Source organism: Mesoplodon densirostris, chromosome 4 (genome assembly GCF_025265405.1).
Source record: "Mesoplodon densirostris isolate mMesDen1 chromosome 4, mMesDen1 primary haplotype, whole genome shotgun sequence".
NCBI classification, from domain to species: domain Eukaryota; kingdom Metazoa; phylum Chordata; class Mammalia; order Artiodactyla; family Ziphiidae; genus Mesoplodon; species Mesoplodon densirostris.
The window spans coordinates 20,861,721-21,005,899 of record NC_082664.1 but is presented as its reverse complement, the minus strand read 5'-3'; the positions used below and the strand labels follow the sequence as shown (position 1 = coordinate 21,005,899).

The following is a 144,179-nucleotide window of genomic DNA, read 5'->3' as shown; positions in this document are numbered from 1 at the left end:
TTTTGCCTAAAATGTTCAGCACTAGAGTTTGCAGGCAGTTGGATAGAATTGGGTCTTGGTGCTGAGATGAGGACCTCTGGGAGGCCTCATTCCAGTTGATATTCCCTGGGATCTGAAGTTCTCTGTTAGTCCAGCTTTTTGGACTTGGAGCTCCCACCATAGGACCTTTGACCCAACCTCTGGCCTGGAAACCAATATCCCTGAAGCTTTTTGGCATAGTAAAAAAATAAAATAAAATAAAAAATAAAAAGGAGCAGTACATTATCAAAGAATAGAAAGATAGAAAATATATTAGGAATAATAATACTCTAATTGAAACAGTTGCAAGAAGATAAAATAAAACCACCAGAAAAATGTTTGGGGAACAAGCCAAATAAGAATGAAATAAAATTAGAAAAATAAAAGATTTATTAGGAAAAGTAAAAATATAAAAGAATCAACAACAATGAATCAACAAGGTAAACAGAACCCCAATCTAAAAGAGGAAAAAAGGACTTCCCTTGTGGTGCAGTGATTAAGAATCCACCTGTCAATGCAGGGGACATGGGTTCAAGCCCTGGTCTGGGAAGATCCCAATGCCACAGAGCAACTAAGCCCACAAGACACAACTACTGAGCTCATGTGCTGCATCTACTGCAGCCTGCATGTCTGGAGGCTGTGCTCCACAATAAGAGAAGCCACCGCAAATGAGAAGCCCATGCACTGCAATGAAGAGCAGCCCCTGCTTGCCGCAACTAGAGAAAGCTCACATGCAGCAACAAAGACCCAACACAGCCAAAAATAGATACATTTATAAAAAAATAAATAAAGAGAAAAAAAACTTGGCTATTGTGGTGGAGTTTAGATGGTGTTGGGACTTATGCATGGGCAGGGTTTAGGGTGGGGAGGGACCTAGGTTGGTGGGTGGTTGATGTTAGAGCATGGGGTGAGGCCTAGGCAGGACTACATTCAAGCATGGGGCAGGTCCTCTGCTTAGGACCTGTATGGGAGGGGAGAGGCAGCAGGTGGAAAGGAGGGCCTCTGGAATGTGGAGTTCTGGAGTTTGTAGGTAGGGCCCTGAATGAGGGTGCATGGGTGGAGTTTAGGCCCAGTTCGTTGGAGGGGGTCCCCGAGTGTAGAGGTAGGACCGTGGGTAGGGGTGTAGGGGCGGGGCTTGGGCTCTGCACGGCAGGAGGGAGTCTCCAAGGGCAGAGGATTAGGCCCAGGGGCCCAACAGGGAAAGCACTGGCCCTGTTCCCTCTTATCCCTCCCCAACGTCTCCCCCATGGTCTCCTCCATCTGTGCTGGACCCCTAACCATGGGTGGGTCCCACTGGGTACAGGAACTCCTTCCCTCCCCAGCCACTCCTGTCCCTGTGGTCCAGGCTTTACTTTTGCTACCCCTTCCCTCCCTCCCACTCCCTCAGGACCACACATCTGGAGGGGACCTAGGTGGGCAGAGGATCAGGACCAGGATCTCAACAGGTTCCCTGGGGTCTAAGTGGGCAAGGGAAACCTGGCCATGCTCCCTTTTGATCCTCTGTCCTCCCAATGGTTCCCCAGTTTCCCCCTTTGGGCGTGGGATCCCTTCCTCTCCCACAGCTGCCCCTCAGGGGTGCCAGTCCCATCCCACCTCCACTTTTCTTCCCCCTTCACATCCTCTACACCCCACGTCCTACCATTTCACTGGGTTTTCCTCTCATCCCTTTATGTGTCTATGGTCCTCCACTGGTGCCTGGTAGGTGCCCTATTTGTGAGGAGATATGAATTCCATGTCCTCCTATTATGCCATCTTCTTTTCTTAGTCTTTTAATTGGAATGTTTAATTTATTAAATTAAATTGAATTATTAATATATTTGGATTTAAGCTTAATATTTTTGTTTGCCCCCCCCCTTTTTTAAGAAGATGTTGGGGGTAGGAGTTTATTAATTAATTTATTTATTTTTGCTGTGTTGGGTCTTCGTTTCTGTGTGAGGGCTTTCTCTAGTTGTGGCAAGCAGGGGCCACTCTTCATCGCGGTGTGCGGGCCTCTCACTATTGCAGCCTCTCTTGTTGTGGAGCATAGGCTCCAGTTACGCAGGCTCAGTAGTTGTGGCTCACGGGCCTGGTTGCTCCGCGGCATGTGGGATCCTCCCAGACCGGGGTTCGAACCCATGTCTCCTGCATTAGTAGGCAGATTCTCAACCACAGTGCCACCAGGGAAGCCCTGTTCTGTTTTTTTTTTTTTTATTTCCTGCTTTCTTTTGTACTATTTAGATTTTTTATTATTTCATTTTAATTTATGTATTTGATTGTTAATCTTTGCCTTGTTTTAGAGATTACTCTAGAGATTACACATCCGAAACGTTTCAGTATACTTAGAATTAATATTTTATCAGTTCATAAAATGTATTTTTATGCATAAAATGCAGAAAATTTCTAATTGTTTATATCCCTTGACATTTTTGGTATTGTGTCATATGTATTATATATACATATATTATAGCAACAAGAATTTGTTGTATTTTTTTTGTAAAATATTCACATATATTTTAAAAGTGAGAAAAATATTGTATTTTGCATTTATTTCAATGTATACCATTTGTGGTGTTCTTCATCCATTCATTTTTGAGGATACTGTTCTATATCATGCCATATCCCTTCAGCCTGAAAAATATCTTTCAACATTCCTTATAGTGGGGGCTCTGCAGATGATTTACTTATCTTTCTTTTCTCTGAAAATGTCACACTATTATTCTTAAAAGATATTTGTATAGATATGAAATTCCAGGTGGTCAATTCTTTTCTTTCAACACTTCAAATATGTCATTTTGCTGTCTTCTGATTTCTGTAATTTCTGATTAGAAGTTTTGGGGTATTCTAATTATTTTCCCCCTGAATATAAGTTGTCATTCTTCTCTGACTGGTTTCAGAATTCTATCTTTAGCTCTAGTTTTCAGCAATTGACTATGAATTATTTAGTTATGGTTTCCTCATACTATCCTGTTTGATTTTGACTGATTCTGTTGAATCTGTAAATGTATGTCTTTCACCACAATTGGGAAATTTTGAGGCCAATATTTGTTCAAGTATTTTTTCCTGGTTAAATATCTATAAACTCTGTGGGATTCTAATAATACATACATTAGAGATTTTTACTTTTGTTATCCCACTTGTACCTGAAGTTCTGTTCATTTTTTAAAATTTTCCTCTCTTTTCTTCAGATTAGATATCGTCTATTAATCTATTTTTCTGTTTAGTGATTCTTTTTAAAAAATTATCTCCATTCTACTATGACCATCCTGGACATTTTTGATGTCAGATGTATTTTTCACTTCTAAAATTTCCTCTTGGTCATTTTCATTGTTTCTATTTCTCTTTTGACATCTATATTTTTTATTTATTATAAGCTTATTCTTCTCTTTTCTCATTAAGCATAGTTATAATATCTGCTTTAAAGTCCTAGACTAAATGTTCTAACATCTGGGTCATCTCAGTGTTGGTTTCTGTTAATTGATTTTTTCCTTGAGAACAAGATCATATTTTCCAAGTTCTTCATATTCTTAATAATTTTAGATTGCATTCCAGAATTGTAAATATTATATTGTAGAGACTCTGGATTCTGCGTTATTCCTCCAGAGTTTTGGTATCTTTCTTATAGCAGGCAATTAATACTGTTTGAATAAATTTACAAACCATTTCTCTTGAGCAGTAGCTATGTTCCATTTTGTTCTTTTCTCTTTAGAAAGGCTGTTGGCAGTTTGCCCCTTGCTTATGTGTTTCTGGCTTCAAGTCAGAGATTTGAGAATAGGGTAAACATAGAATTTGGGGTTTTCCTTCTTTGGCTCTGTACCCTCCAGGATTAACTCCTCATTTTCCAAAGATTGTGGTTGCCTTGAACTCTGATGTTTGTTACTACAGTCCAGAGGACTTTGTGTTTTCTTTCTGAATTTCAGCCACCCCCTGGGGAACTGTGTTCTGTCTTCCAGCTGAAAACCCTAAGAATGAGTAACTCATTCTAAGCTCTTCTTTCTTTCCAGGGTTCAACTCTACATCAGAAAACTTCCTTGCTTTGGTGTTTACCTCAGAGTCCCTAGGTAGTTTTTTTTATTTGTTTTGAGTTGTGTTTGATTGATGTTTGTTTCTTGGTTTAGAGTTTATAGGAATACATTTGAATATATCAGAAGCAGAACCTGGATATTCAGTTTGTATTTTGTCATATAGTTCAGCAACAAGGAAAACAAGCCTCAGGTTGGAGATACAGACATAAAACCCATTAGGATATCAACCCAGTTGATATCAAATGAGGTGTGAGAATTTTCAGAGGCTACCTGGCATCAAATAAGACTTTACTTTCAATTTTGAGCCTAACTTTTTATTTCTGAATTTCTGATCAAATACAACTATTAAAATACATAGAAATCTATGTGTTCTTTTCTCTGAGAAAATTACAATTACATAATTGTCTTTCACATATTTGATATACTTATGTAAAAAATAACACAGTCATAGACCACTGTCTAAGGTGCTCTGGTTTCCTAGGCCTTTCTGTCTGTCCTTTGGAAATGGTTTAGATCTCTGTGCTAAAGATTATTTCCATTTTTCATGTTTAAGAAAAGGTCCTGCAATTGAATCGTGACATTTATATCATCAAAGAGACCTCTTCTTGCTAAAGTAAATTTATACGTAATGTATCTCAGCTTTAGCATTCTTGGATTTTAATTAGAGGATGAAACAAATCAGAATTTTCAGCCACAGTAGTTAATAGAGCTGCCCATTTGCTTTCTATTAGACTAACAGTGCCAATCACAATATTCACACATAAGTATGCCAAATTCTAGTTTGTGCTTAGGAAATACTTTGCAAAGGTGTTCTTTATTTTGTATTGATAAAAAGAGGGATTTTTAGCTTTAGGTGTTCTGCAGCAAAATGTGCATTGCAGTGACAATGTGCCACTAAAAATTCAGACTCCCTTGCTTATCTTGTTTCCCCCTTGATTCTTTTCTTATTTAAGATGTGGTATGATGAGCAAAGCAAAAAACATGACTTGTGGTATGTATGTTTTTACCTACTGTACTTTTAAGGATTCAAAAAATTTGTTTGCAATACATTTAACTACTCACAAATGTACAAAAACCTGCTTACATGTAGTAGTTTTTAAATTTAATAGTGTATTTTTGGAAAACTAAGGAAAATTTGGAACACCAGCTTCTATAACAGCCTGTTAATGTTTTTAGTTATATTCTTAGGCAGCTACAGAGCCACCAAATGCAGTAGTATACCAAGAACCACAATATATTTAGAATTAGCAACAAAACAAATAGAACACCCAACCAGGTAGCAAAAGTTTAATGTGAATCATTTATCTCATGGATATTTTTGGTATATTGTGGTAAAGAAAATCATGCCTTATGACAATGTTAAACTCCAAAGCACAATTAGTGTTAATATGTCCATGACTTTCTGCCAGACAAGTGAAAATACCAAATGTACCTTCTTTCAAATAGTTCATTCTATTTTGTTTGGCACAAAATTTCCTGAAAGGCATAAGTCTCACTCTATTGTTAATATAAATTAATTTTGAGGAGAGAAAAATGAAGGGGATTTTCATGTATGACTTTGTACATTTTTGAATTTTTAAAACCAATGGGAACTTACCCACATATAAACATTGTATAAAGAAATAATACATATATTGATTTTAACATTTCAGAAAAGGGAATTGTAATTAATTGTCTAAATCAGCATCTTTTTTTCTAGATTTCCTCCTACATACTATGTGATTAGCACCACAGATATATTGATTTTATTTTTTATTTTTATATTTTATTTTTAAAATAGATCTTTATTGGAGTTTAATTGTTTCACAATACTGTGTTGGTTTCTGTTGCACAACTAAGCAAATCAGCCATATGCATACACATGTCCCCATATCCCCTCCCTCTTGAGCCTCCTTCCCATCCTCCCTATCCCACCCCTCTAGGTCATCACATAGCAATGAGCTGATCTCCATGTGCTATGCTGCCTCTTCCCACCTGCCAACTATTTTACATTCAGTAGTGTATGTATGTCAATTCTATTCTCACTTTGCCCCAGCTTTGCTCTCCCACCCCATGTCCTCAAGTCCATTTTCTATGTCTAACTCTTTATTCCTGCCCTGCAACTAGGTTCACCTTTCCCCCCCCCTTTTTTTAGATTCCATATATATGCATTAGTATACGGTATTTGTGTTTTCTCTTTCTGACTTACTTCACTCTGTATGGCAGAGTCTAGGTACATCCACCTCACTACAAATAACTCAATTCTCTTTATGGCTGAGTAATATTCCACTGTATATATGTGCTACATCTTCTTTATCCATTCATCTGTTGATGGACATTTAGGTTGGTTCCATGTCCTGGCTATTGTAAATACTGCTGCAATGAACATTGTGTTACATTTCTCTTTTTGAATTATGGTTTTCTCAGGGTATATGCCCAGTGGTGGGACTGCTGGGTATATGGTAGTTTTACTTTTAGTTTTATAAGGAACCTCCATACTGTTTTCCATAGTGGCTGTATCAATTTACATTACGTCCAACAGTGCAGGAGGGTTCCTTTTTCACCACATCCTTTCCAACATTTATTGTTTCTAGATTTTTTGATGGTGGCCATTCTGACCAGTGTGAGGTGATACCTCACTGTAGTTTTGATTTACATTTCTCTAACAGTTAGTGATGTTGAGCATCTTTTCATGTGCCTCTTGATCATCTGTATGTCTTCTTTGGATAAATGTCTATCTAGGTCTTCTGCCCATTTTTTAACTGGATGGTTGTTTTCGATATTAAGTTCCATGAGCAGTTTGTGTATTTTGGAGATTAATCCTTTGTCTGTTTTTTCATTTGTAAATATTTTCTCCCATTCTGAGGGTTGTCTTTTTGTCTTGTTTATTGTTCCCTTTGCTCTGAAAAAGCTTTGAAGTTTAATTAAATCCCATTTGTTTATTTTTGTTTTTATTTCTGTTACTCTAGGTGGTGGGTCAAAAAGATTTTGCTGTGATTTATGTCAAAGTGTGTTTTTCCTATGTTTTCCTCTAAGTGTTTTATAGTGTATGGTCTTATATTTAAGTCTTTAATCCATTATGAGTTTATTTTTGTGTATGGTGTTAGGTAGTGTTCTAATATCATTCTTTTACATGTAGCTATCTAGTTTTCCCAGCACTACTTATTGAAGAGACTGTCTTTTCTCTATTGTATGTTCTTGCCTCGTTTGTCATAAATTAGGTGACTGTAAGTGCATGGGTTTATCTCTGGACATTCTATCTTGTACCATTGATCTATATTTCTGTTTTTGTGACACTACCATACTGTATTTTAAAAAAACTAAATTTATTTATTTGTTTATTTGTTTGTTTGTTTATTTAGTTATTTATTTATTGGCCGTGATGGGTGTTCACTGCTGTGTGCAGGCTTTCTGTAGTTGCAGTGAATGGGGCTACTCTTTGTTGTGATGTGCGGGCTTCTCATTCTGGTGGTTTCTCTTTGTTGCAGAGCACAGGCTCTAGGCACGTGGGCTGCAGTAGTTGTGGCATGAGGGCTCAGTTGTTTTGGCTTGCAGGCTTAGTTGCTCTACAGCATGTGGGATCTTCCAGGACCAGGGCTTGAACCTGTGTCCCCTGTATTGGCAGGTGGATTCTTAACCACTGTGCCACCAGGGGACTCCCCCATACTCTCTTGATTACTGTAGCTTTGTGGTATAGTTTGAAGTTGGGGAGCCTGATTCCTCTAACTCCATTTTTCTTTCTCAAGATTGCTTTGGCTATTTGGGGTCTTTTGTGTTTCCATACAAATTGTAAAAATTTTGTTCTAATTCTGTGAAGAATGCCATTGGTGGTTTGATAGGGATTGCATTGAATCTGTAGATTGCTTTGGGTAGTATAGTCACTTTCACAATACTGATTCTTCCAATCCAAAAACATGTTATATTTCTCCATCTATTTATGTCAGCTTTGATTTCTTTCATCAGAGTTTTATAGTTTTCTGAGTACAAGTCTTTTCCCTCCTTCATCAGGTTTAAGATATATTGTTTTTTAAAAATTCACATGGTAGTCTTAACTATTCATCTAATAGTAGAGTGTCAGAACAGTGTTACTGGAGGTATTCTGAAGTGCTTAGGGAGCAGAGGAGAACGATACACAACAGGTTGGGGGATGTTAGGAAGAGGCAGTGACATCAGTTAGGATGCTCAGCATTGTGGAATAAACACAAACACCTCAGTTTAATACAGAAAGGCAGGACAATATAACAGAGAGAAGAGCATGGGTGAAGCATGGACTGGAACACAACATGACTACATTTTCAATTTGCCCATCCCAGAGCAAATTAAGATAGTGTATTTTCTGGGAAGTGACATGGAATGAGGCTGCACACATAGACCAGTCATTGTACATTAATTGAGGATCTTGTTTTTAATCCTGGTCCAGGATGTGAGGGATTGGAGAAAACAGAAAGTTTAAGCAGAGGAATAAATACTCAGATTGACATTCCATGGTGCCTTAGGATCACAGCCAAATGGTCTATCAACAGTTGCCTGCACTTCATTGAATGTATTTAATGTATGTAAAATTGGTGATAATTTCAATAATTGTGATGCCACTACCTGGAAGAGGTTACCAGTGTTCTCTTTCTCACGTGTAAAGAATGATCTATGGACTCCTTAAATATGTGAGCAACTTAATCCCATAATCTCATTTTGAGTGTGTATTTCTAGGGCTACTCATGGGTCCAAAAGGAAAGAGATGGTGCAATCGAAGGCAAAAATTTACAAAACAAAAGCAGTTTTAATGGAAATGGAGGGAAGTATCCTATGTCTGACAACAGTGGACAGAAAAATTACTACTCATAGGTCTAAGGGGGAAAGAGGAGGTGTGATTATGATAAGCTAGGGAGAGTACCTGTAGGCAAATGTCACCTGATAGTAGTTTTTGTCTTTGGTAGAGGGACACAGCCAACTTGTAGTAATATTGTGGGGAGGCACTCAGGGTACCAAGTACTGGACCTATCACCCATTCTCTGAATTCCTGTTGCTGCCAACCTTCGGCTAACTTGAAATCAGAGGGCAGAATGAAGAGCTGGTCAGCTATTTGTGTAAAAACAGTGGAGCCAATCTGGTGGGAAGAATGGAGAATATCAAGCATAGCCCACCTTTTTTTTTTTTTTTATCAGTGGGATGGCTGTGTTTGGAGCACCATATCGCAGAATTCCTAGAATGATGGTTTTATAGTATGTTAATCATTTAACTTGAAGAATTTTCAAGTAGTCAAGTATGATTACATCAAATGCATTGAAAATATGTCCATGCAGCTAAGTCACTCAAGTCTTTAATACACTAATGGTAGTGCAATCCTCCAAGGGGGTGTATAACATGCAGTGTTCTTAAATGAATTTGAATATTAAACCCTTTTTAAGAGTTTAAGTTGGAGGGCTACTTGGGAGCTATGAGGCTATTACTTTGATATACTAAAGATTGGCCAATTCAAGGAAAAATATACTCAAATAAATATTTATGTTATTTTTTTCTGACTGAGTCAATATGTTGTCTAACTTTAGAGATTCATCTGTCACAGCTATCGCATTCAAGAAACTAAACTTTTTTCTGTCTTTTCATCATGGAGGATATCACCTTCCTGAGCAGAGTTCATTGATTCATTGGAATTATAGTTTTATCAAAAACTATGTATGTATACATCATTTTCCAATTTGATTTGAAATAATCTTTGTAAAAACTTCAAAGTTATAAAGTTATCTTTTTCAAAACTAAATCCTTTTAGTTCTGGGCTAGGGTTAGATATTTTCCCTCTTTATTTCTCTACTGTTAACACTCTGCCTTTTAATAGCTAAATCTCCTTGACATTTTAACTGCTAAAGAGCTTCCTAAGAACAAATATCATGGCTTAACTTCCTGGATATGTCTATGGTATCCTTTAGATATTTCCTAGTGATTAGTTCTTCAAAATCTCATATGTACATCAAATAACCAAATAATCAAATAATCAAATATGTATATTGCCTTGCTTATTTTCTTCTCCAATATTTACTTTGAGGTCATTCTTGTATTCTTAATGTTCTTAAATGTGGAACACATATTTCCACTGTACTTTTCATTGTAGTTGGAAACTTTTGATATCAGAGGAGAAACTGGCAAGCAAATTACAAGAAAGAAAATAAGAATCTTGGAAGCTACAAAATTAAATGAAATAATTTCATATAATTGACAAGTCAATATGCAATATCATTTCAAAATATTTTGGAAATGTGTTTAAAATATCTACCTTGATGGTATGATTTATGGAAAACTAGTTGGTCATTGGGTCTATGATATGTAGGCTTACATTTTGCAGCTGCAGTTTCATTGGGGATCTTCAGATCACTTTCAGGTGTGCAAAAGAACTTGAGCATTCTGTCCTCAATGCTCTTACTCTTTTAAACTTTGTCTCATTTCACTGGACAGTATGATTAACATAACTGGAAGTAATACACATTTATCAATTTAAAATTTGTGTAAATTTTTATTCTACAAATAAATGTATGTTTTGAATTTTCTAAGTTTTCTGTTTTTCTTTTAGATGTTATAAATGATTTAAGTAGAAAAGTTAGAGATTGTTTATTTTGAAATTTTCAATATATAGTGCTTGGAAAATATAGAAGTATTTGTTGAATTAAAAAAACATATTCCATATTATAACTTTGTCCTTCTGCCACATATTAAAAAACAAAAATTGCTGATAAATAGGGAAAGATAGTCCAATATCACTCATTGCTATGAGGCTTTCAATATTCAATATTTACTCAAGAATGTATAGAATTTAGCAATGGTTAGAAGAAAAATCTTTGAATTATTCAAGAGTTAAGATGCTATTTAAAAAGATGGTACATCTGTGACTGAAACATATTATTTTACAAAACCGTGTTATCGTTTATGATGTACAGATTCTCCAAAGCTAAACTATTGAGTCATAAATCCTTATTTGAGTATTTTTGAATTCAAGTCAATGATGGGAGGAATCATGGAGATGTGCCACTGTAAATAAAATGGTATTGATATGTCACAGGCTGAGTGATTTTAGCATGAGTCAAAGTAGACTGCAATGTTCCAGATGATGATGGAATGATTTCTTTGAAACATCATTTCTGACTTAAATCCACTAAAAGAATATTTTTTGTAACCCATTAATTAATAGAAGAAAATAAAACATTTTATAATTACATTCCCTATTAGTTTTTGCTTTCTAAGAATAAATTTCATTGAAAATATGTGTTAAAAGGTAATTATGTTAAAACTTTGAAAGTTTATAAGGGAGTGTATGCATGTGTGTAAAAATGTAGATTGCTTTTACCCGGTACAAATCAATCATTTCTTTATAATAAATATTGCTGGTATGCTTTTGGTATGAAAATGAATATATCATTCCTGATTTGGTGTTGTAATATATTAATCTCCTGTGGGTAATAGTCTACCCACTGTATAAAAGAATGCTTCATAGTACATCAAAAATTTCAATCAAAGCTCTTTCTCCTGTCATTTCTATTCTAGAAAGAAAACTACAAAACTAAAGTTGTCTGTGGGCACCTGCTCTTCATGTGAGAACAGGGTCACGGCCATCAATCTGGTTCATATTTAAGCTCATATCTTGCAATGGTAAACATTTGAGGAGTAAGAGTATTTCTTTCATAATTTCCTCAGTTTAGCCTGATATACCAGTGTATAGACATATGTATGACTTTCATATCTAGAGAATTAAATATTAAGAAATAGTTGATCAAAATGTTTAATTTCAGTATCTGTCTTTAAGAGTACATAAACATGGTTTTAAATGATGGTGATCTTTAAAGTTAGATAAATGTTAGCTTTAGTATAGGTTCCCACAATACTGGTGCATTAGCTTAAACATGTGTGAATACTTACCATGTATCTAGTAATAAATTTAAAAATTTTATGGACATTATCACACATAACCCTCATAGTAATATGATGAGGCACTTCACAGATTATAAGAATGAGACAGAAAAGTTATGTAGTAGATAGTTGAGTAAAAATTAAAACAGAATTTAAAACCAGGTCTGTCCGACTATAAAGTTTATACTCGCAACACCTGTGTGCTACCTCCTTCCAAGCAACATAAAATTTCTGAGTTTGTTTCCTCTTCTCAAAATGTGAACACCCATTTTCCCATGCAAGGCTCATGAGAGGATTAGAAAGCATACATGTAAAATCCTTTGCATAATATCTTGTGCATAATGGTTTGTTAAAAATGTAACTGCTATTATTTCAACATATTTTGAAAGGATATTTCTTCTAAATAATTAACAAATATTATGATGATGATGATATTGTTCTAATAGTTAATTGCCAATTTATCCTCGTTCAAATTGGATGTTCTATTCTTCACAAGGATAGTAATTGCCTGCCTTGTTCTCTCTCTCTGCAATAAAAAGCAAGAAGTTGAGATGTTTTCCTGAATGTTTGCTGCAGGGAAATGACATTTTATGTACCTTAGATATTGAATCATGAGAAAAGGATAAATAGAAAAAGAGAATAACTATTGAATTTGAAATAGAATATGAATTATAAAAAAATTATGGTATGTCAATTGTAAATTTTTTTCATCAAAAACTTACCTTCTCTTGATTTTGGAATGGGAATATCTAGAAAGAAAGTGATCTGTAGAGTAGCAGAAAATAATGGGTCAATAATAATAGCTAACATTCACCAAGTGCATATTCAGTGCCAGGTGCTGTTGGAGCACTTTTTATATGTAAATCCTTTTAATAGTCACAGAAATTCTATGAGATAGGTTCAATGATTATCACCTTTTAACAGATGAGGAAACTGAGGTGTATATAAGTTAAATATAATTGGCTCAAGATTACACAAAAATATTGAACTCAGGCTGTGTGTGGCCATAGAGCCCATAATTTAAAGCAATAAATAATTGAGTGTATTTAATTGCATCCCTTCCTTATGTCCATTCATTCTTTCCTTTGGTATTTAAATATGAAAAGTGACTTAAAATATAAGGCTAGTTGGCAAAATATAGTATAAAGGATGAAAGCACTAGCTTTGGAATAAAAAAATGGGTTATGTGTTAATCATGTGACTTTAGGCTATGCAAGGCTTCTCTGAACCTCAGTCTCTTTATCTATAAGCTTTTGACACTAGTATTTCTATGGTTTATAATAGTACATTAAAGAGGTACTTAAAGGTTGGCATAACTTGGCATATAGAATATCTTCAACAACTCTTCACTGAATATGAAATTAGAAAGCATCTTGAATTTTAAATTCTAGAATATTACACTTAAAGCATTTTTATTGTGATTGAATCTACCTTGTTTGTTAATTGATAATCAGCAATTAATTTCAATATTTTATGGCTTTATTAAAATGAAATAATTTTATAATATAAAGTAACATAACTTCCCTGATAAAATATTACAGAAGATTTCAATGAAGTGAAGAAATAACTTTTCTTTAATCAGCTTTATTCCTTCTCATTAAATAACCCAATAGATTTACATTAAATTATTTTTCTAGTATTAAATGCTAAACAAATGTTTAAAATTATTTTTCTATTATTAAATGCTAAACAAATGTTTTAAATCTAATTTTGTTTAAAGAATGGTCACATAATCATAAAAATATCTAAGTCTGCCATATACAAATTATTTTTAATACATCATCATAATTTGTTCTTTGTGAGAGGTAATCTGTGAGAAGTACTATTCCTCCTTTTCATAGGGAAAGCACCTGAATTTCAAAAAAGTAAAGCTACCTTCTCCTTGCTAGAAAATGCTACTAAGCCCGATTATAAATCTAAGTCTGTACACTGAAACAAACTACTGCTCATTACCAGTACAGTTGTAATAGGTCCTGATGATTCATACCAATCATGTGCAGTGTAGCATCTGATTCATTAACATAATATAGATCTGGTCTTACATTTCAGGTAGCAAAGTAATTTATAACCTATCATTAGCTAAATGTCTGAGAGAGGTATTAAAAATTCATGTAGAGTCATTAGCATGACTTCACAACCGGCAACCGGGCAATTGCATTAATGTTCAGGAACCAGAAACCCAAAGGCTGCTTTCTGCTTAGTGCATCTGTTTTCAATTACGATGTTATCTGGATTCCCAGTTCAAGTCAATGTTCTGACCTTTCTAAAAATTTTTAAACAATACTGTAGTTACAGCCTTCTTCTTGAGCTACTTCTTCCTGAAGTAATTTTGTTCTTATTGTTGCATAAATTTGCAAATCTTGAAAAGTCTTAAACCATGTCTATGCAGTCAGACTGGATTAATGAGAAACAAGAGACCTTTTACTATTCCCAGATAGAATAACTAGTGATTGCAGCAATTAGAAAAAGAAGAGCATTCTTGTACTAATTGCTATATCTGACCAAAATAAACAGTTTATTAAGGATATGTTGATTTTCTGGTATGACTAGAAGTTCAACTACAATATTATGATAATGCTCATTTATCAGTTCAGTACAGTATGGAGCACACTGTAAAAATGCAGGTTATTTAACCTATTTGAGATTTCAGTGAGCTACATAGAAGGCTCATGTTTCATTTGGTGATAGAAATTTATTGTGAGAATATGTAAGGTAACGTAGAAGCCCAGGAAACTCAACTTCCCTGGTCAAACATTCTGGTCTTGAAGAGTTGGAACTATATTCAGGATATCAAAATGTCCAATGGAAGCTTATCATAAACCAGCCACTACACAAGGTATTTTATGTACATCATACATTAATCCCCTTGATGACTCAGAGCAGACATTATCACACCCATTTTATGTATGAGAACATTTACATATGACAGAACTCAGGTTTAAGAGATAGAATAATTCTCTCTCCATCACATAGCTAGTAGGTGTCAGGGCTAGAATCTGAACTTGAGCTTTCATAGAAATCAATTGTGGGGTAGGGGTTGATAAAGTCAAACCAAATAATACTCTTATGCTGATGCTCTTTCTGTGTACCCCATTCTCCATCCAACCCTATGCTCTTTTCCTGACTTTTACTTTCTCACGAGGAAAGATTTGTGATATTTATATATAAATTAAATGTTCCAAGAATATCAGAAATATATTAAAAGGAGGAATTTCCTGCTGTATCAACAAAGCCAAAAGAAGTATTGACATGGGTATGTAGTTTTGATTCTGAATTCTGTCCCTGCCCAAATACTTAATCTTAACCCAAAAGGAGTAAGCCCTCCCTTTACTCATTGTTTAATGTCCATATTCCCCTCACACTCAATGTAGTTTGACCTCATATATCATGGGGCTATTCTACTGAATCTCACATATTTAAGTTTTAGTATTATTGACACTCTATAAATATCCACTAAATAAACATATAAAGAGGGGATTGAATGTAAGATTGTAGATTATGATAAATAATTAAAACTCTAAGATTCTAGCATTCATTGAGGTGGTACTGGCACTATGATTATTTATAGTATTTTGTTATGGATCTGTGGGATCTTCACCACAGAATAAAATGGCCAAATACTGATGCAAATCTTCTTAAACTTGACATTTATGTATTAAAAAATACTTAATAGCTACTAATTGTATCATAGAAAGATATACTCTGGGTAAGTCATACTTCACAAAGTCAATTATCAATTGGCAGGATTTTACACTCTCTCAAGACTATTACCTCTCTATCTTTTAGAGACATGCATTTCATGGCTAACAACTTTCAAAATTATATCCTTTACCAGAGTAATTCAGTAGTGGTTAAACCCTGTTTCCCTTGCTATAAAATGCTATTCACAATTTTAAAAATATAATTTAAGCTATGGAAGAAGTATTTTAACTCCTATTTACAATTTAAGCACTTTAGAGAAATTTGTTTTGATAAAAATATGTCCAACTTAGGGAGTATTTATATCAAACACTGGAGAAGAATACTTTTGTTTGCTGTTATTTTACTTTAAATAAAATTTCTTTGTAGAACTAAAACAATCATATCTCCAGATAAAAAAAAGAAAATAAAAAAACTTTTCTTTAGGATGATCCATTATCAGGGGATGCATTTCTTACCAGCCAGGATTGAAAATTTCTTGTTAGTCTGTATGTTATGAGGATTTGAGGTCAAAGGTTATTGTCTTGATCATCAGAAATTTATGTAGAATAATTTTATAAGGCTATTCATATCCTTTAATATAAATAATTCTTCATTTATTGTTAAAGTTTACAACATCTTCTCTATTTTTTTTAAAAAAAATATTGGGGCCAAATGAATTATTTCAGTGTTACCATGGAAAATTTAACCTCTTTCTTAAGAAAAATATACCCATATGAATACACCTACATACCCATATATTTTCAAGTTCATAAGTGTTCTGAAACTTATCCATAAACCTCAGGTTAATTATTTTCAAAAAAAAATAATGAAAGGAAATTGCTAATGAATGAGTATTTGTCATTGTACCATGTATGAAAGGGGTCCAGGATAAATATGAAACTTGATTCCTGCCTTAGGGGGACTCATTACTAGAATTCCATGAAATGGAATGAAAATACCCAGTTAGAGAGAAATATTAAAGATCAATAACACATGTGCAGTACATATTGGTTGAGTGGATAATGAAAATATCAGTCAACAAGAAAGCAGAAAGAGCAAAGTAGAAAAATGATTTAGAAAACATTTTATAGAAAAAAAGAACACATGCCCAATATTAAAAAGTTTTCAACCTCAGTCATAATTAAAGAAATAAAAATATTTCAAAAAGAATTGTTATTTCCTATCATTTAGCAAGGGTTAAAAATATTTAAATAACACATTCATAGGAAAATAGAAGAGCAATTTTGTGTTGTATTAAAATTGAAAGAGTTCATTCACCCTACCTCTTCCACTTTTCCTGTTCCTTCCCCCAACCCCAACATTTTATGAACTATTTAGTTCTGAAGTTTTTAGGTGGGACAACAAGTCAGATGTCCAAACAGGGGATGGGAGGTTGCTTTGGCTGAGGGAGAAGTGACAACCCAAGTAGGGTGATGAGGGCATCTTTACTGAAGGGTCAGCAATAGCAGACCTTTACTAAGCAGAGATAAGGAAGACATCTTCATGGAGGAAGAAGGCAGTAAATATATTAGGAATGATGGAGCCAGCTAAATAAGTTACAAATAATAGTATGAAGAAATATAGAAGAAAATTTGTTGATTAGAATGGAATTGCTTGTATTGGCATTAATTCATAGTTTTCAATATATATAGATGTAGAAATAAATATAGGTGGATAAATATAGAAATAAACATAGCATAAAAGAGTTGGATAGAAATAGATAAAAACTTAAAACAAATGTAAAAAAAACATAAAAGCAAACATTGATAACCTAGGTCTGCCCTTTGAGAGGGCTGGAAAGCAGTAATACCTCAACAGTAATGATGTCACCAAACCCCAAATTTTGGCTTCTATGTACCAATCTCCACTAAAAGGAATTCTGATTCTTGGAGAAATGGCTAATTCCAGGGTAGCAAAGGGAAATAAGAGAAAAGCTTAGAACATGTTGGGTGAGAAAGCAGGGAAGGGCTGGAAAAATGATGGGGCCAGTCATAAAGGCAGAGAAGGAAGCTTGAAGGTCTTCCATTTACCAAATATGGTACAATTTGAACAATAAAATTAATTGTTACAGATTATAATCTACTGAATAAAATAAGAAACCTTGAATCCAAGCTAAAATAGTAAACAAACAAGTATGATGAGAAATGGGATATGTAAATAATTTCAAAGAACTTCCTTACAGAATGCAAAATACAAAGGGGGAACAGGGACAGCTATAGGAGAAAAGCTTGGAAGAACACTTATGAAATAATTAAAGTTAACATCATCAATAATTGGATAAATTAAAAATATTCACCAATGGTTAGGATGCAGTAAGAAAAAACAGCATGACCTCTGTAACATTCCTACCAAAGGTACATAACCTAAATCTAATCATGAGGAAACCTTAGGCAAATCAAACTGAAGGTCCTTCTACATCACACCAATGGACTCTTTTCAAAAGTATTAAGGTCATAAAAATCAAGGGAAGACAAGGGAACTATTTTAGGCTGGAGGAGACTAAACAGAAATAAGAAATAAATGTAAAACATAATTCTGATCTTGATGCTTTGTTGTATAAAGGACATTAAAAGGACATTAGGAAAATGTTATAGAGGGTCTGAGAGTTAGATGTTAGTAATGTACCAATGCTACTATTTCTGTTTTTAGGGTTGTACTATGTTTGTGTTAGAGAATTTCCTTATTTCTAGAAAATATATACTAAAATATTTGGAAGTTATGGACATCAGGTAAGTAATCTACTCTCACATGGTTTAGGAAAACAAAATTCTTTGTCATGTTCTTGTGGCTTTTCTATAACTTTGAGATTGTTTCAAAATTTTAAAAAATGTTTATTCACTTCAACTTCGTAATTTCACAGCAAGTAGTTTATACCAAAGAAATACTTTCACTAGTGTTTAAAAATTATACACACATACACACCACAGACATTGCCCTGTACCCCGAGATGCTTATTGTCACTGAGGAAAGGGGAAAAGACAAAACTGTCTATGTCAAACAGTCTTGGGTGCAGACCATTATATTAGAGAATTTAAAGGCTGATGGACTGATTTTGATTGTGATGGTTAACACAAGACCCTATGCATTTGTCAAAATTCATAGAACTATACACTAAAAACAGTGGATCACATTACCTTAGGTGAGGGTGACAGAGACAAGGACAGGTGGAGAAATACTGTTTTGGGGGTCTCATTAATACTCTATTTCTTGTCGTGGGTGGTATTTATGTAGTTATAGTCATAAGGCAAAAATTCATTGGGCCATACATTTAAATACTTTCCTCTATTATTTTATACCTAAATAAAGATTACATTAGGTGTTTAATATTAATAATTGAAATGTCAATAATGCCATGATAATAGTAATTTTACTAACTATGTTTAATAGTCACCCAAATATGTTAACCAATAACAAATATTTAAATTTCCAGGAAGATTTGAAATAATTCATTGGAGAGACAGTATTATGAAAATGCTTTATCAGTACCACAACTGGGAGAGGATGAAAATTATATTCCTATCTCTGTCATCACTTGCATGCAATCAACATCATTGTAATGAAAGGAAAATAGTAGTTCAAGAGGATTAGAATCCATTAGGTTAAGATTACTGGAAATGCCTAAATGTAGTGGAGAGTATATTGACTTCTATATTCAATACTTTAACCCCAACTGTAGCTAGTCCTTGTTAACCAGTAACTAGATTCTATTCTAGTAGAACCATATCCATTGGGGTGGGGAGCGGGGTGGTGGTGGAGTAAGAAAATGGTAACAGGAAAAAAAGAGGCAAGAGAAAAGGCTCTATCAGTAGAGTATCAATAGAATATGTTGAATAAAATACACATGCTACAAGTATTTTATTATTTTAAAACTGTTAATAACTATTGTTAAAAGAAATGAAAGGATGCTAGTGAAGCTAGTGAGTGTATGAGGCAGATATTATTAGTACAGAACTGTAATCGTGTCTACACTTTGAAGAAATCAGTATAATTTCCATAGTGCCTATGAAATTCTGACATCCAACCTCACTCCCCACTAATAGCTTTTTCTCCATTTCATATATGAATCACCAAAATGAAATATGAAACCTCTTAGTATTTATGCCATCAAAACAACTGTTTTTCAAATCCACAGTGTAACATTTCACCATTTCCCCTCCCATATAAGAATAAAAAAATATTTCAATGCTCAATATTCAAAGCAAAAAAGAGGATGTTTCCTACATGTTGTTTGTTTTCAATTTACACTTCTCCCATCACCTCAGCATATTCATGGATCTGTTACTTTTCAGGCATCTGCGAGAGAGTGTGAGTTCTTATTGTAAAGTTGTTGCTCTCAAAAAAAGCTCTTCCTGTAAAGAATATAACTTTAGAGATGGCCATAAAGGAGAATGTTAGACAACTAAATTTCCTCAAGTTGTAGCAGAAAAGTTCCTTATATGAACCTGTTGACTTGGGTACATGCTAAGGGCTATATTGAAATTGATTTGTCCATTCACATTTTTTTTAAATTTATTTATTTATTTTTATTTTTGGCTGCACTGGGTCTCTGTTGCTGCACCCGGGCTTTTCTCTAGTTGAGGCAAGTGGGGGCTACTCTTTGCTGTGGTGCACTGGCTTCTCATTGCGTTGCCTCCATTGTTGTGGAGCACCGGCTCTAGAGTGCAGGCTCAGTAGTTGTGGCACACGGACTTAGTTGCTCCGTGGCATGTGGGATCTTCTTGGACCAGGGCTCAAACCCACGTCCCCTGCATTGGCAGGCAGACTCCCAACCACTGCGCCACCAAGGAAGCCCTGTCCATTCACTTTTAAATGGTTTTCTACCTTCTTAAGATATCATATTGCTCTGTAGTATGGAGGTTAGCTAAATATTAAAAGATCTCTTTCACAGTAACACATTTTAGGCTAACTTGTTCCTCTGTTCTGCACATTAAGTCACTATTCTACTTTCAATGTATTTAATCAGGAAATTAAGTTAATAAATTAACATTAGTAGATAATCAGGGAGATGAAATTTCCTTTGTTTTCATAAAACTTTCTATTTAAAACCAACACTGTATTACATTATATTTATTTCTACATTCGTCTACTTGTTCTGAGAACTATTAATAATATACCTGGGAGAAGAATTCCTTACTGCAGCTTTGCTGTAAGTTTGAGATTGTTTCAAAACAATGTTATCATATGTTAATAGAATTACATATTAACTTATGTTGATCTTTATATCAGCCTTGTCACATGTAATTTTATTTTTATTGTATTTTATCATTCAAAAACTTTTACTTCAGCCTCTGATACTTTCTTGTCAATGCTGACAACTTGGTGATAATCTCTAATCAGTAATAAATAAAGCTACACAATCTCTTACTCTTTCCATTCTCAATATAGGATGATATATATGTATTTGTAATGGCTAATGCTATGTAAAATTGTTCATATTTCCAGTTCTGTGCAGATAGTTTTTATCAGGGTGATATCTCAAGATAGTCCAGTGTCCATAATACTGAGTACATATGCTTCTGTCTCAACAATGAAAAAATATACAAGAAACTAACAAAGCCCAGATTTTTGAAGACATCCAAGAATGACCAACATAACCTGAATTTGAGGAGCTAAGATCTTTGAAAGAATGGTGGGTGAGACAGTGAGGTGAACCTGAGCTTTTCTATAGCTTTTTCCTGAAGACATTTGATGATTCACAGAGACTGGCATTCACGCTCATTGGAAAGTAGCAACTAGAACATTTGTTAGTTTCATGGGCCTGAAGATACCAAAATTGGAACTCAGATGCCAAGACCCAGGAGTAAAGAAAACAACAGGAATATGGACATAAAATTCCAGAAGATTTTTCTCTTTAAATGTTTGCTAAATCCTAAGATTCCCAGTGGTAAGAAGCTGGGAAATCAAGCAGAAAGAAGTTACTAATTGCTAAAGTGCTAAGTAGAAATGTTTAGCAGTCTCTTGGTGCTAGGTATTAAAAAAAATAAAATTTGGGAACCCTGGTTCTGAACCAGGCTTTCAGCAGAGACTCCTGAAAGATTATACTATTTTAGTAAGTGTCAACTGGTAATATGCTGAGGCTCAGAGTGATTTGTCCTAACACTAACTTAGAAGAAATTCTGTAGAAAACAGTATAATTCATTCAGAACCACAACAATTTTTCTTGCACTATGTCTATCAAATTCATGCATAGTGTGCTTAGAAATAAAATCTAATCAACAAAGCCAAGAGAAGAAATAGCCAATAACAATACATACAACTAATCCACATACTTTATTTTTCAGACACAGACTTTAAAATAGGTATGATTAATGTGAATGATGTAGTTTATTTGTCTGATTGGAAATTGTATTTGGAATGAGCAGGGATGTGCAAATTCACATATATTGATTGCCTACAAGGTATGAAACTCTTTGAGGACTTTTCTTATGTTATAAAATTGTACCTTCACATTAACCTTGTAAGGGTCATTATTATCATTTTTTTCTCATTTCTTTTTAAAGGGAAATCAGGGTCAGAATACACATATATATATATATATATATATATATATATATATATATATATATATATATATATATATATACACACACACACACACACACACACACATACACAGGGACAATAATTATTTTAAGGAGATTTTTGAAGTAAGAAATTGACAGGGCAACCAAGACATCTATAATATGAAAGAGTAGATGAAGCTAAAAAATGACAAGGAAATGAATCAAGCATAGCAGAATCAATGGAATAAAATACAGTTTTTGATCATTTACATATGGGACTATAATGGGCCAATCAAAATTGATTAGTCTAATTCTACCTGTGGGAGAATTGAAGTCTATGTTAAAGAAATTCCATTCATTTTTTATCGTGTTTATCCCTTCCCTCTTTCCTGACATCAGGCTAAAGAGAATGAGGGGTTACTGAGATCTGTCTTTATTAGCTCAGTACACACAGTTCAGGGAGTAACCCTCACAGCTGACTACCATGCACGAGGACATTGACTACTTCCCCTCTCTGATCCCTGGGTCTGACCACATATTGGTTTTACTTCCCAGTTTCTCTTATATTTGGAGGAAAGTTAATATTTCACACATTGTAAAGCTGTTTTAAAAGCCACCTAGTTAATACACTGGGAACCCACTTCCTTGGTTGATTTCTTCAGAAGTGGGGACCTGGCCTTAAATGGACCATCTATGATTTTATAAATAGGAGAAAAAGAGAAATCCATTTCTTTGTCAACAAAACATAGGTTATGTTAACTTTGGAGATGTTGGCAACCATTTTCTGCTATATGACTTAAGGGGGAAAAAATGAAGGCTTCTAGATTCCTTCCTTGACCAAACTCTAGCCAGGCTAGACAAAGATTCTTTGTAAATGACAAAGATTCTTTCCTTGACCAAACTCTAGCCAGGCTCCTCTGAGCTCTCTTTCTGACTAGACATTGGCCTATAAAGACATAAACTCTAATGTAGTTTCTAACAGCTCAAGGCCGCATCCCTAGGATGATCCTAACTCCTCTAAAATGGCTACTTGCAAAAACCCAAGACTGACAGAAGAATGTAGTGTTTGTTCCAGCCAACACCTGAAGATAGGACTCCTGTCTCCCAGCCCCAGGGGAGCAAGCAGGTAGGAGCCTAACTTTGATAAGCGTTAGGCAACAAACTCAGATGAATTTCACATGGAGCAACATCCTTCCCTTTTTTCTTTTAGCAAATTTTCACTTTACTGATTCTATAGAACTGCTCCTGTTCACTACCTTCCCCACTTCACTTTCCCTTTAAAGAGCTCAGTCACTTCTGTACAAATTGAAGTTAAATTCAGTTCACACTGGACTCTTTCCCTATTTCAATAGTATAATAAGAATTAAAATCTTTATTTACAATTTTAGTCTCTGCTTTTGATTATTTTTGACAGTAATCAAAAAACAGACTTTTCTCTCAGCACTTCTGGCAACCATACTATGCCAAATGGATAGAGGAAAAAAAAATTGTCTTCTAGGTAATTAAAATTTCTCTCTTGAAATCAAAAGGAACGTAACTGGAAACAGGATAAAAATAAAGAGACAGCACTCTTGGGGTCTCCCACACCTTTTTGATCCTGCTTCCAAAATTAATTCATGAACTTGTTTCCCATGAGGCAGTGAGGTAGTCCAGAATTCCACCAAAAAATTTCCTTTTTTTCTCTTTTTTTCTAAACAAGCCAGAGCCTGATGAAATTACTTGAATAAATAAGCTTTAAATATTATATTAAAAATCATTGTAAAAAGTTAAAAGTCAGAATTTTAACAAAAAATTAGAGCTATTTCTATATATATTTAAAATTATAACATGTTTAAAAAATAGAAATTCCTATAATAGTAACTTTATGAATGTAATGAAACATTTAGTCTACAGTAATATATATATATGGTATTAAAATTACATGTAGAATAGAAATCACAAAAATATTTTTCATATGGTATTTCTTAAAATTAATATTTTGAAATATTTATATCACTATTTTTATTATTCCCTTCTTTTAACATTCTTTTATGAATACCATGCTCCAAAAGGAACACTTCACTTAGATTTGCTTTACTTCCATACAATACTTGAAAGAGAGGCAATTTCATCTGAGCCCATTAGAGTGTTGTGAAAGTGAACTCTGATCGTGGTGTTAAAAAAAAAAAGAGAACTATTGCTATATGCTACTTAAGAAGTGCAAGAACCAATGGTCTCATTAGCAGCAATGCAATAGATTCACTGACAGTATCAATACAGGTGAATAATTCTTAAATAAATTTATTTACTGTTCATAAGGGGAAAGATGTAATTGGAATGTTTAGTCCAGCTAATATGAAGAATTCCCAGAATAAGTTGATTTAAGCTAGTGCTTGTAAAAGCTGAAAACTAAAGTCATCTTTCCGTATTCTTTTACCGTCTGCTATGAAATTACATCAGTCTTTTTCAGGAAAAAAGCCAGCACATATAAATCTAAGTTCACTGGGAAAAGAGTTTGTGTTTATGACAGTGCCCAGCGAGCTTCTATTGCTTAATAAATGTCAAATCTGATGGATAATATTCATTCAGATGTTACATGGCTGCTTTTATATTTCCCATTGCAAAGCTTTGACTTATAGACAGAACTGTTAAATGTCCTTATTCTAATCTAATTTCACAATACCTAATTATGGTAGCTCACCCTTTTCAGCTAAAGTGTCTTAGGACTAAGGAACAATTGCTAATTTTTTTTCATATGTATTCATGTGTACTTGCATTCAACAAGCATTTATTGGGACCTCTTAGGAGTCAGATATGAAGATGCATGTGATATAAACCCTCTCCTCAATAATATTCAAATCTAGTAGAAGAAACAGACACAAAAGTAATTAACTATGAATCAGTGTATTAAATATAAGTTTGAGGTACATATTTTGTACATTTAACTATGTTCCATCTGCCTTTAATAATGATTTTCTCCATATTATCTTAGGAAATTTTTCATGCTGTATTTTTATCTTATAATTTGCAGCTCTCTGTGAGTAGTATCAAAATCCTTTTCTGGAACAAGTTTGGGTATGTTAAATAAAAATTGGATGAACAAATGAATGAATAAATAAATATAATCATTTATCATATGCAATAATAGCTAGTAATGTGCTGTGAGTGAAAAAAGGAGGAATTCATCCTGCACATTATAACTGAGGAAGGCTGCCTAAAAAAATGATTTTTAAATTATATTCAGGGATGAGTACAATTCCAAGTTAAAGAAAATGGATAACTGAAATAGATATTAACCAAGTGCTTGCTTATGAACCTTAATTTTTTTCAACAACTTTGATATCTTTTCTCATTTTAGCATTTAGCATGATATCTTGGAAATAAATTAACTGATTTAAAACATGTTGCCTTTTCGGTCTGTATTTTAATGTTCATATTTTTGGCACAAATACTATTAAAAGTAGAATGCCTTCAAAGAAGGAAAAAGAAGAGAATAATGTTTAAAAACTTGACTATGGAAGTTTTACTAAGTGTTCAGTTTTCCTTCATCATGAATAATGTGGAGAAATAGTTGTACTTAATTCCCAAGAAAGTAAGTTTTAAACTTTTCATAGAATTTTTTTTTGTCTTCTGTATCAACAAAGCCAAAGTGAGTTTTATGGTATTTGCTTTCTCTTATTCAATTCATTCTCCACCTGAAGCACAAGTGAAGAATTGTGCTTAGAAAACACTATATTATCAGCTTGCACTTACTTAGAAGCCTCCACAGACATTTTCTTTGCAGGCAGGGAAAAAAAAGAGAGAGAGAGAAAACGAAAAGGGCATTAATATTGGCTATGAGTTCCTATACTGTCTTGTTTCTGCAATGTGTCCATTGCAGTCTGGATTCTCCATGTTTTTGGTTTCTTGAAAAATTCATGCTCTTTGGACTTCCCTGGTGGTGCAGTGGTTAAGAATCCACCTGCCAATGCAGGGGACATGGGTTCGAGCCCTGGTCCAGGAAGATCCCACATGCCTCGGAGCAACTAAGCCTGTGAGCCACCACCACAGAGCCTGTGCTCTAGAGCCCACGAGCCACAACTACTGAGCCCACATGCCTAGAGCCCGTGCTCTGCAGCAAGAGAAGCCACCACAATGAGAAGCCCGTGCACCACAATGAAGAGTAGCCCGCATACCACAATGAAGAGTAGCCCCTGCTCACCGCACCTAGAGAAAGCCTGCGTGCAACAGTGGAGACCCAACACAACCAAAAATAAATAAATTTTGAAAAAAGAAAGAAAAAGTCATGCTCTTTCTCATGTCAGAGACAAATGATTGCCTCTGAATGAAGTGCTTTACTCACACAATTACCCCTTAATACCTAAATGTACCCCAGTTTACTTATTTGTAAAATAGGGACAATTACAGTACCTATCTCAGAAGAGTAGAAAAAGAAGTTTGTTAAAAAGGGGAAAGAACTTAGCACTGTACCTAGCTCACAGTAAAAGCGCTCAACAAATCTTGGCTACTAGTATCTTACATTCATTATTCTTGGTTTTAATATCAACGTTCCCTAAAAACATTTTCTGGATATACTTAAATGAAAATATATCACTTTATCACAGTTTTCCAACTCGGTACATTTATAATTGCTTGTTATATAGCTTAACCCTTAAACTGTTAGATACATAAGGACCAGAACTGTGGTTCTGTTATTTATTAATCTATCCCCAATGCATAACACTATGCACTTAATAAGTAATCCTGGTCTATCTCAATGTATACCAAAGGGAATATATATTTTTAATGTCTATATTATTAAGGAAACATTTCTTTGGTATTTTGATCCAATTAAAACATGTGGATAATTTGGTTGAAGCTCAGTGAACAGGGTTTGAAATATTGTTCCATAAATAACTTCAACATCCAAATTTTGGAGAAAAAATATGTAAAACAATATTCTTACTGTTTCATTGTAATAATTTGTTCAGCTCTTATGCTTCTATCATATGTCATATTGCCATTACATCTAATTTAGAGCATCATGGATTTCTTATGTATAGTTAAAATAAAACTGAAAATGCTCATGAAGGAATTCCTTCACAAGAAGGTCTACAGTTAATGTTTATGGTATAAAACTACTAGAAACGTGTTTGGGGAAATAGAGTCAATATTTTTACATATTTGGTAGGTTCTACCAAGTATTTACTCTTTATTAAGTATTTCAGGTGCTTAAAAGAAAACTGAAAATATAGATAAAAGGATATGTTAAAGAAGAGCTGAAATAAAACTGGATACGGCAATGAGGGAACTTTTTTTAATGTAATGAGAAGTTTTCCATTTAAATAGGACTAGAATATGCATATAACTATGGTGATAGGAATACAGTGTGAACATTTTAGGAGAAGAGATTTGCTTGTGTAATAGCAAACATAAAGTGGCAAAAAAATAAAATAAAAACATTAAATTTAAGATGTCCTACAGTGTGAAATTAGCATTACGGCATATATAAAGAGTTTGGAAATATCCTGGGGCCTTTAAAATTTCATATATTTTTAAAATGGTAGAATAAGAGAGTGTAGATTTAAACTACAGTCTGGTTTAGCAAATAGCTTAATGGTAAGAATGTACCAAATGATGGAACGTGTGCCTTTCGTCTCAAGGATAGACCATTAATAGCAAATGGTTTCTGTGTACACATTAAATGTTCTAGCACCTCATGAACCAATAAGAAAACTCAATACCCCTGAAGTTTCAGACTTCTGGCTATCTGCTTGAATGTATAACATCAGCATATGCTTATTTCTCAATCATTGAGCAGTTTTCTTTGGAATGGTGGTATCACTTTAATCTTTTTTTCCCCCAAGAAAATATTGGCTGTATTGACTTTACCTCTTTTTAAAGCTATTTTGGAATGAATTCAAACCAGAGTCAAAGTAGTTTTTATTTATTTATCATAATTGTGTACTTTAAAACAAACAGATGCTAATATGCAAGCATGAAATGTTTGAGTGAAAATTGTAAAGTTAGAAGAAAAACAGGCAAACAGATGATCAAATATAGTTCCTAACCTTGGTGATCAAGGAGAAACAAAAGTACAGATATAATAAATGCAGGTTGTTTTTATTCTTATGATCATATGTTTAGAAAATGTTGAAGCCAGATGGTATTTTTCAAAATGATTAGAGAGCTAGGGTAATTTTTGAATAAGATGAATACTCTTCTTAAATTAAAAAAAATAAAAAACCTGATCTCAAGCCTTTTCAAACTAAAACAGGAAAATACAGCATGTGAATCCATAGTAGAAAAGCTACATTTACATTTAGCCCATATTGTGCTTAGTTATTAAAATGAGTAGGAAGGAGAGATCGAGTAAAATAAGAAATATAAAGTTACTAATATATATTGAAGATAATCTTAATGTTACATAATTGTGTATGTGTTATCTTATTCAGTGCAAAGAATGACTAGGTTAAATGTATTTACAGTAGGTAAATTCCACACATACTCCTTAATCCTTCTTGAGCATCTGTTGATAAAGTTATTTGACATATCCTTGTGCTCTTAAGCTGTCACCAATCTTTCCTATGTTGTGATATTTGAATTCCTTCCCTAGATTCATTTTCTTAGCATCCTGTGTCTCTATATAACATTAAGCTAATCAGATCAAATAATACCCAGGAAAGAATTTGAAGAGTCCTATATTACCTTTCTAATAGAATAAAATATCTTTTTTTTTAAATGGACTGCAACTTTACGAAAGCTTCCAAGGCATGGATAATGCAAAACTAATATAAATTAAAGAAAATATCCGTTGAAGTCTTGGAAAATCAAAGATGAAGAGATATGCTTTTAGAATTTATGGAGAATAAATTTTCTTCAGACCTTTAATGATGGATAAAATATCCACAGGAAGATCATTTAAGACAGAAGAAATATGGTAAATGGAAATCTGAGATAAGAAAATATGGGATGTCTAGGAGAAACATAATCAATTTGATACTAACAGAATATAGTTCACCTGGGGAGGGTTGTGTTAAATGATGAGGAAAAAGATTCTTTACAGGATAGTTAAAGCTAGAACTGATGTCAATTTAATGATTATTTACTGAACTCTGGGAAATTCAAAGATGAAGAGACTCTGTTATAGTGTTCATGGAGGAATTGCTAGATGGCAGTGACTGCTGGATAATCATCAAACCTACTTTCTTTTTGGACACAGATGTAGACTGCATTAGGCAAATGCAATGCAAGCCATTGTCTGGGTTTCAATCAATGGCATGTACCTAGAAGATAAGTTCAGTGTTACCAAGACATAGCCATAAATCAACTCTCCGTACAGGATCTTTACTGGTCTTTCCCTTCCTTTCCCTTTCTGTGGTGACTTGGAAGCCATGTAATAAAGCTGGGAGAGTGAAGAGATGAAAATAACCTGGGTCCCGGATCACTTCTTGAAATAAATTTTATTTATGAATGAAAAAAGTTAATATTGTTTTAAGCCACCGAGATTTTGAGGGTTTGTCTGTTACATCTGTTAGCATTGCCTTAAAGAACATAATGCAGCAATGCATGAAATCCATTGCCATTTGAAAGACTAGGTGTATCATTCAAGGTGAGAATGCAAACAGACAGTATAGCCTTAGACTAATGTTAGTTTTAAGACAGGTAGAGAGTACAAAAGAAGAGTCAAAGGGGAAGAAAAAAATCTGATCAGATAAATTTTCCTAGAATCCTAGTATCAAGGAAAACTGAAATATAAACTTCTAGCTGTGTCTTACTATATTTTATATTAAATAGATCTGTAATCAACAACCATTTGGCCTTTACAGAGTGATCAAGGATGTGTTGGGAGATATATTGAACCCATCAATTGCTCTCGAGCTGAACATGTTATGTAATTTACAGATTTAATTTAGAAATAAAGCCTATATTTCATTATCTTATAAGATACTGTGGTCAATAAACATTGGCAGAGGCAAAGTATTTAAAATGAAGACTTTTAGGAATGATAATACTCATGCTCTTCATCTGTAAAGACTTCAGAGCTCTAAAAGCCTTTTCATATAATATTTCATTTGAATATTCCTAAAATACAGTGAGAATTTTAATTATCTATTAGGTAACTACCCTCTCCCAAAGTTAGTGGCTTAAAGCAAAAACAATCATTTATTGAATTCACAAATCTAGAATTAGGGTCAGGCTTAATGGGAATGGTTCAACTCAGCTTTCTAGCTGGAGTGGCTAGAAAGGATCAATGACTGCAATCATGGGAAGGATCACTCTTTTAATATATGACAGTTGATGCTGGATGACAGATGACATCTTATCTGAATGAGGCTGTTATCTGAAACATCTACATAAGTTTTTTCCATGTGGATGTTTGACCTCCCTACAGAATTGGGTCAAGGATCCAAGAGCAAGACTCCCAACAGAGACATCCAGGTTGAAGCTCTATTGCCTTTGATGACATGGCCTCAGAAGTCACATGTCATCTCCCCTACTTTTACTGTCCAGATAGTTTCAAAAGTCTGACCAGGCTCAAGAAGAGAAGATAGAGAGCCCACCTCTTAAGAGAATGACAAGGCTCTGGAAGAGCATGTGGGATGAAAAATGTTGTTACAGTCATTTTTGGAAAATAACACGTGCCAATTCAAGATAGGCATTATCATTCTCACTTTTAAATAAGAAAATTGAGGCTGAGATTATGTGACTGACCCAAAGCTAAACAGAAATAAGAAAGCTGAAGTTTAAATAAAGTCTCTACTCCAAGGAAACCCTGTTTTCTTTCTCTTATTGATTCCTTACTGCAATGGTGATCACATCTGTATAAACATCTAGAATCAAATACATTCCTTGTGTTTCACTAGTATATAGCATTAGCTCAAAAGTGGTACTGAATGAAAACACAAAAAAAGTAAATAAAATTTAGTGAGAAATTAAGAAGATAATTAGTAGTAATAATCAGTGTAGTTATTTCACAGTCATATTTCATGCATTGTCTTATGGAAATCATATGGTATAGTCAACTATACAACTGAGTTTGCATTAAAGTAAAATATATTATATTATCATTGCAATTCCTGTGAATATTTAAATTTTAGATTGTCAAGTTTGAAATTTTTCCAGATCAATGGAGCGTGGATACTCACATTTAAGACAATTCCCAATTAAACATTTTAACTTGACTCCCAACATTGCTACTCCTCTGGAATTTTCTTCATAGGTGAATGATTCTACCATCCACTTAGTGCTCCAGTGCAGACTGCTCATATTCATTTATCTTCTGACCAGTCCTATCCCTCCACATACATTTATTTAATTAAGCTGAAATGTGCTAACTTAACGTCCTAAATATTGCTTACATTTTCTAACACTTCTCGATTCTTCCTGCAATTATCAAAAATAAATGTACCTTCATTGTGTACCTGGAATATCCCAACTGTTTCCTTGTTTTCTCCTATCATAGTTTCTTTTTATCCAATTCTCCAAACTACTGCCAATGTAATAGTGATCTTTTTGAAACACAAATACTTACACTTCCATTTGTGCAAGTATCACAAAGAACACGAAGGTCAAAGTACATGAAATTGTAAAGTAATAACAGCCATACCACCAGCACCACAACGATGACAATCACATGAGTCTTCACCCTGTCCCAAGCATTGAAAGGATGAACTACCTACACATAATCCTCCTTCCAATTTAGGCTATTATTATTCCATCTTTACACAAGTTGATATTTATTGGGGATCACTAACTTGCCAAAGGTAATACAGCCTCAAGGCAAACCTGAATGTCCAAATTCACATTTTGTAATTTCCACCAAAGCACTGTATATTTAAGCCACAATAACTCTTTTTATATCCTCAAGAATCATGCCTTTTACATGTTATTTCTCCATCTGGAATGTCAAATAGAGCATTTAGTGGAAAATTCTTATTCTTTTTCAATACATAGATAGAATATCACCCTTTTATGGGAGGTGTGCCCAAGATAAAAAAAATAATTCTTAAAACTATTTCTAATAAGAGTTATACTTTTTGATGATTTATTGTATGTCAAGAACTTATAAATTTTAAACGTATTTATTTATTTACCCTGACTTAAAGGTGATTAATATCTTTATGTGTATACATGTGAACACAGAGAGGCAGAGGTTGACTTGCCCTAAGTCACAGAGCTAGATCACTTAGTATTGCCCATTATTCCAACATGTTTTTGTAACTTGAATGATTTTTGAGAGTTTATGAGCAATTCTGTGTGAAAGAATATATCAGTGACAAATTACAGACATTCCATAAATATTTTTTTTCTATTATGCTATATTGTATGGATAGATGATAGATGATATAGATAAATGATAAGTGACAGATAGATAGATGTATTCCCACTAATTTATCAGTCTTATACCATCTACAGATATTTTCTATTTTTATCTCTATATAAATATCTATATATAATAGTAAGTACAGAATGGGGACATAGAATTTTTTCTTCCAAAAATGCTTGTTGAAATCATGTTTCTTTTCCCCATAAAGCAGTTTCAGTTTTCTCCAAAAATTTGAAAAGGAACACAATATTTTCTTAATTTTTATATATTTTATTCAAAGTTATGAGTATATGTTGGAGGTTTTGTCAAGGTACTTTCATGAATCAGGCCCTGACTATTAAACATATTTTAATAAGCAACATCAAAATAAATGAATACAGCAAATTTATAGTAGTTATCAAGATGCTATGTATAGTATTTCTACAAAAAAAAACTAATTTCATTGAGTAAAGAATATTATCAGTGAAACAAAAAAAACTGTCACAATAGATCCTGAGTGCCAAATAACTCAGTGGTTGTGTGACTGCAATTCTCAGGGTCAGCAAGCAAATGTTTTTCAGATTTAGGACAAGGGTGTTAGAAGGGATTGTGTATTCATACAGCATATAATGGATAGGAGCAGCTATCAAGACATCCTTATGAGAGATTTATATTACAAAATCCTTGGATAATGTTGAGAGCTGCTCTGAGATTGCTCTTCTTTTCTTCCCACTCTCATTACCAAGGGAGAAAAAAAAGGACTGTTCTACCTCTGGCTTCCAAAATAACTAACTTTAGAAGTATTTTTCTATTTTAAATTATTCAAGACATCTTTTACCTTTTTTCCCATTTTTCACACTGAGGAACACAGTAACCATTTTTTGCAATGTTTCCTTTTACACAATTTCAAAGTTTTAGGTCTTGCAGAAAGGAGAGCTGAATCTGCCAGCATAAATTCAAGCTCCCACCTCCACCTCCACCTTATTCCAGTGCAATTCTTATTGCTGGCAATACATACAGCCTTTAAGATGTGGAGACTTAATTTGTGCATCAGGTATTCCTACATCCAAATTATACCCAGACAACGGTATTCCTTGACTGTCGTGATGAGTCTGCTTACCAAAAAAGATCAGGGCAGAGAGTCTTCCCATAGGATCCCATAGAGCCCTCTTTTTGACTTATAATTATGCATATCACACTTTGGAAACACATCTTAAAAATGTGTTTTTACTTTTGTTTTTCTTATCTGACTATAATATCCATGAAGAAAGGTACATTTTGAGTCAATTTTTGGTAGACTGCTCAGAATTCTGCTTTGAAAATACTTGGTAATTAAAATTTTCTTGAAAGAATATTTTAATGAATGGATGGGTGAATTGTTGATGTAGTGTTTTTTTCTAGTTCTATCCACATGGATATCATTTACTTCCAAGTAAGTAATATTTGCAGAAAATGTTTATTTCTAAAAGTAGCATATTGTAGTGTGTGAGATCATGGATTCTGGATCCACATTACCGGGATTCATAGCCCATGCCTACCTTGGACAACTTATTTATTTGTGCCTCAGTCTTCTCATCTATATTATAGGAGTTTTGTAAGTATAAAATGAGTAAAAAATACCTGTAGTATGTAGAACAGTGTCTTGTAAGTAGAATGCAATGGACAAATATTTTCTGTTGTTATAAGAGTGTTTAATGGCATCATTAAAGGACATAAGTTAGCTATAGTCTCCTTGATTCTCTCAGGAAGAAAGAAAAATATAAACTTTATCCCAGAGGCAGTGATAGTGTGGAAAATGGCAAAATTCACTAGATTGTGTAGCAAATGGATACTTGTTGTATACAGAAGAAATCGGTAAATTTCATATCACAATGTGAATTTTACATCTAAAAACAAAAGAAAGACAAAAGTGTAATTTTTTCTTTTAAAAAGTTAATATGACTGGGTTAAATCACCTGTCCTAAGGCTAAGAAAAATGATTTAGAAGAAACAAATTTAAAACATTGACATAAATGTTAATAACAGGAAGGATGAAAATTTTACATTCTTGAATATGGGAAATAACTGTACATTGAGTCGTAGTTTGTTAAAAGTTAACAAGTACTGACATATGATAAACTCTCAATGGTTTTCAACCAAAAGAACAAATTACAGAAGTTCAAGAGTGCAAAATACTTTTTAAAATTTTTATTTTATATTGGAGTATCGATTAACAATGTTGTGTTAGTTTCAGGTGTACAGCAAAGTGATTCAGTTATTTGTATACATGTATCTATTCTTTTTCAAATTATTTTCCCATTTAGGTTATTACAGAATATCGAGCAGAGTCCCCTGTGCTATACAGTAGGTCCTTGTCAGTTATCTATTTTAGCACTGGTATTTCATTCGGGGAAGAAATTTAGGAAGTATGGTGGGAGGACTGAAATTAAGATGCAACGTTAAGTGCTCCTCTGACAACTTTGAACATCCCAGGGCCCCAAAGGCCAAACCACGAGTTTCTCAGCTCTCACCAGGTATGCCCCTACTCACAGGGAAAGACTCTCCACACAGCTAGTTCCCCTATCAATTGGACCAGCTACTGCAGCCTGCTTTGAATCCAGCTTCCCTGCCAGCCTGCAGAATTATTCAAACAAGCCAATCACGTCCTCTCTGAGGAACCCGGAGTCACCCTTCTTGTTACTGCACCATTTGTCTCCCAGAGTGCCTGCACATTCACTCTGTTCCCAGGTGCAACATCTCATGGCCCTGCACAGTGTGCTATGCTCTTCTCCCAAAGGCTGTGAGTTTATGTGACTAACTGCTGTCAGTCTTATCTGTCCAGTGTCAGTGTTAGGTGTCTAACTATTTCCAGAACCCTAAGGTGGCGCTCAATGTCTCACCAATGCGTGAAGAGGAGGTAAATAAAAGAGGAACATATTTTGAATTTGTTTTATTGCTTTATTGACTTATTTAATCTTATTATTATTATAAAAAGTGGAATTCCCCTCTTATTCCATAATTTTCTCCATAATTTTATGCATTCATTAATTAGTGAGTTTTTTTTAAATTTTATTTTTGCTATTACCAAATAATGAAGAAACAAACATGCTTATACACTGTGTTAGTTTTCTATTGCTGCCTGTCAGAATATCACACACTTAGTGACTTCAAACAGCCTGTGTTAATGAGTACCCAGTCCTGTAGGTCAGAATCCTTTGCATGATTGGATTCTCTGCTCAGGGTCTCACCAGGCTAAAATCAACATTTTGGCTAGGCTGTATTCTCACTGAAGTCTAGGTCCTCTTTCAAAGTTGCTTGTTGTTGACAGAGTTCATTCCCTTGAGGTTACAGTACCAAGGTCCTCATTTATGAGCTAGCTGTTGCTGGGGGACCCTTTATCCCAGATACCTCCTACAGTTCCTTGCCATGGGATCCTCATAGGCAATTCATAACTTGAGTATTTGCTATCTTCCAGGCCAGCCAGAGCAGCATCTCTCAGACTTCACTTACTGCCATCATACAGAAAAAACTTTTCTGCTTTTAAAAGGATCATGTGATTAAGTCAGGCCCACCCAGAATAATCTACCTACCTTAAGGTCAACTGTATTAGTTGGGGTTCTCCATATATATGATTTATTGTACTGTATTAGCTCACATAATGATGAAACTTCTTGGCAGTCTTCATTCTCTTCATGAGCAAAATGAGGAAATGGATACTGTTCTATTTTCAGAGTTGTTCTGAAGTTCAAATGTGCTAAAGTTTTACAAAATACTTTGTACTGTGCTAAGCACTCTGTAAAGATGATACTACTTATAATAAATATTGCTCATTTAATTGTAACTCTAAGTTATATTCTCTTGTAAGCACTTCAAAGGAATTATTGCATTTTACTTCACTCTACCCTTATTATAACCATTTTATATATGAGAAAAATGGAGCACAAATAGATCTAAAATCTAAAACCTACCATGCTGACTCCAGAGACCACATGACTAACAACTTTTTATTTTGTTATAGGTAATTTTTTTTTTTTTTTTTTGCGGTATGCAGGCCTCTCACTGCTGTGACCTCTCCCGTTGCAGAGCACAGGCTCCGGACATGCAGGCTCAGTGGCCATGGCTCACAGGCCTAGCCGCTCCACGGCATGTGGGATCTTCCTGGACCAGGGCCGAACCTATGTTCCCTGAATCAGCAGGTGGACTCTCAACCACTGCACCACCAGGGAAGCCCCTATAGGTAAAGTTTTCATTTGATTTCATTTTTGTCTCATTTTTCTAATGTCTTCTTCACTTTTCATTCACAATCCATTCTCTAATAAATGCCACACTGAAATTCTGATTTTTGGCTCTCATCCCTTAAAAATTTACCATTTATTTCTTCTTATTTGGAATCTTGCTTTAGTTTGCATCAAACTCTGTTTTCTCCTTGATGATATTTTGTTTTTACATGACGATTTTTCTTTCTGCTCTCCTATGCTTATCTGCAGAAAAAAGTATATAATGAAAACTATGCTTTTCTGTTTATGCATGTGTTTGTTTGTTTGTTTTTGGGTAACATTCCTTTGTGTGGAAATTGCCACAAATGCCATGCTATTATAAGGAAAAAACACATTTAATGTTTTAAACTACTGGCTCCCAACTTCTAATAGAGCAAAGCATTTGATAGACTGTGAGACACATCCTTAGATGTTGAGCAAAAACGTTACTCTGAAAAACGCTCTTTGTCCTCAGTGAATAAAAACTGTAACTTTGGATTTTAGTTGTGTTTGGGCTCCATTTAATTTGCTTTCTATAGATTTATTGGAAGAAAGGGGAACATTTGAGTGTTTTAGTGACCCAATTATAGCATTCTCTTGGAATTTGTTTACTTTATCATTAATGGGAATCTTAATATAATCATCAGCCCTCTAGCCTGGACCAAGTATTGTTATAATTGATGCTGAAAGTCTTGTTTAAAATTGCCCACTGGTTTCCATTCTCGGGTACACACCTTATTTAAAAAGGATCTGAAAAATTTGCTTGAGCCAGTTGTGTAAATCATAGGATGAAAGCCAAAATGCCTGAAGACAGCATCTAGTTATCTAAGTAGTTTCAAAAAAGCAGTGCAAGATTAAACAAGGAAATGGAATTCCAATTAGGTCTTGACTATTTTGGTCATATTATGGGGAAATTTGAGATATAGAAGGACATTAAATTGATGTGTTTTTTTAAAAAATTCTCTTCAAATGATAGTAAAATTGACCAAATAGAATGCAGTATTTGAATGTGAAATAGTTCCATATAATCTAACATTCACAGCAAGAGACACTCAAGGTATATATATATATATATATATATAAACTGATTATGAGTGGGAGAAATGAAATTATAATTTGTTTTACAGTGATTATGAGACTGGGACAGAAACATATACTCAGAATTATTTATTATAATAAATAATTCTTTGATACTTCTATTAAGTAATTTTTATCATTGGGAAGATGTTGGTCAAAATGTACAAACTTTCAGCTATGGGTGCTGGAGATCTAATGTACAACATGGTGACTATAGTATTTAATGTTTTATGCTCAAAATATTTAATTTTAAATGAAAACTGTATACCTATGTGATCCAGGAATAACTATATTTAAAAGATATTTTCAAACAATAATATTTTATGAGGCAATTTATTTGTTCATTAATTCATTGATTCATAATCTCAACAAATAGTAGCACCAGCTGTGAACCAGTTGTCATGTGATATGAGATAAAAGAATCTCATCTCTCCTCAAGAAGTTCATAGTTTATTGGGTTTGATGGGTAAGTTGTTACTTATATTACTGCTTTGATATATGTGACTTATATAGCTTGAACCTTCCTTTACCATTTACAAATTTATATCATTTCCATGATTTAAAAAAAGTGAATTTTAAATAAAATGCTTAAGTTACTTCTAGGTAGGTAATAGAAAAAGTTTACCTACTTTCTCTCTCTTAGCAACCACACATGGTGCAAGCTACATTTTTCAAGTTTAATATAATTGGTTATTTTTTTGTATATAATATTTTACATATTCAAACTCACTATTTTGTAGAGGGATCCATACTCTTCTCCATATTTTGAAAAAGTTCCATGGTACAAACAATGGTAAGAACTCCTGATAGAGTGTGGACCAGGAGAAAAGCAAAAAACATTCAGAAGATCATAATACAGTAGTCCCCACTTATTTGGGGTTTTGCTTTATCCAATTTCAATTACATATGGCAACAACTGTTCAAAAATATTAAATGGAAAATTCCAGAAGTAAACAGTTCATAAATTTTAAACTGTCCATTGTTTTTTCTAAAACTATTAAGATCATAATATATTTTTATTTCTACTTTGTTCTTTTAATCCAGTGAGTTAACTTAAAATTTTTACGTTAAACTTTCCTTTTATTTCTGAGGGAAATTCTTTCTAATTAAGATTTGTTTTTAATATGTGCCAAAGAGATAGTGTTACAACACTGGTAGAGGGTGACAGTACTGCACTTTGAGAATTTTATAAGAACAAAAACGTTCAGAAGCTGTTTTTAAAAAGCTGAAATTAAAGGTACCACAGATGTTGAATAAAAGCAATTAGACATGTACATCTAATCTTTTCTGGCCCTGCTACTTTCTTCATTGCAGCTAAACCTGAGGACATGGAGGAGACTTTGAGGTAGCTAGTAAGCTAGATTTCCTTCATTTTCTTTCTACCATGTGAGCTCTATGATGAGAGTTTACAAGAATGGAACTTTGGCCAGTGTTTCTCGCCTTAGGTTAACTTCCTACTTTTCACTGATAGAGTGATGTACAAGCTTCAGCTTCTTATGAAGTTAATTTCAAGCATTTTGGGAAAGTTGGTATGATGAAATTAAAAATGAATATGTTTAAAATGCTAATGTGTGTGTGCACTTCTTATATATGGCAGTTCTCAGTATGTTATAATTTTTTTTTGTTTTTTTGCAGTAGAGGTGAATGTGACTTTTCTAAAAGAGGAACTAGGGATTTCCTTCCTCCTCAGCACTATGGTTTTTAATTGTCCTTGAACATATTTTATTTTATTCATTCACATGACATTTCTCTGATCACCATGCTCAAGCTTAGCATAATACAGTGTTTTTTAATTTTTCCTAGGTGACTTTCTAAAAATTTCCTTTCTATCAAATTTTCCAAAGAAGAACATGTTTTTTAGTTCCCTTACCAGATGAGAATCTACTGATTCTCTTGAATTTATGTGGAGATCTCAATTCCATATTGTTTATATACCAAGGGACCCATGGTCATGTTTTTTGTTGTTTGTTTCTTTGTTTTTATCATAATGCTGATGTTTAAATCTAGTCCCCATCCTTAGGGTCTTTAACCAGGAAGCAAATTTCTACAAATACCATTAGCTTGTATTTACTATCCTGACTTTAATATTTCTTTGTTTCTAGCATTGGGATAATTATTTTCAAATTTTAATACTCTTTTTATTTGTTGTTTTATCCAGTATTTCTGTGTGTTTGTAACAGCTTAATTCACCATCTTACTGGAATTTTTACAAATTTCTTTCTTACTCATTCCCCACATCCAATCCATCAATAAACCATTGTTGATTCAAATTCCATATGCATCTTAAATCCATTCCCATTTCTCCACATGAATACAAACCATTAAAATTTAAGTGATCTGTATTTCTTGCTTGGCCAAACATAATAGTAATCTATCTAAAATATAAGAACTGGATTTTGGTCCGAGGACTGGAGAGCCGGAACCAGCGAGGCGGAGGGCGGGGAGCGGCGGGGGCAGCCGACGGAGGCGCCGCAGGAGCGGCCCCAGGGAGAGCCCGCGGCCCTCGGCTGCTTCTCCTTCTTCCCCGAGGGCGAAGGGCCGGGGTCCACGGCAGGAGGTGTCGCCTGGCCCAGCGGGTGCGAACAAGCCCACCCCTTTGCGCCTCTCCCGGCCGCGCTCTGGCACTTCCGACCTCAGCCGCCTCCCTCCATCGCCAACAGGCGCGGCCTGCTCTGAGGAGAGGCCACGTCCCCCTGAGCCGGGGGCCCGGTGCTGGGAAAACAACATTAAGATCACAGATAAAAATCCTTGTTCTTGGGAAGCTTACATTTTAGTGGGTAGAGACCGAAAAGAAACACATTTATTCAACTGCTTTTCTACTACTGATGGATTTTCACGTTGCTGTCAGCATTTTGCTATCATAAGTGGTCCAAAGAATGTATACAGGAGGAGCTGTGAGAACAAAGAAGAGAAAGGGAAACCTCTCCCAGCGGCCTCAGAGGAAGCGGATTAAAGCTCCACAATCAACTTCATGTACCCTGCATCTGTGGAATACATGAATAGACAACAAATCATCCCAAATTGAGGAGCCAGGAGTCAGTGCTGTGTCTCTGAGGTGGGAGTGCGAACTTCAGGACACTGGTCCACAAGAGGCCTCCCAGCTCCACATAATATCAAACGGCGAAAATCTTCCAGAGATCTCCATCTCAACACCAGCACCCAGCTTCACTCAACGACCAGCAAGCTACAGTGCTGGACACCCTATGCCAAACAACTAGCAAGACAGGAACACAACGCCACCCATTAGCAGAGAGGCTGCCTCAAATCATAAAAAGTCCGCAAACACCCCAAAACACACCACCAGACGTGGACCTGCCCACCAGAAAGACAAGATCCAGCCTCATCCACCAGAACACAGGCAGTAGTCCCCTCCACCAAGAAGCTTACACAACCCACTAAACCAACCTTAGCCACTGGGGACAGACACCAAAAACAACGGGAACTACGAACCTGCAGCCTACAAAAAGGAGACCCCAAACACAGTAACATAAGCAAAATGAGAAGACAGAAAAACACACAGCAGGAGAAGGAGCAAGATAAAAACCCACCAGACCTAACAAATGAAGAGGTAATAGGCAGTCTATCTGAAAAAGAATTCAGAATAATGATGGTAAAGATGATCCAAAATCTTGGAAATAGAATAGACAAAATGCAAGAAACAGTTAACAAGGACCTAGAAGAACTAAAGACGAATCAAGCATCGATTAAAAACACAATAAATGAAATAAAAAATACTCTAGATGGGATCAATAGCAGAATAACTGAGGCAGAAGAACGGATAAGTGAGGTGGAAGATAAAATAGTGGAAATAACTGCTGCACAGCAAAATAAAGAAAAAAGAATGAAAAGAACAGAGGACAGTCTCAGAGACCTCTGGGACAACATTAAACACACCAACATTCGAATTATAGGGGTTCCAGAAGAAGAAGAGAAAAAGAAAGGGACTGAGAAAATATTTGAAGAGATTATAGTTGAAAACTTCCCTAATATGGGAAAGGAAATAGTTAATCAAGTCCAGGAGACACAGAGAGTCCCATACAGAATAAATCCAAGGAGAAATACACCAAGACACATATTAATGAAACTGTCAAAAATTAAACACAAAGAAATCATATTAAAAGCAGCAAGGCAAAAACAACAAATAACACACAAGGGAATCCCCATCAGGATAACAGCTGATCTCTCAGCAGAAACTCTACAAGCCAGAAGGGAGTGGCAGGACATACTTAAAGTGATGAAGGAGAAAAACCTGCAACCAAGATTACTCTACCCAGCAAGGATCTCATTCAGATTTGATGGAGAAATTAAAACCTTTACAGACAAGCAAAAGCTGAGAGAGTTCAGCACCACCAAACCAGCTTTACAACAAATGCTAAAGGAACTTCTCTAGGCAAGAAACACAACAGAAGGAAAAGAACTACAATAACGAACCCAAAACAATTAAGGAAATGGAAATAGGAACATACATATCAATAATTACCTTAAATGTAAATGGACTAAATGCTCCCACCAAAAGACACAGACTGGCTGAATGGATACAAAAACAAGACCCATATATATGCTGTCTACAAGAGACCCACTTCAGACCTAGAGACACATACAGACTGAAAGTAAGGGGATGGAAAAAGATATTCCATGCAAATGGAAACCAAAAGAAAGCTGGAGTAGCAATTCTCATATCAGACAAAATAGACTTTAAAATAAAGACTACTAGAAGAGACAAAGAAGGACACTACATAATGATCAAGGGATCAATCCAAGAAGAAGATATAACAATTGTAAATATTTATGCACCAAACATAGGAGCACCTCAATACATAAGGGAAATATTAACAGCCAGAAAAGGAGAAATCGACAGTAACACAATCATAGTAGGGGACTTTAACACCCCACTTTCACCAATGGACAGGTCATCCAAAATGAAAATAAATAAGGAAACACAAGCTTTAAATGATACATTAAACAAGATTGACTTAATTGATATTTATAGGACATTCCATCCAAAAACAACAGAATACACATTTTTCTCAAGTGCTCATGGAACATTCTCCAGGATAGATCATATCTTGGGTCACAAATCAAGCCTTGGTAAATTTAAGAAAATTGAAATTGTATCAAGTATCTTTTCCGACCACAATGCTATGAGACTAGATATCAATTACAGGAAAAGAGCTGTAAAACATACAAACACATGGAGGCTAAACAATACACTACTTAATAACGAAGTGATCACTGAAGAAATCAAAGAGGAAATTAAAAAATACCTAGAAACAAATGACAATGGAGACACGACGACCCAAAACCTATGGGATGCAGCAAAAGCAGTTCTAAGAGGGAAGTTTATGGCAATACAATCCCACCTTAAGAAACAGGAAATATCTCGAATAAACAACCTAACCTTGCACCTAAAGCAATTAGAGAAAGAAGAACAAAAACATCCCAAAGTTAGCAGAAGGAAAGAAATCATAAAAATCAGATCAGAAATAAATGAAAAAGAAATGAAGGAAACGATAGCAAAGATCAATAAAACTAAAAGCTGGTTCTTTGAGAAGATAAACAAAATTGATAAACCATTAGCCAGACTCATCAAGAAAAAAAGGGAGAAGACTCAAATCAATAGAATTAGAAATGAAAAAGGAGAAGTAACAACTGACACGGCAGAAATACAAAAGATCATGAGAGATTACTATAAGCAACTCTATGCCAATAAAATGGACAATCTGGAAGAAATGGACAAATTCTTAGAAATGCACAACCTGCCAAGACTGAATCAGGAAGAAATAGAAAATATGAACAGACCAATCACAAGCACTGAAATTGAAACTGTGATCAAAAATCTTCCGACAAACAAAAGCCCAGGACCAGATGGCTTCACAGGCGAATTCTATCAAGCATTTAGAGAAGAGTTAACACCTATCCTTCTCAAACTCTTCCAAAATATAGCAGAGGGAGGAACACTCCCAAACTCATTCTACGAGGCCACCATCACCTTGATACCAAAACCAGACAAGGATGTCACAAAGAAAGAAAACTACAGGCCAATATCACTGATGAACATAGATGCAAAAATCCTCAACAAAATACTAGCAAACAGAATCCAACAGCACATTAAAAGGATCATACACCATGATCAAGTGGGGTTTATTCCAGGAATGCAAGGATTCTTCAATATACGCAAATCAATCAACGTGATACACCATATTAACAAACTGAAGGAGAAAAACCATATGATCATCTCAATAGATGCAGAGAAAGCTTTTGACAAAATTCAACACCCATTTATGATAAAAACCCTGCAGAAAGTAGGCATAGAGGGAACTTTCCTCAACATAATAAAGGCCATATATGACAAACCCACAGCCAGCATCGTCCTCAATGGTGAAAAACTGAAACCATTTCCACTAAGATCAGGAACAAGACAAGGTTGCCCACTCTCACCACTCTTATTCAACATAGTTTTGGAAGTTTTAGCCACAGCAATCAGAGAAGAAAAGGAAATAAAAGGAATCCAAATGGAAAAGAAGAAGTAAAGCTGTCACTGTTTGCAGATGACATGATACTATACATAGAGAATCCTAAAGATGCTACCAGAAAACTACTAGAGCTAAACAATGAATTTGGTAAAGTTGCAGGATACAAAATTAATGCACAGAAATCTCTGGCATTCCTATATACTAATGATGAAAAATCTGAAAGTGAAATCAAGGAAACACTCCCATTTACCATTGCAACAAAAAGAATAAAATATCTAGGAATAAACCTACCTAAGGAGACAAAAGACCTGTATGCAGAAAATTATAAGACACTGATGAAAGAAATTAAAGATGATACAAATAGATGGAGAGATGTACCATGTTCTTGGATTGGAAGAATCAACATTGTGAAAATGACTCTACTACCCAAAGCAATCTACAGATTCAATGCAATCCCTATCAAACTACCAATGGCATTTTTCACAGAACTAGAACAAAAAATTTCACAATTTGTATGGAAACACAAAAGACCCCGAATAGCCAAAGCAATCTTGAGAACGAAAAATGGAGCTGGAGGAATCAGGCTCCCTGACTTCAGACTATACTACAAAGCTACAGTAATCAAGACAGTATGGTACTGGCACAAAAACAGAAATATAGATCAATGGAACAGGATAGAAAGCCCAGAGTTAAACCCACGGACATATGGTCACCTTATCTTTGATAAAGGAGGCAGGAATGTACAGTGGAGAAAGGACAGTCTCTTCAATAAGTGGTGCTGGGAAAACTGGACAGGGACATGTAAAAGTATGAGATTAGATCACTCCCTAACACCATACACAAAAATAAGCTCAAAATGGATTAAAGACCTAAATCTAAGGCCAGACACTATCAAACTCTTAAAGGAAAACATAGGCAGAACACTCTATGACATAAATCACACCAAGATCTTTTTTGACCCACCTCCTAGAGAAATGGAAATAAAGACAAAAATAAACACATGGGACCTAATGAAACTTCAAAGCTTTTGCACAGCAAAGGAAACCATAAACAAGACGAAAAGACAACCCTCAGAATGGGAGAAAATATTTGCAAATGAAGCAACTGACAAAGGATTAATCTCCAAAATTTATAAGCAGCTCATGCAGCTCAATAGCAAAAAGCAAACAACCCAATCCAAAAATGGGCAGAAGACCTAAATAGACATTTCTCCACAGAAGATATACAGACTGCCAACAAACACATGAAAGGATGCTCAACATCTTTACTCATTAGAGAAATGCAAATCAAAACTACAATGAGATATCATCTCACATCAGTCAGAATGGCCATCATCAAAAAATCTAGAAACAATAAATGCTGGAGAGGGTGTGGAAAAAAGGGAACACTCTTGCACTGCTGGTGGGAATGTGAATTGGTACAGCCACTATGGAGAACGGTATGGAGGTTCCTTAAAAAACTACAAATAGAACTACCATATGACCCAGCAATCCCACTACTGGGCATATACCCTGAGAAAACCATAATTCAAAAAGAGACATGTACCAAAATGTTCATAGCAGCCCTATTTACAATAGCCCGGAGATGGAAACAACCTAAGTGTCCATCATCGGATGAATGGATAAAGAAGATGTGGCACATATATACAATGGAATATTACTCAGCCATAAAAAGAAATGAAATTGAGCTATTTGTAATGAGGTGGATGGACCTAGAGTCTGTCATACAGAGTGAAGTAAGTCAGAAAGAGAAAGACAAATACTGTATGCTGACACATATATATGGAATTTAAGAAAAAAATGTCATCAAGAACATAGGGGTAAGACAGGAATAAAGACACAGACCTACTAGAGCATGGACTTGAGGATATGGGGAGGGGGAAGGGTAAGCTGTGACAAAGTGAAAGAGCGGCATGGACATATATACACTACCAAATGTAAGGTAGATAGCTAGTGGGAAGCAGCCGCATAGCACAGGGAGATCAGCTCGGTTCTTTGTGACCGCCTGGAGGGGTGGGATAGGGAGGGTGGGAGGGAGACGCAAAAGGGAAGGGATATGGGAACGTATGTATATGTATAACTGATTAAATTTGTAAAATAAAAAAAAAAAAATAAAAAATAAAAAAATAAATAAAATATAAGAACTGGATTTTGGTTTTTCCTACCCAGAGTTAGTCAATTTGCAAAGTTTAGAGCCAACTATCAAGTTTAGAGAGCACATAGTTCAGAACACTACTTTCACTTCCAATATCAACTGCCAATTTTAGGAGTCCTCCCAAATTATCCTCAGATTCTATAATCTGCTAGAAGAATTCACAAAAATCAGTGAAATTTATTATATTCATATTTATTAAATCATGGCTATGGTTTATTACAAAGAATAGATAAAAATTAAAGTCATACAAATGAAGAAATTGATAAGACAGACACTCAGAGAGATTCAAATGTAAAGCTTCTGTTTTCCTTAGAACATATGACCCACCTGAAGTTGCTGTGTGACCTACTCATTGCTGACAAGGCCAAATTTGCAAGAGCTTTTGTGTCCAGGTTTCTTATTAGAATTCCATTATGTATGCATGATTAACTGGTTGATCTTAGACTCCAGGTTAACTGATATCTTTTGACCCAAAAACCCAACCTAAAGTCACATGATTGGTCTTTCTAGCATGGCCAATCCCATCCTTAGACTATTGGATATAACTGGCCTCACCCTAATATCCAATGTGGCCAGCCCCTGACCTAAACAAAGATAATCCTACCATGTATGACATAGATTACTTCCAAGCAGCCAGGGACAATGACTCGACATCTCTTTGGAAAGGCCAAATTCTTTACCACACACCTCTGAATTTTTCTCTAAACTAGATTCAGAGTGAAATATTTTAAAATGCAAACAGAATCATGAATGCCTGTACTTAAAATGGTTTCTTCATTAGCTTTTCCATTACCCTGAAGATTAACTGCAAATACATAAGCATAGCCCTATAAAGCTGTAAATACTCTTATACTTGTCTATACTAACCAGTCATTCATTCATATATGCCAGAGATTGTTCTCAAGAATTGTAAAAAAGATTTCTGGATATTCATGAACTTTACCCAAGAGTGAAAGGAACTATACAAGTAAATAAAAAAATAAGGTAACTTTAAGGAATAAATGAGATTTCTTTTAGATTTATTAATATAAAAAAATATTTATGAAGAAATGTGAATGTGTTGAATGATAGGCCATGATGGTTCTGGAGAAAATACATTCTCCATCATGGAGAATATTTGGTGAAAGGGTATTGACATGGAGATTATCTTTTCATCACTGGAGAACTAAAAGTAACCTATATATACCTGGAGTGCACAGAAACAAGGGAAGATCATATGAGATGAAGGTAGAGATGTATTTAGGGTCTAAGTTATGTCCTTACAGGGAAGATTAAGAAGTCCAAATTTTATTGAAGTGTGATAAAAGGGTGTTCAAGGATTTTAAGTATAACATTAACATCTAATTAAAACAATTACACAGGTTGCTGTGTGTAGAATGAATTATATTAAAGAAAAATTTAAAACAGGGGGCATAATTAGAGAGTGAGGTGAAAAAATATTGATGTTTTGGAATATGGAGAAATTGGAAATAGAATTGTATATATAAAATAATAGATGTGGAATATTTTTGAGAAACCATTTTATCATTGTAAATTGTATATCATTCTTGGATTTGGAGCTTGCTAAGATATTGAAGCTTGAATAAAAATCATTTTGAGTAATGGAAATTGAGTTATGTTTTAGTAGTATTAGATTTATAATATTACTTAGACATCAGTAGAAAATAGTAATTGTATCTCTAAACATGAGCAAAGATTCAAAGTGATCTGTATTTCTTGAAATATCTCTGTAGATAATTTTCACGTTATGGGACTTGAGTAAGTTCAAAAAATGTGGAGAAAACAAAAATTTAACCTTGATTACTCCAACATTGAGAGTTTAAGCCAACAAACCAACCAACAATAAACAAAGATTTGGGGAAGGAGACTGAAGAATATCAAACAGTAAAATAGGATAAAAAAAGAATCCATATAAATTCAAACAAGAAACCTTAAGCAAACATGAACTATAAAAATGATGCACTGTGGATGAGAAGGAATAACACAGAAAAGTAGCTGTGGTAAGGGCAACAGAAGGGTCATGATGGCTAGAACAGCAATAAAAGAATGAATTACTAACTTACAGAATAACATAGTTGAACCTCAAATCATCCTAAGTAAAACAAGCTAGACACAAAAAAACTACATATTATACAGCTACATTTATACAAAATTTCTAGAAAAGTTAAAACGTTTAGAAATGACACATTTCTAGAAAAGGTAAAACCATAGAGACAACATGTGGTTGCCTGAGACTAGAAATGGAGCAGGGATCAACTGCAGATAATGAGAAAATTGTTGTTATGAAATTGTTCTAGTACAGAATTGTGCTGATAGTTGTAAAATTACATATATTTGTTAGAAGAAAACATTGCCTTCTACATTTTTCAATGGGTAATTTTATGGTAATTAAATCATGACCCAATAAAATTGTTAATTGTTATAAACAAACAAGCAAACTGCTGAGTATTATTCCACTGTATGTATATACTATATTCTAAAAAATTTATTAACCAGCTGATGAATATTTGAATATTTTGTAGGTTTTGGCTATTGTAAATAAACCTGCCATAAATTCTCATGCACAAGACTTTGTATGAACACACATTCTTTTATTCTCTTGGGTAAACATATAGGTATGAAACATATAGATCATATGGCATGTGTATATCTGACATTTAAAAAAATGCTACACTGTTTTCCAAAGTGTTTGTAAAATTTTACGTTGCAAACAACTGGCACTTGGTATGGTCAATTTGTTGTTGGTGGTCATTGCATCCATTCTTTTAGGTGTGTAGTAGTATCTTATTGGGATTTTAATTCCAATTTCCTTAATGATTAATAATGATAAGGATTTTTTCATGTGCTTATTTTCTATGTGTATATCTTCTCTGTTGAGTGTTCAAATCATTTCTCCATTTATATATTGGGGATATTTTTTGTTAGTTTGGAGAGTTTTAAAATATATTTTGGATAGAAGTCATTTGTAAGATACATGATCTGGAAATATTTTCTCATCTGTAGCTTGTCTTTTAATTCCTTTATAAGTGCCTTTTGAGGAGAATTTTATAGTTTTGATGCATTTAATTGGGTGGTGGTCATGACTTTAACCTTTTTGAATTTAATGAGATTTGTTTTATGACTAGAATATGGATTCATGTGTACTTAAAAATAATACATATTCTATTGCCCTTGATTATAATATTTTATAATGTGAATTAAGTCAAGTTGATGGTGCTTTTTAGGTCTTTGACATTCTTACTGAATTTTTTCACATATCAATTATTGAGAGGGGACATTTAAATTTTTGACTATAACTGGATTTTTCTAATTTTCTTTTTAGTTTTATTAGCTTTTTTTTTTAACAGCTATCATGTTAGGTGTATAAATGTTTAGGCTTGTTAGTGCTCTTGATTAATTGAACCTTTATTATTATCATATACTTCTCTGAAGTCTATTTTGTTTTGTGTTAATATCAGCATTCTGGCTTTCTTTTCATTAGTGGTATATCATTTTCATATTTTGGCTTTTAACCTATTTATGTCTTTATATTTAAATGCATTTATTGTAGGCTCCTGTTAGGAATTGAATAGTGTCCTCAAAAATATATGGTACCTATGAGTTTGACCTTATTTGGAAATAGGGTTTTTGCAGATTTAATCAAATCAAGATGAAGTAATACTAGGTTAGGATAGAATGGACCTTAATCCAATGACCAGAGTCTTCGTAAGAAGATGAAATTTGAGCACAGACATAAATATATAGATGGGAGAACACTATGTGATGACAGAGACAGAGACTGGAGTGATGCATTTAAAAGCTAAGGAAGAAGAAGGATTGCCTGCAGCCACCAGAAACTAGGAAGAGACATGGAAGTGTCCATGACCCTGCTGAAACCTTGGTTTAGGACTTCTAGCCTCCATCTGTGAAAGAATACATTTTTTGTTGTTTGCTAGTTTGTGGTACTTTATTACAGCAGCCTTAGGAAACTAATACAGCAGTATGTGGTTATATCTTGTATTTTATCCATTCAAATATTAATTCATTTGAGCTAAAAGATTTTCTTTAATGTTTCTCATCCTGAAGATCTGCTAGTGATGAAGTCTTTCAGATCTATTTATACCTATTTATCATCTATCTATCTATATCTATCTGTCTAACTATCATCTATTATACATCATTCTTGGTGCATTTTATATTATTTTGTTGATTTTCTTTTTTATTTTTCCTATTAATTTTGCCTTTATTTTTATTTATTTATTTATTTATTTATTTATTTATTTATTTATTTATTTTGCGGTATGTAGGCCTCTCACTGCTGTGGCCTCTCCCGCCGTGGAGCACAGGCTCTGGTGAGCAGGCCCAATGGCCATGGCTCATGGGCCCAGCCACTCCACGGCACGTGGGATCCTCCCGGACTGGGGCATGAACCCACACCCCCCACATCGGCAGGTGGACTCCCAACCACTGTGCCACCAGGGAAGCCCTGCCTTTATTTTTAGAAAGATATGTTCTCCATGTATAGAATTTTAGGTTGATAGGATCTTTTCTTTCAGTGCTTGAAAAATGTTGCTCCACTTCTCTCTTGAAATATTTCTGTTGAAAAATCTGCTGCCATTTTTAACTTTGTTCCTCTGTATATAATGTGTCCTTTGTCTCTTGCTGCTTTTTAGATTTTGTTTTTATCATTTGTTTTGAACAATGGCTTATAATGTGCCTTGGTGTTTTTTTTTCATATTTCTCTATTTTGGTTTTGTTGGGCTTGTTAGGTAAATTAGTAGATTTGTTGAGAAGACAAGGAGTTTTCCTGCCATTGCATATCTACTAATATTTTCTTATGAAGTATGAGGTCTTGTCCTCTGTTGAGACATCAAGAAGAAGATAAAGTAAAGTTAGATTTATGTTCAGTGTGACTATGAAAAAGAAGAGGTAAATGGTATTCTCTAAAAGTCAGAAAACAAGTATACTCATAATTTTGATAGGACTGTTTACCTCAAAAACTCTGCCATTTACTATACTTCAATAATGCCAGTCTTCCTCTTCCTCCAACTTATTTCAGATATTTCTTCATTTCAGCTTATAAGTTAGTTTCTCAGAAAATGTTTGGCTCTACTTCCAATCTAAACCTGAAGTATTATTATGTCTCATATTCTATTTAATATTATTTTATAATATTTTATTAATATCCAATAGCTTCCTTTTCAACCAAAGAGTAAATTCCATAAAATAAGAACTCTGTCAATTTTGTTCACAATGCGTATTGTACCTAGTCCATAAAGAAATCATACAAAGGTTTGTAGAGTTTTGAAAAATGAACATAAGTCTTCCAACCCCCTCTTCTTCCAAAAAAGAATGGTTGCATTAGGTTCTCAAAAAAAGAGAGAAAAACATCTACAAAGATATTAAATAATAAAATAACACAGATATTTTAAAAGTTACAAGATATTTTTATAGATTATTGTTTGAGTGAATGTGAGAATAACATTTTTTGAAAATGGGAATTAGTATTCTAGTTTTGTATATTAAGGAAACTGATCTTGGTTAGTGTTTCCCAAAATTCTGTGCTCTGCAAAATGTCTATAGATTTTCTGGTGCAACAAATCATTTTGTTATCAAACACTTTTGGAAAACTCTACTTAAACTCATTTCTTTATTGAAGGATGTACCCAAACAATTAATGAATTTAATACCACACTATCAAATAAGACAGTGTAGTATAAAACAGGCTCCATTTTTGTTTAATTATTAAACTCATTCTCACTGAATACATATTAACTCATCAGTAAAAATTATTAGTTCTAATATTCTGCAATAGTTAAAAAATAGCATGATAACTATTGAGGTTATTGTTCATTTAAAACAAAGGCTTAATTTTTAGTTGTTAAAGTGATTCCTTCTTTCTCTTTTCCACTAACTTTTGATTCTCTTTAAAAAATTATAAATCATGGGGACTTCCCTGGTGGCACAGTAGTTAAGAATCTTCCTGCCAATACAGGGACACAGGTTGGATCCCTCGTCTGGGAAGATCCCACATACCATGGAGCAGTTAAGCCCATGCACCACAAGTACTGAGCTTGAGCTCTAGAGCCTATGAGCCACAATTACTGAGCCCACATGCCACAACTACTGAAGCCCACGTGCCTAGAGCCCATGCTCCACAATAAGAGAAGCCACGACAATGAGAAGCCCGTGCACCACAATGAAAAGTAGCCCCCACTTACATCAACTAGAGAAAGCCTGTTCACAGCCAAAAATAAAATTTAAAAAATGAAACAATAAAAAAGTAAAAAACAAAAAAAAATTTATAAATCGCTATGATTCAAACCAATCATCATCCCTAAAAACATGTCAAGGCTAAATTAGACTTTTAAGTAAGTACTTATGTTAGAAATGGAATTTCTACTCTCAAGCCTGTTTAAGAAGTTGTAGTTTTAAGATAGCTAAGTACTTAAACTAAAATGTGGATCAAATTAATGCAAGCCAATAATTTGATTGAAATCAGCCAAAAATCAAGAATATTTTAAAATCAGTTATCTGTATCCAGTTTTATCTGACATTCCAAATCTCAGACCTTGAATTCTTATATTTACAAATAAAAGTAATAAAAATACAACTCAAAAATAGCATAGATAGTTGTTCTATTTCAACTAAACCACTCAAAAACAAGTTTAATCCAGAACAAACTTTCTAACGCTTCTGTTAAAAACATGTAGAGGATGTATAGGCTCCTGCCAGTGATGTGTACTATAAATGTAATTGTGCTTTTTTTCCTTGTTTTGTTTTACTTTAAACCCACATCCTCTTTGGTTATTGAAGCTAAAATTAACATGTTTCTTACTCAGTTGGCAGTGTTACATATCATCTTGAATTATATCACATGGCTCATTCTTCTAACAAAACTTTAAATAGCCTCAGGGCTATTTTTTAGATAGATAAAATCTTTGAACCAGGTATAAGCAAGTCTTGTTCTAGGACCTTAAACAGAAATTAATAAGTGGTGTACTCAGATCCAGTTATGTACACTACAGTCTTGCATATTCGATCACTGAGGTAGTTAATATTTCTAATCCCTTTATCTCTCATTTTTAACCATACTAGGATCCTTTGTTGTTGTACGTGTGGATATCTTAGATTGAATGTTGGATTTATTTTATTGGAATCTGGCATAGTAGTCATATTAAAATATTCAAGGCCACTAAATAGGCCTTCATTCAAATGTTAATCTCTAGTAAGCAGAAATGGAGTTCTCTCTGGACATTCTTCCATGTGATGGTTTCATGTAATATATCTGTTACTGAGTCCAGCCTTGTACTGCTCAACACACACCAGGACAATAAATGGAGAGACAAGTCACTGAGGCAAGATAGAGTGACTTTATTCAGAAAGCCAGCAAGCCAAGAGCATGGTACACCTAGTGTCCCAAAGAACCACCTTGCCTGAGTTAGAATTCAGGCTCCTTTTTTTTTTTTTTTTTTTGCAGTACGTGGGCCTCTCACTGTTGTGACCTCTCCTGTTGCAGAGCACAGGCTCTGGATGTGCAGGCTCAGTGGCCATGGCTCATGGACCTAGTCGCTCCATGGCATGTGGGATCCTCCTGGACCGGTGCATGAACCCGTGTCCCCTGCATCGGCAGGAGGACTCTCAACAACTGTGCCACCAGGGAAGCCCCAGGCTCCTTTTATATACAAAGGGGAGGGTTAAACATTTCCTGGTTCTGGTCAGCCTCCGAAGGGGATGTGTTAATTTCTTCCTCCCTGTAATCTTTCACAGGGGCCCCTGATCAGGATATTTCCTGTGAGCTAAACAAAGGTATCTTAGCTTACTGCTTATTACCTGGAGGCAGGGTTCCCAGACATGGGCCATTATGTATAAGTTAAGCTCATAGGCAATATTCCTTTAGTGTTTAACTTGTAATAGAATACTAAATGTTCTTCCCTGTTACATATCTACTACATAGGGACATACTTGGAGCTAGCTTATTTGCTTATGCAAATAAGCACCTGTTTCTTGTTTGTAAGGAATAGACTCCAGCCTCCATGACCTTCCCTGAGTTCCAAAGGGCAGATTCAAGCAGTTGCTAATCAGGGAAGGGAGGAGATACAGAGATAAGGGAGGAGTAGTCCAAAAACAATAGTGCAGCCTTGGGTCAGGATCTAGGTTCTGCCTCAAGGGATACACATAACAATATCTTTAAGCTCTTCTGAATAACTAAAACCCCCACCAAATTGAAGATGTTCCAGAGAGAATGTTTGATAATCTCGAATCTCATCAAGAGACCACCTGAGGCTAGATTAAAGGAATCAGGGAAGCTCATCAGGAGACCACCTGAGGCCAGATTAAAGGAGTGCAGGCCCTACACACACTCTGATCCTTATCAGCCACCCCACCCCTGAACCATTGCTGTAAAACTCCTTACCAAATCCCCCTTGGTTGGGACACAGTTTTTGAGACACAAGCCTGCTGTGTCCCCCTTTGCCTGGCAAAGAAATAAAGCTATTAATTTCTACTTCACCCAAAACTCAGTCTCTGAGATTCAGTTTAGCACTGGTGCACAGAGGTCTAGTTTTGTCATCAAGACAAATCTTGTGGGTTCTTATGTGTTTCAAATACTACATCTAACATTGCCTCTGCTTCACTTTCTCCTTCCACTCCTTCTGGGACTCCAATTGTACTTATATTTGACCTTCCCATTTTAACTTCTATGTCTCTCATATGCTTTTCATTATCTTCCATAATTTTGCATTTTTGTGTCACACTCTGTATAATTATTTTGACCATATTTCTACTTCTCTGCTTTTTTATGTATCAAATACACAGTTAAATCCATCTATTGATTTAGTATTATTATATTTGCTTGTTATACATTTTATTATACTTGCTCTGTTACTTTTGTAGCTTCTAATTACCAACAATTTTTTTGTTCAGCTTTAACTTCTTTGAATTAATAGTCATAATTGTTTTACATTCTGTGTCTAATAATCCCAAAATATCCAAGCATGTGGGTTGTTTTTACTTACACTTTATCTATTGACTCTCATTTATTGTGTCTTTTTTCTATTTTCTTTTCCATTTTGCAATAGAAAATAATTATAAATATAATAATACAAGGCCTAGGATAATGATATGATCCTCTGAGAAGATTTTTGTTTACTTCTTCTGAGCAATTCAAGTACGGTCAGTGGAAGACCCTCAATCTAAGTGCAACCAAGATTATAAAAAGCCAAGCCTCTAGTTTACTCAAGAGCTGTTTTATCTCCCTTTGACTCTTATCATTTGGATTTTGACCTTGGAATCCCAGCTTTCTTGGAAGTTGTTTAATGTGTACTTAACTTTGCTTTGTCTCCTTGTTTTGTGATGCCTTCAAAGTCAGTTTGGCTTTGAAGCTTTCTTTTTCTCTTATCAGAAAATGACTTCAGGGCAAAGGAGTTCTGAGTATTAGTGTTATTTATCTGAGTTCTATTCTGAGATACTCGATTTGTCCCAGCTATGCCTCAGTATCTTGTTAATATTTTGTGGTTTTAAGATGATTGTAAATATGTTTTGTTTATATGTTTCAGTTATCTTCAGCAGGACAATGGTTCTAAATTACCTATTTTACAATTATGATTTGCCAATGTCTTTCTGACTTTTTATTCACGATATTATCAAGCTTATCTCAGATATACTATATAGTTTGAAGAAGATAGTAATGAAGGGGGCATTTATGATATCATACTGAATTGTTTATCATATGGAGATATTTATGATGTAGGGACAATGGAAATTGTTGACAAGCTTTCCAGAGGATATCAACAGAAAAGAGTCAAACTTTAGAATTCTGCTGCTTTTTTTTTGTGGAGATGAGCCTTCCATTGGGTGCCATGGAGAACCATGGTTTTGTGTAATTTTAAGTCATTAGAAACTCCATAAAATTATTTTTCTACTGTATTTCATAAATCACTATTAATTTCCTGCTCTCTTCCATGTCCTAACCTATAATCTTAAGACGTTTAGGGAAAGACCCGAAAAGTTATTTCTCTTCATGTAATCATTTGAGAAATATATGGTAAACCAAATAAGTGTCAAAGTTAAAAAACTGAATCACAATATTATGTATTTTTGAAATATTTTTACCAGTTGAAATGTGTTGACTCTGAGTTTTGAGTACAATGTAGACAATGAATATAGAGAAATAAATTAGTGTAAATATAAAGTAATTAGAAACAGGAGAACTTATATTCCCATAAACATAAGTTCATTGTACAAAAGCATGCTTACATACCTTTAAATTGGTATGTCTACAATTCCCACAATAATTTTGATTCCATTAAGAAGAAGTTCTGGTGGCAATATAAAATTTATTTTGTTTAATATTATCAATGTGATATAATTTCATAATTAAGATTAGAAAAGTTGAAAGGAGCAGAGGAGGATCACTAAAGACAGAATTTGGTATTTTAGAAATGGATAACACATTTTCAATCCATGATTATGAAGTTTTCAAAAGCTAAGCTTGATTTGGAGTTTTGTATAGATGTAATCTGTCAATCCTTCAATCATCCCTCATACCCCCAATCTTTTCTTCAGAATTGACAAGGCCTTTTCTGATTAACACTCAGAGCAGAGAACTAAAATTCAAGCAGTCTGCATTTTGAGACTATGTTTGTTCTTGATGACACTGTTAGCAAATGGTTCTTGTGATTATTTCTCCATCTTGACAAAATTGGGGGAGTGTGGGAAAGCCTGGTATACTGCTTTTGAAAATCCAAGTTGTTGAATCTTATGTACTAAAGGGGAAATACAGTACTTATCAAGTCTTAAAAATATGTAGGCCTGAAGACCCACAGAGATGAATGAAAGGTAGGAAAAGAAAAGTCTGTAGGATATATGAACCTCCAAACTATTTTTCTATAATTGTCAAATCCCCAGTTGCAAGTTTGAGAAGGGGAAGAATTCTGAATCATTTCTACTTAACTTTCATAAGTTTTACTCTATGCAATATTAAGATTTTACAAATAAAATGCATTTTAACATGCTCTCTTTTTTAGTAATGTAATTCAGTTTTGGAGGAAATTTAAACATCTAAGGAGAAGATAAAATGAGCAAAGTTATAAAATATATATTACTTTATCTTTCATTTACTCTCATCTCATGTAACCTCTGATATTCATATTCACATTCAACATACACACAAAGAAAACATAAAGGGTTTCCCCTTAAGCTTTTTCCAAAAATAGAATAACATACAGCCTCAATGGTTTACACTATTTGCAAAGAAGAGAAGATCAGGGAAGGTATCCTCCTGAGGTTATTGGGAGTTCTCATAACTCACCAAAGTGGCTTCACTGTTCTAAGCTTTTTCTTTGTCTCTCCCTGTCTCCTACTCCCTTTTCTATTTTCTTTATGTTTGTAGCCCAAAGAAAAAAGCATGTAGCTCTCTTCTTTCTGTGTCCTGACACTCCTCATCTTTTACAGTCTCTGTGTTTTGAATGTTCTACCTTCTCTTCCTGACTATAACTTCCAAGAGGGTGAAGAATGTGCAGCCTTATTTAGTTTGTATTATATGGTAAAGAGTAGGTACATTCAATGAACAATTGGAGTAAGTAGTTTTCAACAAGTTGTTGTTACAAATGATGCCTGGGTAACAGTGCTGTTTCTTCATGTTACACATCTGAAATCCAATAAAGGTTTCATTCATTTGGATTGGACTCCTCTCTAGTCTTTAAGATGTTGTCTTTAAGATAAACATAACATAGAGTTGATTAGGCTTTTATGTATAATATATGATGTTGACTGTATTGCATAGACACTGGAGAACAAAAGTGTGGAAACTGGAGAACAAATGGTGTGGAATCTAATACAGGTTCTCAATATGCAAAGAGGAAAGTAAGGAATGGTAGGGGTAGGCACCAAGAGAGAGGAAAGATGATTTGACAGAAAAAAGTAAAGCAAGAAGGAGGAAACAAAACTTACCTGTGTCTTACCACTTCCCTGAATGGTCATAGGTCTTTAAAACCTCTTGATAAATGATTTGACTTTCCTATGATTCACTCAAAAGTAAAAAGTCAATCAATCTATCTATCACTGTTCTAGAGTCACTTATGGATCCTAGAAGTTTGGGTGATGCTTCTACCTCTAAGTATTCTTTATTCCTCCTTCAAAATAGAATGCCTTCCAGCAGTATAATTTTTTTGAGAAAATTGTTTAACACCCCTAAACTTTACCTATAAAATGAGTTTAAAAATATGTATCATAGAGTTATTATGAAGATTAGATAATTTAAAGTACCTGAACATGGTTGTACTAGAAGCTCAATAAATGTTAGCTATTATTATCACTATTATTGTTACTTTCATCAATGTTGTGTTTGCCAAATGTTTAAATATATTGGCTATATATTTAAAAGTTTGAGTAAAAAAATAATTTAAAAAAAATATATGGTCTCAATGCTAAGTTGATACAGTAGAAATGATTTTTCAAGTGGGATGAATGAGTAATTGAGAAGAAGAACATAGTTAAGGGTCATGAGGGATGCTCAGGAGAGAGTATAAATGAAGGCATTAAAGATATCTTTTTCCTATTTTATAACTGAGCCCTGCCTAGTCTTACCACCCTCAGAAAGACTCTGGAATGTTCCACTAGTTGTCACTCTAGGAAAGTGTTAAAATTCAATATTCTTATCCAAACTTTTCAAAAGCCATAGTGATAAAGTCTGCATTGGCTGTCACATTCCAGCTTCTTTCATAAGTGTGTTTGAAAAACGAGTAGAGACACTGTGAAAATCACAATATTTTCAAAAGGAAATGGAGCAAGTGAATAGAAAATAAAACATATTTGGGAGGCAGAGTATTGGCAATAGAGAACAATTATGATGAAATACATTATTAATTTCAAAATAGTTTCTTAAGGGGAAAAATGCTCTCTTAGAGATATGAAAAGCTACTCTGAAAAGCATGGGTCTAAAGAAAAATAAAATTAAGTGACTATTAGGGCAAAAAATCTTTAATACCATGTCACATAATGAGAGAAATTGACTGGGCAATATACAACAAATAAAGGAGACACAAGAAATGAAAAATTCGTTGACATATACTAGACAATGATCAAAAAGTTATCTCTACTCAAATTTAGGGTAGTTATATGCAAGAATAATTGATAATCTCTAAGGCTGCTGTTCGGATTTATCATCTGTCAGTCAGAGTATTGACACGACTTTCTTAAGAAAACAATAAAAACTTGAGGGGGAAAAGGAGTATTGAATTTTCTGACAAACAAGTGATGATTTACATTGTTTTAAGACTCTCTAGTTCAGTATGAAATGATTGTGCTCAGGGAATAAAAGAAGGAAGATTTGAAAAATTCAAGTATTATCTGTTCTAAACTAAATAGAATATTCTGTTCCTATGTTGTCTTTTTTTAAATGAGAGACTCTTCCTCTTTCCTCTCTATCTACTCCTTGTAAAAGCAAATTCTCTCTACCTTTGAACACTCATATATATCGTGGCTTAGCTCTTTCCACTATGTAACCTTTAATAGTGTATTAACTATCACTTCTAAAATCAGTATTAATGCCTAACCTAGAGGATTGTAATGGGAATTAAATCCATAATGTTTTTTGTTTGTTTGTTTGTTTTTGTGGTACGTAGGCCTCTCACTGCTGTGGCCTCTCCCGTTGCAGAGCACAGGCTCCAGACGCACAGGCTCAGTGGCCATGACTCACGGGTCCAGCCACTCCACGGCATGTGGGATCTTCCCGGACCGGGACACGAACCCGTGTCCCCTACATTGGCAGGCGGACTCTCAACCACTGTGCCACCAGGGAAGCCCCGGTTTACAATTTTTGATGCACAGTTTTTTTGCTATCATTCAATTATAATAAGTAAATTCCTCTTTGTTTTATGTTTTGACCCATAAGAGTATAAATGTCAGCTTCTGGTTACCAATTTGCAAGACTAATATTATATTGTCTTTCCAAAGATTTGTTTCTTTGTTGTTTCCTTTTTCCTGATAATTTATTTAGGTTTTTTTAAATTTATTTATTTATTTTTGGCTGCATTGGGTCTTTGTTTGCTACACGCGGGCTTTCTCTAGTTGTGGTGGGTGGGGGTTACTCTTCGTTGCAGTGTGCGGGCTTCTCACTGCAGTGGCTTCTCTTGTTGTGGAGCACAGGCTCTAGGTGCACAGGCTTCAGTAGCTGTGGCATGTGGGTTCAGTAGTTGTGGCTCACGGGATCTAGAACACAGGCTCAGTAGCTGCATCACACAGACTTAGTTTCTCTGGGGCATGTGGGATCTTCCTGGATCAGGGCTCGAGCCCATGTCACCTGCATTGGCAGGCAATTCTTAACCACTTGGCCACCAGGGAAGCCTTATTTAAGGTTTACTTTCACAAAATTGGGAACTGTGCAATGTGTGTATTGCTAATTGAACTTATTACCTGAAGCTACCCTAGACTTAATATCCTGTCCCCTTACCTAGTGCATACAGGTAAGAAAAAGTTCAAGTTTTCCAGTTTTCATTAAAATTTTCTGTGGCAGTTTTGCTTTGGTGCTAAGAGCCCAGGGTTCATGTTTTCACATTAGAGTTGTCCTCTATGAATCCCTTATTGACTTTCTTGGTCATTGATACAATTCAAATGATGTCTTCTACCTCTCTTCCATTTTTTCATGATTTAGATTGCTTTACTGGGATGATTATTTATGATTCTAATTAGTCATACTGCCTGAAAACAAGGACTGAGTAACTGAGTAAGTCTACTCTTGAGATGAATATGTTATAATTTACTAATTCTTTTTTTTTGTTGTTGTTGTTGTTGTTGTTTTGCTGTATGCGGGCCTCTCACTGTTGTGACCTCTCCCATTGTGGAGCACAGGCTCAGGACGCACAGGCTCAGCAGCCATGGCTCATGGGCCCAGCTGCTTCATGGCATGTGGGATCTTCCTGGACCGGGGCATGAACCCGTGTCCTCTGCATCAGCAGGCGGACTCTCAACCACTGCGCCACCAGGGAAGCCCCATAATGTGTTTTAAAAGACTTCTTAAATAGCACGTTCCTCCAGAACTTTTTTTCCAATCTTTCCTCTAAAAACTCTTACAGGATTATGCATGGTATAATTTTAGTCTCATATTATTCTATTTGTTCAAATTGCTTGATAAATCTTGTCTAGGGCTCGATTTTTGTCTTTTAGCAGCTATGACACCTAGGAAGTCTTGGTTGTTGTTATATTGACTTTGTGAATGAACTCTAGTATTTTCTTTTACTGATACTGTCCATTCATCAAATTATTAAAAATTTTATTGAATGCCATTGGGAGAAAAAGTATAAAGAACTTGGATATAAGACTAAAAGTTATAAGACTGTTATAAGACTGTGCCTCTTTTGGTCTTAAGGGGCCAAATTGCTCTGATTACTCTTTACTATTGATTAAAAGTATGAGACTTGGTGAAATTATATTTTAACTTGTAGATTTTTATCTATAATGAAGCTAGTACATTTTGTCCAGTAGAAAAGGTAATTACAAAGTTTGAATTTTATTGCCTTGTTAGGACAGCCAGTTTTGCAGGATCACCAGTAATTTGGTTTTGTATCTCACTCAATTGTATTCTAATATTAAATCATGGATTGCCTACAAATGTACAGATCTTCAAGTTCTCTTTAAATCAGACTTAACATTTTATTTATTTACTCATTATGTAATGAGTTGAATAAACTGACATATATTCTCTTCATTTGTAAGAAATTCATCAGTGTTTAACTTATAGAAGATTATATTTTAACTATGGGCTCTAGGCCCAGAGTTTGACTAGGTGCAGATTTTCAGGTTTCTTATGCTTTTTTTTGCCCAGAGCTACAGATAGAAATAGAAAATATTCTAAATTCCAAGGGAGAAAAGTATATTTCTTTGCTCAAAGAGGATAGAGATAATAAAACTTAAATAAGGAAAACACGATTTTGTTTAAATGAATTGTAAGGATTGTTAAAAGCTATTTGTAAGGCTGTTGAAATTTTAGTAGGAACACTGAGAAAGGACCTAATAGACTATGGAATAGAAAGTTGGTAAATTATTTATATGTGCACCAATGTATCTCATTTAGTTTAGTTTAATATCAGAGAGTCACAAATTATTTTTGCCCAAATGAATTCCACATACTGCTTTAAGAATGAAAAAAATGCATAAACACTTAAAGATCTTGTTTTAATTTTATTTTTCCTAAATAAAAAACAAATTCAGGGGCTTCCCTGGTGGTGCAGTGGTTGAGAGTCTGCCTGCCGATGCAGGGGACACGAGTTCGTGCCCTGGTCCAGGAAGATCCCACATGCCGCGAAGCGGCTGGGCCCGTGGGCCATGGCTGCTGAGCCTGCGCATCTGGAGCCTGTGCTCCACAATGGGAGAGGCCACAACAGTGAGAGGCCCGCATACCACAAAAAAAAAATTCAGAAGAGGTAGGAAGATCTCCTCAGAACCAACACACACTTCCTTGTTCTTGATAAGGGCAGTCTGGTTTCCACAAATTGGAAGACTGTCTTTTCCTAGTCACGCTGCTTTCCCAGGATGGGACTGTGAGGACCTTGTAGAAGAGCAACTGTAGCAATCATTTTGATTTTGATTTGTTTGAGATTGAAACGAGAGATAAAGTGTGCATAATTACAAACTCTCAATCTATGTCTCTCTCTCACCCGTCTTCCCCACCCCGTAACCATAAGTTCTTTCTCTAAGTCTGTGAGTCTGTTTTTGTCTTGTAAATAAGTTTGTTTGTATCATTTCTTTAGATTCCACATATAAGTGATATCATATAATGTTTGTCTTTCTCTGTCTGACTTACTTCACTTAGTATGATAATCTCCAGGTCCATCCATGTTGCTGCAAATGGCATTATTTCATTCTTTTTTATGGCTGAGTAATATTCCATCATATATATATATATATATATATATATATATATATATATATATATATATATATATATATATATATACACAATATTTTCTTTATCCATGGATATTTTCTTTATCCATTCATTGGTTGATGAACATTTAGGTTGCTTCCATGTCTTGGCTATTGTAAATAGTTCTGCTAGGAACATTGGGGTGCATGTATCTTTTTGAATTAGAGTTCTCATCTTTTCTGGATATATTTCCAGGAGTGGGATCGCTGGATCATATGGTAGCTCTATTTTTAGTTTCTCAAGGAAACTACATACTGTTCTTCATAGTGGCTGTACCAATTTACATTCCCATTGTAGTGTAGGAGGTTTCTTTTTCTCCACACCCTCTCCAGCTTTTATTGATGTTATTAAAAAAAAGGAACTCCTGCAATATATGATAACATGGATGAACCTAGAGGACATTATGCTAAGTGAAATAATCTAGTCACAGAATGACAAATACTGTATGATTCCCCTTATATGAGGTTTCTAAAACAGTCAAGTTCATAGAATCAAAGTGTGGAATGATGATTGCCAGGGGCTTGGGGGAGGAGGATGTGAGAAGTTACTAATCAGTGGGCATAAAGTTTCAGTTAAACAAGAAGAATAAGTTCTAGAGATTTGTTGTATAACATTACGCCTGTAGTTAACAGTAGTGTGTTGCACACAAGAATTTGTTAGGAAGGTAAATCTCATATTAAGTGTACTTACCACAATAAAATAAAATTTCTAAAAAAACTAAAAATAATGTGTATAATCATACAGGAAGAACCAGTTCCAACATCCCCTGTTAATTTAGTCCTCTTTTTAATAGATTGAATTCATTAATTATAAGTGGTCCTATAACCTAAAGCAACCTGAGCATATGGAGAAAAGTCTTGGCAATAGAAGCACATTCTGTTCCCACTCAGTGAACAGTAAGCACAGCTATCTGAAAAAAGATTTTTTTACTTCAAGACAGTGAATTATTCTTTGGTAGTCAGTAAAATGAATGTAATAGTTCAGATAGTGAAGTATTCTTTGGTAGTCAATATTACTCTAGGTGAAAAATTGTAGACTGTAATCACACTAGAAGTAAAACCATCAAGATTTTTCAGCATTTCTGCAAACATTCTTTTTAAAATATTATTTACAAAATTAGCAAGGAAGGATCAACTAATAAAACTGTACTCCATTTCTTCTGTTCCAGGTTCTCTATCTGTTTTCTCATGTTATTTGCAAAATGTCTACACGGTGATTAAATATCAAGTTATTCCTGTGACTTTTAAGAGGACAAAATAATCTTTTAATAAAACATTTGCCTTGAGAAAACATAACAGTTTATTTTCTTTATAAAATAGAATGTCACCTTGAATTATTTTTTACAAGAATTACTTTTTACATTTATTTCCATCTTTAAAAAATAAAACATTTATGATTTACCAATATTTTTTAAAACAGAGAAGTCTAGTAATCAGATGGAAACCATTATCTCTGGTTAATCTCCATATTTTGCATCCTACAATTAAATTCATGACTTACAATCACATTAAAATTTTATTGAGCATTATCTTTATTTGTGAAAGTTATATAAAAACAAAAGTTAACCACTTTTCTGATGTGATTTAGCTAGTAAACTTCCTGAAGGCAAAATGACTACACAGGTTATTTCTCAATGTCTCTTTTAAAGATTTGGTAATGCCATCTCTTAAGTCAGGAAATGCAATACAACACAGATGCTCATTTTTATCTTTATCAGGTTAAAACATAGTTGGATATCTTAAGGAGGTCTCAATGTCCTCCCAAGAGAGTATTTAACAACACACTACAATAATCTGCTACCCTCTGTTCACACTTCACTCAGCTGTTTTCTTCTCTCATATAGGTTTAAGTATCTCTCAGTTCCAACTGCAAATATATAATTAGCTCTCCTAAATTGTGTTTATCATAAAAAGACAACCAATCACACCTGTAAAATTATATCCATAAAAAATAAATCCTTTGAAATCTCCAGTGCTTAGGAAATTTTTTCAAAACAGTTTTATTGGGTCTCTATTTTAGATCTAGGTTAAATATTATGATTTAAAGCTAAACCTGCCATTTAATTAGGAGGAATGAGGAAAAAGTCTATTAACAAAGGTCTCAAATAATAGTTTACTGATAAACAATAAAAAAAATTGTATTTTGGTTCCAGAGGGGGAAAATAAAGTTATGTAATTACTTAATAATTATAAATCTACTGGGACCAATACAACAAATACCTTAGACAAGTGATTTGATGGTACAATAGATAATAACTGAGCATTCGTTTATTCTTTCTCCCATTCAATACAAGAATTAAGTACATACAATATATTATACATTATTCATTTGTAAATTCATTAAATAAATATATTCTGGATAAGTACAACATAGTAGACATTGCTTGCTGCTGGAAAACCTTACAGAATTGTTTACAAAGTTGACAGATAAGGAGAAAGCACAGATGACTACACAGGTAACTACAATGAAATGTAAATATTATCATGATAAAAGTGTGTCATTGGAGCATGGGACTGGAATGGGGGCTCTTAAGGAAGTGATAAGGTCAGGAAAGTCCTCCACTGTGAGAAGACTCTTACTCTCAAAGTTAAAGAACATGTAGGATGGGGCTGTCCTGGTGGCGCAGTGGTTGAGAGTCTGCCTGCTGATGCAGGGGACGCGGGTTCATGCCCCGGTCCAGGAGGATCCCACATGCCACGGAGAGGCTGGGCCCGTGAGCCATGGCCACTGAGCCTGCGTGTCCAGAGCCTGTGCTCCACAACAGGAGAGGCTGCAAGGGTGAGAGGCCCGCGTACCACAAAAAAAAAAAAAAAAAAAAAATTAAAGAACATGTAGGATGAATCCAGGAAAACAGAGGAAGGACATGTATCCTAGAGATAGAAAATAGTAAGTGAAATTGTGCAGAAATTAAGAATTTTTAAATTTTCCTCACTGGTACAGTGAACATTTGAATAAACTAGCAAGAAGGGGGTAGAGATAAGTTCAAGACTAGATTGTTAGCAAATCTTCAAGGTCTGTCTTATTTATGTATTAGTGTTTTATCTTATATTAGTAGGGTGTTAATCAGGCAGTAAGATGTGTGTATTCATGTCAGGAAGGTCTCTCTGCAAAAGACAATTACCGTATGTTAACATATATATATGGAATTTAAGAAAAAAAAAGTCATGAAGAACCTAGGGGTAAAACAGGAATAAAGACACAGACCTACTTGAGAATAGACTTGAGGACATGGGGAGGGGGAAGCGTAAGCTGTGACAAAGCGAGAGAGAGGCATGGACATATATACACTACCAGACCTAAGGTAGATAGACAGTGGGAAGCAGTAGCATAGCACAGGGAGATCAGCTAGATGCTTTGTGACTACCTGGAGGGGTGGGATAGGGAGGGTGGGAGGGAGGGAGACACAAGAGGGAAGGGATATGGGAACAGATGTAAAGGGAAAAAAAAGAAAAAAAGGTCTTTCTGCTAAAATTGTGAAGAATAAATTCAATTGGAACCAGAATAAAGGTGAAAAGATAAATTAGAAGGTTATTGCAGCAGTGCATGAAAGAAGTAAGAGTGAAAGCAAAATGGATAGAGTGGGAGGGGAAAGTTTGAGGTACAATTAAATGCAGACATGACAAGACTTGGCTATTCACTGTGGATAATAAAGAAGAAAGGGTTGAAGATTATAGTCAGATTTCTGAGTTTGGTAACTGAGGATGGTTGTATTACATATTGAAAATGTAAGCAGGTTCACTGGGATTAATTGAAAATAAGTTCAGTATTATAGGTGTCGAGTTTGAGATATCTATAGAATATCCGTTTGAAATAAACAAAAAGCAAATTGGTATATTGCTGTCCATTTTACAGAAAATTTTGAGCAAGACAGTGATTTTGAAGACACCAGTCTGTAGTATTGGTTATTTAAGCTATGGTTGTGAATTAAATTGACCAAATGATGTGTACAGTGTAAGAAAAGACGATTTAGGACAGAAGCCTGAAGAATATTACAATCTAATTACAAGTAAGAGAGAATGAGAGAGCATAAAGTGAGAAAGAGTACATATGTAGTGTAGCGGCATGAAAGTGAAAGAATGTTTAAAGGGAGGTTTTCATAAGTGTCAGATGTGGCCACAGTAAAACAATGTAAGGATGAGAACTGTCCATGGTGAAGGTGAATATAGTGGCAGTGCTAAGAGGAGTTTAGTGTATGGATGATGTCAAATCAAAATTGTAGTCAATTTAGTAATGAATAGGAAGCTGAGAAAGCAAAAACCATATACCTTAAAATGATTTGGCTATAAAAAGTGGGAAATAACACTATGGTATCTAGAAGCACTTCACAGCATCAAAGCAATGCTATGTATGTACATATGTGTGTATTTATGTATATATATATATATATATACATATGTATTTCTTTTTACTGAAAATGAGAAAAAATATGCATGAATGTGATTGTGAAAATGAAGGAGAAAGTTTTAAACACATGTCAGCTGGGATAGTTGATATTAGAACACGTTTTGCAAGAAAAATAGAAAACAACATAATCCAGATAGGAGGTAATTAGAAGCAATACTATCCTAAACCTAGTGTGGGTATATACTGGAGGGATTCCAGAAGGATAAAGACATAATCAAATGTGTGTTTTAGATGTATACTATTCTGGCTTCACTGTGAATGTGAATTTCAGAGGGGTCAACCTTGAGGAAAGGAAGCCAGGTAAGGGTGTAATGCAAAATTTCAATCAACAAGTGATCAAGACATAAACAGAACTGGTCATTATAGAAGCAGGGATAAGGGAAATAACACAAGTTTTGAGTAAGTAAGCAGAATCTATGGGACTTTTTTTCTGACTAGATATTATGAGTGATCTGATGATAAAGGTGAAGTACCAGAACAAGTATAGAAAATTTCACATTTTTCCAAATTTGATGATTAAACAGTTAGAAAACTAGTATTTATTGAGTGCCAACTGTGTACTATATATTATGTAGAGCTGGGGCTCAGAGCTAAACAGAAAGATAATGCACAAATACTTAGGGTAGTGTTTAGTAAGTGTCTTAGAGGTATGAACAATGAGTAGGGGAACCTCTAAAAACAACGTGCTATAACCTGGAGCTAGTAAGCACAAGAAGGACAAGTTTAAGAGAAATAGAAGAAAGAGAAAACTATGTGTATAGGGCCACCTGCCAAGAACAATGACCTTTGGTCTAGGAATAAGCCTGTCTATGACAAACACACAAGAAGAAAACAAGTGTTTCAAGAGGTGGAGAGAAGGACTCTCTCAACTTTACTTTCCCACTTCCTTTGAGTTTTATTTTTCTAATGGTCTCCACATAGGCTGTACTCCACCACCAGAAGCCAGAGAGCTTGTCGAAACTTACTGATACAGTCTATATATATCAACCTTCTTGGACATGATCAAGGTCATGAACAGTGGAGAATGGATCTGGCATGTGGCTAATAGAAGATATCTAGAAGGAAATATTCAGATTTGAAGATACTAAGCTTGAGATAATTCACCCAAAAAGAACTGTCTAGTATATATTTGTATATTGGAATCTGGAAGTCAGCCAAGGCATTAGAGCTAGAAACCACACCTTATATATTGATGGTTTTCAGGAGATGACTTTACAGATAACAATTGCCACAATTTATTGAATACTTACTGCATTACAGTATTTTCTATAACTTCAAATATTTATATATTTATATAACATCTTTATTACACAATTCTGTATTTTTCACATGAAGAAACTGAATTTAAAAAAAATCATAATTCATGCAAATAAGTTGCATAACTAGGTTTATTTAACACTAAAGTCTTTCTATAATCTCACTCAATCCCTTCAATACTCATGTCATAGTTGATATTTTAATTTTACTAATTTAAAAATACAATTATTCAAAGAGATCCCAACAGGATGATATTTTTTTTCTTTTTTTTAACTGAAATATCTTGAGAGTTTGGCATGTAATAGGAATTTTATAAGTATTTCTTGAGGGAGTTAAATGAATTGGCCAAGATCTTACATTAAGTTATCAGTGGGACAGATTGCAACCTCACATCCCTACCTTTTGTGTTACTCCTATCAATCCCATGAAACCAATTCTTTAAAAATAATGATTTTCAACAGATATTAATTACAGTAGATAAATATAATGTGAAAATAATTATATCATCTGAACAATCAGAGAAAATGATCCATCACATATATTGAGGGTAGAAGAAACTAAGCACTTACATTGTGGAATGAGCAATGCCTTTATTAATCTGGCAATTAGTCATTGTGCTAGAGAGAGGGTTCCTGGCTGAATTCTCTGGAGAGAGGTGGACTTGACTTTATAATGAATTTTGTCCAGCAAGAATAAAAACACAAAGTTATACTGGCATTTTGTCTCTAAAAGTATTAATGACAACTTTGTCTTATCTCTGACAGCTCATAATGGTAATAACGTGAAAAAACATGAGTCAACTGTCATAGCTAAATTTTGCCTTGTCGACTTTCAAGTGTAAACAATTATGCTCTAAATTGTGTCAGGGTCTAGTAAATAGTATCTTCTCTTTAAATGTGTGTTTTTTTTCTTTAATTGTGAAATGCAGTCAGTAGTCTAACATTATTATATAATAACATATGCTCATCTGTAAGACTTCGCCTGAAACACAGTCTGATGTCCTTTAGATGACATATATGTACATGGTCTAGAAGGTGTTCTCAAATGTTTCCTTGAGCAAATTACCTAAAGTAGTACTCCTTGACTAGGTCTATCTCCACATCTTCTGTCTCTGCCTTACTTTATTCTTTAGAGAACTTTTCCTTATTTGAAATTATATATTATATATTTATTTATTTGCTTACTCTTGGGCTTCCAGTAGAATGCCCAAAAATTACATTCTTAAATATATACTAAACAATGATGAACAATTACATATATATAAAATACACATATATGTGAATATTCATAACACCACTGTTAGCAATAGCCCCCAAATGGAAACAAACCAAATGTTCATTATTGGTAGAATAGAAAAATATCTTGTGGTTTATTCCCACAAAGGAATAGTTATATATCAATCAGAATAAATTAATTGCAACTATACACAACATAGGTGACCCTTTTGAGAGTTAATATTGAACAAAACAAACAAGACACAAATGCGCATGAGTCCATTCATATAAAGTTCAACACAGAAAAACTTAGTCTATGCTTTTAGAAATTAACATAGTGGTTACCTATGGGAGGTGTCATGACTGGATGGGGTTGTGGGTAGAGTGGGGAGTTTCTGAAATACTCATTTTCTGAACTGTACTATGTTAACTTGATTAAACTATATAATTATATTTCTATCCCTTTTCAATATAATTCCAAGTTAATATTAAACAAAAAGGGAACTTCAACATCAGCAGTCATCATTATTCTCAGTCACCACAGTAGATATGGGGAAGAACAAACACAATGGTGCCCCACAGGTCCTAGAATGTCTTTTCCGTTACCTACTCTACATTCAGCTCATCTTTCTACCTGCTAACCTTAATGACTAACAGAGACTCTAGACCCACTACACAGATACTTGACTATAAGCCATATGGGGGTAGCTGCATTAAAGCAACAGCATCACATAAACCTCTTTACAAGATCCCCATTCACGATCTCACTTTGGCTGCAGAAGGTTATTGGAATTTTTTTTTTCTGGGTAAACTCCAAGCTATCTTTCTCAACAGTGCCTTAGCCAAGTTGACTAGTGACTCTTTCTATGATTCGCTGACTCTTCATTCCAGATCTTAATTTTTCCAGTTCCTCCCACATGTCTTTAAAGTATAACCTCACAATAAGTTCTTTATTCATATGTTCCTCATATTGATTCAATTTCCTTCAGTGAAACTTGACTGATTTATTGGTAACTTTCCATTTCTTGATCTGGGTGTTTGTTACATGGGTGTGATCCCCTTTGGAAAAGTTAATTAATCCTTATATTTAAGATTTTTGTACTTTTCCAATTATACTTTATGAGTTAGTTAAATGTTTACTTATAAACTCTTTGCAGGAATGAGAAAAAGTTTTCACAAGATATTGGATCAAATTCAATTTTACTCTTACAACAGATATGTACAAGCTATATATTCTTCCATGGGAATAACACTGTTACCTTTTTATCTAAGACATCCATGTATCATTTATGAAAAATTCTAAAGTAAGAAATTATTATATAGTATTGTCTAATATGGTTACTTCAAAACTAATTAAATGCTTTCTGCAATGCCACCTGTAGAAGGTTTCCTTCAATTTGAAAAGGTATATTACCTTAAAGAACTAGGTGGTTTAAAAAAATCAAGTAATTTCATGAGTTATCACCTGGTGATAAAATTGAGCTGATTAGACATCTGATGAAATTAAAAATCCCAGACTCTTTACCCAGCTGCCCTTACTAACCAGCAAGGAAATATAAAGATGAAATAAGGTGTGTTTTTTGAACAATAGTTATTGACCAAGGGAAAGATCAGAGTGAATATCTATTCTATAGATGCATGATAAGCTGAATAATGGCCTGCAGAGGAATCCAGTTTCTAACCCTTCTAACACATGAATGTTTACTTTATATAGCAGATTGAACTATGCAGATGAAATTCTTGAAGGACCTTGAAAGGGGGAGATTATCCTACATTATCAGGGTGGACCCTAAATGCAATTACAAGTATTCTTGTAAGAGAGAAGCAGGGGGAGATTTGACAGAGAGAAGAGGAAGAAGGCAATGTGGAAATGGAAGCAGGGGTAGAAAAGGCAATGTCATGTGGGTCCATGAGCCAATGAAATAGGTCAGTCTACAGAAGCTGGAAAAAGTAAGGAAATGGATACTCACCTAGAGTTTTCCAAGAGAACACAACCCTTCTGACACCTCAGTTTGGGCCCAGTGAAACCCATTTCTGACCTCCAGTATAATAAAATAATACATTTATATTGTTTTAAGCTACACAGTTTGCAAGAGTTTGTTAAAGCAGCCATAGGAAACTAATGCAAGAAGGGAGAAAAAAAAAAGGAAGGGAGGAAGGGGTTTCAAGAAGTTAAATCAGTACATGCATGAGAAGTAAACATGCCTTATAAACGGGGAGAAGAAGGCAAAAAGAAACCCAAACAAAAATAATGGTAGAATAGTTTGCAATCTTCTAACTTAAAGAGAGATGGGCTCCAAAACACGGTGAGAATTTAACCACAAAGAACTAAAGTTCTCAGTCTTGGTCATATTCCCCACATAAGACTCCAGTAGCCTTGGTCATAGGATATCTGTCACCCATGACAATGATATGATAGTAAAAAGCCCAAATTCAGTTTAATTAAGCTATAATTAGAGGCAAGGCCACACTTGGCATGGTAACTTCTCTATGAGGAAAGTCCTAGTGAAGTTTGCTAATTATTTGAATCACTCTACAAGAATGAGGTCAATGTGAGAAATATTCTGAGATGGTATCTACAGTTCCTCTTCAACTTACATCCCTATAACTTCATCATAAATTGAAAATACCATAAGTTAAAAATGCATTTAACACATCTAGCCTACTGAACATCGTAGCTTAGTATAACCAAACTTAAGCAAGTTCAGAACACTTACACTAGCCTACGATTGGGCAAACTCATGTAATACAAAGCCTATTTGATAATAAAGTGTTGAATGTCTCATGTAGTTTATTGAATACTGTACTAAAAGTGAAAAAAACAGAATGGTTGTATGGGTGCAGAAGGGTTGTGAGTGTGTCAGTTGTTTACCCTTATGCTGGTGGGGCTGAGTGCGAGCTGTGGCTTGCTGCAGCTAGCTGTTCAGCATCATGAGAGAGGATTGTACCACATATCACTAGACCGAGAAAAGATCAAAATACAAACTTTGAAGTATGTTTTCTACTGAATATGTATTGCTTTTTAACCATTGTATAGATGAAAAGTCATAAGTCTAAGAATTATAAGTCGGGGACCCTCTGTACTTATACATTATAAATATGAGACATGTAAATATCTATCTATGGACACACAGAGAAATAGGTTTGAGCCTGTGTACCCTAGCTTAGAAATATTGCTGAAGCCCCAGAGGTTTGTTCTTGAAATTATCTGCACTGTTAGGTGATTCCTATAAGCCATTTCAAACATTCTTGATGTCACACAACTGGAATCAGTTAACAAGGGTCTCTAGAACATTCTCATTTTTCTAACCCATCATTAAGGATGTTTTCATTGGATTTTTGCTCTGCTTCTAGTTTTTCCATTTGCTGACTTTTACTTATTTTTATCTATAGACTTGATTCAATCTTCAGAATGATTCACCTTCCTCATTTTCCCTGATTCACACAGGAGTACAGCTAGGACTACTACTTGGACTCACTCTCTGGAATATGGGCTTAGGCAATTCTAGTTCAGGAAAGAGTTAACTCAGCAAGACTGTGTTGCCCTACCCCTGCACGTTCCCTGAAAGGGCTTGTTTTAATGTAAATGTGCTTTTAGATTATTCTGTCTCATAAGGCTGTTTGTGTAAGCCTGAGGCCTTGTGATATTCTGTAACAATTTATCCAGGTTATGCTAAGAATGTTATTTATGGTAAACACTTCCTTTCAATCTGGGGGGCTTGAGCTGCAGTATCTGAAGTCAGTCTCACAAGCACTGTTAAGACTACATGATTGTGGCTGACCCCCAATAAATCCAGGACAGCCAGGCCCAGTTAAACTTCCTTAGTTGGACCCATTTATGATAAAAACCCTGCAGAAAGTAGGCATAGAAGGAACTTTCCTCAACATAATAAAGGCCATATATGACAAACACACAGCCAGCATTGTCCTCAATGGTGAAAAACTGAAACCATTTCCACTAAGATCAGGAACAAGACAAGGTTGCCCACTCTCACCACTCTTACTCAACTTAGTTTTGGAAGTTTTAGACACAGCAATCAGAGAAGAAAAGGAAATAAAAGGAATCCAAATGGGAAAAGAAGAAGTAAAGCTGTCACTGTTTGCAGATGACATGATACTATACATAGAGAATCCTAAAGATGCTACCAGAAAACTACTAGAGCTAATCAATGAATTTGGTAAAGTAGCAGGATACAAAATTAATGCACAGAAATCTCTGGCATTCCTATATACTAATGATGAAAAATCTGAAAGTGAAATCAAGGAAACACTCCCATTTACCACTGCAACAAAAAGAATAAAATATCTAGGAATTAACCTACCTAAGGAGACAAAACACCTGTATGCAGAAAATTATAAGACACTGATGAAAGAAATGAAAGATGATACAAATAGATGGAGAGATATACCATGTTCTTGGATTGGAAGAATCAACATTGTGAAAATGACTCTACTACCCAAAGCAATCTACAGATTCAATGCAATCCCTATCAAACTACCACTGGCATTTTTCACAGAACTAGAACAAAAAATTTCACAATTTGTATGGAAACACAAAAGACCCCGAATAGCCAACACAATCTTGAGAACGAAAAATGGAGCTGGAGGAATCAGGCTCCCTGACTTCAGACTATACCACAAAGCTACAGTAATCAAGACAGTACGGTACTGGCACAAAAACAGAAAGATAGATCAATGGAACAGGATAGAAAGCACAGAGATAAACCCACGCACATATGGTCAACTTATCTTTGATAAAGGAGGCAGGAATGTACAGTGGAGAAAGGACAGTCTCTTCAATAAGTGGTGCTGGGAAAACTGGACAGGGACATGTAAAAGTATGAGATTAGATCACTCCCTAACACCATACACAAAAATAAGGTCAAAATGGATTAAAGACCTAAATGTAAGGCCAGAAACTATCAAACTCTTAGAGGAAAACATAGGCAGAACACTCTATGACATAAATCACAGCAAGATCTTTTTTGACCCCCCTCCTAGAGAAATGGAAATAAAGACAAAAATAAACACATGGGACCTAATGAAACTTCAAAGCTTTTGCACAGCAAAGGAAACCATAAACAAGACCAAAAGACAACCCTCAGAATGGGAGAAAATATTTACAAATGAAGCAACTGACAAAGGATTAATCTCCAAAATTTATAAACAGCTCATGCAGCTCAATAACAAAAAAACAAACAACCCAATCCAAATATGGGCAGAAGACCTAAATAGACATTTCTCCACAGAAGATATACAGACTGCCAACAAACACATGAAAGGATGCTCAACATCTTTGCTCATTAGAGAAATGCAAATCAAAACTACAATGAGATATCATCTCACACCAGTCAGAATGGCCATCATCAAAAATCTAGAAACAACAAATTCTGGAGAGGGTGTGGAAAAAAGGGAACAGTCTTGCACTGCTGGTGGGAATGTGATTTGGTGCAGCCACTATAGAGAACAGTATGGAGGTTCCTTAAAAAACTACAAATAGAACTACCATATGACCCAGCCATCCCACTACTGGGCATATACCCTGAGAAAACCATAATTCAAAAAGAGTCATGTACCAAAATGTTCATAGCAGCCCTATTTACAATAGCCTGGAGATGGAAACAACCTAAGTGTCCATCATCGGATGAATGGATAAAGAAGATGTGGCACATATATACAATAGAATATTACTCAGCCATAAAAAGAAACAAAATTGAGCTATTTGTAATGAGGTGGATGGACCTAGAGTCTGTCATACAGAGTGAAGTAAGTCAGAAAGAGAAAGGCAAATACTGTATGCTGACACATATATATGGAATTTAGGGAAAAACAATGTCATGAAGAACCTAGGGGTAAGACAGGAATAAAGACAGAGACCTACTAGAGAATGGACTTTAGGATATGGGGAGGGGGAAGGGTAAGCTGTGACAAAGCAGAAGAGCGGCATGGACATATATACACTACCAAACATAAGATAGATAGCTAGTGGGAACCAGCCGCATAGCACAGGGAGATCAGCTCGGTGCTTTGTGACCACCTGGAGAGGTGGGATAAGGAGGGTGGGAGGGAGACACAAAAGGGAGGGGATATGGGAATATATGTATATGTATAACTGATTAAATTTGTTATAAAACAGAAAAAAATAATTTTGATTCTGAAAGAAATAAAATAAGGCACAAGTTGATAATTAAAAAAAAAAAAAACTTCCCTAGTTGACAACACTTCACATTTGTTACCACAAAATCCTGCTGGAGGAATTGAGCTCATTCTATGCTACTCCAGTGTGAGGGCTGCTTAGAAGCTTACGCCCGGTTTCCTCTGGGCTTTGCCTCATGAGCCTTTTCCCTTTGCTGATTTTCTCTGCATTTCACTGTAATAAACTGTAACAGTGAATATAAAAACCTTAAAGTCCTGTGAGTCTTTCATGACTCATCAAGCTTGAGGTAATCTCAGGGACCTCTACCACAGCCTATTTCCCAGGTTAAGTCAGCAAAGGTTTTTCTCACACACTCCCATGGATGTTGCTACAGCTTCACTCTTGCTCATTTCTCCAACAAAGTGCTGATCAGAATATAGTTATAGCAAATAAAAAATTTATTAATAGTAGAAAGCAATTTAGTAATAGGATAAAGAAAACCTGTGAGTTATTCTTACACCTCTGTTAATAATTTTCATTGTATTTTTACTTCATTATGTGACTGAGAAAAACTTGTACCAGGAGGGGACTGGTCATCTCTGATATTTTTTTGTGTCTTCTTAAGCTTGCATTACATTCTTATTTTTAGTCCATGGTGTTTTTGCAATAATTGTTTTAACCTACTTCCCTTTCTGTGGTGATAAGTTAAAATAAGCTAATATAGTTTATAAATGTACTTTACAAATCACAGATGAAGAGGTCCTAATGGATAGAAAGCACATAGTTGAATGAGGGCTCCACTCTCAAACCCCCAAATTTTGAGTTAATTGTAGTTAAATTGTGTCCCCTCCAAATTCATATGTTGAAGTCGTAACTCCTAGTAGCTCAGAATGGGACTGTATTTGGAGATAAGATCTTTAAAGCAGCAATTAAGGTTAAATGAGGTTATTAAAGCAGGACTAATCCAATCTGACTTGTGTCCTTATAAGAAGAGATTAGGACACATAGAGAAAAGACCATGTAAGCACACAGTGAGAAGGCAGCTGTCTTCAAGCTGAAAAGAGATGATTCAGAAGAATCCAACTCTGCTGATGCTTTGATCTTGAGCTTCTAGCCTTTAGAATTGTGAGAAAATAAATTTCTGTTAGTCTTCCAGTCTATAATACTTAGTTATGGCAGAGCAGCTCTAGAAAACTAATACAGTCTCCAAACTGTAAAACTACTAATGGACCTTTAGTATAAATAACAAAACTGTATGTGATTATCTGATATATGCACTCAGGAAACAATTATGAATCTGATATTAAATATTGGCAAACAATTTGTTCCTAGTATTTTAGAAAAAAAAGTATGTCTGCTCTAGAGTTTCTTATAACCTAAATTTCTATGTGAGTGATTCTCAGCCTATAGGCCATGTACCAGGTGACTGAAAGTTGAATACAGAAAATTTATGAATTTATTTGTACAACAAATAATAACTCTAAACTGACTAAATAATCCCTGTACACAGCTATATTTCAGACTTTCATATATGTAAATAATATTTTGATTTCAAGATACAAATCATTTATAAGTATTTCTACTTAAATGATTGTACTATTGTGCCATTAATTAATGAATTCTAAGAAAAAGTTATAACATAAGAGTCCACATGTTTTTCTTGTTATAAAGAAATAATCATACGGAATGTATGGAATCTGCATATGGATATCACCTTAAATTTTAAATAAAGCTGGGAAGTGTGTGTCTTTTTCTTTAGAAAAATAACACAATATATGACCTAGAATCATAGAGAGAAAAGATATCTTCTGTATTATTTATTTTAAAATCTTTATTTTCATATGAAGAAAAAAAAGCTGAGACATTTATTATTACTTAACTGAGCTAATACCTGGGTCATTGAATCTAGTAAAGACAATATAGAATAGTTGTTTGTGACCTCTGAAGTTGGCTTAAATGTCTTCAATTTCCAGCTTCACAATTCACTAGCTTTGTGATATTGAGAAAACTAAATTAATGTCTCCATCTCAATTTTCAAACCTACAAAATGGGGATGATGAGTTCCCTTCATAGGAATTTTGTGAGACTTAAAGGCGAAAAAGCAGTCAAGACACTTGTCTACCCCATTTCTTCTAGCATTAAGTTAATTTTCCTCTACAAACCCTTTACTGAATTCACTCACCCAATCAACTTCTACCCTGGATACCGAAGAAACAAAGTAATTCTAAGAATGACTTAGAAAGAAAAGTATCATAGCTCCCTAGCAGGAGCCAAATCAACTTAAACTGTGCTAATTTCCCTGAAACTAAGCACTTGGACTTAAAGCTGCAGGACAGCTTCCTTCTCTGATACACTTAGTGAGTCCTGTGAAATTCTTAATTTTTTACTGAACCTAAAGCCTTTCAAAGAGTCAAAACATGACAATTGGAAAGCATCTTGTCATCGACTTCAAAATGTCTGTTTGTATCTTTATTCCAACAATGTCTTGTGATCGTTTTTTTTTTAAAACACAACTGATAAATATCAAAGAGAAAGAATTAATGTGCATAAACCTCTTATTAAAAAATCACTGATCTTTTCCATCTTCAAATAAGACATAACACTGTTGGGAGTGAGGATAATGTCACCAGGTTAACAATTTAATTTATGAGAGTACTTACACAATTGCACATTGCAAAGGAGATTGGGCTTGCTGTCATCATCAGCAAAATCAATGCAGGATGATAATGGAAATCATCCCTTTAAAAACTACCAGGCAAATTATTACCCAATCCTTCAGACAAAGAATATTTCTTTATTAATTCTCACTCAACGTTAACAGGATACTTTACATGACCTAATAATCAGTTACTTATTAACATATTTGTAATTATTATTTTTCATTTTACACCAGCATATTGTATCTTATTTGATTGTTTCTGCTATTTCCCACCTCCACAAAAATATTTTGGAATGAAAAAATTTACTTTTTTATGGTCTTCTGACATTTCCAATTATCAAGTATTCTCATTCATGAGAACAATGGCTGATAAATTCATAAAATAAGACAGAAAACCATAAATTGAATAAGATATTTATAGAACATTATTTCAGCTGTGTATTCCAGAACATTTGAGTGTATAACCAAAAATCAACTGAGAAAAGTGATACATCTTTAGAAGAAAACAATGCAAACTGACAATATAGTAAGCACTCTTTTCTTGTTTTTGCTTTCTTCTTCTTTGGTTTCCTTTTTTATAAGGAGAAAATTATAACTAATGAAGGTGTTAAGAAAAATTATTCAAAACTTGAAAATAAGGCCAAAGGAAGCTTGCATGTTTTTCTGCCTCATGCTGGAGCATTGTCCAATAGGCCCACAAAAAGATAATGTAATTTTCTAGGAGGGATTTTTTGTTTGTTTGTTTGTTTGACTTACTAGTTCCAGTTTATTAGGGACTACAGATTCTGTGAAGTGATATGTTAACATGCAGATGCAAATTATTTTTTGTCTGTAGGAAATACACCCAATAGATTATGGTTTTCTTGCCCTTTAGGACGTTAATCCATTTTATATCTAATTTAGTAATCTTATTTCACCATTTTTCACTCTTTAGTTCTGTCTCTTTATCATTTTTCTGTTTCCTTCATTGAAGAGTTAAATCTTTGACATATGTTCACTTTATATTGGGAAGTATGTTATTAATGTTTGGAAAATTATACTTTTACTACTCATTTTTATTATGAATACTTTGAATTTAAATCTCAAATTATAATTATACTTTTAAAGTTATATTTTATTAAGGGAAGCAATAGTCATTTGTAAAGCAAGGTAGTTACTATCAACAATGAAAAAAAAAACAATTAAAGGAGGGCAAGAGTCACTTATATCGAAGGAATCCATTGGATTTAAGATGTACTATGCTTCTTTGCAACTGTATATTTGCAAAGCACCAAGCATCCTGACATCGTCTTAACATACCTCCATTAACTCTGCAAACTTTATCTATATCCTTTCCTGAGAATTTTCAGATTTTTCTAATTTAATCTATTTTCTCCCTCTTAAAAGAAATACACTCTTTGTAACTCCTAAGTATGAAATAGTTTTCCTGATTCTTCCTCAAGTGATAAGTAAATGGTGTAGCTTAGGAAGGGGCATAAAGAGGGAAAAGAGGGGAGGAGGGTGGGTGAGGGATGGATTGGGAGGTTGGGGTTAGCAGATGCAAACTATTATGTTAGAATGGATAAAAAACAAGGTCCTATTGTGTAGCACAGGGAACTATATTCAATATCCTGTGATAAACCATAATGGAAAAGAAAAAATAATTGGTGGGATTTGTCAGTCCTTCAGGAACTCTGACCCTTTGGAGGAATGTCTTGCAAGAGTTGAGTAAGAGGGTATATCATTGAAGAACAACTGAGAAGGTGGTTGGGAAGGTGATCAAGATCATTGCCAATGGTTCACAGTTCTACTTAAACACCTCTTTATCTTCAATTTCATTTATCATATAGAGGTTGGCTGGGTTAGGTGGCAGCTTAACCACAGAAGAATATTTTTATCAGAGAGTTTTTTCTCCTTTAGTTGGTGTTGTTCCTTCAGCCTTTGTTAGAGCATAGGGTTCAGTTTCAGTCACTACTCTTGGGGAAAAGAGACAATGGACACACTTAAGGGAGAGAAAATAGGTCTAGGAAAAAATGTTTTAGGAGATCTTTTGGTTTTGATTTTGTTTTAGTTTGTTTTTTGTTTGTTTTTAGTTTTTAGCTTATTAGAGAGAAGTCTGAGAAATAATTTAATTACTCTCAGCAAGTAAATAGTACAGTTATTTTGATCAATCAGGTAGTTTTCCCTGGATCAACAAAGGAGCATTCAAAAGCTTACATTGAAAGAGAAATTCTTATAGATTCATGTCATTCAGATCTGGAATGGCATTTAACATTTGAAAACAATTAGTCTCACCACACATTTCTTCAAAGGAAGAAACATAGATTCAAAATATACTGACTTATACAAGGCCACTTAGTTGGTAAAGAGATGGAGAAGAGGCACCATATAACAGATAAAGGAGTGCTTTACTGAAATGGAAGAAACCTGAACTCCAGAGCACATTTTGCCCTCAAAATTCCTTTTCTCAAATGTTGGGAATGGCATCAAGACAACTACTTTAACTCTATTTATTTTGCAAAGCTAGGTCTGGCCTAAGGCTATTTCTCAATCTTAGTATCAAATATTTTCAAATTCAACAATTCTGACTTTTACTGAAAGAACAAAGCACTTCCAAGGATCATAACTATGATTGGTTTTATTTGATGCCTTTGGAATAGACTGTGAATATATTTATCATATTATATGTCCCACAGCTCTTGGTCTGCGGTTCAGTTGAGGTTTGCATTAGTAACTAAAATTAATTTCTCTGTTTTACTCTGACAGCATTTTGAATTACTGTAAATATAAAGACATGTTCATCAACTATAAGTAATTACTAATAGGTGACAACTACTTTATTTTGTGTCCTTAATTAGCTGCAAAGTAATATATTTCCTAGAGTGTTGGATGATAAAAACAAATAGTATAAATCATTTTAAGATTGATTTTTTAAAATTTTTGTTTCCAATGAAAATTATGAATAAGAATTGAAAAGCATAGTGTGCAATACAACTAAATAAATGTTTCCAGGAATGATGCCTTTTTAATTGAAAATAAGAAAATAACCTGCATTCAATTTCACCAAGCCACATGATACTACCACATCTCTCAATAGATTTCAGCATTTTTATGCTTTAATATTGCATTTCACTTTTTTAATACAAGTAATCAGAATCTTGTTTTGAAAGCAAACCATTTATTACTTGGTATGTGGCTACTTATTACCTCTCAGTTATGTTTTTCAGTCATGCAATAGAAATGGCAGTTAACAGATCATTTCTCTAGCAATCTGGGAATGAATTACAATGCCATAGAAAATGGAATGGCAGAATGAACAATTAATGGTTTCCAAAAGTATGTTAGCACATCTGTGCTAGAAATACAGACATATCTAAAACTATATTTGATATATTTCTATTTTTTTCATGTTTTTCCAAAAGACTTCTGTCAAGCAAACATAAAGACACTGCAGATATGGGAAGAAGTTTAAATGAACCAATTTTCTCATCTTTCACATGTATGTGTCAATAGTTGAATTTAATTTGAAAAATCAAGCATGAAATTTTAGTTATGGAAATAATGCTGATGAGCAGTAACAGAACTCAGAAAATAGCAACTTTGAGATACAGTGTTTGGGATTACCACGCTCTTACCACATTTCCATTGCTTTTGAGGTTTTTTGTCAAATTTTGCTACATACGTTTTGTGATCTATGCATATTTTGATTCCCACAGGGCATTTCTCATTTTGCAGAAAAGATGCTTATTTATATTTATATATTTAAAGCATGTGACAAGTTTAAAACATTTATATTGAAAATTTTAACAATGTTAACATTATTTTAATTTTTCAGTCCTTTCCAAAATATTGGATAAAACCTGGTGCCTCTATATGAAAGATTAATGGTCATTTGTTTAGTATTAATTTAAAAATGCCATGATTCCTAGAACCTGAAAAATAAAATGGTGCCAAATCCTTGGTGATAAATACATTTTTCAAGTAGTTTACAATCCTTGCTTTCATCAATTTGAGAGAATATCTGAGTTATAGCTAATGAATCAATGAAGATAATTTTTAATAATATGTCACAATTTATTTTTAGCACATACTTCAGAAAGGTTTCAAAGAGTGAACTTGATAGACGAAAACTAATGTCACTTTCATATATTTATTTATATGAATACTATGGCTCAGCTGATAACCATTAGTGATTAATAGGAGTAGAATTTATGCAGAAACATGACACTGTTTAGAAAAGTTATTTCAATCTATGGATACAAAGAATAATAGAAAAAATATCATTTTTCTCATTAAATATATATTCCAATTAATTTTTATGTTTAATAAATGCTAACACTTTTTCATTTTTTTATGTTTTTGATGAAGTATTTACTAATAATAATCATAATGAACTCCAGAATAAATTTTGTTTTTTACACTTGAGACTCATGTTCACAAGAAAACAAATAAAACAATTTTTCATATATCATGTAATAACATTATCAAGTGATGGATAAAGTATTTTACAGCTAAAAATATGAAAAGAAAATAAATATTCTGTAAAAAATTTGGAGTGAAACTATGTGTCTATACAAGAATAGGAAAATATTAAATTTATGAATATTAATGAAGTTAATATTCATATGTTTTAAATAAAATGATCCTGCATTTTTAGATCCATTAGGTATATTTAGAAGTATTATGTAACACTTTAAAATATACATATAATTTTATATATTTAAATATGTTAAAAAGTATTTTTAAGTGATTTAATTTTTCTATGACAATTTTTAAATATCAACTTACATATGTTCAAGAAGTGTAGGGTTTTTCTGTAATTCCTTTCGGTCCGCATAAAAACATGTTTGAAAGCCAGTGATATGTTTGACTCTTCAATAGTAGACTATTTGCATAATTTTATCTCATTTTTTTGTTATTTTTGATTGAGGTGATATTTACACAGCATAAAAATCCAGAGGTAATGGTTCTAATGAAAAGGAGTTCATTAACAAGAGCATTGGCATTTAAAAAAATTAATAGACTTTATTTTTTAGAGCTGTTTTAGATTTAGAAAACTTTAGTGAAAATACAGAGTTCCCATTTGCTAACCCTTCCTGGTAATTCCCCCTATTATGACATATTGCATTAATGTGATACATTTGTTACAGTTGGTGAACCAATATTGATGTCATTATTAACAAAATCCATAGTTTATGTTAAGGTTCACTCTTAGTATTGTACATTCTATAGGTTTTAAAAATGTATGACATGTATCCATCATTATAGTATCATACAAAATAGTTTGGTCACACTAAAAATCCTCTGTGTTCTGCCTACTCATCCTTTTTCCCACCCTCCAACCCCTGACAACCACAGATCATTTTACTATCTCCATAGTTTTGGCTTTTCCAGAATGTCATATAGCTGGAATAACACAGTATGTAACTTTTTCAGATTGGTTTCCTTAACTTAGCAATATGCATTTAAGGTTCTTCCTTGTCTTTTCATAGCTTGATAATTCCTTTTTATCACTGAATAATATTCCATTGTATGGATGTACCAGTTTGTTTATCCATGACCTATTGAAGGATGTTTTGGTTGCTAATGAGTTTTGGCAGTTATGAATAAAGTTGTTATAATATTTGTGTGCAGGTTTTTGTGTAGGCTAAGTTTTCAATTCATTTGGGTAAGTCTAAGCACAGTAATCGACAAATTTTTAAAGTGAGCAATTAAATGACATTGAGTATATTCTCAGTGTTGTACAGCCACCCGATCTATACAGTTCCAAACTATTTTCATCACCACAAAATAAAACCCTGTACCTACTGAAATTAAGCAGTCATTTGCTATTCTCTCCTTCCACCAACTCCCAGAAACTACCAATCCACTTCCTGTCCCTATGAATGTACCTATTCTGTATATTTCATATAAATCGAATTCTATAATATGTAGCTTTTTGTGTCTGGATCCTTTCATTATGCATAATGTTTTTTAAGGTTCATCTCCTTTATAGAATATACTAGTATGGTGTTCCTTTTTGTAGATGAATAATATTCCACTTCATGTATGTATGTATGTATGTATGTATATACTACAATTTGTTTATCCTTTTGTCCAGTTTTGGACATCAGATTTTTTTCCACCTTTTGGCTACTATGAATAGTGCTATTATAAGCACACATATGCAGGTATTTGTTTGAGTACCTTATCTCAGTTCTTCTGAGTGTACACATAGGAGTGTAATTATCAGGTCATATGATGATTTTATGTTCAACTTTTTGAGAAATCACTGAACTGTCTTCCACAGAGATGCACCATTTTACATTCCTACTAGGAGTATATGAAGGTTCCAATTTCTCCATTTCCTTTTCAACACTTGCTAATTTCCATTTTTTAAAAAATATTATTATAGCAATCCTAGTATGTTTGAAGTGGTATCTCAAGATTTTGACTTGCATTTTCCTAATAACTAATGACATCCTCCATCTTTTCATGTGCTTTTTGGACATTTGTATATTTTCTTTGGAGGAATATCTATTAAAGTCCATTGTCCATTTTTAAATGTTTTTTTGAGTTTTAGAAGTTTTGAAAAATATATTCTGCATGTTAAACCTTTGAAGGTTAGTTTTATGTGGTCAACTTGATGGAGCTAAGGGATCCTCATATAGCTGGTAAAACTTTGTTTCTGGGTGTGTCTGTGATTTCTATAAGAAGCTACCTTTGATTCAGTAGACTGAGTAAAGTGATCTCTTACCAAAGTGGGTGGGCCTCATCTAATCTTTGGAAGCCTGAATGGAACAAAAATGCAAACGAAGGGCAAATTCTCTTTGCTTGAGCTGGGAAGTCCATATTTTACTGCCCTCAGACATCAAAGCTCCTGGTTTGTGGGCCCTTGGACTCCAGGACTTACACCATCAGCTCCCGTGGTTCTCAGAACTTCTGATTCAGATCAAATTATACAATGATCTTCCCTGGTTCTCCAGCTTGCAGACAGCAGACTGTGGAACTTTTCCACATCCATAAGAGTGTGAGCCAATTCTTATAATCTCTCTTCTCTCTCTCTTTCTCTCTTTTTCTTATATCTATATCTATATCTATATAGCTACAATTATCCCCTATTGGTTCTGTTTCTCTGGAGAACCATGAATAATACAGTATCTTTATCATATATATGATGTGCAATATTCCCTCCCATTCTGTATGTCATTTCTCTTTCTTGATAATGACCTTTTTGCAGGAGTAAAATAAATGTCCAAATTCATTCTTTGGTATGTGGATATGTCCTACCACCACTTGTTGAAGAGACTATTTTCTTTTTTTTTCTTTGTCAAAATATGTATCTAATAGTTCTCAAAAGATAAGGATATAATTCTTCATATGTATCTTACATATTTTAGTCTCCAATATTTTTTATAAATGTTTACATTTTTAATTCTTAGACACTAATTTCGTTGGAAAATTTTCAAACCAGTATCTTACATTTTCTCACTGTAAAGAGCAGCTAAACTGAGATGAATTTTAGCAGAGTTTTAGTGTCAGATAGTATGTCTGTTTATGTGTGTGCATTGGGAGTGGGTGTGTGTGCTCAAACTCTTCAGAATTATTCTATGTAGATATCAAGCTTAACTCATGTTGAGACTAAGTATGGTAGAGGTTTGTTCTGTTTTGATTACATCACTAGGTGCATATGAACTAGTGAGGAAAATGTAAGGTTGAGTGATGAGATTATAACTGGTGCAGTTCCACACACAGGAACTGCCTCCACGCTTGCCTAGCTCAGCATTCTTCCATACCCAAGTATCAGCAAATTACCATTTGTTTGTGTGATTTCAACAAATGGTAACAAAATCTACTCAGGGTGAAATCCTAATAATTGTCCCCAGAAACCTAAAGACGAGTGGTGCCAGTCCCAACTTTCCTTTACTCCATGACCTCTCAGTACTGCCGACTGTGCTGCTGACATTTCTTCATTTTCAGGTTAGACAATTATCATGATGAACCAGAATATATAAGGAGGAAATTACGTTTTTATAGGGTACTGAGTGTTTTGTCTCTTAAATTCAAGAATGGGGGCTTCCCTGGTGGTGCAATGGTTGAGAGTCCACCTGCCGATGCAGGGGACACTGGTTCATGCTCTGGTCCGGGAAGATCCCACATGCCATGGAGCGGCTGGGCCTGTGAGCCATGGCCACTAAGCCTGCACATCCAGAGCCTGTGCTCTGCAATGGGAGAGGCCACAACAGTGAGAGACCTGCATACCACAAAAAAAAAAAAAAGATATTTTTCTTTTAGTTATCATATTGACCATTTAAGGAACTATCCTCACTATTCATGTGGTAAGAGGCATCTCTTACTCAACAAACACATCTATAAATTTGATCTATGATTACCACTTCTAGAAATATATCCTTAAAAAAATAACTAGACAAATGCACAAAGATACATATGATTTTCTTCAATATGTTTTTTATTTTAGTGAAAAATTGAAAATGATATAAATGTATAACAATAATAGCTTAAGTAAGTTAAAGAATAAAATAACATGTAAAGTTTAAAAACAAGAGCAAACATTTTTGTTTAGCATGCATTACTGACTATAATATATTGTTATGTAAATAGAGAAGTTTACTGACAATATGTAGACGTGCACCATTTTTGTAATACATTACACAGGTATATAACACACATATTATAATAAAGTTATAGAGACATACATTTATTTTTTCTTGTTTCCAGGTTATGGCAATTTGAATTATTATATTTTGGGGGCTATATTAATTTTCAGTTTATATGTAATAAACACACAGTGTACATTAAAAAGGATGTAGCTCACAATACTTTTTTTTTCCCTCTAGAATGCTATGAATAGGCCAGTGTTCTTTTATTATGCAATATAATGGAGTTGTCACAACTGGACACATTGAAGAGGTTAAAAGGACAAGTTAATAGCATATCAAAGCTAATGATAAAAAGTAAAATATGAAAATGTAAAGAATTTTAGGCAAAAATGACTTAATGACACAATTTTAGCTTAGAGTCCCAGGAGCATGACTTCCACTCTGAGTAATGTCTTATGATGTAAATAGTCACAGGTCACCAGAAAACTGTACAGAGTAATACAGAAATACATTTATAAGCAGTTTCTAGTAGGCATTCAATTTTTCATTCAAATCTTCTGCCTACAATTAGCCATAGGGGCAGAAACTAGCCTGCAAGTAATTGCACTTGTAATGGGTTTTCTAAGTAATAACTATGTTACTTCTTCCCTAAAATGAAGGGACTTCTTTCCAATTGTATGTGCAAGTAGACCTCATTATGAGGTCTATTATTTTCAGCATCCATTTGGCAAGTGCAAAATATTTGGGGGTCAAAATGATGAGTGTTTAAAGTGTATGCTCCAAGAACATACTCATTCTAGTTAACCACTGCTGCTGCATTACAAACTATCCAAAATTAGAACCTTAAGCGACACCATTTATTAAATATTATAATTAAGTGGTTCAGGAATTTCTCAGGAATCAGCTGTCTATTTCTTCTACTCCACATGATACTGAAAGTGGTTACTTGGTTTTATCTAGTTTGTGAATGGACTTGACCATGCTTTACTTGCATATCTTTCACCTTGATGAAGATTGTGGAATAGTGGCCCTCACCTGGAACCCTTGAGCAAAGCACCAGCATGGTGACATCAGGTTAGGCGGGGTTCTTACATGGGCGTTCACAAAGTCAAGATGGACTGTTTTAGTGCAGCTGTCCCCAACCTTATTTGTACCAGGGACTGGTATCATGGAAGACAGTTTTTCCAAGGATGGGGGCTGGGGGATGGTTTCAGGATGATTCAAGTACATTACATTTATTGTGCACTTTATTTCTATTATTATTACTTTATAATTTATAATGAAATAATTATACAGCTCACCATAATGCAGAATCAGTGGGAACCCTGAGCTTGTTTTCACTAGACACTCACTGATAGGGTTTTGATATGAGTCTGCAAGCAATTGATTTATTATGGTATCTATGCAATCAAACGTCTCTGCTAATGACAATCTGTGTTTGCAGCTGCTCCCCAGCACTAGTATCACCACCTCAGCTCCACCTCAGATCATCAGGCATTAGATTCTCATAAGGAGCGCTCAATCTAGATCCCTCACATGCACAGTTCACAGTAGGGTTTGCACTCTTATAAGAATCTAATGCTGCCGCTGATCTGAGAGGAGGTGGAGCTCAGACAGTAATGTAAGCGATGAGGAGAGGCTGTAAATACAGATGAAGCTTGGCTTGCTCACCTGCCACTCACCTCCTGCTGTGTGACCCAATTCCTAACAGGCCACAGACCGGTACTGGTCCATGGCCCAGGGGTAGAGGACTCCTGTTCTAGAAAACAAGGTAGGGGCTGTGTATACTTTTGGTTAAGTTTTGAAAATCACTTAGCATCATTTCTGTAATATTTTGGTTATAGTAGTTACAAGCCTTCCTAGGTTTAAGAGGAGCTGAGGAGTGTCAAAGAATTTGTAGTGATGTCTTAAAACTGGCATAAAATAGCCTAAGAAAGAAAGAAGGAAAAATACAATAGTGGAAACACACATTTATGGGTAAGCAGTAAATGAGTAAGTGAAGTATAGTGTTGGCCAAAAAGTGCCTTTGTTTTTTAAATAAAAATAAAAGACACATTTTTCATTTTCACCAAGAACTTGATTGAACAACGTATCACCCTTTTGTTTCACTACCTTCTGCCATTTTCCAGGCAACTACGTAATTCCATCTTCCCAAAATTTCTTATGTTTTTGAGTAAAGAACTGTTCCAGGTGCCTTTTACAGTCTTCCAGGAATTGAATTTTTTTCCATTAAGAGAATTTTGTAAAGACTGAAATAAATGGAAGTCTGAAGGTGCAATGTCTGGTGAATACGCTCATGAATCAGAACTTCCTAGCAAAGCTGTGAGTTTTGCTTGGTCATCAAAGAAACATGTGGTCTTGCATTATCCTAATGGAAGACTATGCATTTTCTGTTGACTATTCTGGATGCTTTTCATCAAATGCTGCTTTCAGTTGGTCTAATTGGGAGCAGTACTTTTTGGAAATAATCATTTGGTTCTCCAGAAGGAGCTCATAATAGAGGATTCCCTTCCAATCCCACCATATACACAATATCACCTTCTTTGGATGAAGAGCAGCCTTTGGTATGGTTGTAGTGGTTCATTTCACTTGCCCCACGACCTTTTCCATTCCACATTATTGTACAGTATCCACTTTTCACTACCCGTCATAATATGTTTTAAAAATGGAACGTTTTCATTACCTTTAAGTAGAGAATCACATGTGGAAATACAGTCAAGAAGGTTTTTTCACTTAACTTATGTGGAACCCAAACATCAAAGTGATTAACATAACCAAGTTGGTTCAAATGATTTTCAATGCTTTATTTGGATACTGTGAGTATGTTGGCTATCTCCCTCATGGTATCACATTAATTGTTTTCAATTAATGTCTCTATTTGATTGCTATAAACTTCAACTGGTCTACCCAACTGTGGAGCATCATCCAGCAAGAAATCTTTAGCATGAAACTTTGCAAATCACTTTTGACATGTTCGAGCAGTCACAGCACCTTCTCCATATGTGCACAAATTCAGTTGCTTTTTTACCTTTCTTGAAATAATAAAGCATGATATGCCAAAACTGTTCCTTTTTTCTTCCATCTTCAAAAGTAAAATGGCTACACAAGAATTCACCAACTTTGATATGTCTTTTTCTAAATGCATGCTGATTTGACAGCTGTCACATACAATCTAACAAAACTGTTTCAAATGAAGTTAAAGACAACTAAGTGTTACTAGAGCCATCTTATGGAAAAAACAAAATGAAACTTTTGGACAACCCAATGGAATTTAACATAGATTGAATGCCAAAATTGAAAGTAAACTGCTTGTTACAAATACATGTATGAAATTTTCATCATATACAAAATACATGGGTAGAAATAACAAATTGCAGACAAGTAAAATATCCTTTTGTTTAAAATGTCAAAGGTACTTCGCTAAGATTTTAATTTTTTTAAATTAAGTATGATAGCTACAATTTACAGATCATGGGCTCTATGCCAGGCACTCTATTAAGTGCTCTGAATTAATTATCATATTTAATTCATTAAACAATGCAAGGAAGAAATTATTTTTATCTCTGTCTTATAGTTTAGAAAACTGTCGTTCGAAGAGGATACGTAACATACCAAAGATCACATAACTTGTTAATAGAAACAAGTACAGTTACAAAACCAGGTCATCAGACTCCAAAACACATTGTTGTAAATACTACATTTTATACCTTTACTTGCTTAGAAGAATTTCAGAGAAAATTATCTTTAATAAAATACATCCCTGGACTTTTGTGGGACAAAAACTATTTTAAAACCTAATTCAAAGACTAAAATTAAGATCAGAGATATAGGAAGAAACGTATATCATTTTCTAAGTTCACTTATGCTAATGGTTCCCAAGAATTTTTATAAAGGAGTTATCATTTTAGAAATATGAAATCATACAAACTTAGAGATTGAAGGGAATACAGAAGCAGTCTAGTCAAGTGACCTAATTTTTATAGTTCGTTTAGTTGCAAAATCATGAAAAATCACTAATATGGTACATTCTATGGAGTAATTCAGAGTATTGAAGTTTTCCTTAGAAACTGTAAATTTTCCCAACTCCACCTATCACCTAAAATTTCCTAAAATATTTGTAACGTTGGAAGCAGATTTCAGTTTTTGTCCTTAAAAGAAAGGAAAAAGTTCATTAATACCTACCAAAAACACTGCTAAAGAAGACAATTTTCCAAGGACTCTGATGATAACTGATCCACCTTCTGTAATATACCCTGAAAACATTTTGGTTAAAAATGCTAGATAAATAAATCATCATCCATTATGAATTGCACATTAAGGTATGAGGCACATTCAGAAGTAATTTAAACCAGGCATGACAAGTCTAGGTGATTTTCGTTAAGAAAAGACAATGAAAATTGGCTTGAAAAGGCAAAATTACAGTCTGTCATCTGAAGTTGTTGAAAACGAAAATCTTTTAACCAGGAGAGAAAGATTATAATAATAAACACAGTATGAAAATGTTTTGTTTTTTATAATTCAATAAAAACCCAAATCCATCAGAGAATGAAACAAGACTTGAAAACTGGTTTATAGATTCCATTTTGCAATATTATTTCTATAAATAATTTATAGCTCCAATAGTTACATATCTACATTTATTTATGTTGTATCTTGAAGGTATAAGAAATATCACCTCTACATTTTCTCAGCACACCATTCTAGGCTCTTCCTGGACTAGCATTTTGTCTTTTCTTCAAAACAGTGCCCCTAGCCTAACCACATGGAACCACACAATTTCATATTCATTAATTTTGGGGGGTATTATTAAATCTTTGCTCAGTGTGAACCATCAGTCCAGTAGAGTGTTATATCTGTTTGCCTTGCTTCTTCTTAAAAGATCGTCTCAAAAATCTCTCTCCCTGAAGCTGTCCCTCAAGCATCCTCCTTTACTAGAATTACTTCTCTCTTAATATACCAACATTGCCATTTAGCAGATCCTTCAGCAGGCTTTGAACTCATTGAGTGTGAGGCAGAGTCACCTTCATCTTTTAATCAGCAGGGTACTTAGCACTATGTATTTCTCATCATAAAGTCTCAATAAGTACATACTGAAGCAGATAAAAAGGAAGACAGAATGGAAAAGGAGAAATAAAAAGAAAGTGTAAATGAAAAATGAAAAATGAAAAACAGGCTCTAAAATCAGGATATAAGGAGAGGTTACAACTATCAGTAGTATCAGAGATAGTTTATGTTATGTGCAGGACTGGACAACTATGAAGTCGTCAGACTATAAGTACCAAGAGGACAGGCATCATGTTGTTTTGCTCAGTATCTTCTCTCATGTTCATGGAAGGTGGTAGATAAAGGAAGTCAAGTCCCCAAATCTGCAGTTGGCAAGCTGGTGGTTTAGTTCTAGTATAAGCCAGCAGGCTTTAGACCCAAGGAGAGCCAAAGTTTTAGTCTGAGTCTGAAGACAAGAACAAATTATATCTCAGTTCAAGCTGTCAGGGTGGAAGAGTTCTTTCTTCCTTTCAGGAAGGTCAGACTTTATGTTCCATTCAGGCCTTCAACTTATTCGATGAGAGCCACCTTATTACAGAAGACAATCTTCTTTATTCAGTCTACCAATTCAGATATTAATCTCCTCCAAAAACACTCACAGAACACCCAGGATAATGTTTTACCAAACATCTGGGCACTCCATGGCCCAGGTAACACATAAAATTAACAATCACAAGAACACCTCTTGTTAACTTCCCAGCCTTATGCATCTCCTTAAACCATACTTAATCTCCAAATGAAGATAATAACAAAGTCCTAATTCTACCTAACATGATACAGCTATCCTGCATGCAATTGAAAATGCACTAAACCCTTCCTCAGAAGAAGAGGTAAAGTCCTTGAGTGATATTTACTCTTCCCTTTGATATCCTGTAACTTAAATACTATGACATAAAGTCAATATATCTTATGTGATGAGGGAATAAGAGAGAAAAAAAGGGTATTGGTATTACATATACATACACACCCATACACAAACACACCCACACAAAATGCAGAAGAAATACTTATGACAATTACAGTCCTCCTGTCTGTAATTGGTCATGAGATTAAAGTTGGTATTTATAACTATCTTCTCCAATACCCATGGTGTATTCCTTTTCCTTCAGAAAGCACTTCAGCTGACCATAGTTTTTACCTGATTATGTGACTCAAATCTTAATTCCCGAGGGTCTTGGCTATTAGTACTCCTGCCTTGATTGGATGGTTGTAGTTTTACATTGACTTTAATTAAAACACATGATAATAATAAGACACTCTAATCTTTCTGTATTCCAGATATACTAGTCCAATTGCAGAGTAGTAGTCCAATTTGCCCTTGGTATTCAGGATCAATCATTTGATCCAACACAGTAACTATTTTCTTCTCCTGTTAATTCAGAGGCGTTAGGAGTCCAAAGTGGCTAGGTGGCAATCTTAACTTCCTGTTCAATGGAATCACTGTTATAACTCCTGGTGGAAGCATTGTTTGTAGAGAAAGCAAATCCTTATCCAGAGTAAATGCAAAATGCTGACCCTTCCATGATGGAAGATGTCCATTATAACCAACCTGCCACCTGGGTTGATAACTCCAGGGAATGGTATCAAACTGAGGACTCCTTGTTGGCCTCTGCAACTGGGAGATTGGATACTCAGCAATGGACATAGCCAAGTCAGCCTTGATGAGTGGAAGACTGTGCTGAGCTCATGCATAACTCTATGTCTTACTACCATGGTCACTTTGTTCATGAGCCTATCAGGTGATGGTAGGAGTGACTGGGTAAAGAGGCTGACAGGTATCCATAGAATGGGTCATCTAATCCAATCCACTTAGATATTAAAATCCTTCTTTAGTGATCATTTCAAATAGGACACTCTTTAGTGATCATTCAAATAGGGCACAAATACCTTTACATTTTTTTGCCTCTTCAGAGGTCTACCCACATAACTCTTTCCCAAATTTCCTTGTCATTAATATTCTAATAATGTTGCTTCCAAGTTCCTGACCATCCAGTCAAACTTCCCACAGCCCATGAATCATTTAATAATCACATGTTTGGCTAATTCTTCTCTAAGCAAATTGAACAGTCAGGTACACTGCTTGAACTTCTGCCCACTAGGAGGAATTTTCTTCTCCACTGTCCTCCAGAGATATCCCAGAAAGGGGTTATAGTGCTGCAGCTGTCCATTTTTGGGTGGTTCCTCCATACAGTGCAGAACTAATGGTAAAAGAGTCCTGAGTCTTCTCTTCCTCTGTAAGGTGATCATAGGAAACTCCCCAAAGAGACCATAGGTACATACTGGAAGAGAGAAAGCAGTTGCAGGCATGGGAACCATGGACATTCAAACTACCTTTTCATGTAGCTTACCTGTGCCTTCAGAGCCTGCTCAGTCCTGATCACGTGCCTCTTCATTTTGATATTGAAGTGCTGATGGGCATGCCCAACTTTATTGCTTGATGGTTTAGATAATGCCCAGTTCATGATGAACAGCTCAGATCGCGTGGTAACTTGATGACCCAGGGTTAAGCGTTCAGTCTCTACGAAGGCACAGTAGCAGGCCAAGAGCTGCTTCTCAAAAGGGGAGTAGTTATGTGCAGAAAAAGGCAGGGCTAATCCAAAATCCTAAGTACCTGCACTTCAATTCACCTCCAGAGGCCTGCCAAAGGTCCTAAACAGCATCTCTGTCTGACTCTACCATTACAAACACCATTGGATCTGCTGGATCATATGAACCAAGAGGGAGAGCAGCTTGGACCTGTTCTAGAGCCTTCTCTTATACTGTAACCTGCTTAGAACTGGCAGCTTACCAGGCCATTGGTAAGTGGGCTAAGGTAACACCACAGATGAGAAATATGTTGTCTTCTAAATCCAAAGAGGTCCACTAGATGCTGTGCTGCTGTGCATATTTTTTGGTTGTCAGAGGGGCCAGATGAAACAACTTATTGTCCGCCTTAGAAGGGATATCTTGATGTGCCACTGAGGTAGAAAGCCTTTTAATTTTATTCAGAATTAATTTCCCACCCTCTGCATAAAAATGTCTTACCAATAAGTCTAGAGTAGCTGTTACTTTTTGCTCATTAAATCTAATCAATATAATGCTATCAATGTAATGGACTAGTATGATATCTTGTATAAAAAGTGACTAGGATTCTTGTGAACTAAATTATGACATAGGGCTAGATATCAATATACCCACGAGGTAGGGCAGTGAAGGTACATTGCTGGCCTTTCTAGCTGCAGGCAAACTGCTGTTGGTAGTCTTTCTTGACAGGGATGGAGAAAAAGGAATTTGTCAGATCAATATCTGCATATCAGGTAACAGGGGATGCATTAAATTGCTCAAGCAATGATATCACATCTGGTACAGCAGTGCAGTTAGACCCACCACCTGGTTAAGCTTATGATAATCCACCACTATTCTCCAAGTCTTATCTATCTTCTGCACAGACCAAATAGGAGAGTTGAATGGGAATGCGGTTGGAATCACTACTCATGCATCTTCCAAGTCCTTCATGGTGGCAATAATTTCTACAATCACTCCAGGAATGTGGTATTGCTTTTGGTTTACAATTTTTTCCAGGCATTTGGCCTTTATTACTATTATAGCCCTCATTCTATAAGTCATAGAACCAATGCTGTAGTTGCTGAGTATGTCTATTCCAACTATACATTCCAGAACTGGATATATAACTTCACGGTGTGTTTGTGGACTCAGTTAGCCCACTGAGAAAACCTGAGCTAAAATTCTGTTGATCATGCGATCTTCATAAGCCCCTACTTTGGCTGGTGAACCACAATGTCATTTTGGGTCTCCTGGAATTAGTGTCAGTTCAGAGTCAGTGTCCAGTAATCCCCCCCAAATTCTGATTATGTCCTTTTCCCTAATGCATAGTTACACTAGTAAAAAGCTGAATGTCCCTTTGGGAAAAGATAGGAAAACAATTAACAGTATAATTTTCGGGTAGTGTACAAGGTTTCATCCTCAAGGGAACCAGGCCTCTACATCATTCAAGTGATTCTGGGTCTGTAAACTGGCTGAGTCTGGAAATAGATGGAGGGGACATGATTCTGTTTTCATGATTTAGATTTGACTTTTGTTTACTTGACCTAGAATTTCTGCTTACGTAGATCAAGTAAGAATTTAGTAGGCTTCTTATTTATTTCACTTCTAGAAACACCAAGATCTAACTAACCAATGCTATGGGATTTCAGGTGTCAGAATATTCTGATTGTTGCATTGACTCTGTTGGCCATTATGGTAAACCAAGCCCACCTTCCCTATGATGGTTGAGTCCCTCCTGGTGGCTCCTGCTACCCTAAGATCCAATTACATCTATTGCATTTAGGTTTCTCAATACAGTAAATACTGTTCCTGCTGTAAGGTCTGGTGTATAGAGAGGAGGGATCACAGAGCTCTTCAAGAATGCCAGGGCTCCTTCACAAATTCATTTCTCACAATGGTGAGAAGTATGTCTTCTGGAAACTCCCAGTTAGGTTGATTTGGTCTTAAATGACAAATCCTCTCCAGCATTTCAATCTCCCTATTCCTTTGAACCCCTTACACTACATTAAATGAAAACAGGCCTGGCATTTCCAACTATGGGCCACTTTTTGGTCCACGTTTCAGCTAAACAACCAAACTGTTAGAACCTTTGCTAACTCCTGGAACTACAACATTAAATGCAGAATCTCTGCTTAGTGAACCCATATTAGTAAACTTGGCTTGATCCAAATTTATGACTCTTCCTCCATTATGGTCTTGTTTTATTTATTTAGAAGTAAACTTTGTTCTATCAATGTTCTTGCTCTCATTTTACTGAAAATTTTTGTATCAAAGGCACTAAGTAGATACTTATTAATAGAGAAACTATTGAATGAATGTTTTATGAATGTGTTTAGAATTTTAAGCACAGGTACTAATAGTAATTAAGACTTGAGTTATTGCTTCTATTACTAGAATCAGAATCTGAAGGTGAAGTTAAAAACATAAGGATGTGACTAAGAGTTATTAATTCAACCCAAGGTAGGTGTTTGAGAAACAGTTAACTCAGCCAACTTAGACTGGTGACTGGTTCTTACATTGCCTTTTATAGTTGGAAGTGCTGATGTAAGACTTGGATTAAATGACAGCAAACTAGAGAAATGTAAAAATGTAACAACTGGCTTCATGGTCTCAAGAGTAAGGTCAGGGACCAGGGTGACCTTATGATTAGCCTCTAGCCTACAGAAATCAAAGACAGAAACAGAAAGGAAAAGAATGTAGAAACAGAGAAAAGAATCTAGTACAGCTCATCTCTGTAGCCTTGGAACACCAAATATTCTATCTTACAGTGTGTTGTTCAAGGGGAAGAATCAAAGAAACATAAAGTCACCTATTTCTGCTTTATTATGATTATATTTTTAAAATTTCTTAAGGTTTTATAATTAATTGCACATGATATAGAACAGAAAATTATTAATCTATACTTCTGATTCCAAAAGTCAATTCATTTTCTCCACCTTAGGTCACTTATAGACAAGCAGAGGAAAATAGCTAATGTTTTTACTTTATTCACATTATGTTTCTAATTTATCACTGAACTGGCAGTCCAAAAAAAGGCTGGAAGAAAAAGCTCAAATGTGTCTTGCAGTCTAGAATTTGGTTTTAGATTTTCCAGAGCAAGAGCAAAAAAATCTAGATGTGTGTAGGGTTTATATGGGTTGGTGTATGTACACACAGGTGTATTTATAGGTGGAGATCCAGGACTCTCTTGAGGTACCTTTGCATTTTATTTTTTAATTTTTTTTTAACATCTTCATTGGAGCATAATAGCCTTATAGTGTTGTGTTAGTTTCTGCTGTATAACAAAGTGAATCAGTTATATGTATACATATATCTCCTATCCCCTCCCTCTTGCGCCTCCTTCCCACTTTCCCTATCCCACCCCTCTAGGTGGTCACAAAGCAACCAACTGATCTCCCTGTGCTATGCGGCTGATTCTGACCAGCCGTGTATTTTACATTTGGTAGTGTATATATGTGAATGCTACTCTTTCACTTCATCCCAGGTTACCCTTTCCTCTCCCCATGTCCTCAAGTCCATTCTCTACCTCTGTGTCTTTATTCCTGTCCTACCCCTATGTTTACCAGAATCTTCTTTTTTCTTTTTAGATTCCATATACATGTGTTAGCATATGGTATTTGTTTTCTTTCTTTTGACTTAATTCACTCTGTATGACACACTCTAGGTCCATCCATCTCATTACAAATAACTCAACTCTGTTTATTTTTATGGCTGAATAATATTCCATTGTATATATGTGCCTCATCTTCTTTATCCATTCATCTGTTGATGGACACTTAGGTTGCTTCCATGTCCTGTCTATTGTAAATAGAGCTGCAATGAACATTGTGGTACGTGTCCCTTTTTGAATTAGGGTTTTCTCAGGGTATATGCCCAGTAGTGGGATTGCTGGGTCATATGGTAGTTCTATTTTTAGATTTCAAGGAACCTCCATACTGTTCTCCATATTGGCTGTATCAATTTACATTGCCACCAACAGTACAAGAGGGTTCCCTTTGCTCCACACCCTCTCCAGCATTTATAGTACGTAGATTTTTTTGATGATGGCCATTCTGACTTGTATCAGGTGATACCTCATTGTGGTTTTGGTTCACATTTCTGTAATGGTTAGTGATGTTGAGAATCTTTCATGTGTTTGTTGGCAATCTATATCTTCTCTGGAGAAATGTCTATTTAGGTCTTCTGCCCATTTTTGGATTGGGTTGTTTGTTTTTTTGATATTGAGCTGCATGAACTCCTTGTATATTTTAGAGATTAATTCTTTGTCCATTGCTTCATTTGCAAATATTTTCTCCCAATCTGACAGTTGTTTTTTATCTTGTTTATGGTCTCCTTTGCTGTGAAAAAGCTTTTAAGTTTCACTTGTTCCCATTTGTTTATTTTTGTTTTTTATTTCCATTTCTCTAGGAGGTGGGTCAAAAAGGGTCTTGCTGTGATTTATGTCATAGAGTGTTCTGCCTAAGTTTTCCTCTAAGAGTTTTATAGTGTCTGGCTTTACATTTAGGTCTTTAATCCATTTGGAGTTTATTTTTGTGTATGGTGTTAGGAAGTGTTCTAATTTCATTCTTTTACATGTAGCTGCCCAGTTTTTCCAGCACCACTTACTGAAGAGGCAGTCTCTTCTCCATTGTATATTCTTGCCTCCTTTATCAAAGATAAGGTGACCACATGTGCACGGGTTTATCTATGGGCTTTCTGTCCTGTTCCATTGATCTATGTTTCTGTTTTTGTGCCAGTACAATACTGTTTTGATTAATGTAGCTTTGTAGTATAGTCTGAAGTCAGGGGGCCTGATTCCTCCAGCTCCATTTTTCTTTCTCAAGATTGCTTTGGCTATTCAGGGTCTTTTGTGTTTCTATACAAATTGTGAAATTTTTTTCTAGTTTTGTGAAAAATGTCATTGATAGCTTGATAGGGCTTGCATTGAATCTGTAGATTGCTTTGAGTAAAATAGTTATTTTCACAATGTTGATTCTTCCAGTCCAACAACATGGTATATCTCTCCATCTGTCTGTATCATCTTTAATTTCTTTCATCAGTGTCTTATAGTTTTCTGCATACATGTCTTTTGTCTCCTTAGGAAGGTTTATTCCTAGGTATTTTATTCTTTTTGTTGCAATGGTAAATGGGATTGTTTCCTTAATTTCTCTTTCAGATTTTCCATCATTAGTTTATTGGAATGCAAGAGATTTCTGTGCATTAATTTTGTATGCTGCTGCTTTACCAAGTTCATTGATTAGCTCTGCTAGTTTTCTGGTAGCATCTTTAGGTTTCTCTTTGTATAGTGTGATGTCATCTGCAAACAGTGACAGTTTTACTTCTTTTCTGATTTGGATTCCTTTTATATCTTCTTCTTCTCTGCTGTGGTTAAAACTTCCAAAACTATGTTGAATACTAGCAGTGTGAGTGGGTAACCTTGTCTTGTTCCTGATCTTAGAGGAAATGTTTTCAGTTTTTCACCAATGAGAATGATGTTGGCTGTGGGTTTGTCATATATGGTCTTTATTAAGTTGAGGTAGGTTCCCTCTATGCCCACTTTCTGAAGAGTTTTTCTTATAAATGGTTGTTGAATTTCGTTGAAAGCTTTTTCTGCATCTACTGAGATGATCATATGGCTTTTATCCTTCAGTTTGTTAATATGGTGTATCACATTGATTGATTTGCATATATTGAAGAATCTTTGCATTCCTACGATAAACACAACTTGATCATGGTGTATAATCCTTTTAATGTGCTGTTGGATTCTGCTTGCTGGTATTTTGTTGAGGATTTTGTATCTATGATCATCAATGATATTGGCCTGTAATTTTCTTTTTTTGTGTGACATCTTTGTCTGGTTTGGTATCAGAGTGATGGTGGCTTCACAGAATAAATTTGTGAGGGGTGCTCCCTTTGCTATATTTTGGAAGAGTTTGAGAAGGATAGGTGTTAACTCTTCTGTATATGTTTGATAGAATTTACCCGTGCAGCCCTCTGGTCCTCAACTTTTGTTTGTTGGAAGATTTTTAATCACAGTTTCAATTTCAGTTCTTGTGATCGGTCTGTTCATACTTTCTATTTCTTCTTGGTTTAGTCTTGGAAGTTTTTACTTTTCTAAGAAATTGTCCATTTCTTCCAGGATGTCCATTTTATTGGCACATAGAGTTGCTTTTAGTAGTCTCTCATGATTCTTTGTATTTCTTCAGTGTCAGTTGTTACTTCTCCTTTCTCATTTCTAATTCTGTTGATTTGAGTCTTCTCCCTCTTTTTCTTGATGAGTCTGGCTAATGGTTTATCATTTTGTTTACATTCTGAAAGAACTAGCTTTTAGTTTTCTTGATCTTTGCTATTGTTTCCTTCATTAGCTTTTTTTTTTTTTTAGTTTTTTTTTAGTTTTTGGCTGTGTTGGGTCTTTGCTTCTGATCACGGGCTTCTTCTAGTTGTGGCAAGCATGATTACTCTTCTTTGCGGTGCATGGGCTTCTCATTGCAGTGGCTTCTCTTGTTATGGAACCAAGGCTCTAGGCATAAAGGCTTCAGTAGTTGTGGCTGGCGGGCTCTAGAGTGCAGGCTCAGTAGTTAGGCTCATGGGTTTAGCTGCTCTGCGGCATGTGGGATCTTCCTGGACCAGGGATCATACCCATATCCCCTTCATTGGCAGATGGATTCTTAACCACTGTGCCACCAGGGAAGCCCCCTTTCATTTATTTTTCATTGATTTCTGATCTGATCTTTATGATTTCTTTCCTTCTGCTAACTTTGGTTTATTTGTTTCTTTGTTTTCTTACTCTAATTGCTTTAGGTGTAAGGTTAGTTTGTTTATTTGAGATTTTTCTTGTTTCTTGCAGTAGGGTTTTATTGCTATAAATATCCCTGTTAGAACCACTTTTGCTGCATCCCATAGGTTTTGGGTCATTGAGTTTTCATTGTCATTTTTTTCTAAGTATTTTTTGAACTCCTCTTTGATTTCTTCAGTGACCTCTTGGTTATTTAGTAGCATATTGTCTAGTCTCCTTGTGTTTGTATTTTTTACAGTTATTTTCCTGTAATTGATATCTAGTCTCATAGCATTGTGGTTAGAAATATTCTTGATATGATATAAATTTTCTTAAATTTAACGAGACTTGATTTGTGATCCAAGATATGATCTATCCTGAAGAATGTTCCATGAGCACTTGGGAAGAAAGTGTATTCTGTTGTTTTTGGATGGACTGTCCTATAAATATCAATTAAGTCTATCTGGTCTAAGGTTTCTTTTAAGCTTGTGTTTCCTTTTTTATTTTCATTTTTGATGATCTCTCCCTTGGAGAAAGTGGGGTGCTAAAATCCCCTTCTATTATTGTTACTGTCAATTTCCCCTTTCATGGCTGTTAGCATTTGCCTTATGTATTGAGGTGTTCCTATGTTGGGTATATATATATTTACAATAGTTATATCTCCTTCTTTGGTTGATCCCTTGTCATTATGTAGTGTCCTTCTTTGTCTCCTGTAATAGTCTTTATTTTAAAGTCTATTTTGTCTGATATGAGAATTGCTCTTCCAGCTTTCTTTTGATTTACACTTGCAGTTTTCCATGGCCTCACTTTCAGTCTGGATATGTCCCTAGGTCTGAAGTGGGTCTCTTGTAGACAGCATATATACCAGTCTTGTTTTTGTATTCATTCAACCAGTCTGTGTCTTTTGGTTGGAGCATTTAATCCACTTAAATTTAAGGTAATTATCAATATGTATATTCCTATCACCATTTTCTTAATTGCTTTGGGTTTGTTATTGTAGGTCTTTCCTTCTCTTTTATTTTCTTCCTAGAGAAGTTCTTTTAGCATTTGTTATAACTCTGGTTTGGTGGTCCTGAATTCTCTTAACTTTTACTTGTCTGTAAAGGTTTTAATTTCTCCACTGAATCTGAATGAGATTCTTTCTGAGTAGAGTAATCTTGGTTGTAGGTTTTCCCTTTTCATCACTTTGAATAGGTCCTGCCACTCCATTCTGGCTTGCAGAGTTTCTGCTGAAAGATCAGCTGTTAACCTTGTGGGGTTTCCCTTATATGTTATTTGTTGTTTTCCTTTGCTGCTTTTAACATTTTTTCTTTGAATTTAATTTCTGATAGTTTGATAAATTTATATCTTGGAGTGTTTCTCCTTGGATTTATCCTATATGGGATTCTCTGCACTTCCTGGACTTGACTGACTATTTCCTTTCTCATGTTAGGGAAGTTTTCAAATATAATCTCTTCAAATGTATTTTTAGATGCTTTCTTTGTCACTTCTTTTTCTGGGACCCCCATAATTTGAATGTTGGTACATTTAATGTGTCCCAGAGGTCTCTGAGACTGTCTTCAATTCTTTTCATTCTTTTTTCTTTATTCTGCTCTGTGGCAGTTATTTCCACTATTTTATCTTCCAGGACACTTCTCTGTTCTTCTGCCTCAGTTATTCTGCTGTTGATTCATTCTACAGTATTTTTAATTTAATTTATTGTGTTGTTCATCTTTATTTGTTCTTTAGTTCTCTAGGTCCTTGTTAATGTTTCTTGTAGTTTCTCCATTCTATTTCCAAGATTTTGGAATATCTTTAGTATCATTACTCTGAATTCTTTTTCAGGTAGACTGTCTATTTACTTTTCATTTGTTTGGTCTGGTGGGTTTTTACCTTGCTCCCTCATCTGCTGCTTATTTCCCTGTTTTCTCATTTTGTTTAACTTACCGTGTTTTGGGTTTTCTTTTTGCAGCCTGCAAGTTTGTAGTTCCTATTATTTTTGGTTTCTGCCCCCAGTGGATGAGGTTTCTTCAGTGACTTTTGTAGGCTTCCTGGTGGAGGGGTCTGGTGCCTCTGTTCTGGTGGGTGGGTCTGTATCTTGTCCTTCTGGTGTGCAGAGCGTATCTAGTGGTGTGCTTTGGAGTGTCTGTGAACTTAGTATGACTTTAGGCAGCCTCTCTGCTAATGGATGTGGTTGTGTTCCTGTGTTGTTAGTTGTTTGGCATGGGGCGTCCATCACAGGAGCTTGATGGCCGTTTGGTGGAGCTGGGTCTTAGTGTTGAGATGCAGATCTCTGGGAGAGTTCTCACCAACTGATATTACGTGGGGCCGAGAGGTTTCTGGTGGTCCCATGTCCTGAACTCAGTCCTCTCACCTTAAGCCTCAGGCCTGACACCCGGCTGGAGCACCAAGACCCTGCCAACCACATGGCTCAGAAGAAGAGGAAGAGAGAAAAAAAACAAGAAAACAAACAAAGAGAACCCTAGGACAAATGGTAAAAGCCAACCTATACAGACAAAGTCACACAAAGAAGCATACACATACACACTCACAAAAAGAGAAAAAGGAAAATATATATATTTTTTAAAAGGAAGTGAGCAACCAAACCAATAAACAAATCCACCAATGATAATAAGCACTAAATATTATACAAAGATAAACATAAAACCAGAAACAAAATTAGAAGAAGAAGGCAAACCCCAAGTCTACAATTGCTTCCAAAGTCCACCACCTCAATTTTGGGATCATTCATTGTCTATTCAGGTATTCTTCAGATGCAGGGTTTATCAAGTTGATTGTGGTGATTTAATCTGCTGCTCCTGAGGCTTCACAGAGAAATTTCCCTTTCTCTTCTTTGTTTGCACAGCTTCTGGGTTTCAGCTTTGGATTTGGCCCCACCTCTGCATGTTCGTTGCCCTCAGGCAACTGTTCCCCGCCCTGACAGGAGTGGGTTAAAGCAGCAGCTGATTAGGACTCTCTTGCTCTCTCAGGCTGGGGAGAGGGGAGGTATGGTAATCATAATTGGAATATGGGGCAAACCTGAGGTGGCAGAGGCTGGCATGTCATTGCAACAGCCTGAGGCATGACATGTGTTTGCCCGGGGAAGTTGTTCCTGGATCTCTGGACCCTGGCAGTGGTTGGCTGGGCAGGCTCCTGTGGGGGCAGTGTGGATAGTGACCTGCGCTTGCATACAGGATTTTTTTTGTGGCAGTGGCAGCAGCCTTAGCATTTCACGCCTGTCTCTGGAATCCGAGTTGATAGTTGTGTCTCGTGCCTGTCTCTGACACTTGCTTAGGCAGTGTTCTGCCTTCTGTGGGCACACTGGGAAGGAATCCCCTCTCCTCTCACACCCCAAAACAGAGGTCTCTTTCCTCTCCGGCAGTTCCAAGCTTTTTCTTGGACTCCCTCCTGGCTAGCTGTGGTGCACTAGCCCCCTTCAGGCTGTGTTCATGCATCCAACCACAGTCCTCTCCCTGAGGTCTGACTTTCAAAGCCCGAGCTTCAGTTCCTGGCCCCCACCAACCGCAGTGGGTGAGTAGACAAGCCTCTCAGGCTGATGAATGTTGGTCAGCACAGATCCTATGTGTGGGAATCTCTCTGCTTTGCCCTCTGCATCCCTGTTGCTGTGTTCTCCTCCTTGTCTCTGAAGCTTCCTCCCTGCCCAACCCCCATCTCCATCTGTGAAGGGGCTCCCTAGTGTGTGGAAACTTTCCCACCTTCTCAACTCCCTCCCAGAAGTATGAGTCCTGTCCCTTTTCTTTTGTCTCTGTTTTTTCTTCGGCCCTACCCAGGTATGTAGGGATTTTCTTGCCTTTTGGGAAGTCTAAGGTCTTCTGCCAGCCTTCAGTAGGTGTTCTATAGGAGTTCTTCCTTATGTAGATGTATTTGTGGAGATGTAGGTGATCTCCACTTCTTACTCCTCCACCTTCTTGAAGGTTCCCTTCCCTTTGCATTCTAATAGCTTATTTTGGAAAAATAAAAAGGAAAATTTTTCCCTAGAGTAAGAGAAAAAGTGGTGGGGCCTCGGCAGGCCTTTACCCAAGACACATTTCTCCTTAGAATGAAGTCTAGAAAATGAATGGGGACAACCTTGGCCTATGTACTGATTTGTTCCAGGTTGCAACTTTATTGATCTTTGGCTGCAGGTAATTACCTGAAAATGTGTTAACAGACCCCAAGGGTGACAGGAAAGTGAAGGAACAATGTTCATCATGTGGCCCAGAGTTTAGACATCACAGCTTCAACTGACAGAAAAAAAAAAAAAAGACAGCCCAAAACTCTTTAGTGGAGAAGAACAGATTTTTTAAGACGTGTTTTTTTCAACCTCAACACTATTGACATTTTGAGCCAGATAATTCTTTGTTTTGGGGACTTTCTTGTACATGGTAAGTTGCTTAGTGTATCCCTGGTCTCTACCCATTAGATGCCATAACTGCTCCACCCCCCACTCCCAAGTCTTGGTAAGCATAAATTTCCGTAGATTGCCAAAAGTACTCAGAGATTCAAAATTATTCCCCCTCCCCTAACAACTGCTATTAGAGAAGAAGAAACACAAAGTACAGTTGACCTTCCTTATCTGTGAATGTAGAAACCACAGATATGGAGAGCCCACTGTACTATCACATTTTATGTGAGGGACTTGAAAATATTCAGATTTTAGTATCCACGGGGTTCCTGGAACCAATCTCCAGGACACCAAGGGAATTTAAGAAATTCATAAGAATAGTCTATAAACCCAAATAAATAAAATGAATTTTCAGTGTAAAATACGAAGGATTAGAAGCAAAATATAGCTAAACTGCTATAGTCAATCATAAATTAACATTAGTAATTCATTCATTTCTTTTTTTTCTACCAACATTTATTCCATGGTAACTAGATGCCAAGCCCATACAAGGATCTGGAGAGCTTGGTCTGATGAAACAGGTAATAAATAATGGGACAATTGTAAAGCAAATTATGTACAGGGTATTACAGAACTTCTATGTTAAGGGCTCTAACCAGTCTGAATTGAAGCATCTTTCTAATTATTCCTTTCTGTAAACTCTCTTGAAATATTTCCTCCTCAACATGGCAAATTTTTTCTAGTAACCCATTAATACTCTATTCTCTTCACACCAAAACACCCTTTTCATTAATTTTTTGTGTAATGTTGGAGTTATAAAACAAAATTAGTTTGTTCCTTGACATTAGTTGCATAAGGCCTCATTTAGTAGCAGCTTGGGCCTCTGGGAAAACTCTCTCCCAGAGAGTAGCAGCAGGGGATCAACTGGCTTTTAAACAGTCATATTTGCAAGTGCCCAGCAGGTTGGGATGTGATAACAGCTAGCAGATACTTCACAAGGATTTTCTCAGCCAAGTCTGGAAAGCTTCTGTCATATGCCATTGTGAAGTGAATAATCAAAGTTGTTCTTGGGGGAGGGTCCTTTCCCCTGCCACCAGGCCTTCTTACTAAACTAGTTTAAAGAGGAGAAGAGAGCCATATGAATTAAATGAGAGAGGAGAGTTTGATTTTTAGGAGAGATTGCAAATTTTCCAGATGTTTCTCATAAAAAAGATCCATTTTGACAGTCCTGCCTCAATCTATATTTTTACCTAGTCCCTTTTTTTCAGTATGCCTAAGAAACTTAAGTTAAAGAGAAAGTTTGGGCAAAATTTTGATTCAGCTTTTTGTAGAATGCATTTTATCTTTTCTTTACAGACTGGCTGGGTGGGTGAATTTTGTTTGTGTTAAATTCTCCTAATAATTTTTGTTATCTATAGGATGAATTATAGTATATAAAAATATAAAAATGATGATATTAAAACAATGTTTATTTGTTTTTAGTCTTATTTGTTTCCCTGAATTCCAAATGTTAGTGAGTTCCTCTAAGTTAGAGTATCTCAGAGCATTAAGTTGAATAAGATATATAAAAGCTAAGCATATTAAACTGAAGATTTATAAGATAAAAAATAATTTACTTAGATTAAAATAAGTCAGGCATTGTATGAAGCCAGACTATCTCATCAAAATGGTTTGGCAAGGACTGTGCATGATTTTATGGACAGCAGGATAGCCTTGGGAAAAGAAGTTCAACCCGGGTTATCAGAGTCAACAGGCACTTCTATTCCAAAAAAGCCATGTTAATGCAGTAGTCTACAGTTGTCACTTTCAAAGAAGAGCTTCTTATATAGGACTACTTCAGAATTTGGAATCTTTAAAAAGAAATGTAGACAAATGTGAAGAAAATAATTTATCTCTGAAGTAGAAAGTAGAACTTAGAAAGTTTTCAACTAATTTTTTAAAATGATGTTTCTACCTCTGTTTCTAGTAAAATAAATTTTATTTTACTGGAAATAAAATGACATAAATAAAATGTACTTTTCTGACATTTATGTGTTTGTTTTCTTTCCACATTTAACTTTACAGGAGCCATAAAACTAAATTAGTTAAAAAATTATTCCTGTGTTTAACAAAGTTTTCTGTGTATATTTTACTGATATGAGATCACCATTAATAAAAATATTATTAGGTGTGGACCAGCATTTGTGTTTAAATGGTATTCCATTAACAATATATAATCAGGCAGTTATGATATTGATAATGAAATAAATTTTATAAAACTATGATTATACTTCTTGGAAGTACATTGGAGAGGTAAGAATAGAACTTCCTCACAAAATCATGTCTAAAAGAAATAGGGATTGACTAGAGCATCTCAAACTAGAGCATTGAATTTGTTTTTATTGAAAGTATCCCCAAAATTAGCAGAAGGAAATAAATCATAAATATCAGAGCAGAAATAAATGAAAGAGAAACAAAGAAAACAATAACAAAGATCAATAAAACTAAAAGCTGGTTCTTTGAGAAGATAAACAAAATTGATAAACCATTAGCCAGACTCGTCAAGGAAAAGAGGGAGAGGACTCAAATCAATAAAATTAGAAATGAAAAAAGAGAAGTTACAACAGATACCTCAGAAATACAAAGCATCCTAAGAGACTATTACAAGCAACTCTATGTCAATAAAATGGACAACCTGGAAGAAATGGACAAATTCTTAGAAAGGTATAACCATCCAAGACTGAACCAGGAAGAAATAAAAAATATGAACAGACCAATCACAAGTAATGAAATTGAAACTGTGATTAAAAATCTTCCAACAAACAAAAGTACAGGACCAGATGGCTTCACAGGTGAATTCTATCAAACATTTAGAGAAGAGCTAACACCCATCCTTCTCAAACTTTTTCCAAAAATTGCAGAGGAAGGAACACTCCCAAACTCATTCTATGAGGCCAACATCACCCTTTTATCAGACAAAGATACTACAAAGAAAGAAAATTACAGACCAATATCACTGATGAATATAGATGCAAAAATCCTCAACAAAATACTAGCAAACAGAATCCAACAACACATTAAAAGGAACATACATCATGACTAAGTGGGATTTATCCCAGGGATGCAAGGATTCTTCAATATATGCAAATCAATCAATGTGAAACACCATATGAACAAACTGAAGAAGAAAAACCATATGATCATCTCAATAGATGCAGAAAAAGCTTTTGACAAAATTCAACACTTATTTATAATAAAAACTCTCCAGAAAGTGGGCACAGGGGGAACCAACCTCAACATAATAAAGGCCATATATGACAAACACACAGCAAACATCATTCTCAATGGTGGAAAACTGAAAGCATTTCCTCTAAGATCAGGAACAAGACAAGGATTTCCACTCTCACCACTATTATTCAACATAGTTTTGGAAGTCCTAGCCATGACAATCAGAGAAGAAAAATAAATAAAAGGAATACAAATTGGAAAAAAATAAGTAAAACTGTCACTCTTTGCAGATGACAAGATACTATACATAGAGAATCCTAAAGATGCCACCAGAAAACTACTAGAATGAATCAATTAATTTGGTAAAGTTGCAGGATACAAAATTGATGCACAGAAATCTCTTGCATTCTTATACACTAATGATAAAAATATGAAAGAGAAATTAAGGAAACACTTCCATTGCAACAAAAAGCATAAAATACCTAGGAATAAACTTACCTAGGGAGACAAAACACCTGTATGCTGAAAACTATGACAATGATGAAAGAAATTAAAGGTGATATCAACAGATGGAGAGATATACAGTGTTCTTGGATTGGAAGAATCAATACTGTGAAAATGACTATACTATCCAAAGCAATCTACAGATTCAATGCAAGCCCTATCAAAATACCAATGGCAATTTTTACAGAACTAGAACAAAAAATCTTAAAATTTGTATGGAGACACAAAAGACCCTGAATAGCCCAAGCAGTCTTGAGGGAAAAAAACGGAGCTGCAGGAATCAGACTCCCTGACTTCAGACTATAGTACAAAGTTACAGTAATCAAGACAATATGGTACTGGCACAAAAACAGAAACATAGATCAATGGAAGAAGATAGAAAGCCCAGAGATGAACCAATGCACATATGGTCAACTATTCTATGACAAAGGAGGCAAGGATATACAATGGAGAAAAGACAGTCTCTTCAATAAGTGGTGCAGGGAAAACTGGATGACTACATGTAAAAGAATGAAATGAGAACACTCCCTAACACCATACACAAAAATAAATTCAAGATGGATTCAAGACCTAAGTATAAGACTGGACACTATAAAACTCTTAGAGGAAAACATAGGAAGAACACTCTTTAACATAAATCACAGCAAGATCTGTTGTGATCCACCTCTTAGGGTAATGGAAATAAAAACAAAAATAAAAATATGGGGCCTAATGGAACTTAAAAGCTTTTGCACAGCAAAGAAAACCATAAACAAGATGAAAAGGCAGCACTCAGAATGAGAGAAAATATTTGCAAATGAATCAATGGACAAAGGATTAATCTCCAAAATATATAAACAGCTCATGCAGCTCAATATTAAACAAACAAACAAACAAACAAACATCCCAATCCAAAAATGAGCAGAAGACCTAATGAGACATTTCCTGGAAGAAGACATACAGATGGCCAAGAGACACACTAAAAGTTGCTCAACATCACTAATTATTAGAGAAATGTAAATCAAAACTACAATGAGGTATCACCTCACACCACTTAGAATGGGCATCATCAGAAAATGTACAAACAACAAATGCTGGAGAGGGTGTGGAGAAAGAGGAACCCTCTTGCACTGTTGGTGGGAATGTAAATTGATACAGCCACTATGGAGAACAGTATGGACATTCCTTAAAAAATTAAAATAGAACTACCATATGACCCAGCAATCCCACTCCTGGGCATATACCCTGAGAAAACCATAATTCAAAAAGAGTCATGTACCACAATGTTCATTGCAGCTCTATTTACAATAGTCATGACATGGAAGCAACCTAAGTGTGTATCAACAGATGAATGGATAAAGAAGATGTGGCACATATATACAGTGTAATATTACTCAGCCATAAAAAGAAACGAAATTGAGTTATCTGTAGTGAGGTGGATGGACCTAGAGTCTGTCATAGAGAGTGAAGTAAGTCAGAAAGAGAAAAACAAATACTGTATACTAACACATATATATGGAATCAAAAAAAAAAAAAGTCATGAAGAACCTAGGGGCAAGATGGGAATAAAGACAGAGACCTAATAGAGAATGGACTTGAGGATATGGGGAGGGGGAAGGGTAAGCTGGGAGAAAGTGAGAGAGTGGCATGGACATATATACACTACCAAATGTAAAATAGATAGCTAGTGGGAAGCAGCCACATATCACAGGGAGATCCACTTGGTGCTTTGTGACCACCTAGACAGGTGGGATAAGGAGGATAGGAAGGAGGGAGATGATACAAGAGGGAAGAGATATGGGGACATATGTATATGTATAACTGATTCACTTTGTTATAAAGCAGAAACTAACACACCATTGTAAAGCAATTATACTCTAATAAAGATGTTAAAAATTAAAAAAAAAGAAATAAGAATAAGGACTGATTAAATTCTTATATTGTTTGATGCAAAAAAAATAAATAAATTCAGGTCTAAGTTTTGGCCATGAAGAATTGAGTATCCTCTAAATCTTCATAAGGTTAGTTTTACATTTTTACAAATATACTTATTACAGATTGTGTTTGCATGTCCCCAAGACTATCCACAGTATCAAATATTTGCTAAAAGGACTCAAAGAACACAGAAATTTGTATATCTACAGGTATTATAAAAAAGTAAACAAACAAAAATGTTTATCAAACTAAAAAGCTTCTACACACAAAGGAAACCATCAAAAGAATAATAAAGCAGCCTTCTGAATGGGAGAAAATATTTGCAAATTATATATTTGAAAAGGGACTAACATCCAAAATATATAAAGACCTCATACGGCTCAATAGCAAAAAAAACAAACAATTTGATTTAAAAATGGGCAGAAGCTCTAAATAGACATTTTTCCAAGCAAAACATACAGACGGGCAATAGATACATGAAAAGATGTGCTATATTATTAATCACCAGGGAAATACAAACCAAATCCACAATGACATATCACCTCACAGTTGTCAGAATGGCTATTATCAAAAAAACTACAGATAATAAGTATGTGGAGTAAAGAGAATTCTTATTCACTGTTTTTGAGAGTGTAAATTGGTTCACCCACTATGGGAAACAGTATAGAGGGTCGTCAAGCAATTAAAAGTCGAACTACCATATTATCCAGTAAGTCCATCTCTGGGTATTTGTAAAAAAAAAAAAAAAAAAAAAAAAAAAATTGAAAAGATACATGCACCCCTATATTCATTGCAGCATTATTTATAGTAGCCAAGATATGGAAACAACCTATATGTCAATCAATGGATGAATGGATAAAGAAAATTTGGTGTATATATGTACAATGGAATGCCATTCACTCACTAAAAAAGAATGAAATCCTGCCATTTGCCATGACATGGATGGACCTCAAGGGCATAATTCTAAGTGAAATAAGTCAGAGCAGAGAAAGACAAAAAAGTATGATCTCTCTTATATGTGGAATCTAAAATATAATGTATATATTATATACATATATATATTTACAAACAAAAACAAAAAAAACAAGCTCATAGATACAGAGAATAGATTGGTGGTTATCAGAGATGGGGGTGGCAGAAATGAGTGTTTTGTTTTTGTTTTTCTTATTTCAATAAATTAAATAATAATTGTAAAAAATTACAGAGGAATAGACATTCTATGGATAGCTCATTTTTGTTAATAGATCATAGCTGCTCATTTTTATTTCTGAGTCCATTTTATCAATGTTTTCCTTAATAGGTATTATTTTTCTGTTACATGTATAAAATAATTTTTAAAAGACTAGAAGGATAAATATTTTTAGGAATCCTAGATTTCCTAGGTCCTTTCTTTAGAAATATTTCTTGGATTTTTAATTGTATAATACATATAGCAAATTTTTTAAAAAAATCATAAAAAATACATATATGTATGTAAATTACCATTTTCCTTAAAAAATACTATAAAGTTTAATAAACTGTTTTACATCACTCAGCAATCTATTCTGAATTTTTTGTTTGTTAAAAACTGTAGTTCTATACCACATTTTTTACCCTGAATGGGGTTCCTTTTTATTTACTTAACCCTTTATTGAACATTTAGATTTTTTTCAACTTTTTTTGTTAAAAAAAATGCTGTGATGGCCACCCTTATCACTAAATTTTTGAACACACATCCAATTATTTTCTTGTAAAAATTCTTAGAGGTTGAAATAATCAGCCAAAGGGAAAACATATTTTAAAAAATTACCATATGAATTACTCAACAGCTTTTCATGATGGTTGCATCAATTCATATTCCTGTGAATGATTTAAGTTTATTACAGCAAAAAAAGGAGACATTAAAACCAGCAAAGTTAAAAGTTGCATAAAGCAGAGTTCAGGAGAGACCAGACATTAGCTCCCAGTTTTTCTTTCCTGGTGGGGTTATACAGACACTTCCCAATTCTCCCAGCAATGTGGTTTGATGACACTCATAAAGTATTGCCAACCAGGGGAGCTACCTTAGCCTTTGTGTTCAGGGTTTTTATTGGGGTCAATAACATAGGTATGGCATTTACTATATATGTGACTGATCTTAGTTAGTAAGTTTCCAGTTCCTCCAAGGTTAAAACAGACACCACTCCAGCCCAAGGCCCCCAATCATAAACTGAATTGTTAGTATAAACAATGTGTCAAGACCCAATTCCTCAAGTAAACAAAAACACTCTTATCAGGCAAGGTATTCTAAGGACGTTTCAGTGGAGTCTGCAAGATTTGGAAATCAGTCCTACCAAATTAATTCTTTACCCCATAGGAACAGAGTAATGGGTAAAGCAAAACTGACCAGAGTTAATCTTATATATAATATTTACAGTTATAACCAAATTAAATATATGTTGACATCAAAGTGCACATTATCCAAGTCATTAACTTCCCTACCTGTAAGCTCCTCTTCCATTGCTATGTATTTCCCCATACAGTCTGAAATTCCTTCCATGAATTATTAGGAGAACTATGATATGCCTCTCAGGCAAAGGGAACAGAGCTAGACAAAAAAGGATTCAGGGGAAAGATAAAAACTTGGAGGTATCAGCAAAAAGCAAAGTTTGAAATGTAGAGTAGGAAAATTGAAATACAGTTTTAGAATGCATGACTAAAAACAGATTTTTGAGCAATCTGCAAAGAAGACAACCGAAGCTTAAAGTCACAGATAAGAGAGGATTGTCTAAAAGAGAAAAGTGGTTAGAAATTATTGCTGTTATTTTGCTTTTGCATATTCTTTATTTAATTTATTCAAGTTAGATTTCAAGATTAAAATCTCTCCATCTGCTGTTCCAGTAAATTCTGGCCTTCTGGAGAGTTCTGTGGAAATTTTGCTGTCTGTAACACCTACACAGTTGAATCTGTCCTCATTTGAGCAGTTGCTTCTGTCTTTCTAGTTGGAGACTGCTCCTATCATCCGAAAATATTTATCTTGATAACATGCCCAAATCTATAGTGCTGAGATAGTATATACACTACATCTGCCTATGTGCATCACACATGTGCAAATATACACACTTAACCATTTATCTTCAATCATTATGTGCATTTAAATTTCTCTGCTATATTCATGGTGCAGTAACCTACTTAGTTTTCTAAATGTTGGCTTCCTAGAGCAGCTTTGTAAAACACAATTGTATCAATGACTTAATAACTGTAATCATGGAAAAGCCACTTTGTACTAGGCACTAGTTTAAGAGGATAATCTATTTTTTTCAAATAGTGCTAAGAAGAGTGTTAGAGGTAGATAATATTGATCACTTTTTTTTTGTATGTTAGGAAACTGAGTTTTAGATACATTAAGCTAATAACTGAAGTCCCAATCTAGTCAGAGACTGAAATAGGACTCAAACCCAGGTTTTTTGATTTCAGAGTCCTCCATGTCAACACCAATGCTGTATTCAGGGTTGTTTCTCAGGCTACCCAGACTACAGCAAAGACTTTCACCACCCTTCTGTAGGCTGATGTAGTTACCGATGCCTCTATTGTCAATAAGAATGTGTCCCAAAACAGGTCCTTGTGAATATATATGCTTGGCTTGCCTAATAGCTATCAAAAATCTCCAAGATAACACAATTCTGATTAAGTTTTACCTATTTGATTACTCTAATAATGTTAACAAATAATATTTTGCATGATAGTTGATGCATGCTGGTGTTTATCCTAATATTATACATTTACATATCTTTTCCATTTCATAGAGCAGTTTATTACAGTTCCATTTCACAAAGCAGTGGCATGTGAACTCCAGGCCCTGATAGACGTCTCTCTCAGAAGGCCTGGGAAGTGGTGTCATTCTTTTTTTTTTTTTTTTACATCTTTATTGGAGTATACTTGTTTTACAATGGTGTGTTAGTTTCTGCTTTATAACAAAGTGAATCAGTTATACATATACATATGTTCCCATATCTCTTCCCTCTTGTGTCTCCCTCCCTCCCACTCTCTCTATCCAACCCCTCTAGGTGGTCACAAAGCACCGAGCTGATCTCCCTGTGCTATGCGGCTGCTTCCCACTAGCTATCTATTTTACGTTTGGTAGTGTATATATGTCCATTCCACTCTCTCACTTTGTCACAGCTTACCCTTCCCCTTCTCTGTGTCCTCAAGTCCATTCTCTATTAGGTCTCTGTCTTTATTCCTGTCTTACCCTTAGGTTCTTCATGACATTTTTTTTTTCTTAAATTCCATAATGCCCTTGACAGCAACTTTCTTCCTTTGGTAATCTTCCACCATCAAATCTGCTAACTCCCCCTTCACAAGGGTCTGCAGCAGCTTCAGTTCCTTTGTGTTCAGTGCCAAGTGAAAGAATTCACCCTGAGTAGACACCTTGTCACTCCATGACCTTTGTCTTGATGAGGCAAATACAGAGTCCACCTTCGCCTGAGGTGCAGTGCTCCACCAGCTGCAGGAGTTTCTCGGAGTACACCTCCTTGTCAATGCTGCTAAGGTGGCTGGCATGGCACAGAATGCGGTTTGCTACAACTTGCCCTCACAACTCACACCCAGCGTGTATTTCGGGGACAGATGGTGCTCTCCCCTGCCAGAAGCAGGTCTGTCTCCAGCAAGCTCAGAAGTATCCTCCACCAGGACCCCTCACTGGTGCTGTCCGCGGTGCTGATTCTGGTGTTGCTGCTCGTCTGGGGGCTCCACCTTCTGCAGGTCAGGGCAGGGGCGCTGCTGGCCTCCCCCACATCGATCCCATCCCTGGAAGTGGCCCTGTTGGTTTTGTTCTCTTTTCAACTGTTTTCTGATGTTTCCTTTTTTTCTATATTTAAACTCTGAGTGCTAAGGCATTATTGAGGTTTCATACTAGTTTTTGTTTTGTTTTTGTATCTGTTTGTTTGTTTAGTAAGAGAATTGAATGCATTATTCCTCTGAGGTCCTGACATGTTAACTACCAAGGTCTGGCTGGGGCTGCTCCCCTCGTGGCTTCAGTCCCACCCTGGGAAGCCTGTCCCTTAGAAGAAACATTCCTCCCTTTTGTCTGTCATATGGCTGTCAGCTGGGGTGTCGGGGGGCAAGTGCTGGTCACACACCTGTGTCTGTGATGTCCACAGCAAAGAAATAAATCTGAGGGAGTAGATTTCTGAGAGGTAGAGAGAGCTTAATAAAATGTTGGTTCCTCCCCCATATATTTTTACATATTACATGCCATTTACATATTTTTCTATTAGCTAAGCTTCCACCATGGAAGTACATATTTGAAGATATATTATATATATATAACAAGATATATATATATATATATATATATATATATATATGATACATAACAAAAGACAAACTCTGGGTATGTAATTTAGTTGAATTTCTTCAAGAACGTTTTAAGTAAAAGATGAGGAAAGCTTAGTTACAAAAATATTTTAAAAGGTTACCAAGTGAAGTCTGTAATTGGTTTTTAGATGTCTTAAAAACATAATTTATACCTCATAGTTATGTTCTAATACAGGTCAAGTTCACTTACAGACAGGTAATTTGAGGTTCAAACAAATTTTATAGAATTATTAAAACCTATTTTCTTAAATATGGTCATTAAGGAAAAGTTAAACTTTTAATTCAAAAAATGCTGCAATTTTAAATGTGATGGTTTAAAATTCATTAATTAATTATATAAGGCTTCATTAATTTATTTGGTAAAATTTTACTGACCATTTACTACAGGCCAAGCCCAATGTTTTGTTAGGAGAATAAAATATGTACAAGAGATAATCCTTGATTTCAGCAAGCTAATAGCAATTCAAAAAGCCATATAGGTTCCCAGAAAACATTGGTTGAACATAATGAGTAATGGGTATATAAATGAGTCATTTCAAATGTAGTTCAAAGAAGAGGCATTAACATCAGCAAGTTATTTTTTTCCAGCTTTATTGAGGCATCATTGACAAATAACAATTGTATATATTTAATGTGTGCAATGTGATAATTTTATATATGTACATATTGTGAAATAATTACATTAATCAAGCTAATTAACATGTTCATCACTTTATAGTTACCTTGTGAATATGTGTGTATGTATGTGTGTGTGTTGAGAACACTTAAGATGTACTCTCTTAGCACATTTCACATATACAATTACAGTATTATTAATTGTAGTCACTGTGCTGTACTTAGATCCCCAGAACTTATTCATTTTATAACTGAGAGCTTGAATCCTTTGACCAGGTTATTTTAAGTGTCCAATTTAATCTTTGTTATATATCCTATTTTGTATGTAGATTTCTAAAAAATACTTTATATCTACTTTGTATCTGTTCACATTCAGAATTATCTCATAACATTTCCCCCCTAGAACTGTATCAGAAAGAAAAGAGATAAGTTAAAATTCGCATGAAACAAGCCTGATGTGATAAAATAGGCCTCCTCCTCTTATAACTCCCCAAAAGCCAAAGAAGTGAAAGGTGATGAGCTGGGATGAAAATTTCAGAAAGGTGTATTGTCAGAAGAATTTCTCACTCATTTCTGTAGCTGCACACAATCAATTTTCCCCAAAATCCCTTTTATCTGCCATTTAGCAAGAATCCAGCTACTGAGCATGAGCTTACTGCCTCATAAATAACATCCTCTTAGTTTTTCAATCACACCATTCCAATTCTGTATTTTGTCAGCAAAAGCCTTATTTTTAAAAATAATACTTCGGCCATCTGCTTACCCATATGTGCTACGCATCACTGAATGTTAGATTCTCTGTAAGTTTTATAGATGGTATCACAAACCTTTAGTGTGTTTTCTCTCATAATTAGCATTTTACAACCACATTAAATTGATCACAGGTAAACTGTTTCATTTTGGTATGTTATTTTGATTGTAATCAGACTACTTGCTGGAAAGTGGTTTTGTAGCCAATATATTTTAGTTATAAAGAGTTTTCTTTCCTCTTTTATGACAAATACATTATTCTAAAGGTCACACTTGTCAGACCTATAAACCAAATCCCAGACTTACAATGTAAGGCATCCCTGGGAGGATCCATCAGTGTTTACACTGGGGTGAAAAATGTTATCTTAGCAGGCTTCATCAAATTCAATGGCTGATGATGTCATTTGCAATCTCTACAATTTGTTCCTGCCAAATGAAACATTGCTTAGTCAGGAATTTTCTTTTCACTTTTCATGTTTTCCTAAGTCATATATACATATTGACCATTCCCTTTTCCTAAAAATGATAAACCTCAACTAAATGTATAGTTGAATCTGAAGTTACCCTAGCTTTTCAACTGAGAAACTGTCCTATTTATGGATGGATTAGGGAAATTTTAGACACCCTGGGAACCTGCTAAACTTAGATTTCAGTGCTTTTGTAACACATTCATGAGGAATAAAACCTTTCAACTTCTATTTTTTAAGACCTTGTGTTTTCATGGTTAAAATGTAAATTGAGTAAGTACACATGAAATACGTTGCAGTTCACAATTTTTGATGCACAGTCTTTTTGCTATCATTCAATTATAATAAGTAAATTCCTCTTTGTTTTATGTTTTGACCCATAAGTGTATAAATGTCAACTTCTGGTTACCAATTTGCAAGACTAATTTTATCTTGTCTTTCCAAAGTTTTGTTTCTTTGTTGTTTCCTTTTTCCTGATGATTTATGTAGGTGTATTTTGTTAAATTTATTTAATTAATTAATTTGTTTTTGGCTGCATTGGGTCTTCATTTGTTGCATGCGGGCTTTCTCTAGTTGTGCTGAGCGGGGGCTACTCTTCATTGCAGTGCACGGGCTTCTCATTGCAGTGGCTTCTCTTTTTGTGGAGCACGGGCTCTAGGTGCACGGGCTTCAGTAGTTGTGGCATGGGGGCTCAGTAGTTTTGGCTCACGGGTTCTAGAGAGCAGGCTCAGAAGCTGCAGCGCACAGACTTAGTTGCTCCGGGGCATGTGGGATCTTCCCGGACCAGGGCTCGAGCCCATGTCCCCTGCATGGGCAGGCGATTCTTAACCACTTTGCCACAAGGGAAGCCCTATTTAAGGTTTACTTTCACAAAATTGGGAACTGTGCAATGTGTGTACTGCCCATTGAACTTATTACCTGAAGCTGCCCTAGACTTAATATCCTGTCCCCTTACCTAGTGAAGACAGGTAAGAAAAAGTTCAAGTTTTCCAGTTTTCATTAAAAACTTTTGTGGCAGTTTTGCTTTGGTGCTAAGAGCCCAGAGTTCATGTCTTCACAATAGAGTTGTCCTCTATGAATCCCTTATTGTCTTTCTTGGTCATTGATACAATTTAAATGGTGTCTTCTACCTCCCTTCCATTTTTTCATGATTTAGATTGTTTTATTGGGAAGTTTATTTATGGTTCTTATTAGTCATACTGCCTGAAAACAAGGACTGAGTAACTAAGTCTACTCTTGAGAGTAATATATTATAATTTACTTATTCTTGACATCTTTTCCCAAGTAAATTAATAAAATGTTCTTACTACATACAAGATCTCTGAAATGTGAATTTAAAAGGACAGCCTAATGGGAAGGCTTATATAACTTAACTTTAGTTATATTAGCTCCTGAAAATTCTTAATAGATCTAATTATAGCTAAACTGTAATAAAATTAAGGACTCTTAGATCCTGAATGTATTCTGGTGCTACATATAGGGAAACTGAGGACAAACATTATAATGAGATTTTTCTATGATCAAACATCTAGCTAATGACAGTGAAAGATCTCTAATTCAGGACTTTTGATTTCCACTTATCATTCTTTTCACTACTACTAGCTTAAATATTTTTTGCTTAAATTCATCACACTAAGCACTGCACTATGCACATTGCAAGCACCTTATTTAATCTTAAAAAGAGAACAGTAGCAGTGAAACAGAAACTAGTTTATTCTTATTTTGTAGATAGAAAAATGAGTATTGTAGAAATTAATATTTGTCTTTCCTAAATTTATATCAAGAGAAAGTAACATGAATAACATTAGTAACCATTGCTAGATTCTCTGAAAGCATGTGTTTGTTAGTGTGTGCCTGTGTGTGTGTGTGTGTGTGTGTGTGTGTGTTAATGGCTATATTTACAGTCTGTCCTATTACATGCCCAAAGGCTCTTAAGAACCACATAATTAAAAAGTCAGTTTCTGGTGATGAGGTTTAGGCTTATAGAAGACTCTTAAGGAAGTCAGGGTTTATTCTAATTAAGTGAACTACCAGGGTGCTAAATGAAATTCTGTGCTTGGTAGACTCTCTTTCCTTTCGCATGGAGTTATATTTGTGGATGAAATATTCTGAGAATGAATGATAAAAGCCCCTGTGACACCTAGACCCTCTCCAGAATTATTTTTTGAAAACACTCAGCAGTTTGGCAGCTTCTTTGTAACCTGGGAGTGCATTTTAATTGGGATCATATAACTTTATGCCTGAGAGATTTATTTCTCTCTCGACAAATTTCTTCCCTCTTTTAGCCTATTAGTTTAAATGTTTGAGTTAATATCACAGGCATTTCTCATTACAAATTCTTCAGGGCCATAGTGCAATGACATGTCCAGTTTTCCTCCATAATTTGAAAAAAAAAAAAAAGAGTGAAAACCAGACTCTGACAAAAAAAGTTTTAAGTTTTAAATGTCATTTTCTCTTTCATCTTTTTTTTTAAACATCATTATTGGAGCATAATAACTTTACAATGATGTGTTAGTTTCTGCTGTATAACAAAGTGAATCAGCTACATATAAACATATATCCCCATATCTCCTCCCTCTTGCATCTCCCTCCCAACCTCCCTATCCCACTACTCTAGGTGGTCACAAAGCACAGAGCTGATCTCCCTGTGTTATGTGGCTGCTTCCCACTAGCTATCTATTTTACATTTGGTAGTGTATATATGTGCATGCCACTCTCTCACTTCATCCCAGATTATCTTCCCCCTCCCTGTGTCCTCAAATCCATTCTCTATGTCTGTGTCTTTATTCCTGTCCTGCCCCTAGGTTCTTCAGAACCATTTTCTTTTTTAGATTCCATATATGTGTGTTAGCATACAGAATTTGTTTTGCTCTTTCTGACTTACTTCACTCTGTATGACAGTCTCTAGGTCCATCCACCTCACTACAAATAACTCAATTTCATTTCTTTTTATGGCTGAGTAATATTCCATTGTATATATGTGCTACATCTTCTTTATCCATTCATCTGTAAATGGACACTTAAGTTGATTCTGTTTCCTGGCTATTGTAAATAGTGCTGCAATGAACATTGTGGCACATGACTCTTTTTGAATTATGGTTTTCTCAGGGTATATGCCCAGTAGTGGGATTGCTGGGTCGTATGGCAGTTCTATTTTTAGTTTTTCAAGGAACCTCCATACTGTTCTCCATAGTGGCTGTATCAATTTACATTGCCACCAACACTGCAAGAAGGTTCCCTTTTCTCCACACCCTCTCCAGCATTTATTGTTTGTAGATTTTTTGCTGATGGCCATTCTGACCAGTGTGAGGTGATACGTCATTGAAATTTTGATTTTCATTTCTCTAATGATTAGTGATGTTGAGCATCCTTTCATGCGTTTGTTGGTAATCTGTATTATCTTCTTTGGAGCAATGTCTATTTAGGTCTTCTGCTCATTTTTGGATTGGGTTGTTTATTTTTTTGATATTGAGCTGCAAGAGCTGTTTGTATATTTTGGAGATTCATCCTTTGTCCGTTGATTCATTTGCAATTATTTTCTACAATTCTGAGGGTTGTCTTTTCATCTTGTTTATGGGTTCCTTTGCTGTGAAGAAATTTTAAGTTTCATGAGGTCCCATTTGTTTATTTTTGTTTTTATTTCCATTACTCCAGAAGGTGGGTCAAAAATATCTTGCTGTGATTTATGTCAGAGAGCTTTATAGTGTCTGGTTTTACATTTAGGTCTTTAATCCATTTTGAGTTTATTTTTATGTATGGTATTAGGGAGTGTTCTAGTTTCATTCTTTTACATGTAGCTGTCCAGGTTTCCCAGCACCATTTATTGAAGAGACTGTCTCTTCTCCATTGTATATTCTTGCCTCCTTTGTCATATATTAGTTGAACATAGTTATGTGGGTTTATCTCTGGGCTTTCTATCCTGTTCCATTGGTCTATATTTCCCACTTATATTTTCACAGTCTGGATGGAACGGTTTACATATTTGGTATCATAAGCTTACTATATAACTAGTATATAGTAAATGATGAAAGTTAAATTGTGTTTTACAAATTGAGCATGTGCATTAGGGAGGAGCTATGTAAAGCAATGTTGCCAAAGACAGCAATTAATAAAAGATGGCTACAGAAAAATGAAGCAACTGAGTTGCCAAAAAAACAACAATATTTGAATGGAAGAAAAGAGTAAGAAAGGGTGGTTTAGGCAGCGAGAATGGCAAGAGTTTAAAAAAAAATCATGTTAGAAGAAGAAATGACTATGGCCCAGTTTTGAAACAGAAACTCTTTTTAGTTGCCTAAGTAGAGGCATTATGTGAGTGAGGATTAAAGAAAATCAAAGAGTAAAAATTAAGAAGTGAACTACAAGTTGATATTTATTTGCCTATCCATTTGGAATGAGATAAATAAATCTTAAATTATATCAATAGACATATGAGTTCCCATCAAATGAAACCGGATAGCACTATATTTTGTGCTAATAATCAATATGTCAATAATTATGGTTTGGCCAGAAAGTTCGCTTGGGTTTTTCCTTAACAGTTTATGGAAAAACCCATACGAACTTTTTGGCTAACCCAATACATTGATTTTTTTGCACAGTTCTCTATTAGATAAATATTCAGAACCTAACATGGACCCCAAAGAGTGTGACTATAATGCTAAAAATCTCTTGCCTTTTATAACTAATTTTCCAGGAACTCCTGAATCTACTGCTGATGTTATTACATAGTTACAAAAAATAAGATGCTTATTGTAAAATAAGATCTATTGTATTAACAACTGCAACACATTTTGTGGGTATTTTATCAAGCTTATAATACAGAAATCCATAAGTAAAAATATACATCTGCTCCTCCAGTAGAAATTACTAATAACATATTTAGAGACATAAATGGATTAACTTACTTATAAAAAAATTCATCTAAGAGCACTTTTTATATACCAAAGACAACCCTTTGAAGTCCTAAATTACCTCTCCCTGGAATCATTACATTAACCTCCAATCTCATACCCCACATAATAATCCAAGCATCAATTTTGTATTGATATACATATTAGTATATAAGATAGTCAGTATCTACAAGGGCAATTATATATTTGTCAGATGGAATCTGTCATTTCCAGAAGAGATAACTGAGAGGCTGGGAAACTACACATTGCCTTCGACAGCATTGTGGGGTGGTTGTACAAAGGTAGAATCCAGGGTACTGGATTTGGAGGCCCTGGCAAACTTCCCCTGAATTGGACTAGGATTTTCCAAAGAATTACACCCTAAGAATTAGGATTTCAGAAGATTATATTTTTAGAGTAAGAGTAAACCAGAAGTAGGTAGAGTTAAAATGATGGAAGGTCATGATAAAGTTTTTTAAAAAAGTGAAGTTACTAATAATTCTCAGACTTTAAAATGATTTTATCAGATAAAAACATAATAAAGAAGAGGAGAAGAAGAAAAGGTCAAGTATCAAAAAAGGGTAAGGGTTTAAATTATACACAATAGAAAAGGACATGAAATAGATAAATGTATAAGGTATAAGGAAATAAAAGAAAATAAATTCAGCCAAGAACTGGACTCTATAAAAAGTAATAATTATTAGAACTGAAATGTAGAGCAAATAAAATAAATAAATGGATGGCTTATTGTAAAATTATTTATGGCACAGCCAAACATAGACCTAATGATTTAGAAGAAAGATCATAAAAATATCCACAAAGAATCATGAAGAGCTAAACATGGAAAATATAGAAGAGTGATTAAAAGACGTAAGTGATTCAGAGACAAAAAAGTTTAATATACATAATAGCCCTTGTGGATATTATCTAATATCCTAATATGTATTCTCCTATCTCCTTATACTTAATAATGGTATGTTATAATGTTTATTTCTATTGTGTATAACTTATTCCCTTCATCCATTTTGATACTTGATCTTTTTTTTCTTTTCCTCTTGGTTATTATGTTTTTCATCTGATGAAGAAAATCATTTTAATGTCTGAGAAATATTAGTAGTTTCATTTTTAGAAAAAAATATCAAAGCTAATCTTCAGTCCTTGTAATTTTACATATTTTTGGTTTACTATTACTCTCAGAGTATAATCTTTTAGAGTCCTAACTCCTAGGGTGTAATTCTTTGGAATCCTAATCCAGTTCATGGAAAGTTTACCAGGGCCTCCAAATCCAGTTTCCTTGATTCTAATCTTTGTACAACTAACACCACACGTTTGTCAAAAGCGATCTTGTGTAGTCTCTCAGCTTCTCTGTCTTCTCTTCAGGAAATGGCAGATGCCCCTAGGATAAAATCAGTCTCCAATACTGGCCTCAATTTTTCAGATTTTCTTTCTTTAGATATAGCAATTATTCATAAACCATAACTTATCTTTGGATTGTTAGCTCTGTGATATTTTTATATCATGTTAAAATATTTTTTCCTATGGATACAGAAATGGGTTTTCCATTTTTCTCACTTTTAAATCTCCTATGTCTAGCACAATCAAAACGACCAACACATTACATGCTTAATCAGTGTCCTAATTTATTTCTAGGAAAACCATTGTGAGATAATTACTATAATCTCTATTTTATCTACATGGAAACTGAGGCTTGGGAAGTTTAAATGACTTGCTCACAACTGGGTAACCAGCAAGTGGGGATGGCAAGATATGAACCTGGTACTATGACACTAGACACCAAAATCTTAACTACTGCAATATGAGTTAAGAGCATAGTGGTTTGCAACAATATCTCTTGAATAAACTAATTGAAAATTTAATTTCATGCTTTTATTCTTCTCATGTGGAAAAATTTTCTAAACTGTTTTCACAGAGTTGTGAGATTACTATATAAAGTAAGGCATATCTAGGTTCTTGCAAATATTTGGCCTTTGTCTTGACTATGGGTCAAAATTATGTGGATTTTTGGTTGTGGGTGTAAGAGTTTAGGAATTCCCACTAATCCATAAGCACAGCCTCCAGTTTCTTTCTGGATTGAAATATTGATAACACATGTTTCCTTATTATCTTGTACATTGTATTAAATTTGAATTACAGTCCCGCCCAAATCTCACTTAATTAAGGCTTTCTGTTAGTCGGGTTCTGGTTTTATAGAACTGCTGTGATTATCTGTTTCTTATTTTCAAAGGACTTTGTTTTTGCACAAAGTAAGATACCAAGGCTTAGGGTAATATTTTGTTTCTTAGAAAACTTAGATGTGTAGTGATTTATAACCTCTATTATTGTTGCCAACTAACATTTATTGAGGATCTCCGGGTTATATTTGATTATACTAAATATTTCCTTGACTTGAAGGTGTGTTTTTTTGCATTTAATTATGTATATGTACTCAACACAGAGAAAAATAATGTATGTAGATACAACGAATGTTGGGCATGAAAATACTTACTTTATCACATTAGGATTCATACAAACATATCAAAAAATACTATTCCACCATCACTAATGTATTTTTTGGTCTTTATGTGTAATTCTATGATTATATAGTGTTATTGATATATGTATTTTATTTCTGTTCTATATTTTTTCTTTATATCATTTTCTATGTAAGTTTGATCAAAATAATTATTATGGAAATGTTACAATGTTCCATTATAGAATATTATGTTTCTATAGAGCATATAGTTCATTATTTTTACAGTGACGATATAATTCATCATATAGATGTACAAATGATTTGCCTATTTCCTTTATTATAAGATATATCAAGTATTTCTAAACTTTATAATTATAAATAGTATATAATGTATAATTTCATGTATTTAAGATTATCTACCTAGGATAAATTCTAAAATATATGATTACTGAAACAAAGGTTAATAAACTTGTTTTCATGGCTATTGACAAACAGTAAATTTACTTTCTAAAATTAGTTTTGTCAATTGCGAATCAAAAGACAGCAATGGTTTCTCTGTCTTCTTGCTATCCACTTGTATTCACACTTCAGCATTTTTTTATTGCTTATTTATTAGCATCTAAAAATGTTTTTTTTCATATTTGGAAACTAATAATAGACATTTTTAAGAGACAAATTTTCTTTAAAAATAGATGGGATGGTTATGTTTTGCCATGGAATAGGTTCAGAACATCAAATTGGAGACTGCAGAAATGAATAGTCTCTATTAGTCTAATGAGTTCATCCAACACTAAAGGAAAAATATGGCATTCCATTTCACAATCTTTCACTCACAGAGATGTGAAAAACTCTCAGCTTTAGAAGTTAAACAAGCAAAATTAATTTGATCCCAACTTGTGAATGACATGGTGGTGAAAGCTGATGATCAATTTAATGTTGACCTTTGAGCCCCATAAAGTTTTATCCTCAAGTCTCCCAGATGACTAATAATTATAGTGGATGCCCTCAATTTTCATGGCTTTTGCTTGGCAATGAATTGTTTGTGTTTAGGCCTGATTCATATTGATTCCCTTGTCAGTTATACTTCATTCCAGAGAGACTTTAAATCACCCAGGGTTCTTTTTTGAAGTTAGCTATAAGCAAGGATATCTTGAATCCATTGTGCTAAGGACAGAGGTTTAAAATAAGAGGTGAAGTTCAGCAAGTTCATATCAGATTTTAACATATTCCAGAATTTCTCACAAGTCTAACAAAGTGAGAGGTTGATGCATTAACTCCTTGTGGACCTGCTTCTGCTTTAGAATATCTTTTCCCTGACATATACCAGTTTCAGTTGTGAATAAAAATAATAACAATAAGCACTCAGTCAAGTACTCTTTTTCTTCAGGTCACAACATTAACAGAAGTGCTTTAGCCAAAATCATATAGAACTTCCAGAAGAAGAAACCCTTTTGAATGTTGCTTAGAGTGACTAAATGCTAACAGCTATTTCTCTAAGAGTGGAGGAAGAAACCTGGGTGATTGGAGGCTGGGAGCAAAAGGTACATTAAAGATTATTCTGATATTAGTTTACTTTGAGCTAATCAAGTCCAGATGGCCCCATTTTATTGCTCAAGGTTCATATGTCATTAAAATATGGCCCTAGAACTCACTTTGATGCTAAAGGGTAGAGTTGATCCATTCCATGCTTTCCCTTTGGGCCCTTAGCCTCCAGAATAAATAATCTATACTCACCTTAGAAAATAAGTGTTAAAAATTCTGACTCTTTATATGTCACTGACACTAAAATATCTGTAAATCAATATCTGGTGAAATGATGACAAAATAATTTTTAGCTCAGTGTCCCATTTGTCAAGAGGCCAGATGTCTAAGCTAAAATATTATTTCTTTCACACAAGATTTTCTCTCAAATACTAAAGATTGGCCTTTTCTTTTTTCTTTTCTTTTTTTTTTTTTTTTTGCGGTACGCGGGCCTCTCACTGTTGTGGCCTCTCCCGTTGCGGAGCACAGGCTCCGGACGCACAGGCTCAGCAGCCATGGCTCACAGGCCCAGCCGCTCCGTGGCATGTGGGATCCTCACAGACCGAGGCACGAACCCGTGTCCCCTGCATTGGCAGGCAGACTCTCAACCACTGCGCCACCAGGGAAGCCCTAAAGATTGGCCTTTGTGATAATGCTTAGAAATTAAAAAATATATATATAGGGACAACTAAAATTTGCTTTTCTATATGGAAGTTTTATGTATGTACTTTAGTCAAGAAGCCATACCATAAAAAAATAGTTCTTAAGAGAAATCACTGTTGTCTTCTGAGAACACTGCTTGATAATCGCATGAAGCTAAGAATATTAGAATGCAACCTGTAAAAGCTAGTTAATGACTATTGATGTGAAAGATCTCAACATGCCAGATGTGACATTTATCTCACCTAAATAACAAAGGAAGCATGATTAAAATATTGTTTATCTGAGCAGTTAGTTCCCAGTTAGAATGATTTATGTCTGAAAGTGCTTCAGAGATGTAAAGTAGTATGTAATAAGAAGGGAGTACTAATAACAGAGAGGAGGGAAATACATGCTAGAGAATGTTGTCCATATAAGTCTTTGGTAAATGTGTCATTGAAATGCTCACAGTGGTTCTTACCCAGGATAAAGTCCCAATGCCTCTTCAAAATAATGTAGATATATTGATATTTTAAGATACTGTGTATTTAAGGAACTGAGCTATCCAATTAGATAGATTAAAAAACCTTTTCTAGAATCAAAGTTGAGATATTCTTTCTTCCTCTAAGTTACCTTCTAAAATTAGAAAGCATGGAGTAAAGGTCAGAAAGTAAGTGAAGAGGGAGAGCTCTTGAGTCAAACTGCTGGAGTTTGTATTTTGCCTCCACTAGTTTCTAGCCATGTTGCTGTGGTTCTGTTATTTTGTCTCTGAAGGCTCTGTTTTCTCATCTAGAAAAAAGAATAATAATTTTTCCTTTCTCAAAGTAAGTTCACAAATAGATAACGCTTAGAGTCCAAGAGAATATGAATTAACTGAATATATTGAGACAAAGGGAACCCTCAAGTTACAAATAATAAGGCTTTGGTTGAAAGGGAAATATACTCCTCTTTTTGCTCCAAGAGTAAAGGGCCTCATTCACTTATTCAATGATTCTAATGTATTTCAGAAATAATCTGAAGGCATACCAAAGATTTAATATTTTTGCAGTGTAATATGTACATTTTCACATTAAGTAGGTAAATCACAAATAGGCTCACAGCAGCTTAAATCATGTTTAACCTTAAAATGAATTTGTTCCAAATTATGTAAATTGTGGCTCTTAAAAGTCTGTGGATTACCAAATTTCAGATACGGGATTACAGATATATGTCCTACTGCGGAGAGCATGGGGTGAGAAGAGCCAAGCCCTGCTACGAGAAACACTTTGATTATCGCCAAAAATCTAATCCATGTGCAATTAATTTATAGCTAAAGTGTGTGTGTTACATTGTTTAAAGCTTCATGACGGGAAAATGCAGTTATCTGAGAAAAGTTAAAAGTCACAGTGACAGTCCACATTGCTTGGGCAATTATCTTGTTAAGACAACAAATATTGTCCTGAATGAGCAGAGTTAGTATGCTGAGGTTTTGTTGGAGCTTGATATGAGTAAGTATCCCATCTTCTCCCCTTTCATATCAGTCAGAGAGAATTGTCACAAGAATTGTTACTGACAACTTTCAGGGTATATGATTCTTTTTTTGGGGAAGAAATAACCATTCTTCCCTAGTGATGAGCAGAGAATAGAGACTAGTGACTGAGCACTAACTAATTCCTGGTCATTGTCAAATCTTAAAGTTAAGTGATGATAAAATCAAAATTAATCTTTTGAGAGTGGAAAAATATGGCAGTGGAAAATTAAGTATGGTGTATATTGACAAATGCATCATTTGCTCTGTATCATAAAAGATAAAGTAATCTATAAGACTGACAGAATCTACTTTGTAGAGGCTTATTTAATGAGATAATAAAACTTTGGAAGTCAAACTTAATCCTCCAATATTCTGCAAGAGAAGTTTTTCTCCCCGAAACTCTCTTGGTATTGATTTTAAACTAAAATCACACATTGGAGAAAGCAACTATAAGGCATTAATAACCTATAAATATCCTTAGTTACAGCCAAAAATCAATAAAAGATAAAATGAATTATATTTGAAATATTTATTTATAATTTTCCATTCTCTACTAATTTAGCCTGAAGTAATTTTGGTTAACATCAAAGGGGTTAAATTATTTTGATGAGCTGTTTATTCTTGCATAGGTCTCACAAATTCCTACCTTTGTCCTCCACCATTCCCTTATTCACTCTGTTTTCTCTCCTACAACACTCTCCTTGCCCGTCACATGTTAGGAAAGTTCTTTCTATTAGGTTTCCTTCAAAGGTTATCTCTATACCCTAAAATGTCCTTTGACACACTCCTATCTCTTTTGCAAACTCTTGGAATTAATTTTACCTCATTAGTTCTTCACTTCAGATTGTTTTTTTAACAGTTTTTTAAAATACTTTTTAAAGCATTTTAAAAATCCTTTATGTGATACTTTTCAATATCTGTTTGTGTGTGTCTACATTTCTCAGTAGATTGTGTTCAATTTTTATCATTGTATCATAATAGCACATAACCTAGCAGACAACTTAGAGGTGAAAATAACTGTTGGTTAACTTTATTGTTCAATTGGTATATTAGATCAATTTCTAGAAAATTGTTAAGGTCTCTGTAGCTCATATGAAGGAAACCAGAACTCAACTGAGAAAAATTAGATAAATGGCAGTCAGAATATACATTATAGAAAAAAAAAGCCTTCTGATTTTGGAAGAGATGGATAATTCACCTGCTGGCAATGTTGTGTTCATACTATGCACTGTGTTGAGTTCCTGTTATAGAAATCAACAAAGAGATGTCATGTGAGATGCAGCCAATTCAAGCAAAAGAGGGTAAGAGTCAGAAGCCTCTAAGCTGACACCAAATGAGACGGAGGTATTTTAAGGAAAGAGCAGTTAGGGCTGTGGTGTCTGCCTATAGGGGATGTTTCTGTCTTCTTACTGCTTAGCCATTGTCTTGTGGAACCCATCCAGTTCCCAGGTTAAGCAGTGATATTTTATGAAGTAGATAGCTATACAAGCATTTAGTTATAAATGCTTTAATATATTAATTGATTTGTTTCCCTCACTCCTCTGGTATAGCAATCCTAACCCTAAATCCATTATAAATAAATACATACATGCATATATAAAGAGATAGAGATAGATGTCTATAATAGTCATACCTCTTTTTATTGTGTTTCACTTTATTGTGCTTTTTAAAAATTGAAGGTCTGTGGCAACTGTGAGTCAAGCAAGTCCATCGTGCCCTTTTTCCAACAGTGTTTGCTCACTTCAGGTCTCTCTTTCATATTTTGGTAATTCTTGAAATAATTCCAGTCCTGCTCCAGCAAAAAGATTATGATTCACTGAAGCCTCGAATGATGATTATCATTTTTTTAGTAATAAAGTATTTTTTAATTAAGGTAGGTACATTAATTTTTAGAGATAATATTATTGCACACTTACTAGACTAGAGTATAGTGTACACATAACTTTTATATGCACTGAGAAACCAAAATTTTTGTGTGACTCGCTTTATTGTGATATTAGCTTTATTGAGGTGGTCTGTAACCAAAGTCGCAATATCTCTGAGGTTTGCCTGTATATATAATATATGTATGTATATATATATATATATATATATATATATATGTTTAGAGAGAAGGCCTGCAACATGAGTGAAGATATGTAGCTAGACCTAATATAGTACATGTTACTATATCATGTTTTAAGAGGTTTAAACATTCCTGAGAATTTTGTTTTACTTTGGTTTTGCTTAATGGCACGATGAGTCATATAATCAGTTTTCTTAAAACTCTAAAAGGTGAGTGATTTATTCTCCCCTCTTCCTACACCCAGGGGTTTATATATGCTGTTGGAGTTTTATGGAATTGGGAAAGAAATGGAAGAAAACTGAAGGGATATTTACTATTAGAGTCTATGATGATAATCTTTGTAAATAACTTTATCTTGGTGTCTAAGCAACTTATTTTATGGTGATGGAGAGGAATCATTTTCAGGTAGGAAATTTCTTCCATGGTGAAATTCCTTCCCTGGTGCTTCCACTGCTGCAGGGGTAACACCGATTAAGTAACTTGAAAAATGTCACAGTATCCCAGGGGAGGAGAAGCAGAGCCGAGAGAAAACTTGAATTCATCTTACTACAAGGCTATTGGATCCCTTTTCATATGTTTTTTGCTCTGAAGAATTTCAGGAATGGGATAATGATAGTGTTTACCTCAAGGGGTGGTTTAGTGGATTAAATGCAATAATATCACAATGTCTGGTGTATACTAATTGTCCCTAAGGCTATGCATTGCTTTTATGGATGTGCTAACTGTATAATCCTGTTGTTGTTTTTTTAATTCAGTGAGAATATCTTGCTTCAGGAAAAAAAATAAAAATCAGAATGGAAGAAGAAGCAGCCTGTTGCTTTTGAGAATTGCTAATCATCATTATGTACATGATGGGGTGGGTGAAGCAGGTTATATCACATTTGAACTTCATTCTAGCGGTGGTGAGCCTTTCTCACACCTAGATGTTTAACTGACTGCTCAGTGGGGATGTTCAGGATTATAAATATGTCCCCTCTGCTGCTACTGTCTGCCTGCTCTTGAAATGTGTAAAATCACCCAGTGCACTTCGTATCAGCAGCGATCGCCATTCAAATACACAGGAAAATTAAAAGGTGACCAGAAAACTTTCTTGTAGCAAAGGCTTTCAACAGATGTCTAAAGTGAATAAATGAAGGTCAAGGCAATCTGTTTGCTAATGTATTATTGGATATAAGTCTATGGGAAATAGTTTATGATTTAATTGAGAGACATATCAGTCTAGATAATCATAAACACAAATGAGAGCACATTTATATTTTCAACTTTAAAAACCTGAAGGCAAATTTGCAACACGGTATGGATCACATAATCTTTTTCTTCATCTAGGCTCTTAGCTGCAAATTTAATATCTTCAGAAAAATGGAATCTTACAGCTTGAATATGTAATACTAAGAGTAGTATTATTAATACTGAGAGTAATATTAATAGCAATGATGTATTCAGTTTAGGCAGTTCCTCTGCTTTCTACTATTCTGTAGTTTAGCATCCCCGTTTTGGAGGAAATTTTCTTTGTATGTTTTTACACTTTGTTATCAGGTTTCCACTTCATTAGACAGTATTCTCCAAGATAGCAGGGATTTTATTTTTCTCATTTCTTTTTACAAGCTACTCAAAAAAACAACCAACACACCGTAGACACAATAATAGTGTAGGATATATTAAAAATTAATAAAGATCAGTTATATTGTCTAAAATGTTACCAAATATCAGATACGAAACTGAATATCAGCAGGAAAATGATTCCAGATTTTCAGATATTCTAGTTCCCCCTTTAGCTCCTTCGTGAGCACAAGACCTTATCATGCATATTTACATATAGACCCACGGACTCAACTAGAAAATAAAGCAATGGGGAAGTAGACTTCGTGGAGAGTATACTGAAGATCTGAATTTGTTTTAAGTGTTCTCTTAATTTAAGGAGATTACACATTGAGGTGATTCTCTCAGCATCCAGTAGAAATCACCAGAGATTGATGGAGAGATGATGATAGATAAATCCTTCCAATGGTGTGTCTGAGCTCCATTTAACAGAGAACACGATGTAGACTCAGACAACCTGAATCTTAATCTTATTGTATCAGTTCCAAGCTTGATCTTGTGCAAGCCACTTGGCCTCAATCAATACATACATTCTCATGTGTTAATTAAAATAAAATCTGGCATGTGACTTTCACTGGAATCAAAAGACATGTGACCTGTGAAAGCGATTTGTAAACTGTGAAGGAGTAGCCCAATACTGACAGGGTTAGTACTCTCAATTGTTAGGCTTGGTAAAATACTTTTGATGGCCTAATTTTTAGAAAGATTAGAGCAGTTTGATAGAAAAAATAGAAAAGTCAAAGTATTAGGTTTTGCCTAAAGGAAAGGGCTGGAATAATCTAATGTATGAAGCCACCATCAGAATGGGAATCTAACTACTTATGTTACTCAGTAACTTCATATTTCACCTGTAAACAACTAATATATGTCCCTAATATTGATGCTTCTCCTGTTGGTATAAGTAATTTAATTAAAAGATAATTTCTTATTTTTTGAATATAATTATGCAATATTATTGTCCATTCTTTCTCCATTAATATTCAATATTTGCAATGTTTGTCAAACTTCAACACATGTAAAAGTCACGTGGAGAGATGTTTTCAACACGGATTCCTGGCTCCCCATTCTAGAGATTCTGATTCAATAGAGCTGGGATGGGGCCAGAGCTTTCTTTTTTCTAACAGGCTCCTAGATGATGCTGATGATGTTGGCCCACTAAGCTCTTTTCTATGGCACGATAGTGAACAATAACCACTGTAGATGATTTCCTCCCTAATTAACAGCAAAGAAAGATATTTCAAATGGGTAATGAAATGTTTTTAATAATATTTTGAAAATTTTGAAGAGAACATTTATGATTTTTAGCACGGATATAGGCAAAAATATATTTTAGAATGCATGGTGTGTAGGATTTCTTAGGAATCAAACCCTGTCGGAGAGATTTGCATAAAGGAATATTAACGGAGTTTCAGCTTATGAATGACACCTTTAAGGGAATGAGAAATACATCCTTGGGCATAGCAAGAATATTGAACTGTGATGGAGTTGCTACAAAAGACAGAGCCAATTCTAGAGACCTCAACAGCTGCTCTAGCTTCTCAGAATTGTTCCCATTCAAAGTAAGAGGGTCAGGTCTTTTCACCCTCACATCAACCAGTAATTTGATGTGGATCTACTCTGGGGAGGGAGTAATATTGGGTAAAGTGATATCCTTCAGGGAGGACATAGAGGAATTCGTGGAGAAGGACTCAGCCCTGAGCCCTGAGAAATACATCTGGCAACTTAGGATATGACGTGCCTTACACTGAGTGAAGGAATTTAGAGTGCATGACCCAATTCACCAAAAATTGTCTATTTGATATTTTGAATTGGTTCCATTTCTCTAGGATTAAGGTACTGAAGTTTATACTTCAATTGTAGATTACATGGATAAAATCATATATTACTTCCAATCTGAAACATCTAAAATTTGGAGTCAGCAAAAGTAAACCAGGACCTCATAAAAGGGTGTACCTCCCATCTTGCAATATTTTTTATTCTTTCCTGCTTTTGAATGACCTGGAAATAGTGTATCAGCACTTTAGCTTCAAAACTGTCAGTGTAAAGTTTGTGAAATGAAAAATGGTGAGAACACAGTGTTCCTTGAACTAGTTCTCCTTTTTGTAAAAGCAATATAGTAATTGATTTGGTCTGGAATTATAACCTTTGCCCTAACCCACCCCAGTAACCCAACAAATATATTAGTTAAATATGATTCACGTAGGATGATTTTGACAATCAATTTGGACAAAATAATTAGACATCAAATTATTTTATTCAAGTGTACTATATTACTTTTATTGATGTGAGAAGAAACAATATGGATTATTCAGCCCTTTGCCTTTATTTTATAGATTAATAAACTGAGGTCTAGGGATTCATTGTCATTCAGTCTTTTTTTTTTTTTTTTTTTTTTTTTTTTTGCTGTACGCGGGCCTCTCACTGCCGTGGCCTCTCCCGTTGCGGAGCACAGGCCCCGGACACACAGGCTCCGCAGCCACGGCTCGCGGGCCCAGCCGCTCCGCGGCATGCGGGATCCTCCGGGACCGGGGCACGAACCCGTGTCCCCTGCATCGGCAGGCGGACTCTCAACCACTGTGCCACCAGGGAAGCCCGTCATTCAGTCTTTGAACTAGTATTTATTGAGCTTCTTCAATGTGCAGGCATGTAGCTAAATGCAAAAGATGAAAGAGAGAATAAGAGACCTCTTCCCTTGTTCATGCAGCTTAAAGTTTTGAGAGGTGTCTGATAAAAAAGAAAACAAAAAACTAAAGAAAGAAAGAAAACAATTAGAAATCATGATACAAATGAAGTTAATAATCACATTATAATAAAAGGACAAAAACAGGGCTCCATTTGAGTGGGAGTTAGAGAAGGTGACTTTAAGACCCATAAAAGAACAGGTAAATCCACCAATGAACAGAAAGGAGAGCATTTCAGGCAGTGAAGAGCTTGTCATTTTCAACAAACAGGACAATCCACTGAGATGCAGCACGTGGGGTATTTTAATGCAATGAAGTGGCATTAAAGTTTGGAGTTTGCACTTAGATGTTATTTTAATTGTGATGGGAAGTCATTCAAGATGCTGTAACTTGGAGACAGGCTGAGAAAGAATGACTTGGTCAAATGGAAGCTGGGTAACCTGTAGATTGTTATCAATGTAGGGTGGGTGTTGAGTGTTTGTGTCAAGGGTTACTTTGGGGAAGACAGATGAGCAATTGTAGTTGCCAAGGCAAAGAGAGATGGCTCAGTAAAAACACTGTAATAGAGAAATCCAAAATGTTTTGAAGCAGGACTTAGGGAAAACCTAAAAATAATAAGAGTGAAATACAGTTAAAAAGGAGGAGTGTAGAAAGAATAGGTTTGTGAGAGTGACGTTTAGACATCAAGAGTTTGGTTTGAACACTGTAAATTTGAAATATGGTTCACCCAAGTGAAGTCCAGAAAGAGGCAATGTGGTATACAAGACTAATTCATTAAGTTGAGATACAGTATCTTATATTTGTCACAGTGAAAACTTGACCTTAGCAAAGAAATCTCAGCTAACCAAGATTAATTAAGAAGAACTTTACTGAAGTATAATTGACAAATAAAAATAGTGCATATCTAAGGTGTACAATGTGATGCTTTGATATATGTATACATCATGAAATAATTACCACCATTAAGCTAATTAGCATGTGTTTTTTGATTTTCATCTTATTTATCTGGCTATTAGACTGTATTCTTTGCCCAGGACAACTATTAGGCCCTAAAATATTTTAGCTTCACATATGCTATTTTCTTCTCATCCTATATCTTTTCTCTACAGTCTCATGGCTTCATTTATTCTCTGTGGCTTCATTTATTTCTCCACCTCAGACAGTTTCCCTGAGTTTACCGTGCATACATCCAATTGCCTACATGTCAAATTTTCTTAGATCTTTCAGATGAATATCAAGCTTGTGTACAAAGCCAAATAAGTTAATGAGTTTCACTGTAAACTTATGAATGATACCCTGTGAAATTGTGCAATGTAATGGTCTTTTAAGATTCCTATATCTGTGAACATCTCTAGTTATGTATACAGTCAAGAACCAAAATTTAATCCTTGACATTTTTTCTCCCACATACAATTAGTCATTGAGTTCTGGCCCTGTATCATATATTTCCATAGCTCTCTATACCTATCGTACAAAAAATTTTAAATATAATATAACTAATTATATATTTGCATAATTATATAATCATTATAAAACTCCCCTAGTAGTCTGAATTTTCTGTGAAGTCATAGACTGTATTTGTTTTGCTCACTGTTATAACCCCTATATATAATGCAGTTCTGGCATATAATAGGTTCTAAATACATGCTTTTCAGTTAATTAACAAAGCATATTAGTAAAATTAAATATTTTATAAAATATTGTCTCAAATGTTTTTTAGAATTATGTGACTCTTTTGAGGATCATACCTTTCTACTCATAATCACAGCCAAATATTCTCAGTATGTATTGTGGCTTTTTTTTTTTCTTTCTTTTGGAAATACAACTACATTTACTTTGATCACTAATAAACATATTTAGTTTAATGAGTTCATATCTTCTCTAGTTATGTAGAGAAATAAACCAATTAGACAAATAAAACTCCTGATATTTCAAATATTTTGATGTAGAACAGACAGTAGTGTTTAGACACAGTGCATATTGGCTTTCAAATTACAGACATTTAATAGATACATTATGGATAAATTCATAAATGAAAGAATGAATGAATAGTATTTTTAAGCAATATAGGTCATAAAAATATATGCCCAATTTCGGACCTGATTATTTCATATAGCACATTCTCTATGATTATTTTTAATACAGCACTATTTTAATTAGTAAAGTTAAGGAGGTTGGCTACATTTCTATCAAGTTTTTCCCTTCTCCATATTACTCAAAGTTCATAAAACCCTAAATAGCATTGCAGGTAAATTGTAATTCAAACTGAAACATCAACTAGTACAATTTTAACCATTTGCTTAACAGCTTGAATTTTAGCAGAATGAACTTTCATTCTTGGAAATCTTCATTGCATCTTTTGATGTCAAAGGGCAGGTAGTGAAGAATCATAATAGTTTGAGCAAATAAAACCTTGTAACAGGGCTTCCCTGGTGGCACAGTGGTTGAGAGTGCGCCTGCCGATTCAGGGGACGTGGGTTCATGCCCCGGTCCAGGAAGATCCCACATGCCATGGAGCGGCTGGGCCCGTGAGCCATGGCCACTGAGCCTGTGCATCTGGAGCCTGTACTCCACAACGGGAGAGACCACAGCAGTGAGAGGCCCGCATACAACAACAACAACAACAACAAAAAAGACCTTGTAACAAAGAATAATACAGTGTTTTAATACAGTGTTTATTATCACTTGTGTTTAACTGCTATATCATTGCCCCCTAGGATTATGGAAATTTCATGAAAAATTTAGGAAGTGTCAGGATTAAACTAGGTGTCAGGAATTCATGCTGTTTCTTTCTGCCTAAATGTCTTAATAATATTCATTGTTTAATAAGTATTAATTGGTGACATATGATCTAGTTATCTATTTGCTTTAATGAACAAAACATTCAGGGAATTTCAACAAAGTTTGGATGCCTACTATTTACAAGGCAGTATATTAGATTCTGGGTAACTAGAAAGAATAATCCATTTTTATATGGAATACACAAATGTTTAGGAGAAGACATATACATCCACAATCATCATGCACATCAAACTGAAGTGAGTATAAGAATGAGACTGGTGTACAAAAAGAGAGATCAATTCTAACTATGAGAAGGGGTCCGCAATACAAATTTGAAAATATATATATATATGTATAAATCTGTGCCCAATCATGGTAGTAATTTTCCAAACTAAATTAATAGCATGAGTCAAAACAATAGAAGCAAGAAGATATTTTCACATCACTCAGTTCAAACATAAAACTAGCAAAGTTACTAGATTTTTACAAATTTTGAACACCTACCATTTACTTATCAGGTAGTTTAATGTTAGTATATTTTGATACATTTATTTATGTCTTATCATATCAGTGGCCCCAATGTGTGGAACAGTAATAAAAATATTTAATCTCTGTAATATAAGTAATGCTTTCATGAATCAAAACAAACAAACAAAAAAACTTGTGGAAGTAATTTACTTTAACACTTGATCTTTCGTTTCCCAAAGAAATAAAGTTACAAAGACTATGTAAATCTATCCTTAATTTCTGATGATGATTGAAGTGTCATTTTGTTTTGTTTTCAAACATCAACCTGAACATCATAACTTTCTACTTTACTTAAACATTTGAAGAAAAAACCCCACCAATTTCAAGTTGACACCTTGTTTACCAAGTGATAAAGTCAGGAAGTACATTACATGGGATAACTAGCAGCTTCTTTTTTAGCATCCTGTAACTAGACTCCCAAATAACTCTAAATCAGTGTGGACCAAGAATTACATTGTAGTGTTGTACATAATCTGCCACAGCAAGTTCTCAGCTTATTGAAGTTTTACTTGGGCAACTCTGGTGAAATAGGTCTGAATCCATCTAAGCAGTGTCAGCTATTAGAGAACATTTCTTCTCAATCTGATTGAAACCTTTCACTTCTATTTAGCTCAATGACACACAAACAGATGCAAAATGTATAGATTTTTATATTTGTAACAAAAGCTTAGTTGCATGCAAAGGGAATCTCATTTATTCAAAGATAAGTGCACATGTCTGCTCAGCTCTTTGTATGAATATTAGAAATCCCCTTCTATATCTTCAGTCTTGGTTGACATGGAAAATGTTTGTGTATAAATCACTATTTAGCTAGAAATCAGTTTTCACTTGCACTACGAAGAGAAGCTGTGGTATACCAAGAAGACTATATATACAACCATTTTTATTTAAAATTTCCTAACAGTGCCTGGCACATTGTAGGTATAATCTATATGTAATATCTCTCTCTCTATGTACATACCTATATTGCTGTGAATATCTATATTCATATTTATTTAGTGAAAGAATGAATGAGTAATGTATCTCTTACCAAAATTATATTTAAAATGTAATTATAAGCTCCTGTGCAAAAGTTGATTGTAATTAAACCCTTTACAACAGTATATATAACTAAATTTAAAGCAAACAATAACAAAATTACAATATCAGAATGAAAAAAATATGCATTCTGCCAAGATAGCAAATCCTTTAAAATGTTTTATTTAAAGGTACTAAGGTCATAGCGTTGGACAAATTGATATAATCAAGCCTGTATAATAAGTGGCTTTTTATGTAAGTATATATAAGGAACCAGCATGAGAAATAGCTGTAGCTAAGCAACAAATATCAAGAGCTGGCTTTAAATCAACAGCAGGTCTCTTTTTTGCTCTCTGCAATTAACAGAATACATTTCTGAGCTTGGGAGTCGTGAGACCTCCGTCCAGAATTGGAAGTGCAGTTGTGATCATGAATGTTACTCATTTCATAAAGGAATCAAGTTTCTTACTTCAGTCTTATTAACAACCAGCCACAGGCACCTAGACTAGCTGGCACAAGATTGTTCGTAACAAATTAAAAACGTAGTGTTCCATTTTGTTTACCTTAAAGGTCTTCAAAAGTTGTAGCTATGAGTATAATCAAATGAATATTTTGACAACTATGCCAACAATTTGGTTTTGGGTTCATGTTAAAAATAAATATGCAACATGGTGGTAGACAGTCTGGTGTGAAATGATTTGCCAATCAGAAATAAAGCCCATAAAAATTATGAGGATTAGGCTCATTTTATTTTCTTCAAAATTGGCATATGCTACAATAAGGCCAGCAGAAATTACCAAATCTGTGAACTTATATTCAGTCCCATTTGGGTCACCCACTTTGTGTGACTTTTGATACATTACTAAAGTCTTTGGGCTTCTGTTTTCATCACTGATACCTGAAAATAAGGCTCTAAGTCCTTGGTATTTCACAGGATATTTGCGAGGATCCAACTATTTGATAAAATACTTTCAGATTAATGTGGTCAGCTACTGTTTCTGATTTATTTTCTGCCACTTTACAATTGAAATGTACTTTACTACCCTCAAACAACTGATTTCTAAGATGGCATAAGCATTTCTGATCCCTATTCACCTCACTGCCCTATGGTGTATTTCATACATCAACATGCATTTAAAGGCCACACCTCTGGTAGTGCAACATATCCAGGGGCAGAAATAGACCAGTTACACTGTATTGCAAATTGAGAGGTGAATCAGTAATTAGAAGTCCTTTGAACAGAAAACAATTGAGAGTGAGGTGTGAAGGAGAGGATTCCCAAGGAAAAAGCCAAAGAGTTTAAATTAATGAGAGCAAAAATGTCATCTATGAAGAATTTATCCATATGCTGTGTGTATGTGTACATATGTATATATGTATATGTGTATATATATGTTGTATATAACATGTATATATATATATACATATATATATATATATGCACACACATAATATTTATGGACATTAGAATAGAATAAAAGAAAATATGTGCAAAGCATAATAAAATAGGAGAAAATTATCCAGAGCTTGAGACATATCTGCAAATCAATAGGTTCATTAAACCCAAGAAAATTTGAAAATCTGAACTCTTAAATAACAGTTCTGTGAAATTTTTGAGTTTCAAGGAAAAGAAAAATTATTTGTCCTGATTATTTTCGTTCTCAAAGTTAACCCGAAGAAATATTAGAGGATCTGTCCAGAACTTTACATATATTGAATAAGTAGGGCTCATCTCAGAATTTGTATAATAATTAAAATAAGAAGTAACTAAAAGGACCGCAGTAGAAAACATAAATACAATATGATTATCACATACTATTAAAAAATGCATGTACACACACATATGCATGTACACATACCACTCACCACTTTCTACAAAATTTATTTTCTGTGTGCCTGAAAAGAACATAATAATCAGAGTGGTAATAATTAGAATCATAGACTATTTTTCTTTCTTTATGAATATAGTTTATATTCTAAAATGCTCTGATGATTTCACAACACCATTTCAGGTGTTTTGGGATATTTGATATAGTACTTGAATTAAAATAAAATTAGATTTTCACTTTAAATAAGAGGGAATTCCACATATTTTAAATAATTAAAAGTAAGCTAGATAGCAGGATAAAGATTGAAAAATAAAATAAAATAAAATGCAGATAAATATACTTTGGCTCTTGAGAGGAAAAGACTACCTAAGAAACTAGAATAAAAAAGTTCGTATAGGATGAACTCTGTTTTGTACTGTAGGTGCAAATATTAGCATTTCTGGAAAGCAATTTGTACATAAATATTAAAGTCATTACATTTAACCTAGTAATCTAACTCTAGAGATTCAAGGTAAGGACATAATCAGAAATCCTATAAATATTTATGTATAAGATTATTCATTATGGAAACAGTATACTATTCAATATACAGATATAGTTAAATTAATTACCATTCATTTACATGACAGAAAATGTTGTAGAAAATAAATTATTAGTAAATTATTTTTTTCAAAGAATGGTATTCAAAAGATCTCTTCTACAATATTAAAGTACAAGATGCCAATATGTGTAAACTATACAGTCAGATCCCAAAGCTTTTTTTTTTTAAGTCTATAACATATATTTTATTGAGAGAGTTTGATCAGAAAAACAGAACCACAGGGAATCTACCCTAGGGATCAATTCTTACACAATTATGGGAGCCTGAAGTCATTATAGGTCAGCAGGACTAGGGGTAGAAAGGAAAGCTGGACATATAGTGAGGAAAAATAAGGACAAATGAAGTCCAAAGGGATAAATTGGAACTTAAGAGAACAAACTGGAACCCGTGAAAACAAACTGGAGCCTGCATCAATCTTTCATAGTATCTAACCTCAAAGACACTGATGAAATGCAGTATGACTATACACAATGATGGTGACTCAAGCAATAGCCAGAAATAAATGAATTGCCTTTTCTTCTGGTGAAATGATGGATAATATTTATTTTCTTCTTTATATTTTCTTATTTTTAGATCATGTATGTTTTTTTCTTATCAGAAGAAAATAATGTTTTCTAATTAGAAAAAAATGTTTAAAAAAGTTAAACAATGAGTCCATGAAAAACTAGAAAATAAGTAATTCACAAACATATTAAAATAAACCATCATGAACTAAGGCAATATCTATAAAGTAAAAAAAAAAAAAAATCAACACATACTAGGGCTTCCCTGGTGGCGCAGTGGTTGTGAGTCCACCTGCCGATGCAGGGGACGTGGGTTCGTGCCCTGGTCTGGGAAGATCCCACATGTCATGGAGCAGCTGGGCCTGTGAGCCATGGCCGATGAGCCTGCGTGTCCGGAGCCTGTGCTCCACAACGGGGGAGGTCACAACAGCGAGAGGCCCGCGTACTGCAAAAAAATAAAAAAATTAAAAAAAAAATAAACACATATTAAAGATGAAAAATCTAGATGAGCAGAGAATTAAATGGTGGTTGCCAGGGACTGAGGGTAGGGGTAAATGGGGAGGTATTAGCCAAGGGTACAAAGTTTTGGTTATTCAAGATTAATAAAGTTGTAGACAGCTACTGTACAGCATAGTGTCTATGGTTTACAATACG

At 34.7% G+C, this 144,179-nt stretch overlaps 1 pseudogene; it reads right to left on the bottom strand.

Moving 5' to 3' along the window:
• Positions 1-39,982: 39,982 nt before the first annotated feature.
• On the bottom strand, positions 39,983-116,244 carry LOC132488024 (uncharacterized; annotated as a pseudogene).
• Between the last annotated feature and the right edge of the window lie 27,935 nt (positions 116,245-144,179).